At 49.2% G+C, this 144,179-nt stretch overlaps 1 protein-coding gene across 2 annotated transcripts; it reads left to right on the forward strand.

The window, feature by feature from the left end:
* Positions 1-8,265: 8,265 nt before the first annotated feature.
* On the forward strand, positions 8,266-112,240 carry LOC138268239 (granulocyte colony-stimulating factor receptor-like). 2 transcript variants are annotated; one of them, XM_069217703.1, is made up of 16 exons: positions 8,266-9,224; positions 34,193-34,268; positions 48,983-49,294; positions 52,069-52,189; positions 52,903-53,081; positions 61,946-62,124; positions 68,532-68,691; positions 69,123-69,205; positions 72,191-72,410; positions 74,304-74,507; positions 77,292-77,393; positions 79,372-79,518; positions 81,220-81,360; positions 87,585-87,681; positions 89,243-89,324; positions 110,529-112,240. In XM_069217703.1, exons 1-16 carry the CDS (start codon positions 9,153-9,155, stop codon positions 111,102-111,104), a joined length of 2,751 nt encoding a protein of 916 aa, XP_069073804.1. In that variant the 5' UTR covers positions 8,266-9,152; the 3' UTR covers positions 111,105-112,240. The 2 variants fall into 2 exon arrangements, with proteins under 2 accessions (XP_069073804.1, XP_069073803.1); XM_069217702.1 differs by lacking the exon at positions 8,266-9,224 and having other exon boundaries at positions 32,718-34,268.
* The last annotated feature ends 31,939 nt before the right edge of the window (positions 112,241-144,179 follow it).

The following is a 144,179-nucleotide window of genomic DNA, read 5'->3' on the forward strand; positions in this document are numbered from 1 at the left end:
GGGCCACGGAAGGTGGGAGGGGGGAGAGTGCACCAAAGTGCGCATGTGTGTTTGGCTGGCCATCTCAGGTCGGCTAAACACACATGTGCACTTAGGTTTCTCCAGCCCAACTGTGTTGCACAGCCCGGTTGGAGAATCACCACAGACTCCAATGCACTGTCTGAGCAGCAGAACAAGCCACTCAGACTAATACTGACGCTGCTTTCATGCTAGTTTTAGCATGAGAGCAGTGCCAGGATTGCTGGGGAGCCTGTACTGGTGTCCCAATGAATGCTGGGACACCAGAAGAAGAGGAGCGAGGTGGCAGGAGGCAGCAGCAATAGGAAGAGGTATGTTTTTTAGTTCTTTTTTTTATCCTCCACCCCATCGACCCCCATCGACGCCTGCGAATAAGAGATTCTGCGGCAGGTCTGCCTGACTCCAAAGCATAGCTTGTGAGAGAGGCCGGAGAGACACCTGCCAGTTCCTCTGTTCTCTGAACAGGGCACATCTCTTGTGTCTAAGAGGAAGCAGCATCATCAGCCGACGCAGTGGTCCTCATGGAAGACTTTAGGGCAAGATTTGGAGAAGAGTGGTGGCTGTGAGGACTTGGTCTGAAGAGTAGGAATCCCTAAATGGAAGTAGTCGATAATGCTCATAACCCCCGGTTCCATCCAAGGTACTGCATGATAATACAGTGGCTAAGAACCTGTGGAAGAAGGGGAAGACGCTAGAGCACTGGTTCAGATTGGTCCCGACAGCAGCCCGGGTCATCTTGGAACCACTGCTTGGTAATCTTAACCGAAGGCAGACGAACAGTCGCTATTCGTTTTCTGTAAGCAACCATTTATTCATAGAATGCATCAAGAATTAGCATCTTATCTCTCGATTGGCGAGGATGGACATGGCCAGGTCCAGTCCTAAGAGGAATCCGGCTCGGTCCCGAAGAGTGAAACGGAGGCACCAAGCTCACACTGAAGTCTTGTTGCCACTGTGGAGCATGATTTGCAAGCTGACAGCAATTCTTGTAAACCTCCAGGAAGCAGTGAAGGCAAAGGAAGTCTTCGAGCAAATAAGAAAAGGGAACCAAGGGAACAATAATAAGTAAATTGAAAAATTTGCAGGGACGGAGACCCGAGAAGGGAAGAAAATAATAAAGTGAGGGAACCAGAGGTCGAGTGACAAACTTGATCATTAGCAGAGGAAGCTTAAACACTGTGAAATGTTGCCAGGCACCTACCTAGTGCCTGTGAGCTGTTCTATACAGCTCCGCACTGTAGGCCCCAGAGGTCCTAGCCCCAACCCGAGCTGTGAAGGACCTGCAGCGCCACTAGCTTTCAGGTCCCCGTCTGCCATATTGTTCATGCCTGGCATTTTCTGATCTTATAGAAAGGTCTTGGCCCTCGATATTACTGTGAAACTGATGCAATCCAAGATATTCCTTTCTATTCCAGATAGTAGCAGAGAATTTACCAAAAAAACTCTGGCTTCTCTCTAGTGGTGGGCAGAATTGGTGCAGTTTGCGAGATTCTGTGTAGTTCTGTGAATTGTCAGAAATATGCATGCTGCGCTACTTGTGCTGATTTTTAGCGCCAGGAGCTCGTTCCACCTGAAAAATCAACGCAAATGCGTCACGTGGCGCACCAGAGGGCACTGCTGCTTGAGTTGATTTTGCTGCCACACAAATAGATTTTCTACTCGAGTGGCAGCTTTCTCACCGCAAACGGTTGCAACTGACCCAACCGCTCGCTGTGAGAACATTTCTCCTGGTGCCCCCCCCAAACACCCAAAACTAGATTGAGGGAATGCCAGTTCTCACTTGCGCTTGTAACCTTACAGTTGGTGAACTGCACGCAGAAAATACTCCATCACACGGTGGTTGGTAGAACTCCTGTGTTACAAGCGTAATGCGAAGTGGCCAAAATTCCGCCAACACCCCGGGCGGAGCGGAAATCATTGCCCACTCCTCAGTTACTGCCTATGGCAGTCAAACCATCCTCCTAGGGATTTCTTCCATGGTGGACATCTGACCGGTTGAGACGCAGCCATGTGCGGCATGATGCCCACCAAGAAGTGATGGCCACTCTGCTAGACTTGTAGCACAGCTGCCAGGCACTCTGAATGGTCACCACCATGCCTGGCAGAGTTAACTCTGTCAGAGACTGTAGTGGAAATGGTGGAAGGCTTTCCCAGGAGTAAATGTGGTGCTTCAGACATACCAGGAAGAATTCCTACCATTAAAAGGAGACAAGGTATGTGGTGGATGACCTAATTTGATGATACTGGAGGATTGAACTTCTAAGTCATCATGGACAGATGCTAGAGTGTTTTCAGATGAAAGAGATCAGTCTTCTTCAGAAGACACATGTCCGAAGGTAATGAGGGCCCTGGGGCACGAAACTGAAGCCCCAATAGAAGGAAATTCTTTCCTCAGAGTTTAAAACAAAATGTCCTGCAGGGAAAGGGAACACACGGCTGTTCCAGCATCTGAAGCCATCTAGTGACATCAGATATGTTAGTTGCACCCCATTAATAAATATAGCATGCATGCTTTAAATGTACAGATGTTTCAGTACAACGGGCCCTCAAAAATGAAGGGGCCCCCATGTCCCTACTTCTGGGTGGAATTGTGGGTAATGGGTCCAGGGTTACCGAGCCCCTGGTCTTCTCGCTCCGTTGCACGTGGGCTCCTGGACATACAGCTGGTGTGCAGTGACGCGCTGCTTTCTCTTATAGGGGCGCCTAGAAGCTGTTTCTTGCCAGTTCTGATAGCAGTGACTCCGGGGTAGTGGGACCTTAGCAATCCCTCACGAAGAACGACTGATGCGGGAGTCGGTCCCTGGCCCCTGGCCTCAGGCGACGCCTGCTGACCCCCATATGTGGCCATCATTGCATTCCAATTATGTGGCCATGACTGGAGCCGGAACGCCATGCATGCACGAACATCCGCCAGGGATCTCTCCGGAGTGGCTCTCGTTACTCATGCGGAGACGCCATCTTTGATGGGCTTCAGGGGGGACATTTGTGCACGTCACAGGCGGTGACTTCAGCCATACACCCCCCCGCACGGGGAACAAATCACCCGACGTGTGGTAGCGCACAAGCCGGCTGCCCCGGGTGTGCGGTAGGACGTCAGGAAAGCGCAGCGCCGGCCACGAGCTCAGGAGGACCAGGGCCTGTTATCACCCCAATAATGTACTTTATTTTTAATGTAAGGTGTTCACTCCTACAGCTTAATATCTCGGTATTTGCTGGGTTAATACAAGTCCACGAAGGAGAAAAGGAGTGGTGACGTGTGTGGCTGTCACAGAAGGAGATATTTAAGACAGACCATGGTGGCAGCTACTTACTATCTATATCATAGCATTCGTAAAGCGCACTACTCACCTTTTCAAGGCGCTTAGGGGGGGAGGGCGTGTGCTGCTACCACTCGAGCAGCCTGGTCTTGAGGTGTCTCCTGAAGGTTAGCAGGTCCTGTGTCTGCCGCAGGTGGATAGGAAGGGTGTTCCACGTCTTGGCGGCAAGGTGGGAGAATGATCTGCCACTGGCGGTCGTTTGGGGATGCGTGGGACTGTGGCGAGGGTCAGTGGAGCGAAGCTGTCTGGTCGGGGTGTAGAAGGAGAGCCGTCTGTTGAGGTATTCTGGTCCGGTGTTGTGCAGCGCCTTGTGAGCGTGGGTGAGAAGCTTGAACGTGATTCTCTTGTTGACGGGGAGCCAGTGCAGGTCTCTCAGGTGGGCTGTAATGTGGCTGTGGCGGGGATGTCCAGGATGAAGCGTGCGGAGGCGTTATGTATGCGTTGCAGTCTTTTCTGGAGCTTGGCCGTGATTCCTGCGTAGAGGGCGTTGCCGTAGTCCAGTCTGCTGCTTCTGAGGGCTTGGGTAACTGTCCTTCTGGTTCCGGTGGGGATCCATGTGTAGATCTTCCGAAGCATGCAGAGGGTGTTGAAGCAGGAGGAAGGGACGGCGTTGAATTGCTGGGTCATTGATAGCGATGAGTCCAGAATGAACCCCAGGTTGCGTGCGTGGTCGGTGCAGTTCCCAATGTGGCAGGCCACCAGGACTTATCCCAGGCGGAGGCGGTGGAGCCGAGGATGAGGACCAGTGTTGTCAGAGTTCAGTTTCAGGCAGCTGCTCTTCATCTGTTCGGCGATGGCCTTCATTCCTTAGTGGAGGCTGGTTTTGGCGGTGGCGGGGTCCATGGTGAGGGAGAGGATCAGCTGAGAGTCATCGACGTATGAGACGATGTTGAGGTCGTGTGATCGGACGATGTTTGTGAGCTGTGTCATGTAAACGTTAAAGAGGGTCGGGCTGAGGGTTGACCCTTGGGGTATGCCGCAGATGATCTTGGTGGCTTCAGAGCGGAATGGAGGGAGGCGGACTCTCTGGGTTCTGCCGGTGAGGAAGGAGGTGATCCAGTCCAGGGCTCTGTCGCAGATCCCTGCGTCGTTGAGGCATGTGCGTAGGGTGTGGTGGGAGACAGTGTTGAAGGCAGCCAAGAGGTCCAGGAGGATGAGGACCGCGGTTTTGCCATTGTCAAGTAGAGTCCTGATATTGTCGGTGACGGCGATGAGGGCAGTTTTGGTGCTGTGGTTACTGTGGAATCAGGATTGGGATGAGTCCAGAGTGTTGTTCTCCTCAAAGAAGCGGGTCAGTTGTTTGTTGACAATCTTCTCGATTACTTTTGCTGGGAAGGGGAGCAGAGAGATGGGCTGGATGTTTTTGAGGTCCTTTGAGTCCGCCTTGAGTTTCTTGAGGAGGGCGCTGATCTCAGCGTGTTTCCAGCTCTCCGTGAAGGTGGCTGTCTCGAAGGAGCTGTTGATGATCTTCCGGAGTTGGGGTGCGATGACGGAGCTTGCTTTGTTGAAGATATGGTGAGGGCAGGGGTCAGATGGTGAGCCGGAGTGGATGGTGTTCATGATTTTGATGGTGTCGTCGTTGATGTGAGTCCAGGAGAGCGGGAGGTTGGTGTGGCTGGGGGGTGGTGAGTCTGTGGTGTCGGTGGTTGACGACTTGTCTGGGTATTGAAGCTGTCATGGATGTCTGCGATCTTGCGGTAGAAGAAGGTGGCTAGGGAGTCGCAGAGGTCTTACGATGGCGGGATGTTGTTGGCGTTGGAACCGGGTTGGAGAGTTCCTTCACGATGTTGAAGAGCTCCTTATAGCTGTGTGCGTTGTCGTTGCGTTCTTTGAAGGAAGTTCTTCTGGCAGTTCGGATGAGTTGGTGGCATCTGCGGATGGCATTCTTGAAGGCTGTATGATTGTCCAGTGTCTGTTCTAGGTGCCACTTCTTCTCGAGTCTTCGGCATGTTTGCTTGGATTCTTGGAGGTCGGCGGTGAACCAGATGGCCGATCTGTCGGTGCCTCTGTTTGAAGGTTTCTTGATCGGGGCGAGAGTAATGGCACAGTCGTCGATCTATTGCTTGAGGTTGCGGGCGGCTGTTTCGGTGGTGTCTATTGGTGGGTTCCGGTGAGAGGGTGGTGATCAGCTGAACCTTCGGTGACCTGGTTCCATCTGTGGTGGGGAATCAGCTGCAGGTGGTGGTGCGCTGTGGATTTCTCGAAGGTGAAGTGGATGCAGCGGTGGTCGGTCCAAGGGAGTTTGGTGGTGGGGCTGAAGGAGATGTGTTTGCTTGTGGAGAAGATGGGGTCGAACGTGTGTCCTGCGGAGTGGGTAGGTGCTGTGACGAGCTGCTTGAATCTGACGTTGGTGAACAGGGTGGTGGAGTTGTTGTTGTTGGTGTTTTTGAGGTGGAAGTTCAGGTCCCCAAGGAGTATGTAGTCTGTGGATGCGAGGGCATGCGTGCGGACGATGTCGGTGATGGAGTCACTGAACTGCTGTCAGGGTCCTGGGGGCCTGTAGACGAGGGTCCCTCTGAAGGTGGTGTTTGGATCGGTGTGGATCTGGAAGTGTAGGTTTTCGGCGTTGCTGAGGATGTCTTTGGTGCTGGTCGTGATTCTGTAGGTATTCCTGTGGATGATAGCGATGCCTCCTCCTGGTCTGTTGGTGTGGTACCTACAGGTGATCTTGTAGCTGTACGGGAAAGTTATGGCGATGTCAGGCGCTGAGGAGGGGTTCAGGTCAGGAAGGCTATATCTGGCGTGGTTGAGTCGAGTAGGTTCCAGAGTTCGATGGCGTGTTTGTGAACGAAGCGGTTGTTGAGTAGGATGCATCTGAGATGGTTGCGTCCTGCCCTGGCGGGCGGGTCGTTGGCGTGGAGGCTGGTGAAGGTGCAGCTCCGGCAGGAGAAGGGTCTGTGGGTAAGCCATGGGGTGGCCTGGTGACCGGTGGATGAGCTGCCAGGGTTGAGCGTGTGGAAGGTGATGGTGTTGTAGTGGCGTCGTGGCGTTGGGAGGCGCGGTCCAGGCGCAGACAGGCTTGCCTTAGGCGCTCCTTTGGTACGGACGCACAGTGGCCGCCATTACGTAGGGAAGGGGGAGGAGAGGATAGCTGGGAAGCAGGAGCAGTGGTGGAAAACAGAACAAAATAAGGGGGCGGGCTGCAGGGGCAGCAGCAGCGGCGGGGATGGAACATGAGAGAGGAGGGGCGGGGCCTCAGGGGCAGCAGCGGCGGGCAAGAGAGAGCGGGGAGAGCCAGAGGGAGAGAGCGGAGTGAGAGGAGAACGAAACAGGGAGGAGAGAATGAAACGCAGAAAGCAAAAGACAAAAGGAACACAAAAGGGACAGAACTCGGAAGGAAAAGCACACAAAGAGTGAAACAGAGGCAAAAGAGGAAAGAGAAGAGAGGCAGAGGGCAGCCTATCAGAAGAGCAGAGCTCTCCCACTAGACACAGGGATGAGGCACAGAGAGAAGCCTGCAGTTGGAGGAGGGCCTGGAACTCCTGACAGAGGTCAGAGTTCAGAGGAATGAAGGGCTCTACTTGCCCATGGAGCTAGGAGGAGGCAGAGTTCACTGACTAGGATGTCACGGTCTACAGTGACATCACAGGCACTGCTTACTAGAGTGACGTCACAGGCCCTGCAGCAGCTCCGCAGGGATCTTTTGCGCTGCCTTTGACCCTTATGACGTAGTTTAAACTGGTGGGGGCTCTGCAAGGGGCGCGGCAGGGTGAGCTCACACCACATAAATTAATTAATGTTAAAGCGCTGCTTTGCTCCGCAGGGCTCATTAACACCGACAACTAAGCGCTATGGTCTCCTTGTCTTTGACGTCACTTGGTGCATAGAACTCTCGACGTCAAAGTAGGTTTCACCGTGTGACGTCATCGTCACGTTAACCTCGCCTCCTTATTGGCCAGTCCGTGATGATTTACCCATCTGAATTATGGGGCAATATTAGATGAAATATGTCACTGGAATGACTACATTATGTGGCAAAGTATATTATGGGGCAATGAGATTCGAGGCATGTAACGTATTACTCAGTTAATGGGTCATTATGATGTATGTTCAGTGGTACTATGGTCTAGGTATGAAAGCTATAAATATTGAACAGGTCATACTCAAAATGAGATTTAAATGCAATTTGTTGTCGTGCATGCAATCACAAAATGAAAAAATAATTCTAAGGTGGCTGTCTGCTGCCAGCGTTAGTCTGCGCACTACATACACAGTCATGCACTCACCGGTTTGAGATCATACATGTCACACTTCGTGTAATAAGAGGCGCCTCTTTAACTGTGGGGGTCCCTCTTCTGAGTAAAAGACATGTTTTCAGTTTCAGCTTTACTGCGTCCAGCTTCGTTTTTTCAGGGAAGAGCCTCGTAGGGCAGATTAAACGTGTATCTTACGTCACTGGCATGAGATGTGTTGTAACTTTACGTAACACACAGTCCCCGCGGGGGTCTCCGGCCCGCTCCTGGGTCCCCCCCTTGTAGCGATGTCATCTGACTCTGAACCCCTGCATTTGGTGGCGATGCATGCAGCGGCCTAGGGTCACGGGGTCAGAGGTCAAGGTGTGCTTGGTGGTCTGGTGCTTGAGTGTGCCCCTCGGTGATGACATCACCCAGGTGTTTTTTTTGGAGAAGCGCCGAGAAGTTGTTTGCACCGGAGCAGGCGCTCACTCCGGATGGAGGGATCCACTTATCGAGCTATGAATGAGTGGGGGCGGTCCCTCCCCCCTCCATCACAGCGCTGGAGGCCCCCGCCCTCCCCTGGTCCAGCCACGGGAGGGGTAGGACCGCCCCTCGGTAAGGACCCCCAGGTATATTAAGGAAAAATCACGGACGGGGCAGAGCGGAGGCATCGCGCTCTAGTCTCGGAGACATCTCCGGGAGACTGCTCAGCCACCAAGACCTCTCTCGAGAGACTGCTCAGCCAACAAGACCTCTCTCGAGAGACTGCTCAGCCACCCAGCTACCCACGTGAGACTGCTCAGCCACCCAGCTACCCACGAGAGACTGCCCAGCTACCCACGAGAGACTGCTCAGCCACCAAGAGATCTCTCGAGAGACTGCTCAGCCACCCAGCTACCCAAGAAAGACTGCTCAGCCACCCAGCTACCCACGAGAGACTGCTCAGCCACCAAGACCTCTCTCGAGAGACTGTCCAGCCACCCAGCTACCCAAGAGAGACTGCTCAGCCACCCAGCTACCCACAAGAGACTGCTCAGCCACACACGAGAGACTGCTCAGCTACTAAGACCTCTCTCGAGAGAGACTGCTCAGCCACCCAGCTACCCAAGAGAGACTGCTCAGCAACCCAGCTACACAAGAGAGACTCCTCAGCCACCCAGCTACCCACGAGAGACTGCTCAGCCACTAAGACCTCTCTCGAGAGAGACACTGCTCAGCCACCCAGCTACCCACGAGAGACTGCCCAGCTACCCACGACAGACTGCTCAGCCACTTAGACATCTCCGAGAGACTGCTCAGCCACTAAGACCTCTCTCGAGAGACTGCTCAGCCACCCAGCTACCCACGAGAGACTGCTCAGCCACGGAGACATCCCACGAGAAACTGAATAGTCAGAGACATCTCACGAGAGACTACCCAGACACCCTCGAGAGCTTACTCAGTCACCCACGAGACCACTACGCAGCCACCAGCAGAGTCTGCTCAGCCACTGAGACATCTCACGAGAGACTGCCCAGTCACTGTCCACGGAGAGATCACACAAGCGAGAGATCACACGTGCGACTGTCCTGGCCAGACCGCACAAGAGACTGCCCTGCCGCCGTCCACGAAAGACTACCCAGGCACGGACTGACTTCCAGCCATGAAAGAGCGCACAAGAGACAGGCCAATCTCACACTCTCGGGGGCGTCGTGGAAGAGACCGTGCAGCACGGGTGAGTTCACGCAAGTAACTGCCCATCCCTAGGGTCACGAGTGAGAGACAAATTCACACTGCATACAAGCAAAACAGCGAGCCCAGGCAGGGCTTTCAGTGGTCCGGGTCCCTCCGGGTCGCAGACCCGCCAGTAATTAAAACAGACATTGAAACGGGCACTTAATATCGGCTCTAAATTGATGTCATTAACTGTCCTGGTAAAATACTGATCGATTTCTGACCAATGAATGTAAATCTTTAAGGAAACCCATGGCAGTGACGCAAGGTTGTTTACATTTCACGGTATGCTAAATCTTGCATTTTTAAGGGTGTGTGCTTTTTCCAGTAGATTTTTATTTCTGTGCATCATAGCACTCTTGCATAGCGCCTACTGTGGAGTTAGTGGCTTCTAGGTACAGGCTGTGAGGGGTAAAAGTGCCATTTTCTCTCAGTGCCCCTCAGTGGGCTGTAAAGGTGTCCAGAACACATGCCCATCCAGTCCTTGGCCTCTCTGCGGATCGCATCGCGCAATACTCATGTGTGGCAATTTTAACTATGACTATGTGGACTATGAGGCGCCAGGGAGAAAAATAAATGCAGTGCTTAGAGGTGAGTGGGTGCGGTGTGGGGGGTGAAGTGAATAAGGTGCAAGCAGGTAGTTGCAGGAGAGACTGGATCTGGGGAGCAGAAGAGGAAGGGGTGGAGGGCATGATATGCAGGGCGCAGAGTGACTGAAACTTGGGCTCTTCTGGGGACGTTGCATCTGTGCCACATAAAGCACTGGAGGCGAGTCCACCAAATGGGTAATCGGGTGGCTTAGTTACACAGGCCCAGGGGTGAAGGGAGCTCCCTGCAGACCCAGTCACACAAGCCCAGGGGTGAAGGAAGCCCCCTGCAGACCCTGTCACACAGACCCAGGTGTGAAGCGAGCTCCCTGCAGACCCTGTCACACAGACCCAGGTGTGAAGGAAGCACCCTGCCGTCCCTGTCACACAGGCCCAGGGGTGAAGGGAGCCCCCTGCAGACCCTGTCACACAGGCCCAGGGGTGAAGGGAGCCCCCTGCAGACCCTGTCTTAGAGGCCCAGGGGTGAAGGGAGCCCCCTGCAGACCTTGTCACACAGGCCCAGGGATGAAAGAAGCTCCCTGCAGACCCTGTCACACAGGCCCAGGGGTGAAGGGAGCCCCCTGCAGACCCTGTCACACAGGCCCAGGGGTGAAGGGAGCCCCCTGCGGACCCTGCCACACAGGCCCAGGGGTGAAAGAAGCTCCCTGCAGACCCTGTCACACAGGCCCAGGTGTGAAGGGAGCTCCCTGCAGACCCTGTCACAAAGGCCCATGGGTGAAAGAAGCTCCCAGGCCCAGGAGTGAGGGGGGCTCCCCGCAGACCCCGTCACACAGGCCCAGAAGCTCCCTGCACACCCTGTCACACAGGCCCAAGGGTGAAAGAAGCTCCCTGCAGACCCTGTCACACAGGCCCCGGGGTGAAAGAAGCTCCCTGCAGACCCTGTCACACAGGCCCAGGTGTGAAGGAAGCTCCCTGCAGACCCTGTCACACAGGCCCAGGGGTGAAGGGAGCTCCCTGCAGACCCTGTCACACAGGCCCAGGTGTGAAGGGAGCTCCCTGCAGACCCTGTCACAAAGGCCCAGGGGTGAAAGAAGCTTCCAGGCCCAGGAGTGAAGGGAGCTCCCTGCAGACCCTGTCACACAGGCCCAGAAGCTCCCTGCACACCCTGTCACACAGTCCCAAGGGTGAAAGAAGCTCCCTGCAGACCCTGTCACACAGGCCCCGGGGTGAAAGAAGCTCCCTGCAGACCCTGTCACACAGGCCCAGGTGTGAAGGAAGCTCCCTGCAGACCCTGTCACTGCAGACCCTGTCACACAGGCCCAGGGGCGAAGGGAGCTCCCTGCAGACCCTGTCACACAGGCCCAGGGGCGAAGGGAGCTCCCTGCAGACCCTGTCACTCAGGCCCAGGGGCGAAGGGAGCTCCCTGCAGACCCTGTCACTCAGGCCCAGGGGTGAAGGGAGCTCCCTGCAGACCCTGTCACACAGGCCCAGGGATGAAGGGAGCCCCCGGCAGACCCTGTCACAGGCCCAGGGATGAAGGGAGCCCCGGCAGACCCAGTCACACAGGCCCAGGGGTGAAGGGAGCTCCCTGCAGACCCTGTCACACAGGCCCAGGGGTGCAAGGAGTTCCCTGCAGACCCTGTCACACAGGCCCAGGGGTGAAGGGAGCTCCCTGCAGACCCTGATACACAGGCCCAAGGGTGAAGGGAGCTCTCTGCAGACCCTGTCACACAGGCCCAGCGGTGAAAAAGCTCCATAGGAAAGAGAATGAACTAGTCACACACAAATCATAATGACACATCATACAGGCACATGGGTGAAAGGAGCTCCCTGGAGAGTTTAGAGTGACACTAGCCAATACAGGTGCAGGGGTAACAAGCATCCTCCTAGAGCTCACAGCAATATGAACTATCCAGGTGCGGTGTTAGAAGGAGCTCTCCGCAGAGCTCTCAGTAACACAAGGTATCCAGGCGCTGTGTTAGAAGGAGCTCTCCGCAGAGCTCTCAGTAACATAAGGTATCCAGGCGCCGTGTTAGAAGGAGCTCCCTACAGAGCTCGCAGGGATATGAGATATCCAGACCCAGTGTTAGCAGAAGCTTCCTACAGAGATTTCAGTGATGCAATATATCAAGGCGCAGTGTTCAAAGGAGCTCCCCACAGAAGCCGCAGAGACGTCCAGGCGCAGTGTTAGATGGAGCTCCCTGCAGGGCTCGCAGTAACACAAGTCATACAGATACAGGTGTGAAAGAGGCTTCATGGAAGGGGCGAGAGCACAGGCACAGGGTTGAAAAAGAAGCTCCCTGGAGTGCTCAAAATAACTCAAATCCTGCAGGCCCAGGTTCGAAGGAGGCTACTCTGCATCAAGCCAGGTGTTTACCTTCATAGGATAAAGAAAAATCATGATTCATCAAACTTTGACTAAAACGCAGCACAGAAGACTAGTTATGAGAACCCTCGCCAGAGCCGGCCAAGTTCCCAGGCCCAGCCTGTGGGGAGAGTTGCAGAATCAGGGAAATGAACTCTGAACCCAGCATGCCATCATTACCCTGACCAGAAGGCAGCCCCAGTGTCCTGCCTTACGCAGGGGTGCCTCTTATCACTTCTAGCTGATTGTTGGCTGAAAGCCAATATGTGTCCTTTCTGCACTGAAAGGCCAGTTTCTTGTATTGTTATCAGTTTAAGTTACTATTGTTCGCGAACAAATGCTGGAACGATAGAAGAATGGTGAACATGTTCCCAAATGCCCACAAGAGGGAAGTGAAAACACAAAATCTTCCTCATTTGGCTTGAATGTGCCATTCTGGGGAACCATAGTCCTTCCTTTCTGCCCTGCCCTACTCTCTGCACCTCCACTCACCCCCCCCCCCCCAACTCACACCCAGCCTTGGCAGTCCTCCCAGACATGTACAGGATCATGATGTAGCAGGGCCCCCCTCGCCCGCCCCCACACACACCTTACCCTTCACCTTGGAAACTTTTCATGTCTTAACTAGGAGCTGCTAGTCTAGTGCTTGTAACAGGATGTGGGAAGAGGTGCTGGACGAGCCATGGTGAAAGGAATGGGATGGCACTGTAAAGAGCTGTCTGCTGTCACCTGGGCATGTTTCAGACGTCTCCGGGGGGAAGCAGGGGAAAGACTGGATACCTGTCTATGCTTGTGGTGAGTTGATGAACGATGTCTGATAAGTAGTTTTTAATGTGAAATAATTATCACTGCTCCTGGGATCATTGACAGGATGTGAGAAACAGAAATATTGTGTGGACAGAATATCGTGTCAGAATTACAGAGGACCAAAATATCGAGAAGGTAAGTGCAAATAGATAAGTATCGACAGGGCCACTGGAATTATGCAATTGTGTGGCTGCAGCATTTTTTTGCAATATTTTGGATTTGACACATCTGCCACAGAACCCATCATCTGTTGCATAATTTGCAGATTTTATCTAAATAAATTGTTTCTAGCTCAAAGGTTTTAAAAGTCACTAAAGTCACAACGACGTGTTCCAGGGCAGTCGAAGGTCTTTTGTAAAGGTGACTTCTCACTCACCTTTTTATTGCTTATTTCTATGTTTGGGTGTTAAACTGAGATGCAACCTTTGCCCAGACAATGTTAACAAGTGTAAAAATAACAAAATAATGAATTATTACTATCAGACAATGTGCCGCACTACACCGCATAATTTACCTTTTTTTGTCACATAATTTGGCCCTCTCCTGCCACATAATTCCTGTGGCTCTGGGTATAGATTTTATAGTCTTAACTCTACATCTATGTACCTTGAAGATATATATATATATCTCATCAAGGTACATATATGTGGAGTTATATATGGTAAAACTTTGCTTACCTATAGAAAAGTACCTTTACATTATTTTTGTCCTCAATATTCTTGACAAAATATTTTGTCCACACAATTTTTTTTTTTCCGATATTTTGTCCAAACACCTTCATTCACTCGCTGGTTCAGTCGTTCACCAGAGTCATTGCATTACCCATTCTTGATGTAAAATGTTCCTCTGTCCTCAACCCCCATGAAGATGCTTACCATGAGTGTAGGAAAGTACCATCTTGCCTGGCATGTTACCCCCATTTTTCACTGTATATATGTTGTTTTAGTTGTATGTGTCACTGGGACCCTGGTAACCCAGGGCCCCAGTGCTCATAAGTGTGCCTGAATGTGTTACCTGTGTAGTGACTAACTGTCTCACTGAGGCTCTGCTAATCAGAACCTCAGTGGTTATGCTCTCTCATTTCTTTCCAAATTGTCACTAACAGGCTAGTGACCATTTTCACCAATTTACATTGGCTTACTGGAACACCCTTATAATTCCCTAGTATATGGTACTGAGGTACCCAGGGTATTGGGGTTCCAGGAGATCCCTATGGGCTGCAGCATTTCTTTTGCCACCCATAGGGAGCTCTGACAATTCTTACACAGGCCTGCCACTGCAGCCTGAGTGAAATAACGTCCACGTTATTTCACAGCCATTTTACACTGCACTTAAGTAACTTATAAGTCACCTATATGTCTAACCTTTACCTGGTAAAGGTTAGGTGCAAAGTTACTTAGTGTGAGGGCACCCTGGCACTAGCCAAGGCGCCCCCACATTGTTCAGAGCCAATTCCCTGAACTTTGTGAGTGCGGGGACACCATTACACGCGTGCACTACATATAGGTCACTACCTATATGTAGCTTCACAATGGTAACTCCGAATATGGCCATGTAACATGTCTATGATCATGGAATTGCCCCCTCTATGCCATCCTGGCATAGTTGGCACACTCCCATGATCCCAGTGGTCTGTAGCACAGACCCTGGTACTGCCAAACTGCCCTTCCTGGGGTTTCACTGCAGCTGCTGCTGCTGCCAACCCCTCAGACAGGCATCTGCCCTCCTGGGGTCCAGCCAGGCCTGGCCCAGGATGGCAGAACAAAGGACTTCCTCTGAGAGAGGGTGTTACACCCTCTCCCTTTGGAAAATGGTGTGAAGGCAGGGGAGGAGTAGCCTCCCCCAGCCTCTGGAAATGCTTTCTTGGGCACAGATGTGCCCAATTCTGCATAAGCCAGTCTACACCGGTTCAGGGGACCCCTTAGCCCTGCTCTGGCGCGAAACTGGACAAAGGAAAGGGGAGTGACCACTCCCCTGACCTGCACCTCCCCTGGGAGGTGTCCAGAGCTCCTCCAGTGTGCTCCAGACCTCTGCCATCTTGGAAACAGAGGTGCTGCCGGCACACTGGACTGCTCTGAGTGGCCAGTGCCACCAGGTGACGTCAGAGACTCGTGCTGATAGGCTCCTTCAGGTGTTAGTAGCCTATCCTCTCTCCTAGGTAGCCAAACCCTCTTTTCTGGCTATTTAGGGTCTCTGTCTCTGGGGAAACTTTAGATAACGAATGCAAGAGCTCATCCGAGTTCCTCTGCATCTCTCTCTTCACCTTCTGCCAAGGAATCGACTGCTGACCGCGCTGGAAGCCTGCAAACCTGCAACATAGTAGCAAAGATGACTACTGCAACTCTGTAACGCTGATCCTGCCGCCTTCTCGACTGTTTTCCTGCTTGTGCATGCTGTGGGGGTAGTCTGCCTCCTCTCTGCACCAGAAGCTCAGAAGAAATCTCCCGTGGGTCGACGGAATCTTCCCCCTGCAACCGCAGGCACCAAAAAGCTGCATTACCGGTCCCTTGGGTCTCCTCTTAGCATGACGAGCGAGGTCCCTCGAATCCAGCGACTCTGTCCAAGTGACCCCCACAGTCCAGTGACTCTTCAGTCCAAGTTTGGTGGAGGTAAGTCCTTGCCTCACCTCGCTGGGCTGCATTGCTGGGAACCGCGACTTTTGCAGCTACTCCGGCCCCTGTGCACTTCCGGCGGAAATCCTTTGTGCACAGCCAAGCCTGGGTCCACGGCACTCTAACCTGCATTGCACGACTTTCTAAGTGGGTCTCCGGCGACGTGGGACTCCTTTGTGCGACTTCGGGTGAGCACCGTTTCACGCATCCTCGTAGTGCCTGTTTCTGGCACTTCTCCGGGTGCTACCTGCTGCTGAGAGCTCTCCTTGTCTTGCTCGACGTCCCCTCTCTCTCCTGGTCCAATTTGCGACCTCCTGGTCCCTCCAGGGCCACAGCAGCGTCCAAAAACGCTAACCGCACGATTTGCAGCTAGCAAGGCTTGTTGGCGTTCTTTCGGCGGGAAAACACTTCTGCACGACTCTCCACGGCGAGAGGGATCCGTCCACCAAAGGGGAAGTCTCTAGCCCTTTTCGTTCCTGCAGAAACCTCAGCTTCTTCTGTCCAGTAGAAGCTTCTTTGCACCCGCAGCTGGCATTTCCTGGGCATTTGCCCATCTCCGACTTGCTTGTGACTTTTGGACTTGGTCCCCTTGTTCCACAGGTACCCTAGATTGGAAATCCACAGTTGTTGCATTATTGGTTTGTGTCTTTCCTGCATTATTCCTCTAACACGACTTCTTTGTCCTTAGGGGAACTTTAGTGCACTTTGCACTCACTTTTCAGGGTCTTGGGGAGGGTTATTTTTCTAACTCTCACTATTTTCTAATAGTCCCAGCGACCCTCTACAAGGTCACATAGGTTTGGGGTCCATTCGTGGTTCGCATTCCACTTTTGGAGTATATGGTTTGTGTTGCCCCTATCCCTATGTTTCCCCATTGCATCCTATTGTAACTATACATTGTTTGCACTGTTTTCTAAGACTATACTGCATATTTTTGCTATTGTGTATATATATCTTGTGTATATTTCCTATCCTCTCACTGAGGGTACACTCTAAGATACTTTGGCATATTGTCATAAAAATAAAGTACCTTTATTTTTAGTATAACTGTGTATTGTGTTTTCTTATGATATTGTGCATATGACACTAGGTGGTACTGTAGTAGCTTCACACGTCTCCTAGTTCAGCCTAAGCTGCTCTGCTAAGCTACCATTATCTATCAGCCTAAGCTGCTAGACACCCTATACACTAATAAGGGATAACTGGGCCTGGTGCAAGGTGCAAGTACCCCTTGGTACTCACTACAAGCCAGTCCAGCCTCCTACATTGGTTGTGCAGCGGTGGGATAAGTGCTTTGAGACTACTTACCACTCTTGTCATTGTACTTTTCATAAGAGAAAAATATACAAAACAAGGTCAGTGTATATACACGTAGCCAAAAAGTTTAGCATTTCCTCTTTTCACTCTTTTCTAAGTGCTGAAAAGTACTTCTAAACTTTCAAAAAGTTATTAAAGGTTTAAAAAGTTTTTTTCTGTCTTTCTAAAAAGTTCTGGAAACTTTTTTCTCTTTTTCTATCACTTTAACTCTCTCTAAAAATGTCTGGCACAGGCCAAAATGTTGATCTGTCCAAACTTGCATATGACCACCTTAGCTGGAAAGGAGCAAGGAGTCTCTGTGTAGAGAGAGGTTTGAGTGTAGGGAAGAATCCTTCTTTGGAAGTATTGCTTAACATGCTTAGAGAACAAGATAAGGCCATAGGGGCCACATCTGTTGAAAAAGTAGCATATGGTTCCCAATCTGATCCAGGGACTCCCCCAGGAAAAGATTCAGGAAAGATACTTCCTAGCCTGCCCATTACTAGACAGTCTAGCATAGTTGGTAATGATGGAGAGCCTCACCATAGAAATAGTGTTGTCTCACATCATAGCAAAAGCATTTATTCTCACCATACTGGTAGTGATGTTTCTGTTAGCCAAGCTGTTAGGGTGGCTTCTGTAAGGGACAGGTCTCTTTCTGTTCATTCTTCTGTGTCTAAGAATGTCCCTCCCACCAACCCTGATGACAGAATGTTAGAGAGGGAACTCAATAAGTTTAGAGTGGAACAAACCAGACTGAAGCTTAAAAAGCAACAGCTGGATTTGGATAGACAGTCTTTTGAACTAGAGAAAGAAAGACAGAAGTTGGGTTTAGATACCCATGGTGGCAGCAGCAGTATTCCCCATAGTCATCCTGCAAAAGAGCATGATTCCAGGAATCTGCATAAGATAGTTCCCCCTTATAAGGAGGGGGATGACATTAACAAGTGGTTTGCTGCACTTGAGAGGGCCTGTGTTGTACAGGATGTCCCTCAAAGGCAGTGGGCTGCTATCCTATGGCTATCATTTAGTGGAAAAGGTAGGGATAGGCTCCTTACTGTGAACGAAAATGATGCTAATAATTTCCAAGTTCTTAAGAATGCACTCCTGGATGGTTATGGCTTAACCACTGAACAGTACAGGATAAAGTTCAGAGAGACCAAAAAGGAGTCTTCACAAGACTGGGTTGATTTCATTGACCATTCAGTGAAGGCCTTGGAGGGGTGGTTACATGGCAGTAAAGTTACTGATTATGACAGCCTGTATAACTTGATCCTGAGAGAGCATATTCTTAATAATTGTGTGTCTGATTTGTTGCACCAGTACTTGGTGGACTCTGATCTGACCTCTCCCCAAGAATTGGGAAAGAAGGCAGACAAATGGGTCAGAACAAGAGTGAACAGAAAAGTTCATACAGGGGGTGACAAAGATGGCAACAAAAAGAAGGATGGTAAGTCTTCTGACAAGGGTGGGGACAAATCTAAAAATGAGTCTTCATCAGGCCCACAAAAACACTCTGGTGGGGGTGGTGGGCCCAAATCCTCTTTTAATCAGAACAAGGAAAAGAAACCATGGTGCTATTTATGTAAAATAAAAGGCCATTGGACAACAGATCCCAGTTGTCCAAAGAAAGGCACCAATGCTCCTACCACTACAACCCCTACTGCTACCCCTAGTGTCCCTACTAATAGCAGTGGTGGTGGGAGCAAACCTACTAATATCCAATCCAAGGGAGTAGCTGGGCTCACTATTGGTAACTTAGTTGGGGTTGGCCTTGTTAGGGAGGCCACAGAGGCTGTGTTAGTCTCTGAGGGGGCTATTGATTTAGCCACCTTAGTTGCTTGTCCCCTTAATATGGATAAGTACAAGCAGCTACCCCTAATAAATGGTGTTGAGGTTCAGGCCTACAGGGACACTGGTGCCAGTGTGACTATGGTCATAGAGAAACTGGTCCACCCTGAACAACACCTACTTGGTCACCAGTACCAAGTAACCGATGCTCACAACAACACACTTAGCCACCCCATGGCTGTTGTAAATCTCAACTGGGCGGGGGGTTACTGGTCCAAAGAAAGTTGTGGTAGCTTCAGATTTACCTGTAGACTGTCTATTAGGGAATGATTTGGAGACATCAGCTTGGTCAGATGTGGAGTTGGAGGCCCATGCAGCAATGCTGGGCATCCCAGGGCATATTTTTGCTTTGACAAGGGCTCAGGCCAAAAAGCAAAAAGGACAGGGAAGCTTGGATCCTGGAACAATGGACCAAGTGCTCCCTAAAGCTAGGGCTAGTAGAAGCAAACCACTTCCTACTATCCCTCCCTCTACAGTGGATTCAACTTCTGAGGAAGAAGAATTCCCTCCCTGTGCAGAACCTACACCAGAGGAGCTGGAAGCAGACACTGCTGAGCTTTTGGGTGAAGGGGGGCCTGCCAGAGAGGAGCTGAGTGTGGCACAGCAAACCTGTCCCACATTAGAGGGGCTCAGACAGCAAGCTGTCAAACAGGCTAATGGGGATGTCAGTGACTCTCACAGAGTTTACTGGGAGGACAACCTCTTGTACACTGAGCATAGGGATCCTAAACCTGGAGCTGCCAGGAGATTAGTGATTCCTCAGAAGTACAGGAAGTTCCTCCTAACACTGGCACATGACATTCCCTTAGCTGGGCATCTAGGACAAATGAAAACTCGGGACAGGCTTGTTCCCCTGTTTCATTGGCCTAGAATGTCTGCGGACACAAAGGAATTTTGTAAGTCCTGTGAAACCTGTCAAGCCAGTGGCAAGACAGGTGGCACCCCAAAGGCACCCCTTATCCCACTGCCTGTGGTTGGGGTTCCCTTTGAAAGGGTAGGGGTTGACATAGTTGGCCCCCTTGACCCTCCTACTGCTTCAGGCAATAGGTTTATCTTGGTGGTAGTGGACCATGCCACAAGATATCCTGAAGCAATTCCTTTAAGGACCACTACAGCACCTGCAGTGGCAAAGGCCCTCCTGGGAATATTTTCTAGGGTGGGCTTCCCAAAGGAAGTGGTATCAGACAGGGGAAGCAATTTCATGTCTGCATACTTAAAGGCCATGTGGAAGGAGTGTGGTGTAACGTACAAGTTCACAACACCCTATCATCCACAAACAAATGGACTGGTGGAGAGATTTAATAAAACTCTCAAAGGCATGATTATGGGTCTCCCTGAAAAACTCCGCAGGAGATGGGATATCCTTCTACCATGCCTCCTTTTTGCCTACAGGGAGGTACCCCAGAAAGGAGTGGGCTTCAGCCCCTTTGAACTTCTTTTTGGACACCCTGTTAGGGGTCCACTCACACTTGTAAAGGAGGGTTGGGAACAACCTTTAAAAGCTCCTAAGCAGGATATTGTGGATTATGTACTTGGCCTCAGATCAAGGATGGCTGAGTACATGAAAAAGGCCAGTAAAAACCTTCAGGCCAGCCAAGAGCTCCAGAAGCAATGGCATGATCAGAAGGCTGTTTTGGTTCAGTACCAACCAGGGCAGAAAGTGTGGGTCTTGGAGCCTGTGGCCCCAAGAGCACTCCAAGATAAATGGAGTGGACCCCACACAATTGTTGAAAAGAAGGGAGAAGTCACCTATTTAGTTGACTTAGGCACTGCCAGGAGTCCCCATAGGGTGCTCCATGTCAACCGCCTGAAACCCTACTATGACAGGGCTGATCTCACCCTGCTCATGGCAACTGATGAGGGACAGGAAGAAGACAGTGATCCTCTACCTGATCTCTTCTCTTCCACAGAACAAGATGCTCTTGTGGAAGGTGTAGTTTTGGCTGATTGTCTTACTGCTGAGCAGAAAGATAATTGCATAAATCTCCTAGATCAATTCTCTGAACTCTTCTCTACTGTGCCAGGTACCACTTCTTGGTGTGAGCACACTATAGATACTGGAGACAGCTTGCCTGTCAAAAGTAAGATCTATAGGCAGCCTGACCATGTCAGGGACTGCATAAAGCAAGAGGTCCAGAAAATGTTAGAACTAGGAGTGGTTGAGCACTCTGACAGTCCATGGGCTTCTCCTGTGGTACTGGTACCAAAACCCCATTCCAAAGATGGAAAGAAGGAAATGCGGTTTTGTGTAGACTATAGAGGTCTCAACTTGGTAACCAAAACTGATGCTCACCCTATACCCAGGGCAGATGAGCTCATAGATACACTGGCATCTGCCAAGTATCTAAGCTCTTTTGACTTGACTGCAGGGTATTGGCAGATCAAATTGTCAGAAGATGCTAAACCTAAGACTGCATTTTCAACCATTGGAGGACATTACCAGTTTACTGTAATGCCTTTTGGTTTGAAAAATGCACCTGCCACTTTTCAGAGGTTGGTGAACACAGTCCTGCAAGGGCTGGAAGTTTTCAGTGCACCATATTTGGACGATATAGCTGTCTTTAGCTCCAGCTGGGATGATCACCTGGTCCACCTATGGAAACTTTTGGAGGCCCTGCAAAAGGCAGGCCTCACTATCAAGGCTTCAAAGTGCCAGATAGGGCAGGGTAAGGTGGTTTATCTGGGACACCTTGTTGGTGGGGAACAGATTGCACCACTTCAGGGGAAAATCCAAACAATTATTGATTGGGTTCCCCCTACCACTCAGACTCAGGTGAGAGCCTTCCTAGGCCTCACTGGGTATTACAGGAGGTTCATTAAGAAATATGGCTCCATTGCAGCCCCTCTTAATGACCTCACATCCAAGAAAATGCCTAAAAAGGTATTATGGACAGCAAACTGTCAGAAAGCTTTTGAGGAGCTGAAGCAGGCCATGTGCTCTGCACCTGTCCTGAAAAGCCCTTGTTACTCTAAAAAATTATATGTCCAAACTGATGCATCTGAATTAGGAGTAGGGGCAGTCCTATCACAACTTAATTCTGAGGGCCAGGATCAACCTGTTGCTTTTATTAGTAGGAGGTTGACCCCTAGAGAAAAGCGTTGGTCTGCCATTGAGAGGGAGGCCTTTGCTGTGGTCTGGGCACTGAAGAAGTTGAGGCCATACCTGTTTGGCACTCACTTCATTGTTCAGACAGACCACAAACCTCTACTTTGGCTAAAACAAAAGAAAGGTGAAAATCCTAAATTGTTGAGGTGGTCCATATCCCTACAGGGAATGGACTATACAGTGGAACATAGACCTGGGAGTAGCCACTCCAATGCAGATGGACTCTCCAGATATTTCCACTTAGACAATGAAGACTCATCAGGTCATGGCTAGTCTTATTGTCCTTCGTTTGGGGGGGGGTTGTATAGGAAAGTACCATCTTGCCTGGCATGTTACCCCCATTTTTCAATGTATATATGTTGTTTTAGTTGTATGTGTCACTGGGACCCTGGTAACCCAGGGCCCCAGTGCTCATAAGTGTGCCTGAATGTGTTACCTGTGTAGTGAATAACTGTCTCACTGAGGCTCTGCTAATCAGAACCTCAGTGGTTATGCTCTCTCATTTCTTTCCAAATTGTCACTAACAGGCTAGTGACCATTTTCACCAATTTACATTGGCTTACTGGAACACCCTTATAATTCCCTAGTATATGGTACTGAGGTACCCAGGGTATTGGGGTTCCAGGAGATCCCTAAGGGCTGCAGCATTTCTTTTGCCACCCATAGGGAGCTCTGACAATTCTTACACAGGCCTGCCACTGCAGCCTGAGTGAAATAACGTCCACGTTATTTCACAGCCATTTTACACTGCACTTAAGTAACTTATAAGTCACCTATATGTCTAACCTTTACCTGGTAAAGGTTAGGTGCAAAGTTACTTAGTGTGAGGGCACCCTGGCACTAGCCAAGGCGCCCCCACATTGTTCAGAGCCAATTCCCTGAACTTTGTGAGTGCGGGGACACCATTACACGCGTGCACTACATATAGGTCACTACCTATATGTAGCTTCACAATGGTAACTCCGAATATGGCCATGTAACATGTCTATGATCATGGAATTGCCCCCTCTATGCCATCCTGGCATAGTTGGCACAATCCCATGATCCCAGTGGTCTGTAGCACAGACCCTGGTACTGCCAAACTGCCCTTCCTGGGGTTTCACTGCAGCTGCTGCTGCTGCCAACCCCTCAGACAGGCATCTGCCCTCCTGGGGTCCAGCCAGGCCTGGCCCAGGATGGCAGAACAAAGGACTTCCTCTGAGAGAGGGTGTTACACCCTCTCCCTTTGGAAAATGGTGTGAAGGCAGGGGAGGAGTAGCCTCCCCCAGCCTCTGGAAATGCTTTCTTGGGCACAGATGTGCCCAATTCTGCATAAGCCAGTCTACACCGGTTCAGGGGACCCCTTAGCCCTGCTCTGGCGCGAAACTGGACAAAGGAAAGGGGAGTGACCACTCCCCTGACCTGCACCTCCCCTGGGAGGTGTCCAGAGCTCCTCCAGTGTGCTCCAGACCTCTGCCATCTTGGAAACAGAGGTGCTGCTGGCACACTGGACTGCTCTGAGTGGCCAGTGCCACCAGGTGACGTCAGAGACTCCTGCTGATAGGCTCCTTCAGGTGTTAGTAGCCTATCCTCTCTCCTAGGTAGCCAAACCCTCTTTTCTGGCTATTTAGGGTCTCTGTCTCTGGGGAAACTTTAGATAACGAATGCAAGAGCTCATCCGAGTTCCTCTGCATCTCTCTCTTCACCTTCTGGCAAGGAATCGACTGCTGACCGCGCTGGAAGCCTGCAAACCTGCAACATAGTAGCAAAGACGACTACTGCAACTCTGTAACGCTGATCCTGCCGCCTTCTCGACTGTTTTCCTGCTTGTGCATGCTGTGGGGGTAGTCTGCCTCCTCTCTGCACCAGAAGCTCCGAAGAAATCTCCCGTGGGTCGACGGAATCTTCCTCCTGCAACCGCAGGCACCAAAAAGCTGCATTACCGGTCCCTTGGGTCTCCTCTCAGCACGACGAGCGAGGTCCCTCGAATCCAGCGACTCTGTCCAAGTGACCCCCACAGTCCAGTGACTCTTCAGTCCAAGTTTGGTGGAGGTAAGTCCTTGCCTCACCTCGCTGGGCTGCATTGCTGGGAACCGCGACTTTTGCAGCTACTCCGGCCCCTGTGCACTTCCGGCGGAAATCCTTTGTGCACAGCCAAGCCTGGGTCCACGGCACTCTAACCTGCATTGCACGACTTTCTAAGTGGGTCTCCGGCGACGTGGGACTCCTTTGTGCGACTTCGGGTGAGCACCGTTTCATGCATCCTTGTAGTGCCTGTTTCTGGCACTTCTCCGGGTGCTACCTGCTGCTGAGAGGGCTCCTTGTCTTGCTCGACGTCCCCTCTCTCTCCTGGTCCAATTTGCGACCTCCTGGTCCCTCCAGGGCCACAGCAGCGTCCAAAAACGCTAACTGCACGATTTGCAGCTAGCAAGGCTTGTTGGCGTTCTTTCGGTGGGAAAACACTTCTGCACGACTCTCCACGGCGAGAGGGATCCGTCCACCAAAGGGGAAGTCTCTAGCCCTTTTCGTTCCTGCAGAAACCTCAGCTTCTTCTGTCCAGTAGAAGCTTCTTTGCACCCGCAGCTGGCATTTCCTGGGCATTTGCCCATCTCCGACTTGCTTGTGACTTTTGGACTTGGTCCCCTTGTTCCACAGGTACCCTAGATTGGAAATCCACAGTTGTTGCATTATTGGTTTGTGTCTTTCCTGCATTATTCCTCTAACACGACTTCTTTGTCCTTAGGGGAACTTTAGTGCACTTTGCACTCACTTTTCAGGGTCTTGGGGAGGGTTATTTTTCTAACTCTCACTATTTTCTAATAGTCCCAGCGACCCTCTACAAGGTCACATAGGTTTGGGGTCCATTCGTGGTTCGCATTCCACTTTTGGAGTATATGGTTTGTGTTGCCCCTATCCCTATGTTTCCCCATTGCATCCTATTGTAACTATACATTGTTTGCACTGTTTTCTAAGACTATACTGCATATTTTTGCTATTGTGTATATATATTGTGTATATTTCCTATCCTCTCACTCAGGGTACACTCTAAGATACTTTGGCATATTGTCATAAAAATAAAGTACCTTTATTTTTAGTATAACTGTGTATTGTGTTTTCTTATGATATTGTGCATATGACACTAGGTGGTACTGTAGTAGCTTCACACGTCTCCTAGTTCAGCCTAAGCTGCTCTGCTAAGCTACCATTATCTATCAGCCTAAGCTGCTAGACACCCTATACACTAATAAGGGATAACTGGGCCTGGTGCAAGGTGCAAGTACCCATTGGTACTCACTACAAGCCAGTCCAGCCTCCTACAATGAGGTCCCCCTCCAAAGAGGCACTGCACTCACCCTTTCACCCAGTGTAACTCAGCATCCGTCGTCCCTAGCAGCTCACGATCCTGTAATCCTAGTTGTAAGTGGAAAGCGGTCTGCACCCCGCAACCTTCCTCAGCTGGGGGCACACTGCACTGCCATCACTCTTGCTCTTTTATCCCATTCAGAGGTGCTCTGGCCTGGTTGTAGGTCCCAGGCTGCCCATTTTGGGGTGATGCCAAGAGAGAAATGAAAAAGGTTGATTCCTAGCTGCAATAGAACAGACAGCCTAAAGCCAATGGAACAGGATTTGGGCGTTATTGCTAGTTCCTGTCACTAATTCACGTATTCCACCATTCATTTTTTGTTTTTTTCAAGTATACTCCAGGAATTCGGATGACCAAGAGATCTGAAGGGGTATGTGCTATTAGTATGCAACATTCCTTTAAAGCTAGACTTATTGGCATTGCCAAAGCTTGTTTTCTTATTTCCCAAAATGAGGGTTTGTTGCTATAAAAAGAATGGCCCTGGTGAGGCTTCTCCCCGAGCGTGGAGGTCATTGTTAATGTTCTTTGCGCGGTCTACAATGCCCTACACAAGGCTGTCGTCCCAGGGCATGAGAGGCAGTAGCCCTGTGGCTGGCGGGCCACCCCCGTGTGGCTCCACCAGGAGTCAATCAGCAGCATCCCTGTTGTAAATGGGTCAGGGGAACAGGGAGTTTGGCAGAGCAATGAACTTTCCCATTCCACCAAACTGAACGAGCTCTTTAGCCAGGGATAGGAAGTGGTATATTACAATTTACAGTAATGGATATCGTCCTCTCCGGAGTGGGTTGGATGACTCCGAGAGGGTGGATCTTTAACAACTAGTTGTCAAGTGAAGCGCCTCCTCTGTGCCTCCATCTTATCGCTGTAACAATCTGGAGTGAGTGACGTGCTTCGAGCAGATAATACTGGGGTTAGTCGAGAGATCCATCAAGCGGGTCCGGACATCCTGTTGGACCTTCGCAGCGCTGGGATTAAAAGCCCCTGCCCTGACTCCACCCTGAGGTTGGACAGGTGATTCTCGCACTGCTGGTCTTCTGATCAATAACCAGCAGTAACTCGAGACACCTGACATTTCAGTCTTGCAAAGGTGTGTTTTTAATTAGGAAACGCACGTGGACGCGTTGTCTTCCCAGGGGATTATCTCAATACCATTTCCCCAACTCCCTGGTTCAAAACAACCACTACGGAGCCGTGCCTCGCCTTGTGTTCTCTTATGACTGAGCAGGTGTGGTGGGATTATGGGGTGCAGAAACCATCACATTCTGTGTGGGTGTGTTTGTGTGTGTTCGTATAACATTTCTACAATTTTTCCATACTCTTCATAGGACCTAAAGTGGATTTTGGTTTGTTATGCATGATCAACAGACTGTTGACTTGGTTTTTGACATTTCAGATAATTTGGCATTTCAGTTTCAACTTTGAGGTGTGTCCCAAACAGGTAGGGTCTTAGCTTCTTTGGTGACCAAACCACAACAAAGGCGTCCCTCTCAATGGCACTCCAATGCTGCTCCCTAGGAAGGAGTCCCCTGCAGATGAAGACAACTGGCTGATCCTGGCCCAGATCATTCATTTTTTACAACACTGCACCAATCCCATGTTCAGAGGCATCTGTCTGGACAAAACTCTTTACTTAAGTCAGGGGCCTTCAAGACCGGTGCTGAGCACAGTGCTTCCTTGAGCGTGTCAAAAGCCTTTTGACACTACTCAGTCCAGATAACTTTTCTGGACTACCTTTTGGAGGTCCAGGCATCTAATGGGGCCACTATTGTACCATAACCCTTCACGTATCTCCTGTAGTATCCAGTCAGGCCTAAGAAACTGTGACTTGGGTCTGGGTATCCGGAGGCTCCCAAGCCAGGATGGTCTGGATCTTGGGCTGGAGAGCTTGCACATGGCACCCACCAACTTGGTGGCCTGGGTACACAATAGAGACCTGCCCTACCTGACACTTTCTTGTCTTGATAGTCAGGCCTGCCTGTTTCAAAGCCTGAAACACTTCCTTGAGATGGACCAAGTGATCCTCCCTGGTGAAGCTAAATACAGCTATATCGTCCCGATAAGGTGAACTGCACTGAAACCTTCCAATCCTGTGAGTACTTGATTCACCAACCTCTGGAGGGTGGCAGTGACATTTTTCAACCCAAAGGGTATCCCTTTGAATGAAAGCGACCTTCAGGTGTGGAGGAAGCACGGCCATGCCCTCTTGAAGTACACATCACACTGTGCCCGCAACTACACAACATTTTGTCTCACTAGCAGCATTCCCTCTACCATAGTGAGGATGCTGTGAGGCCTGGCCGGCTTCCTAACCCAGGTTCCCACAGCCTACACTTGCTTCAGGGCAAGTGTGCTGATAAACTTACTCTTGTATTGGGCCCAGGGCTCCAGTAAATACTTGCTTTTCGGGAAGATGGACAGGAGATCAGATTCCAATGAGCTGTGGTGAATATTTTTAAAGTCCTGGCTTGAGCCAATCATGACCATCTCTAATTTGCAGTATTTTCCATGAGCTGGCACCCTGAAATTGTTTTTTAGTTGGGCTAAATGAATTTTGGTTATTCAGTCCCAAAAGGCAGACTCTAACATCCCAGAAGTGGGATATGGAAATCTGGATCAGGAAATGAAGGGTCTCTTCCTGAGCCCTGCAGGGACCAGGGAAGAAGGTATGGGGGGAAGGAGGCACTGCTGAGAGGGAGGGGTGTCTCACACACCCATCTTCAGGGGCAAGGATTCCTGGGGTGCTTTTAATACCCATGTGCTTGCTCATAAAGTGTACGGAAAAGGTTGAGCGCAGCAGCGAGCTCTCGGGGCTTACAGAGAGAGGGGGTGTAAACACCCCTATAGGTACAGGAAGGAGGCTGTACCCCAAATGCCTGTTATTGCCACGGGCCCGGGGTAGCCATCCTTCGCCATGGAGATTCAGCACGAGGAATAAGGGACCAGAAGTTGTAATGCCCAGTGACTTGGCAGCATTTAAATCTTCCCGGTGGTGCACGCTGCCCATCACGTGACCAGTGTGCCACACTGTGGAGCTCGGACCAGCGCTGAATTTGCAGCGTCCCCCTGAGCTGGCAGCGTGGACGGGATCCTAATGGAGCTAAAGGAATGATGTGTATTCAGCCCTATTGGACCTCTAAGGGGAAGCCTCGGACTCTTGTCCGTGTACCGTCTCCTTCCTGCCCCCCGGCTCTTTGTCTGTCTGTCCGTCCCCATTCAGCTAGCTCTCTCTCTCTCTCTCTCTGTCTTTCACTTTCTTTCTTTCTCCCCCACCCCCCACCCGTCCCCCCATTGCTGTTCACGAGGGAGTGGCGGGTGTGTGGGTCAGTGTTCTCTCCACCTCTCTTCTGGTCTCTCCCTCCCACCCCTGGATTAGATCCAGGTACACTGATTCCCTCTGGGTGGGTGGGGGAAAGGAGGGGGGGGGGGGGGTCCGTGTAAGGCTCCTAATAGCACAAATAAAGCTCGTGACGTCGCAGACGCTTCCGGAACCAGAGAGTTTCAGGGAAGTAAACAAGGGGAAAGTGGTGGCAGAGACGGTAGCAAGTGCTGGCTCCCTCAGCTGCTGCAGCTGGGGGCTGCAGGAAAAGATGGTGGGGGGGGGGCAGAGGTCAAGGGGTGCCTTAACCCTCTCTCGCCCCTCGTGTCACAGCGTTTCATGTGCACTTTGTTGCACTAGAGCATCACGGGGGTGGCGTGCTCTTGTGATATGTTATGTTACTGGCGCCGGGAGAGCGCTTGCCACCAGTAGTATGGCTTCGCAGCGCTTTCTGAAGCGTGGCGCTCTTTCACGCAGATCTGGGAATGCCACCGGTCGACGGGGTCTGCTGATGTGTGCTCGTGTGGGGTGAGCGGAGTGTTGGTATATAATTACCGAGTTTACACGTGGCTGGTGCACGTGTCAAAGTAAAGTGAGACTTTCTGACCTTGTACAGTCTTTTTATGGTCTTTGGTGTATGTCCGAGTGCGGAGGGGCTTGTAATTCTTTCATAGGCTGGGGTGGGGGTAGGCAGGGCCGGATTTAGGGCGGTGCGACCTGTGCGGGTGTATTGGGCGCTGACCTTGACAGTGGGGGGTCACTGCCCCCAGGGTGGGGACCTGTGTTTAGCAATAACTTACAATTTAAAAGCATCTGCTGTAGAGTTCCTTGTGCCTCCAGCTTGTAGGCACCAATAAAAATGTCAAGATAACTCTTGCGAGTAATAATTCTGCTAGAAAGAGAAATCGGAGACTTTTCTAGTAGCAGTTATGACTCTCCATAAGGTAGTGCAGAGGGTTAATGTGCCTGCTGCAAAGAACAGATCTATATTTTATGTGGATAGCTGAGTGGATTAGTAAAGCCAGCCTCTACCAGCACTTTAAAATGAATGAGATGGGTGTTACAGAGGGGCTTTGGAGAGATGAGGCGCACTTTTGCTGGGTGGGAATCCTAGGAGGAGGTCATGAGGAGGCGCCAAAAAAGATTGTTCTACGGGGAGCCATAAGTGCTAAAGTCTGCCCTGGGCGGGGGAGAGGGGGTGTATTTTTCACTGTGTGACCAAAATAAAGCACTTCTTATTTATGCATCACAAACCGTAGGGGTACTTAAGATGCAGCGTTGAGCGCATTGGGGGTGATTTTCCCAGCGCGAGGCTGTGATATATTTAATGCAGGTTTTGTTGGAATGTCCCAGTGTATATGTCTTGCTGAGGTCCCCCAGTGCTGTTTATCTGCCAGCACTTCGAGAGCTATATGGCTTTGGTGCTGCGTCGTGGCCACTACTGAATATCGATCCGCCCTCCGAACATCATGGTACAAAAATATTGAGGACAGAATGTTGAAGGACAAAATCTCGAAAGCTAAGTGCATACAGGGAACCACAGGTTTACCACTCCTAACATCCCATCTACTAACCTTGAAGACACATATTCCACGTAGCTACAAATATAGAGCGTTATTTATGGAAAACCTAGACTTACGTACCTGTTGATGTTTTATTTTCAATGTTCTGTTCTTGATATTGTGTCCAGTCGATGTTCCGGTGTCAATATTTAGGGTGCACATGCGCGTGTAACGCCTCCCGCCAGTATGTGATGCTTCAAGATCGCCGTTGAAGGTGTATACTTTTATATAACACATTTTATCATGTTTTAATTAAAGGCATTACATCTACACAGCATACATCTGGTGCTTACTCCAAGAAGATGTATCTTGAAAGAGGCTATGCCCTGATATTGAGTGGAGTTGCTGTCTGATAAATTAATCCAGTTGGTGTGATTATAGAACGTGTGTTGAGTACCTGGCAAGGACAGATGTACAAACTTGTGTTATGTGTTTTGTGTCTTGCGGTAGGATGATGTGTACATCCTAAAAACAAGCTACTCCCTAATCTGTAGCCCTTGTACAACTAGGTGTGATGTTAGACGGGTTTCCTGAGTGGTAAGGAGTGAGTCCTATAGGAGAGAAGCTGGGTGGCAGCAGACAACCTAGCCTCAGTCCTCGGAGTCTTTGTGCCTGATGCATACCTTGTCATTGTCCTTGTACCTGAGGTGTCCACGGTGGAGTGGTGTAGGGGTCAAGTGTTGTTCTAGTTGATGGTGTGTGTTGTACGATGAGAAGCCTTAGTGTCTTGATATTGAATGCACACCTTGTCATTGTTTTAGGATCTGAGGTGTCCACGGTGGAGTGGTGTATGAGTCAAGTGTTGTTCTAATTGACAGGTTGTGTTGTACAAGGTGCAACCTCAGTCCTTACTCATTGGATGCACACCTTGTCATTGTTATTGCATCTGAGGTGTCCACAGTGGGGTGGTGTAGGAGTCAAGAGTTGTTCTAGTTGACGGGTGTATTGTATAAGGTGAAACTTCTGTCCTCAGTGTTTTCATGCTGGATGCACACCTTGTCATTGTTATTGCATCTGAGGTGTGCACGGTGGTGTGGTGTAGGAGTCAAGAGTTGTTCTAGTTGACGGGGTGTATTGTACAAGGTGAAACTTCAGTCCTCAGTGCCTGGATGCCCACATTGTCATTGTTCTTGTATCTGAGCTGTCCACAGTGGAGTGGTGTAGGGGTCAAGTGCTGTTCTAGTTGATGGGGTGTTTTGTACGATGAGAAGCCTCAGGCTTCAATGTCTTGAAGCTGGATGCACAATGTGTCATTGCTCTAGGATCTGAGGCGTCCACGGTGAAGTGGTGGTGGAGTCAAGTGTTGTTCTAGTTGACGGGGTGTGTTGTACGTTGAGAAGCCTCTATTCTCAGTGTCTTGAAGCTGGATGCACACCTTGTCATTGTTATTGCATCTGAGGTGTCCATGGTGGAGTAGTGTAGGAATCAGGTGGTGTTCTAGTTAACGGGGTCTGTTGTACAAGGTGAAACCTCAGTGATTTGATTTTGGAGGCCCACCTTGTCATTGTTCTAGGATCTGAGGTGTCCATGGTGGATTGGCGTAGGAGTCAAGTGTTGTTCTAGTTAGCAGGGTATGTAACGTGAAACCTCAGTGTCTTGATGTTGGATGCCCACCTTGTCATTGGTTTTTGTATCTGAGAGGCCCACTGTGGAGTGGTGTAGGAGCCAAGTCTTGTTCCAGTTGACGCAGCGTGTTGTCCGGCAGTGCCTTCGCAGTCCTCAGAGGGTTGATGCTGGATTTTGATGTCATCGCTGGCATAGTGTTGCTGTAGGATGTCTCACTTTGCAGTTGAGCTCTTCAAGGTTCCTCTTTGGCAGGCGTGGAGCAGTCTACGGTCCGCAGCAATAAGACATGGCATTTCTCTGAATACTCAATCAATCAATCAATCAAATAATTTCTTAAGCGCACTACTCACCCGGTAGGGTCTCAAGATGCCGGGAGGGGGGGCGTTACTGCTCGAAAAGCTTTCTGAAGGTTAGGAGGTCCTGGGTCTTGCGTAGGTTGGTGGGGAGGGAGATCCAGGTCTTGGCGGCGAGGTGTGAGAAGGATCTGCTGCCATAGGTGGTGTGTTGGATGTGGGGGACTGTAGCGAAGGCGAGGTCAGTGGAGCGGAGCTGGCAAGTTGGTATGTGGAAGTTTACTCGTTCGTTGAGGTAGGCCGGTCCAGTGTCCTGGAGGGCTCTGTGAGCATGGACGAGGACTGTGAAAATGATCCTTTTGTTGATGGGCAACCAGTGTAGGGATCTGAGGTGGGTGGATATGTGTTTGTGGCGAGGGAGGTTGAGGATGAGACGTGCGGCTGCGTTCTGGATTCGCTGGAGTTTTCTTTGAAGCTTGGCTGTGGTCCCTGCGTAGAGGGTGTTGCCGTAGTCCAGTCTACTGCTAATGAGGGCGTGGGTGACTGTTCTTCTTGTTTCGAAAGGGGTCCATTTGAAAGTCTTGTGTAGCATGCAAAAGGTGTTGAAGCAGGAGGATGATATGGCATTGATTTGCTGGGTCATGGAGAGGGATGAGTCTAGAACGAGGCCAAGGTTGCGTGCGTGGGTGGTGGGTGTTGGGGGTGGTCCGAGGGTGGTGTGCCACCAGGAGTCGTCCCATGCTGTCTTGTTGGGGCCGAAGATGATGATCTCTGTTTTCTTTGAGTTCAATTTGAGGTGACTTGTTGTCATCCATTTGGCGATGTCGAGGAGTCTGGCGTGCAGGTTAATCTTGGCAGTGGCTGGGTTCCTGGTGAGGAAGATGATGAGCTGGGTGTCGTCAGCGTATGAAATGATGGTGATGCCGTGGGGACGGAGGATGTTGGCGAGAGGAGCCATGTATATGTTGACGAGGGTGAGACTGAGGGAGGATCCTTGGGGGGACCCCACAGATGATCTTGGTGGCTGTAGACCGGAAAGGAAGGAGGCAAACTCTTTAGGTTCTTTCGGAGAGGAAGGAGGTGACCAGTCTAGGGCCTTGTGGCGAATTCCGGCCTTGAAAAGGCTTGCGTGGAGGGTTTGGTGGTATACCGTGTCAAAAGCTGCAGAGAGGTCTAGGAGAATGAGGGCGACTGTCTCGCCCTTGTCCACTCTGGTCCCGATGTCTGTGCAGGCAATGAGGGTGGTCTCAGTGCTGTGGTTCTTGCGGAATCCAGACTGGGAGGCGTTGAGTATGTTGTTTTCTTCTAGGAAGCGAGACAGTTGTGCGTTAACTATCTTCTCAGCAACCTTTGCAGGGAAGGGGAAAAGAGAAATGGGTTGGCAGTTTGTGAGGTCTTCCGGGTCTGCTTTGGGTTTTTTGAGAAGACCCTTGACTTCGGCGTGCTTCCAAATATCTGGGAAAGTTGCGATGTCGAAGGAACTGTTGATGAAAGCACGGAGCTGGGGAGCGATGATTTGGCTGGCTTTGTTGAAAATGTGGTGGGGGCACGGGTCTGTTGGGGAGCCTGAGTGGATGGAGTTCATGGTTTTGCCGATTTCTTCATCGTTGGTGGGGGTCCAGGTGTTCAGTCGGTTGGTGCAGCAGGGTGTTGTAGTGTTGGTTGTGTCATTGGTGGTGGGCGCTGATGATGTGAAGCTGTCATGTATGTCTGCGATATTGTGATGGAAGTAGTTGGAGAGGGAGTTGCAGAAGTCTTGGAAGTTTGGAGGGTCGATGGTGCAGGATTTGGGTTTGGTGAGTTCTTTGATGATGGCAAAGAGTTCCTTGCTGTTGTGCATGTTGTTGTCTATGCGTTCTTTGTAGAAGGACCGTTTTGTGGTCCGGATGAGTTGGTGGTGTTTGTGTATGGCTGTTTTGAGGGCAGAGAAGTTGTTCATTGAGGATTCTTGGAGCCAGGCTTTCTCAATTTTTTGGCATTCTCATTTGGAAGATTGAAGTTCTATGGTGAACCAGGGGGCGGTCTTGATGGTACGGTGTTGTTGTTTGTTTTCAAAGGGGCAAGGGAGTCTGCGCAGGTTTCTAGCCATTGTGTGAGGTTGTGGGCGGTGGTGTTGGGGTCGTTGGTGATGGGAGGTGGAGCTTGTGCGAGGTTGGAGATCAGGTGTTCCTTGGAGATCTTGTTCCACTTGAGGTAGGGTGTAGTGTGTTGTTGGTGGTGGGTTTCATGAAGGAGAAGTGGACGCAGTGGTGGTCAGTCCAGTGGAGTTCGGTGGTGTCTCATATTCTCTCCTTTTCCTTGCAGGTTTCACTCCTGATGGGTGTGAGGCATCCCTTACCTGGCCTCTTCATCCTCCTTCCTTGTCTAATGTACTGGAGAGGTAAGTCTGCGCTCCGGTAGGGTACCTGCCTGCACCAGTGTTTGGTTTTCTTTCCTGACAGGTGTTTTATGGTTTTTACAGAACCAAGTTCTCTTATCCCAGTCATTCTGCATGGCTTATAGAGCCCCGGCCCAGGGCAGCCAATGAGTATCCTTGGCCCACACATTCTGTAAATTCTAAGGCCTACTCTTGACAGCCAAACCTCCAATGGCCTCCACCTGTACGTCAGCTCATTCAGTAATTTTGCTATCAGGCATCTGCGTCAGATCTCATTACATGCATCTACTGCCTTTACCCCAGCCTGTTCTGCTGGATAATATTTCTTGGGTACTTGTAAGTTTTAAATATTGTGGAACCAAAATACTGCAGCCTAAATGTCAAGAACCAAAACATTGTAAAGGAAGGTACAGATTTATGATTGTAATTGTATTTATATAGCGCTTACTTCCCCTGAAGAGACATCAAAGTGCTTTTCGGCAAGTAGCATGCTACTACGAAACCCAAGAGGAATTAGTGGTGGATTAGCATAGGGAAATATGAGTACAGTAGTAATATGAGTTAATTTGAGCAGAGGATGTGTGTGTTTGTTACTTGGATTAACTAGAGTAACGGATAGAGGAGGGAAGGATCCAGAAGTGTTCATTGGGAGTTTATAGTAATAGGATGAGGCTTGGGATGACTAAAGGAGAGATGGAGGAGGGAAGAGTCTGGAAAGGGATTAAGGAGATCATAGTAGCAGGAGGGGTTTTGGATGAGTCAAAGGTGAGATAAATGAGGGAGAATTTAGTAGGATTGTTTGGGAGATCATGGTCGTAAACTGAGGTTTGGGTGAGCTAGATGTGGAAGAGGAGGGAAGAGCTTCGGCAGGGTTGTTTTGGAGATAAAAGTAGTAGAATGGATTTGGGATGAGTGGGAGTGGGGATGAGGATAAATTGATAGAGACACGGGGTAATGGGGGAGACAGAGTAAAGCTTATGAGAGTGTAAAATTTGTATTTTTTTTAATTTATTTATAGATTTAATTGTATTTGTTTATTTTTTCTCTAGTACAGTAGGGCTAGAGTAATCACTAAATAGATATGCAAATACATAGTAAGGGAATATATGTAGAAGGAATATAACAATGGGTATAATAATATGAGAAGCAAAGTAGTATTGTATAAAGACAGACTTTCAAGATTTGTAATGTTTGATATTAATTAACAAGAGTACTTTTCCTAACATTCATTTATCTTTCCTCAATTTTGAAATAGTGAAATGCTTGCTGTTAAATTAGTTAAGATAACATTTTCTCATTGTGAAATAGAAAATGAGACCAGGGATTCATAAGTATCTAATATAACAACTTATCTAGGAGCTATGCAATGACCTATGAACATGTTAAGCATAGGATAATACTAATATATATATATATACACATGAGTAAATATACATGAGTATAATATATTATTATGAAATAGTGACTATACATATTTCTTGTTAACTATACATATCTAGAATATACACATAATCAGAATAAACATATTTATCAACACATGCGTATGCCGTCCATTGCTGTTTGAATATGGTGGTTATGGAGAAAAGAGCCAACTCCTGAGTAGTCTTCAGAAGACAAGATAGTTATCTGTGGATCTTTTATTTGGGGGTAATGAATTCCATAGTTTGGCTGCTTGAACAGAGAAGGATGTACCACCTAATCTCTTTTTCTTGTATGGTGGTGCCAATCTTTAGCAGAGGTTTCTTTGTTGGATGTATTTGGTTATTTTGTTTCTGATAAAAAGCTGCCCTTTTCCATGTATAGCTTTGTGGGTGATACAAAGCAGCTTGAAAGTGCATCTTATGGCAACGGGTAACCAGTGTAGTGCTCTCAAGGCAGGGGAGATGTGGGCTTGTGGCTTTACATGTACAAGTAGCCTAGCAGCGGAGATCTGAATATGTTGTAGTTTTTTCATAATAGAGATGATCCATGGTAGAAGCCATTGGCGTAATCCTGTTTAGATAGTACAAGAGAGATAGTCGCTTGCACCTTGTGTGGAAATCTGAGGTGGGGGAAGATGTGTTGCAGAGTCTTCAAGGTGATGAAGCTTGTTAGTGCTAATTTGTCCACTTGGGCATTCATTGCTAACTTGGAGTCCATGGAAATTCCAAGGTTTTAAACTTCCTTGGATACTTGAGGAGGTGGTCCAAGGTCATCAGGCCAGGCGCACAGTGGTCATAATTTTTCCAGTCGCCACATGTATTTCAGTTTCTGAAGCATTCAGTTTGAGATGGCTCCAGGTCATCCTCTGATCAACGGCTCTGAGGCAACTTAAGATTTGTGAGTTTTGAATGTTTTTGGGGCATTCTAATTTAAGTAGTATTTGTGTGTCATCTGCATAGTTGTAGCACGTGAGTTGAAAATCATTGATCAGTTCTGGTAACGACATCATGTAGATGTTGAAAAGCAAATGTCAGATGATTGATCCTTGGGGGACCCCTGCTTTTGTGAGGTAGGGTTTGGATAAGAAGTAGGGAGAATAGATGATATTAGTTCCTTTTTGGAGGTAAGATGTAATCCAGTCGAGAGCAGTCCCTTCTATCCCGGCTTCATAGAATCTTTCAATTAGGGTGTTATGGTCAACCGTATCAAAGGCAGCCGAGAGGTCCAAGAGAAGTAGTGCAGTAACTCCATTTCGGTCGACTGTGTTTTTAAGATCATCACAGATTGCTATAAGTGCCGATTCAGTGCCTCTTCCTGGGTGGAATCCAGTTTGGAAGTCTGAAAGTATAGAATTGTCTTCAATGAATTGTGACATCTGGGCGAATGCTGCTCTTTCTATCAGTTTGCCAAGGAAAGGTCCATTTGTGATTGGTCTGTAGTTGTTGGGGTCTTTGCGGTCTTGGTTTGTTTTCTTTAATAAAGGATATATGTATGCCTTTTTCAGGTCTTCAGGGAAAGTTCCTGTAGTTAAAGAGTTATGGATGATTCATCTTATAGGTGGCTGCAGAAGTAAATAAAAGAATGTTCTTGAAGATGTGTGGTGGGCAAGGGTCAGAAGGGCAACCGGAAGGTCTGCTTGCTTTGACCAAATCCATAAATTCACCTTGTGATATTTGTTTGAAGGAGTGCAGAGGCTGGGTTGGTTTATTCTTGGAGGGGATTTTAGGAAAGGGGTTTTGTGCTGATGGTTTTCTTCTGTTTTAAATAGGAGTCTAATCTGTCTGCCTTGGTTGTGTAATGAGTTGCCAGTTTGTTTGTGAAATTTTGAGTAGTGGGATGACTTCCTTCCATGCATTTAGGTTTTTGAAATTAATTGAGAATTGTATACAATTCTTTAGTTGCAGATTTAGCATTTAGAATTCTGTCTGAGTAGTACCTTATTTTTATTTTTTATACCTTTCTTGATTGATGATTTGTATATTCTGTTAAGTTTGTGTAGCTGAAGTTTGTCTTGAATGTTTGTTTTGAGCCAGGTCTGTTGCAGCCTTCTGATTTGTTGCTTTATCTTTATAAGTTCTGTGTTTCTCCAAGGTGTTGGTTTTGTTTTGTCCTGTTTAGTTTTTAGGTTGAGCATAGCAGCGTGCAAGCGCTGCTTTTTTGACGTGTTGGTATGTATCTGGGCTTTTAACCACGCACACCGCACGCCCATCACTATCACTGGTTCATGGGCTTACCCTTCAAACATGCTTTATTTTCATTGGTAAATGCTTTACATTTGTCCCTCCTTGGGGCGGTTTAGTTACCGCCATGGACATCGCCCCTGTTACATGGCTAATTGCACTTTTGCCGATACATTTGACTGCGAGCAAACTTCTTTTTCCTTTTGTGTGCTGTTTCACGCTGATGCCGTAGCGCTTTGAAACAGCTCACTTATGTGAAACTGTATAACTTTTTATTTTCAATTTATGTGGCTAGAAAAGTCCAGTTAGGAGTTCACAACGCAAATAGCTCTAACTCGAGCAAATGCGAGACCCATTGCATTGCAAATGCTTGTTCTGAGTGGTATTAGGATATTGAAAGCTTTCTGTAGCCACTCATAAAGTTTTGGAACATAATGAATTGTGTCTAGATCTGTGTTGGCTGTTAGTTGTGTTTCTAAGTCTTCAAAATTGAGTTTGCTCCATGATCGATAGATGCATGTTTGTAAGGTGCTATGGGGTGTGTTAATTTGTGGTGTTTGATGTTGGAAAGTTACTAAATGGTGGTCTGACCATGTGATTAATGTGATGCTTTGAACAGTAATTAGTTCAGGCTTAGCAAAAATGACATCTAGGATGTGTCTAGCGATGTGTGTGGGATTGTGTACAATCTGATGTAGGTTCAATGCGACTAGGCCAGTGGTGATAGCTTTTGGATGGGTCATATTAGGTTTGTCAAACCAAATGTTTAGGTCCCCAATAATGCATAGGTTTGAGCATAATGTAATAAGGTTTCAGATTGTGTCTAGAAAAGCACCTGGGAATGTTGAGTTGTTAGGTGGAGGTCTGTAAAGGAGCAGAAAGTTACAGGAGGAATTTGGAGTAGCGTGGCATCTGGTGAGGAGGGCCTCACAACCATGTATGGAAATGTCTGTTTTACTGAGATTTGTTGCTTGTTTGAATATAATAGCTAGTCCACCTCCTCTCTTGCCTATACGGTTTTGTTTGATGGTTTGATAGCCCAGAGAAACGGCTTTGTGCAACACTGGGGCCATGTCGTCTCCCAACCATGATTCTGTTATGAATGGTAAGTCAGGTTGTGTGTCTGTGAGCAGGTCGTAGATGTGGTGCTTGTTTTTTTTAGAGTGATCGTGCATTTATGAGCTGGCAGTTTAGAAAATGTGTGTTAGTGGTAGTGTTGTTTTGTTTAGGAGAAGGGTGAGTAGTATATTTTGAGCTTGTAGCAGGTCTGTTGTTTGTTGTGATAACTGTGTGAGGGTCACAATAGTCCTGCTTTGCTATGTAGTGTTCCTGTTCCAGCAGGCTTAGGAGGCATTTTGTTGGGTCTGTGTGTGTGGGTGGTGGATTTGGTGGCTGAGAGAGACATGAAGAGTGTACTGTTTTTTGTAGGGTAGCCTTTTTATGTAATAGACAAGGGGTTGCGAAGTTGTTACGGGTGGCATGTTGGTTATATTGTTTGCGTTTGTTTAGTGTGGATGGAGTATGGGTTAGGGGTGGTGGAGGAGCATGGGGATCATGATGTAAGGCTCTAAACTCTGCAATGGATGAGAGGCGGTGAATGAATGTTGCTGTGTTGGGGTGCTTGTGGTAGATGTTTGTGAAGAGTGAGACTGTAGGGGTAAAGATTGGGCAGGATTTGTATTCTTTGTGTAGTCATGAGGGTGGGAGTTGGTGTGACTGAAAGTATTATGAAACTGTTATTTTGATGTGAAGATGCGTGTGTCTGTTTTTTTGTTTGTTTTTGTTGAATCGTGAGAGGGGATATTGATGTAGTGGTTTTCTGTGAAGGATTTGTATGTAAGTCAGTGCTGGTGAGTGGTTTTAGAGTATTACAGGGGGTTTGAAGAAGAGTGTGTAAGAGGGGCTGGACGAGGGTTAGTGGTGTTTGTGTTAGTTTTGCTCACTGGAAGAGTAATATGTGTGGTGGAGTGTATGGATTGTATGGTTGTGTGTAATTGGTGAAGAGGTGAAGGGTGTTTGTGGTTGGTGTGTTGGAAGGCTGGCTGTAGGTATTGTCATGATAGAAGGGGGTCTGTGTGGAGCAAATAGAGGATAGTGCTGCTGGTTTGTATGAACAGGGAGTGTATCTGGATGGCTGAAAGTAACGTATAATGTGATATTGTGTTGTGTGGGCGGTGGCAGGCTGTGTTAGTGGGAGTGGACAGAGTAGTGTTTGCTGTGAGAATGAAGGTGTCTTACTGTTGTAGTTGTGGTGGATATGTGTATAGGTGTGGGATGTGGGGTTTCGTGTTGGTTGATGAGACATTGCAATCTGTTTGAGGTTTGTTTGTGGTACGTGAGTGGGATGTCTTTGCTGATATTGTGTTAGGATGTGGAGGGAGTATGGTCCTTTCTACTAAATGGGATATTGGGCAGAATTTGTGGCCCTAGGCCCGACCCGAACAGGCAACTGCCCCTGCCCTTTCTGCCCTTAGCCTCGACGTCCGGGCTGAGGCGCCCTGAGCCCTAGGCTTAAATAGCCCTACTGGCCAATAGAAACCTAGTCCCAACCCTAACCAAGCAGATTTTTTTTTTTTAAACATGTTTTTATTAGTTAAAGAGCCATACATTATATTGCATACAAAAGTCATTGATAGCATTTTGTTATTGTTTACAGTCTGTCATCTGGCTCTCTCGTGTTAAAGTCAATGTATAACAAACAACTAAGAACTTGTGTGCACTTCCCGGTCCACTAATTCCACCCAGCACTACCGAAGTTTGTCGCCACGCAGGACAAAGCGTTCAGTTGCGATGTGGTTCTATTGCCGCTGATATCGGGGGCCCTCACCGCCACACGGGTGAGGACGGGGGGGCAGAGGAAACAAGGGGGGGAGGGAGGGAAGGGGGGGCAGGTGGGAGGATATGGCACGGTGAATCACAGCGCTGGTGTCTATAGGTTAAGTGTGCAGGCCTTTTGGCGCTGTGGCATGCATGCCTTGGGAGGGGCTGCTGTGCTAACAGTGTTGGCGAGGCATTGATGCCGGATATGTATGCATCCCGAGTGTAGTATTGCTTTTCTGCCGGGGCTGGGCCCGCGGCCTTCCAGGTGGGTGCAGCTGTCTGTGGTTCAGGGGGGTCTTTCATCATTTTTGGCTTCTAGCCTGGACACTAAAACGCCCCAGGCCTCGCAGCCCGCTTGTCGCAGTCCCCTGCGTGCTAAATTTGTTAATACCTGATGCTCAGCGCGGGCCCAGCGTAGCGTGAGGGCAAGCCAGGCTTTTAAGTCAGGTGTATTGCGAGCCTTCCAGTTCATTGCTATCAATCTTTTGTACATTACATACGCTAGATCTACAAACCTGTGCAAGAGTTTATTTCTTTTCGTCCTTTTCCTTAGTCCGAGTAGACAGGATTTGGGATTCGTGTCCAGGTTAAGCCCCGTAATTTCCACTAAGGCTGTGACCACCCCTGCCCACTCCCCCCGCACCCGCGGGCACTCCCAAACCATGTGATAGAACTGTGCTGCTGGTGTTTTGCATCTGGGGCAGGCTGGATCCGACCCGGGGAACATGCGTTTAATCCTGGCCGGCGCCAGATATGTCTGATGTAGATAATTGAACTGTGTATATCGGAATCTGGGGTTTCTTGAGACCTCACGTGTGTGGCTCAAAGCTTTTGGCCATTCTGTCCCTGAGATCGGGGTGGGCAATACGATGTTCCACCTCTCCCAAGCTTTCTGCAGGTTGTCTTCCGGGGGTCTGTTCAAGAGTTTATAAAGGCTTGAGACTGCTTTTCCTTGGGGGTCCCAGTTCAGCATGTGGTGTAGGGTGGCTGAGATATCAGGCTCTACGTCCCCAGATACCCATGTTTTCCTGATTGCATGATATATCGCGTGATATGCCAGGAATGTAAGGGCCTGTATAGCTTCAAAAGTCATTAATTTCCCTTCCTCAAAGCAGTCTCCTACTGTACTTATGCCCGCGTCTGACCAAGTTGTAGGTGAATATGAACCGGCTTCCACCCACCCGGGAAGCCGATCCAATGGGAGAAGCGGTGAATAGGGTAGTTTTTTGACTCCCTTTTGGACATACTTCTTCCAATATGTGTGTGCCGCTGTCATCAAATTGTTTGTGCATGTGCTTTTAGTTTGCTTATCCAACAGCCAGCCTAGTATGGGAACACCATGGAGTCGGGATTGCAGCCAAATAGTTTCTGCCGAGCTGGGTCTATGGAGCCAATTTAAGATCCACTGCAGCTGTGCGGCCGCAGAATAGAGCTCAAAGTTTGGGGCGCCCAGTCCACCCATTGCTACCGTATGATGCAGCGTGGTGAGTGCAACCCGCCTTCTGCCCTCGCCCCACACCAATTGTAGTAGGATGGAGTTCAAGCTAGCGAAAAAGCTTTTGGGGATAATGATTGGTAGGGCCGCAAAGTAATACAACAGTCTAGGTAATATCAGCATGTTTGCTATAGCTACTTTACCCATTGGTGAAAGTGGTAATTTATTCCAAAAGCGTACTGAGCTCTTAACAGAGGACACTGCTTTCCCCAGATTTCCATCCCTTAGGTCTTCCGCCTTATGGTAGACGTTGATCCCTAGGTATTTAAATGTATCGATACACCATTTTAGGTGGCCTGGTAGGGCACATTCTTGCCTCGCAGGGGGCCAGCTGGTTAGTGGGAATATACAGGATTTCCCCCAGTTAACTATTAGGCCGGATACTCTACCGAACTCAGACAGCAGCGACATCACTGGGGGCAGAGACTCCTCCACTCTGCGTATGTATATCAAGGCATCATCTGCGTATAGTGATATGGAGTGGAGAGTACCGTTCCTTGACACCACCCATTCTTCTTTTTTGGCTCGGACGCGTGCAGCTAGTGGTTCCATCGCTAAGGCAAATAGGAGGGGGGAAAGGGGGCAACCCTGTCTTGTTCCCCTGCTAATCGGGAAGCTTTCTGATATTACTCCTCCCGTCTTCACCCTGGCCTGTGGGGCAGTGTACAGAATGCGTACCCAGCTTGTGAATTTTGGACCGATGCCCAGTAACTGCATAGTGGCAAACAGGAAGTCCCATTCTAATGTATCAAACGCTTTTTCTATGTCAAGCGATATCACCGCTTCCTCGAGTGCGGTCGGGGGGGTGTCACCCATCACACTGAGTAGCCTCCGAATATTTAGGAAGGTGTTACGTTTCTGGATGAATCCATTCTGATCTTCATGTACCAGGATATGCATGTAGGGAGCTAGTCTGTTAGCCAGGATTTTACCGAGTATCTTACAGTCTAGGTTTAACAGTGAGAGAGGTCTGTAAGACCTGACGTCAGTGGGGTCGCGCCCCTGCTTTGGGAGGACCACTATCATTGCCTCTCTCATTGTGGGGGGCAGGATACCGTTGGTCCCTGCTTCTTCAAATGTTTTTAGGAGTTGTGTGTTAAGGTGTGTCGCAAAAGTGGAGTAGTATTCTGATGGCAGGGCGTCAGTCCCTGGGGCTTTATTCCTAGGTAATTGTTCGAGGGCCTTGTTAAGTTCCCCTAATGTGATGGGGGCTTCTAGTGTCTCTCTGTCGGCGTGCCTTAGTTGAGGCAGGGGAGAATCTGCTAGAAAGGACTCAAGCTGTTGGATGGAGCATGATATGCTTTTGGTGTATAATTGTGTATAATATTCCCTAAACGCATCATTTATTTTTACCTGCGTGGTAGCTATTGCGCCTGCGCCTACTCCTATCGCCCCGATTGGAGGGCACCGCCGGTCCTCCCGCAGCAGCCATGCGAGCAGCCTACCAGATCTGTCGCCTTCCGACTGTAGCCTGGCCAAGTGGTGTTTGTGATCGTGGAGGCGTAATGTAGCATCAGCCTTTGCATGTTCCGCGCGCGTTTCCTTCAGAGCCGTGTATGGCGTTTCATTACGGGCAACTGCGTTTTCTAGTGCTCTTAGTTTCGTCTCCAGCTTGCTAACCTCTGCGTGGAGTGTGCGCCTCACCCCCCATGTAGTGGAAATACAATGTTCACCGATCACCACTTTGTGTGCGTCCCACTCCATTGTTCTTAGTTTTGTGGTGCCGGTGCTTAATTCCCAGTACTGTTTTAGCGCTGTTCTCAGTGAGTCTGTGAATGCAGGGTCGTGTAAGGCTTCCGCTTGTAGCCTCCACGTTGGGATAACCTGGCGCTTCCTGCCCCAATCCAAAACTATTTTAAGCGGTGAGTGATCTGATAGTGTCTTGGCTAGGTATTCTATTCCACTAGTCACTGTGCAGATCTCCAGGGTACCCCACATCAAATCTATCATGGTGTGTACCTAATGTGGTGCTGAATAGAACGAATATTCCCTGTGTTGTGGGTGTTTCATGCGCCATATGTCATGGAGGCTCATGTTACTAGCCCATGTTGATAATGGGCGGCTGAGGTGTCTAATGACTGTTGAATGTGTGGGGGGATTTGACCTGTCCAATGCTGGGTCCGGCGTGCAGTTGAAGTCTCCACCCCATATGGCGGGTGTTTCGGGGTTCGTTAATAACGCTGGAGTGAGTGTGCTCAGGAAGTCAGGCAGTGCGCTATTGGGAGCGTATACCCCTATAATTGACAATTGTTTGCCGTCCAGCTCCCCCTCCACTACCACATACCTACCCTTGTGATCTATCTTGTGTGATGTTTGGATAAAGGGGACATTCCCTGCTATCCATATGAGTACCCCCCTCGCGAAGGTTGAATAGGATGTACCCACTATCTGACCTCCCCATTTACTGCGTAGGTCTTGCAGGTCAGGGTCCCGTAGGTGAGTCTCTTGTAGGATTGCAATATGTGTGCCATGGCGTTTGAGTCGTGTATGCACCCTGGACCTTTTGCCTGGAATCCCCAGTCCCCTAACTAATAGTTCCAGGTGACTATGTCATATTTGTATGTACTGTGGGTTATGGATTGGGCCATGTTCAATTTGTGAGTGTGTTTCTTGCTCCCCGATTCCCGGGGAGGCCCATTGGGTCTCCTCCGCCCCCATCGCCCCCGCGGGCGGACCCCCAGCCTCCGGACAATTGTCCTGAGTTGTGAGCAGAACGGTAGTGCACAAACTAAAAGTTACCCTCTTTCCCTCCCCAACTGGATCCCAACCCCAATTGTAAACTTGCAACAAACTACACACCCATTTTGGGTGCGAGCTGAGGTGTATCCATATGGATGTCTGCGGGGGAGTAATAATACTATCCGGATGCGGCTCATTTTAGGGGCTCGCATCCTTCTGCAGACACAGTCTGCTAGTGGTTTGGGGCACTCCCGGGGCGCGGCCAAACGCCCACCCCCCCCGCTCCGCGCCGCCAGCTGTGCACAATATGAATAAAGGAGTTGTCTCCAGGAGCAAACGTGCAAGGATACATAAGTTCAGGTGATGTGACCACCCGCTTCAGGGGGGAGTCGCAAAGTTCTGATCTGTGCTCCGGCTGTGGTGGTTGGTCTCCCTGGGGGGGATAGTTCAGTAGTGTTTGTTCAGAGTGTGTCTGCGGACCTGGGGGTGAACTCCGGGCCCCTCAGTGCCTCCGTTAATGTGGAGTCCGAGCTAATCGAGTCAGACTCCGAGCCTTCCTCTGGATGGATCTTGAGAGTCTCAAAGGAATTCTGTGTTAGTAGGGGGGTTTCTTTGAGGGCCCTGGCTCTCTCCTCTGCAGCCTGTTCCACCGTGGGTTGACCCCTGGCATGCCTCTTGATTTGTTTCCTAGGTTTTGTCGTTGACCAGTTCTCGTCGGTGCCGGCTGCCTCGCGGGGGTGGGCGATGCCTTTGGCATGCATCCACGTCCAGGCATCTTCCGGTGAGATGAACACATGGGTGCGTTCATCTGTTATTACACGTAATTTAGCGGGGAACATTAATGCGTATTTTATGTCATGTTCCCGGAGGCGTTGTTTAACTTGAGTGAAGGAGTTACGTTGCCTTTGCACTTCCTGAGTGAAGTCTGGATAAGCGTGAACGGTCGAGTCCTCATACCTGTATGGGCCTTTGCTGCGGAACTGTTGAAGTATCGTGTCCCGGTCCCTGAAGTTTAGGAACCTAGCTATCAGCGGTCTCGGAGGTTGACCCGGTGCCGGGGGCGTCCGGGAATTCTGTATGCTCTTTCCACTGAGAAGAATTTGGATGGGGTTCCGTTCAGGACCTCTTTAATTAACCAGTGTTCCAACTGGAGCTCTGAGCTTTGATCCAGTGATTTTTCAGGAAAGCCAAGAAACCGTATGTTGTTGCGGCGGGATCTGCCTTCCGCCTCCTCTGCTCTTCTCAGCAGTGACTTTACTTCTGCATCTAGGCGGAGAATTTGTTTTTGGTTGTCCGCTACCGTGGGGGCCAGTTCACTTAGCGCCGCCTCCGTTGTCTTCACTTTATCAGATAGTTTGCCATGGTCTGTCCAGATCTTGCGATACCGTGTCTATCCTGGTCTCCAGTGAGGTTTTAGTATCCATGATTGCTTGTAATATTTTCTCGAATTGCGAGGAATGGGACATGAGCGTGGACTCCTTCGACTGCAGAGAGGGCGTATGCTGCTGATCGCCAGGAGCCTGGCCATGTGTGTTCCGATCCTGGTTTTTAGCTGATTTGGGCCTTCCGGCCATTTTGACTTATCTGTTGTGGCCTGATTCCTCCTGCAATCACGCGCTCACCTACGTACTCTGGGCCCTGCAGACAAGGAGGGCATATATATCCCTGCGGGGCCACGCCAGTGCGCACTTCAGTTTTTAAGGTTTCGGTCCTGCTGGTGGTCCTCTGAGTGGGATCTTATTCAGGCGGTCTGGCACCTCCCGTCGCTGGGTCCGCGCGCGTGCTTCGAGCCCCCAGTCGGCAGCCAGCTCCAGACTCTGGGTCCTCTTTCGATATGGAATGGGGGAGTGACGTTCCCAAGTGTATTCGCTTAGTGTGTTACGGGCTCGCACAGTTCTTTAAGCAGTGTTCCACCCTGTGGTGCAGGTCGGCGCCAATTAACAGAGGGTATGGCTTAGCCCAATCCGGACCGGCCCTGTGCGCGTCTCGTCTGTGGTGGCTTCGATATCTAGCTGCAGGTCCAGAGTTGACTCCCGGGATGGGCGCGCCACGCCAACAGTCATGAGGTGGGGGGGCACCCCAGAGGCCCACGTCAGGATTCATCTCCCGTCCTTCGTCCCCCCTTGTGGGCGGGAGGGGGTAGTCGGTGCTAGGCGGAGGATATGGCTCCCAGTTCCCCTTGCGGCGGTCCCCGCAGCCGCCGTGCGCCCGCCTCACCGTCCGAACCTCCAAGTTTGGTGCAAAACCCCACCTCAGGGGGAGACGGCGCCAGCGGCCTCCCGGAGAGGGCTCGTCTGCTGCGGCCGGGTTCACAGCCGCCTGACAGGCCTCATAACCCTGTAAAGCAGTTGGGGGGTCCAGGGAGCGGGTCCCACCCCGCTCGTAAAACGAATCCACCCCTGGCCTGTTGTTGTGGTGCCACAGGGCCTTTCGCGGAGGGGGAGGAGGAGCGTCTCTCCCCTTGTTTTCAGTTGTGATGGGGGTCACCCGCCCGGGGCCTCTGCCACCCCCCGCCGCTCCACGGAGCCCCCCGCGCCTGGTGGGGGGGGAAACTCCGGCGGCCGATAGGCGAGCGGGGAGGGGGGGGGCCCGCCCAGGTCGGTGTAAATGCAAAATATGGGCTTATCGCCCTCGCGAGATGGGCCGCTCCGGTTTCGGCGCACCCACCTCTTGTTTAGTGTCCAGGGCAGTGTCTCAGCCGTCGCGGCTGACAAAATGGCGGCCGCAGCTCCCTGCTTCGAGCTGCTCCGTGGCAGCCTCTCCGCACGGCCGCCCGATCGCCTTCAATGCCGTCGGCGAGGGGAGAGCGGTCCCAGAAGCGGATCCCACCTCAGGGATATGGCAGCGGCGCCCCAGGAGCGCCCCGCGGATGTTTTCTTGGCGAGCCCGGGACGGAGCGCTTTCTCAAGCGTCCCTCCCGTTCGCCATCTTGGCTCCTCCCCAACCAAGCAGATTTATAACTTCACATATATGAACCTTGACGATACACATGTGACATTAAGAATAGTAAATCTATACTTACCTTTAAATACTTACATTCATGATGGTGTGACATCTGTACTTACCTATAACTACTTCCCATCATGTTAACATCTGTGCTTACCTTATGGGCTTACATCCACCTCATTTAAAATCTTTATTTACCTCTATATACTTAGATTCACTCTACATTGAAACCTATACTTCTCTATATGTATTACCTTCATTACACATTAACATCTATGCTTACCTATATAGACTTCCATTCGCAGAGTGTGTATTCTTCCCTGTGTGTACCTAGAGTCACCACATTCTGACATCAGTACTTACCTAGACACACTGACACTCATGACACTCAGTAGCCTGGCATACATCCTTCCTCGGGCCCCCACACTCCTCCTGGCTGCAGAGATCCCACTGGTCTGCAGCAAGCCGAAGGTGACACCGCCTTTCATCCTGCCGAGGTCGATAACACTGGCTGTCTTTCATTTGGTGACATGAGTCCCTGCTATTGAAGCCTTCGGGCGATAACCTCGGTATGAAAGAGTTGAAGCCAGCGAGGCTGAGCTAGATGTTAAGATGGCAGGCTCTGCTTCTGGGGTGCCCTGAGGACCCCCCTCCCCCTCCGCCTGCTGTTTTCCACTCAGCTTGTTTTTGTGATGAGAGGCAGGTACACGATGTGAAAGGACTGGACTCCTGCCAGCTCTTCCCTGGCACCTCCGTACACCTGCTTCCTTGCTGCCAAGCCACGAGGCCGGGGCACCGCTTTCCCAACATGTCTCACGTCGGTGGCTCCTTAAAGCTCACTGAAGTCCCTCTCATTGCACATTGTGTTGCCTGACCTAGTCAAAACGAGCACGGAACATACATTTTTCGAAATAAAAACCGTGTACCCTGCGCCTTCCAGAAACTCGATTATTTTGTTGTCAATAAATTGTCATTACCGTTTTGGGAAGATTTAGGAAAAAAAAACTCTTAATGAAGTTTCTCTCCCAACATTTAATAGTTCTGTGTTAGAAATATTTTCTTATTTGCTTAGCTGGATGTACACAAATCTTTAGTGCTGTACACATTAAACTGCCAGCAGTTGTTCAGCTATTGAATAAATTCATGCATTCAATGAATCCCTTGTTTTTCACCAGGAGTCCAGGCCTCTTGGGAGCACTGTGTCTCTCTCGCCATCTCTCCCAGGATAGTGCACGTGGGCACCCCTGTGACTGCCTCCTGCCACCTCGATGCCCGCTGCCTACCCAAGGCCGCTGGTGCCATCCCGGCCGGCCTGGCCTGGACCCTGGACGGCGAGGCGCTTCCCAGGAGCTCGAGGGTGGAAGCCAACGAGACGGATTCAGTGGTCACCATTCCAGGGGCGACCGGGGCAGAGGGGACCTTCGCCTGCTACTCCCTCCACCGGGGGGCGCCACGACTCCTGGGGCACGTGTCCTACCAGGCTGGCGGTAAGCACTACACCCTGTTATTTCTAAAGTGGACTTGTGCTGGTGGGTCCCAACATGTGCCCTGGGACGTGGGAGCTGGTGCCCCGTGAGGTTTCAATGTTCCCAACTCTACTCTGAGAACCTTTCTTAAAACACAGGTTTAATATTATACAACAGGCCTTGGTGCATATGAACACAGAACTGGGCTCGGTTCCCAAAAAGGTTTGCACATCTAGCTGAAACGTGTTCGTCCTTGGAAATGACACATCCATACTCACAAATTCAGGGCCTAGAGACTTGTGAGCAGAGATTGCATTCACAGGCGCGGAAAGTCAACCACAATGTGTAGCTACTCACAGCCAGACGCCATGAAGTGGGGGTTCCCGCGGGAGTGGGCGAGGCACATGTGAACCCCCAAAACAGAAACATGGGAACAGCCGAAACATGTGGCGCGTCCTCCTGTACTAGGGTAACTTCTGAACTTTGCACCCTCAGAAAAGTGCAATGGGTAGTAATTGTGGCGGAGAAGGAATTTCTTCACTTGGGAAACGTTTTCATCTGAAGAAACAAGGACATTAAAACATTTGAAAGTGCACACTTTCTCTAAATCTCTGCATGGTGTTTGTGCCGCTTGTGGCCAATTCAGTCCTTGAGCTGGAAACCGAGAGCAAGATATGAAATCCACAACTTTCCTCGACGGTCTAAGAGGACTTATGCAGATAGGGAAAAAGAAATAAAATTCTGCAAATCATAGACGGGGTGCTACATGTCGATACACTTTATAAATCCACGTATACGAACATACACATTTAACAACATACATAAAACACTCTTTTTAGTTCTGGCTTGACGTTGCAGCTGTCTCCGTACCTATTGGAATCAATTCTTGACAGAGCGCCTGGAAGGGGCTTCGGCACTGCTCTCTCGTCTCTTGCTATTGGCTGCTTGGTACATCCTTCAGCTTCTTATGGAGTGCTTGCATTGCAAAGCATGGGGGACTATTTTTCATCTCAAAAGCACATCCACCCATCCCAGGCTGTTGTCTTTGTCTCATGCAGGCAGGGCACACAGGAAACAATTGTTTTTTTTGCTTTGTTTTCTCACTGCAGAAGACTTTTTTTTTTACTGCTTTAGTTCGGACTGAAAATGCACGGGGTAAGGCTGATAATCCAGAGGCGCGAGAAACTACGGTGGATTCATCCAATCCCTGAAGGTTCCCTGGTGGCTGGAGATCTCTTGTAAACTTTAATTCAAACCATGCTTGACTGACACACATCTAACCCCCTGACATCTTCAGGGGATGCTCCCTGTAATTTGTACACAACACTATCCTCTGTTAAGACCCCTTATTTCATTTCAGCACCTCTAGTGTTGTTGACCAGTTGACCCTCCCTGAAGGAAACAAATGACGGCACTCTTCGAAGGGCGTAAATCTGGTGTGGGACTCTGGGGGCTTAGCATCAAAGAATTGTTTCTTATAGATTATTGCGTGTGTATCATTAATGTATTGTTTTTGATTTTTGTCTAGGCTGTTTTTTGTTTTTGCTAAGAAATTTTCTAGAGTTTGTCACAATCTTTCATTATGATTTCAGTTTTCAATGAATGTTGTTTTCGTGCTTTGCCTAAAGAACATCAGTTTAGTAAACATTTATCAATTAATTGGTCTTATTTTGCTGAACATCACCAAGCGTACATTTTTCACTGATTTGTCTATTTTCTTGTATGTCATATTTAGTTTAAATTACAAACTTTTTGAATATTGAGGAAAAAACAATGACCTATTTGTAGAAACTCATTCCAATATTACCCTATCTTACTTGGTAAGAAAATACTCTGTACTGAAGCTCCATAGACTGACATTCCACCATTCTTAACTTGCGCAATGTCACAAACATTCCCAGGTTATTGCATCTTTAAACCCCGCTCTTCTTCTAACAGCTGTGAAATCAATTCTACGCTCTTGGCGATCTTGATGTTAGATGCAGATATTTTTCACGTTCTTGCTATCTCTTGACCAGTCTCGCAATGAAGATTCGTTACCCTTTCGTTGGGTGGATTTGATCGCATGTGTTTTATTCCTCAACCGGTGGCATGCCCGTCTGTTGAGAAACCTTTCAATACGCTCTTTGACATATCTCGCCAACGTACGTTTGGATGCACCCATTCTCGTGAAATTCCCCCCTTAATACGTTTTATGGTGACAAAGGGATTAACTTCGCCAGTTAGCTCTGGGTGCTGTGTGTTGATTGGTGAATTTACAAAGAAACATGCTGAACATTGCCTGGTGTAAAGTGAAAAGATCAGGCTTTGAAAGATTTCCAGACCATTTCTGGCTTTGATGAGGGAATGTATGAGCTTTAGAGAATGAGTGCGTTGCGAGCATCACACCAATGTCCTGCAAAGTTTCATTGGATCTGGATTGTTCTTAGTTTAATTTCAGAAGACATTTCCAGATTGTTTCAAAGATCAAAAGATCTCCCCATTGTGTACCTGCCGTAGGCCACATGACGACCTCGAGGTTAATTTATCAACACAGTCTTCCATTTACTGGAGTGTTTTTTTTCTTTCCTTGGTTTCATCCTTAATTTTATTAGCTTAATGTTCTCTATATATATTTGATTTTCTGGTGGGGGTGTCTATCTGGCGGTGCTGTGGGAGGTTGTCTGCATCTCTGTGGTACATTTTTAAAGGGCACGAAACATCCATGTGATAAAAGTCCCTGGTCTCTCTCGTCTCTTTTTCATTAACTTCTGCTTCTCTTACCAACCTCTACTTATCATTGCCTCTTCTCCCAGCCCCTCCTGCAGATCTGCACATTCTGACCTGCGTCGTCGTCTGGATCTCCAACATCACGTGCTACTGGGATCCCGGACAGGAGACCACCCTCCCGACCACTTACACCCTTCATGTGCGAGAGTGAGTACCAGCTCCCATGTCTGCATCCCCACCTGATGGACCGTGCCAGGACTGGGTGGTGGGCGCAGTTTTCTTTCGCATCGAAGTTCCACCACTGAAGCTGTCACCCCGCTTCTCTACCATTGCATTGGGGGGGCAGGGTATTGAAAGGGAGAGAACAGGGTTTGTGCAAGTGGCGTTTTGCAGGAAAGGGCCATGGGGTTACTTGGAGTGGCAGAGATTGTAACCTCCACCGCCAAGGCTGTTGAATGCCCACCATATTCAGAGATCTAAGTCTCCTTAATGGTGATCTCTGGGCAATTAGAGGACCTGCCTCTAAGTTTGATCAGTCGCTATTCTACGCGTCATGTGTCAGGGGAGTCCCTACTGGGTGTTCTACAAAAATATTGAGTTTTTAATATCAACCGGCATTTTCATGAACGCCACAGTCTTGACCACCACGTATGGATAGGGTCGGAAGGTGTGGAGTTAAGACTATTAGGTGTGTATTTCCCTGCGCTTGCTTACCTTGAGGATGTGTTGGTAGTCAATGTTGTGGATTCTAAATGAGTGCAGGTGATACTTTCCCATACCGCCCCTTCCTGAGTGTTGGTTGCGATCAATCGCAGACCTTCTCCCCTGAACTTGTGCCTGTGATGGTCGATTTGTGGTAGATGACAGTGGGTGGACCCCCGCTATGTTCTCAGCGTCTTCCTTCTCTGTCTCATGTCCAGAGACCTGGGGAGATGTGAGCAAGCCTTCGGCGAAACCAGCATCTGCCACCCCGTGGACCAGCACCGCTGCACCATCGGCGTCACCAGGATGAACGCGTTCTACAGCATCTGGGTGACGGCGCAGAACTCCCGGGGCTCGGCCACCTCGCCCACCCTCTGCCGCCTCGCCGCCGACATGGGTGAGCCCAGCTGACATGCTCTAGGTTTTTTAAATAAGGTTCTGTTTTATCACTTTATCTTGAAGAGATGATTTCATGTGCTTCAGTGTATTGTATGGTATGGCTGTGTAGCTGAGACAGTGATGCTGATTGGGTGAGCAGAGCCGTCATCTCCTTAAAGACTGGCATCAACACATGGGTACACAATGGGGTACATAAGTGGCTAACCGGTGGTGGTGCCTGTCCTCCCCTGGTTCTGCCCATATGATTCCCAGGCCCCCCTCCCACTGAGGCAAGAGGGGGCAGCCTGGAGCCAGGTCATTTTCCACTAAAGACCATTTCCACACTTGACTTTGTATAATCTTGGACATGCCTTGATGTGGCTCTTGTGCCCAGACTGCACCTCTGTTGGCCCTTAACTCTGGCTTGTGCAGCCCTGATGCACAGGCAGAACCCAGCACAGTGTCCTGTGAATGCAGGGTGCTGGTGCACCGGTGACACTTGTGGGTTCCTGGGCCTGTGCTGTACCTTTAATCTCTGGGACTGTCCCTCATCACAGCACTCCCCTCTGCCCGCAGGACCATAAATATTAACCTTTCCCACCCTGCCTTGCATTATTTCCTTCTGAGCCTGTCTCTGGTTGAATCTACCTACCCTGCTGCTAGCACTGTGCCCTCTAAAGCAGATCTCCTGTGACCCCCCCTCACCCCCCTGTTTGATGGGAGATCACAAAGAATAAGAAATGTTGACAAAGCCAATAGGCCTGCATTGGCGCTCAGCCTTTTAGCTTTGTCAATGCTTGTTTTGTTATGGCTTTTTAGAAACTTTATTGTTGGAAAAGCTACCCGACACTGATCATTTTAAAAATAGAAACAGATTCGGTACCAGAAAAGTTATTTTTTTCCCAAACAGCACGCATTGGCGTAAAAGCCCCTGGCACTGAGGGGGATTCCGTTTGGTGCTGCTGTGACCTCTATATGCTGTCCACATTGTATCCCTCCTCTGCCACCATTCACAGAACTTAATTTTCTATTTTCTATCAACACTTCATTCAGTTCCATAAGTTGTGTAGCTCATTCTCTTGTGTTACGCATGCCCCCTTAAACCCATGCCCGCACTCTTGGTATCGCCTCCACCAGTTCATCCATGGAGTGCCACCAGCCACATCATGCTAGGCTTTCCATGTTTAATGTTTATTCTGACACATCTTTGTCCTGCTCCCCCACTGCTCCTCCCCTCTCCTTCTGCTCATTGGCACATATTTAATCCGTGCGCCTGCCACTTGTCGCAGAACTCCCCTCCCAGTCTAGTCTCATAACATGTTTTGAATTAAAAAAAAATATATATATGTTTTAAAAAATGTGCAGGTCCTGGCAGCTGTAATTTCTGTTTTCCAAAAATGGACTTTGGTACACTTTTTTCAACTACCGTCCTACAATGGCGGCCTCCCTCCTTCGAATGGGAAACAAAAGCACAAAACAAAATGGCCACAAGGTTACGCTGCACAAGCGCGCACGAGATGATAGATGCGTGTGCACGTGTGGTAATGCTAGGTCCACTGTAGCATGGCTGCGTATGCGTCATAGCACCTTGATTATACTTTGCTGATGTGCTTCCACATCAGCAATTAACTTTTTTTTTTTTCTTTGGCCGATACTGAACACGATTGTCAAAAAATCATTTGCAAAACCAACAGGTGTTCATTAGCAAAGCTAAAAGGCCTGACCTTTTGTATTTGCCAATGCTTATTTTAACCTCAAAGTACTTTTTAGGTCGAGTGTACAAGTGCTTTGACCTGTTGTAATCTATCTGTGGGTTTTTAACCACGCCCACCGCACGCCGATCACTATTACTCGTTCATGGGCTTGCCCTTCATAAATCCTTTGTTATCATTGGTAAATACTTTACGTTTGTCCCTCCTTGGGGCGGTTGGGTTACTGCCTTGGACACCAACCCTGTTACATGGATAATTGCATGACTGTCGATACATTTGACTGCGAGTGAGCTTGTTTTTTCTTTTATGTCTCTCATTCGCACTCATGCTCATGGCGGCCGTGGCGGTTTGAATCGGCTCAACTATTTTACTTTTCATTTACAATTTAAGTGGCAAGAAAAGTCCAGTTAGGAATTTACAATGCTAATAGCTCTAACTCGAGCAAACGAGGCCCATTGTATTGCAAGTGCTTGTTTGCTGTCCATCTTCTCTGGGACTGCATGGGTAAGTGGGACCTACCTCCTGAAACAAGATGGCTGCACACAGGAAGCGGTCCAGCATCAAATTGTCAAGGGCAAGTTCTCTAATTTGCTGCTGGACCGGTCTGTGTTGCTGCGGCTCTGAGCTTCTATGAATGTTACAGATTCAATGGAGGGGCGCAAGAGTGGTGTCCTTCCAGGCAGAACCTCTGTAACCTCTTTTAGAAGAAGCATGTTAATTGATTATGGCTTTTCAGAGCAGTGCATTATTTCCTGTTCCACAAGTGTCTCATTTCTTTCCTTGTTAGTTATTATTACTTTTCCATTTACACAGTTTTCTTTCAGCCTAAGAGCCACATTGTCAAATGGCTGGGACCCATAGATAACAGCTGTACAACAATAACAAACTCCTCAGTTTCTACCTTTGAGTTTTCTGTACTTTATTGTCCTCAAAAGCTCAAACAAAGTGAAGCATTGAGATTAATTGGGAAACATCCTTTACCACACAGTCTTTTCCACGCCAATGCCTTTACCAGGCCTGGTATGTAGGGATAAGGTATCTGCCTGTCTGTCTGTCTGTCTATCTTCGTTCATTGAAAGAAACAAAGGTTGAAGGAACATTATAGTTAGGTGAAAATGTCTCTACAGCATACTGTTTCAAACAGACAAAAGCACTGAAATTCATATTCTAGTTATCTGAAGTAACTATATCGCGTGCCCTAAGGTAACTATATTGCGTGCCCTCAGGTAACTATATTGCGTGCCCTCAGGTAACTATATCGCGTGCCCTCAGGTAACTATATTGCGTGCCCTAAGGTAACTATAATGCGTGCCCTCAGGTAACTATATCGCGTGCCCTCAGGTAACTATATTGCGTGCCCTCAGGTACCTATATCGCGTGCCCTCCGGTAACTATAATGCGTGCCCTCAGGTAACTATATCGCGTGCCCTCAGGTAACTATAACGCGTGCCCTCAGGTAACCATATCGCGTGCCCTCAGGTAACTATATCGCGTGCCCTAAGGTAACTATAACGTGTGCCCTCAGGTAACTATAACGCGTCCCCTCAGGTAACTATAACGCGTGCCCTCAAGTAACTATAACGCGTGCCCTCAGGTAACTATAACGCGTGCCCTCAGGTAACTATAACGCGTGCCCTAAGGTAACTATAATGCGTGCCCTCAGGTAACTATATCGCGTGCCCTCAGGTAACTATATCGCGTGCCCTCAGGTAACTATATCGCGTGCCCTAAGGTAACTATAACGCGTGCCCTCAGGTAACTATAACGCGTGCCCTCAGGTAACTATATTGCGTGCCCTAAGGCAACTATATTGCGTGCCCTAAGGCAACTATATTGCGTGCCCTAAGGCAACTATATTGCGTGCCCTAAGGCAACTATATTGCGTGCCCTCAGGTAACTATAACGCGTGCCCTCAGGTAACTATATCGTGTGCCCTCAGGTAACTATATCGTAACTATATCGCGTGCCCTAAGGCAACTATAACGCGTGCCCTCAGGTAACTATATCGTGTGCCCTCAGGTAACTATAACGCGTGCCCTCAGGTAACTATAACGCGTGCCCTCAGGTAACTATAACGCGTGCCCTCAGGTAACTATAACGCGTGCCCTTGGGTAACTATAACGCGTGCCCTCGGGTAACTATATCGCGTGCCCTCAGGTAACTATATTGTGTGCCCTCAGGTAACTATATCGTAACTATATCGCGTGCCCTAAGGCAACTATAACGCGTGCCCTCAGGTAACTATATCGTGTGTCCTCAGGTAACTATAACGCGTGCCCTCAGGTAACTATAACGCGTGCCCTCGGGTAACTATAACGCGTGCCCTTGGGTAACTATAACGCGTGCCCTTGGGTAACTATAACGCGTGCCCTCGGGTAACTATAACGCGTGCCCTCAGGTAACTATATCGCGTGCCCTCAGGTAACTATAATGCGTGCCCTCAGGTAACTATAACGCGTGCCCTCTGGTAACTATATCGCGTGCCCTCTTTATCTTTAAAATCTTTAGGGGTGGGTAAAGGGAGGTAATGGTTTTAGAGTTTAAAGGTGGATAGTTTTAAAGGGAGGCATGCTTAATTTTAGGGTTTAGGGGTGGGTAGTGGTAAAAGAAAGTTAGGAGTACATTTAAAACGAAGGGGGCTTGAGGGGTTCCCTCTCCCCCAAAAAACAAAAATAATCAAATTAAATATTACAATTATGTATAAATATAGATATTACCTTTAGGCCTGGGCAGAGTTCACGGAGTCCGACTCCGCAGAATTTAACAGAGTTGAAAAAAGTCTCTTTGGATTTCATGGAGGCAGAGTTCCGTGACCTGCGGAGTCCTGAATTTGCCCAAACTTGAAAGCGCTAAGCAGGGTCGGTCCTGGTCAGCCTGGCCTGACCCTTAGCGCTTCCGAGATCGGGTGCATTCAGGAGGGCTGCAGGCAGTGAAAGCTGCCGTTTCAGGCCTCTTGTGCACTGGCCTGTCCCGTGTGCACTGCACACGGGGAAGTCCGGTGCACAAGAGTCCTGAAACTGCAGCTTTTTTTGCTGCATACGGCCTTGGCTTTAAATCTGGCCGTGAAAGCTGCCAGGCCTGTTGTTCACCGGCGTTTCAGTCCTTGTTTGTGCACAGACAATGATAAAAGAGATAAGGACTTACCTGGGTCTCCCGGGGGTCCTCCTCTTCTCGTCATCGACGAGTCTGTCCCTGCAGCAGCTGCCTCCCTCTGTGCTCTGTTGCACAATGCAGCCCAGTTATGGGCTGCACAGCGCAAGCGCAGACTGACTGCACTTGCGCTGTGCAGCCCATACTGTTCTCCAGTGCATCGGGTGAGCTCTGCTCCGCTGGCGGGGCTAGTAGAGTTTTTAGACTTACTCTGAATGTGGAGTTCCAAAATCTCTGTTAGCTCCGCGAGCAGAGTGGAGCTCCCCGCACCCCCCTAAATACCCTACATAAAGTTGACATGCATGATAAAATTATGCATGGTGAGGGCATCTGCATCGTAAAGGACACGTGGAAAAGGCATGCATTGTAATGCAACACATTCAGATCAATGACACTGTTCTTATGATTGAATCGAGAATAATCTGGAACATGTGGAGAATACTCCATGTTCGATTATCCGTGGTTGGCCTCACTGTGGAATCTGGCTGGCAAAGTATGAGCATTAGTCTTATGTCAATCGCACATAGACTACCAATTGCAACACAGAGCTGACGACCATCCGGGGTACGCAAGATCCAGTCCAGAAGAGCGGCTCATTGTTTCAACAGAACTGACATTGCTTCAAGCCGATGAGTTTCAGGTCACAAGATCTCCCCCAGGCCAGAAACTGGAGTGTTCACTCATGGATGGTAGACACGGATTCAACATTGTCCGTAATCCACTGGGATCCTCCGGGTTATGATGAGTATTGTGCGCTGCCTGACCAAAGACCTTGTAATCCCCCTGAGTACAACTTATGGTTACAACGCGAACGGTGGCATTTTCAAAGTGCAGCGATAATGCAACACAGTTGTAATAGCAGAGCAGCAGAGATCTTAGTAAACCAAAAGTAGTGATGCAGAAATAGTAGTCATGCCCTGGTAGTATGTTGATGCTCTGATACCTCTGTGGCCGGGATAGCACCATTGCCAAGATAGTAGACCTGTCTTGATAGTTTCAACGTTGGGAAACTATCACTGCATGGATAATATCGAAGCCGAAGTAGGAGTAATGCTGGGATAATATTGATTCCAGCATAGTACTGATAGCAGGATAGTACTGATAACAAGGTAATAGTGATGTCTGGATAGTATCAATGAGAGGATTGTTTCTATGCTAGGATAGAATTGATGCAGAGATAGTATATTGATTCCAAGGTGGTAGTGATGTATTGATAGGACCTATGCTGTGATAGTATTGATGTCGGAATAGTAGTGATGTCTGGATAGCATCAATGCCAGGATTTTTTCCATGCCAAGATAGTATTGATGCCGAGGTAGCAGTGATGCCTGGATAGTATGAATGCCAGGATAATGTCTATGTCAGGATAGTGTTGATGCCGAGAGAGTATCGATGCTGAGGTAGTATTTATGTCTGTATATAATTGATAACGAGATAGTATGGATGCTTTGGTAGTAGTAATGTCTGGATAAGATCGATGCTGGGATTGTATCGATGCTGAGGTAGTAGTGATGTCTGGATAGGATCGATGCTGGCATTGTATTGATGCTGAGGTAGCAGTGATGTCTGGATAGGATCGATGCTGAGGTAGTAGTGATGTCTGGATAGGATCGATGCTGGCATTGTATCGATGCTGAGGTAGCAGTGATGTCTGGATAGGATCGATGCTGAGGTAGTAGTGATGTCTGGATAGGATCGATGCTGGGATTGTTTCGATGCTGAGGTAGTAGTGAGGTCCGGATAGGATCGATGCTGGGATTGTATCGATGCTGAGGTAGCAGTGATGTCTGGATAGGAGCGATGCTGGGATAGTATCGATGCTGAGGTAGTAGTGATGTCTGGATAGGATCGATGCTGGCATTGTATCGATGCTGAGGTAGCAGTGATGTCTGGATAGGATCGATGCTGAGGTAGTAGTGATGTCTGGATAGGATCGATGCTGGGATTGTTTTGATGCTGAGGTAGTAGTGAGGTCCGGATAGGATCGATGCTGGGATTGTATCGATGCTGAGGTAGCAGTGATGTCTGGATAGGAGCGATGCTGGGATTGTATCGATGCTGAGGTAGTAGTGATGTCTGGATAGGATCGATGCTGGGATTGTTTTGATGCGGAGGTAGTAGTGAGGTCCGGATAGGATCGATGCTGGGATTGTATCAATGCTGAGGTAGCAGTGATGTCTGGATAGGATCAATGCTGAGGTAATAATGATGTCTGGATAGGATCGATGCTGGGATTGATTCGATGCTGAGGTAGTAGTGATGTCTGGATAGGAATGATGCAGGGATTGTATCGATGATGAGGTAGTAGTGATGTCTGGATAGGATCGATGTTGGGATTGTATCAATGCTGAGGTAGTAGATATGTCTGGATAGGATCAATGCTTGGATTGTATTGATACAGGGATAGCATCAATGTAGGAGCAATCCTAGCAGATATCAGTTGGAGCAGTGTCTCTCTACAGAAGCAAACCCGCTGACTTGGATTATATAGAAAAAGTTACTTTTAGGTGCCTCTCACACCAAGTTACCTAACTCGCTTTACATTGGACAAAAAATGAGAGCAGTGCTTGTCAGTCTAAAACGTTTGATTCTGACCTAAGTATGTTTCCGACCATCCTTTGAAAAAGCATGAACATCGGTAGAATCTGACAATCAACTTATACGTTTATATTTTCAAAAGAAATTGGCAACAAGGACAATTGTGATAGTAAATCTATCCTGGGTCACTTAAGTGGTAACCAGCATACTGCATTTTGAAACACCTTTTGGGGTAATGGTACTTGCTGCAAAGATCTTTGTATAAACACAAACTTTCAAGGTAGAATAACTCTAACGGTTAATGCAATTGCTGCGGAGATCTGTGTGCAACCCAGACCAGGTTTGATTCATCCCAAGATAGAACAGATGCTTATGTGCCTGCTGCAAACCACAGCTACAGGTATTAGTAAGTGCTGTATACATGGGTATTATTGTAATTACTCACGTAGATGGAGCATCCAGTGAATGCTTATCTCCTACATACAGAGTCTGGGGCAGTCCAAAGCCTCTTCCCAAGTGTCTAGGCGTGCGCTTGGCTGAGGAGCACAGACTGGGCTCTGGTAGGCGAGTCCTTTGAGGGGACATGGTCTGTGCCTTGGGACCTAACCTGGTCTCTCCTGTTTCCTCCCACAAACCCCTTGCTCAATTGTAGTATTTCGCGGTCATGTTGGCCACACATATCAGATGGCTCATATGTGAATGTTTCCTGCTCCCTGATGGGGGTGCCTGCTGGGCTGGAGTTTGCGGTTCGGGTGGTCTGTCCTGCTGGGCTGGAGTGTGCGGGTCAGGGGTGGTCTGTCCTGCTGGGCTGGAGTTTGCGGGTCAAGGGTGGTCTGTCCTTCTGGGCTGGAGTTTGCGGGTCATGGGTGGTCTGTCCTGCTGGGCTGGAGTTTGCGGGTCAGGCGTAGTCTGTCCTGGTGGGCTGGAGTTTGCGGGTCAGGGGTGGTCTGGGCTGGAGTTTGCGGGTCGGGTGGTCTGTCCTGCTGGGCTGGAGTTTGCGGGTTAGGGGTGGTCTGGGCTGGAGTTTGCGGGTCAGGGGGGGTCTGGGCTGGAGTTTGCGGGTCAGGGGTGGTCTGGGCTGGAGTTTGCGGGTCATGGGTGGTCTGTCCTGCTGGGCTGGAGTTTGCGGGTCAGGGGTGGTCTGTCCTGGAGTGTGGGGGTCAGGGGTGGTCTGGGCTGGAGTTTGCAGGTCAGGGGTGGTCTGGGCTGGAGTTTGCGGGTCAGGGGGGGTCTGGGCTGGAGTTTGCGGGTCAGGGGTGGTCTGGGCTGGAGTGTGCGGGTCAGGGGTGGTCTGGGCTGGAGTTTGCGGGTCAGGGGTGGTCTGGGCTGGAGTGTGCGGGTCAGGGGTGGTCTGTCCTGGAGTGTGCGGGTCAGGGGTGGTCTGGGCTGGAGTGTGCGGGTCAGGGGTGGTCTGGCCTGGTTACCTCACTTGCCACTGCAGAGGTTATTCGCACATCGGAGTAATTGTTCGCTGTTCTTCCAGTGAAGCTTGGCCCACCTGAGATTGAGAGTGTGGCGTCCTCACAGAGGTGTCTATTGATGGTTTGGAGGCCCCCGGCCGTCGGGCTGCTCCCCGAAGAAGAGGCCGATTATGAGGTTCGATACCGAGAGCAGAAGCAGACGGTGGAGGGTGAGGCTGTGGAGGCGGAGCCCTGGCGACAGGTGAGGAGCAACACTTTGCACAGGAAGGTGATGGCTTAGAATGTCTGTCTGGCCTGGAAGAAACAAGTGAATGGTTTGTACTGCCGTTGGGTGGGCGAGCATCAGTGCTTAATTTTGTGCCTGTTGTTTCTGGTGCTGAGGACCGGCACTTATTTTTGAGGGCCAGCGCTTGTTTTTCTGCCTCAAGCATTTACTGCAAGCAAAAGACACATATGGGAAAGACGCAGGAAGAGAAAAACTAAAAAGTGTCACAATGGGAGAAAGCAGAAAGCTTCAAGCGTGAGGTGAAGGGGCAGAGAGTGGCTTTAAATTGATTAAAAGAGGCCTGAGATGGCTTCATGATTACGCTGCCTCGGTATTCTGTGCTCGCACATTTAAGTGCAGCAGCTGCGTGTTTGAGAGGAGAGCTTTGGGCACCGGCATGTATTTATTTACAGTTTAAACACTGGTGAGCATCCACTTTTGCACCCCTTCCCCTAGTTGGTAAACATAAAGTGTGCACCCCCTCTCTCCCTGCCATGATGGGTGCCAGGCTCCAGTGCACACACGCTGGCACCTCTCATGCACACCACTCCTTGTGTGGAACCGCACAGGGTCTCCCTCTACATCCCAGTGTATCCTTCATCTACCTGAATGTTGCGAGCTTCAGGTGTGATGGATACAGGAGAGGTCACCCAGAAGGGACTGAAACATCTCACTGTTTAAATAACCTTTCCATGCCCGGGTACCATGTGTGTACCTACAGGTACCATGTGTATACCTCCAGGTGTGTAACTCCGGTACCAGGTGTGTAACTCCGGTACCAGGTGTGTAACTCTGGGTACCAGGTGTGTACCTCCAGGTACCATGTGTGTACCTCTGGGTACCATGTGTGTATCTCCAGGTACCAGGTGTGTACCTCCAGGTCTTTTCCGGTGGCCTCTGTTGCACCAGGAAGCATAAACAGGGGCTCCTCAGCAATTATTAACACCAAACAGAAATATAAAACAACACAAAGCGTAGCAGCGAAGCTATGCAGCAAAGACACTGGACACAACAGGGGAAAGCAGTCTGGATGAACCTCTGACCAGTGGAGTCCACCAACACTTTGGACTGGTGCATCGCTGAGGCTGGGATTGCAGAGTCGGGTGCCCCCGCATTCACAACATGTTGCAGAAGTTGACACATATGTGTCTGTGTAGAGCGTAGTTACTTAGGCTGTGCCTGGTCTGCTCCAAATAACAGCCTACCAGGTACCGGCCACTCCTCAGTATGTGGAAAGAATCCACACACATGGCCGGTCTCTACGTGACAGCGGCGGGGCTTTCAGGATGCTGATGTGGAATTTCACCTTATTGAGGAGGGTTCCAGACCTCACATATTCACTCACTGATCCACCAATACATTCTTCTCAGCTGTAGAGATCGGTCTGTAACCCACGTCAATCATGCTTTATGCTTTAACTGTGCATGTTCTGTGAGTGATGAAAGCTTGTGAATGTCCGCTCTGCTGGAGCTGTTCTGCAGTGAATGGAAGATTATTGCTTCCTACGAGAGAGGGAAGCTTGTCTTCCCACAGCCTGCTGTACCTGTTCTATGAGAGAGCAAAGCTTGCACTGCAGCTATACAGTTGGATGCGAGGGAAGCTTGTCTTCCTGTAGCCTGCTGTACCTGTTCTGTGAGAGAGCAAAGCTTGCACTGCAGCTATACAGTTGGATGCGAGGGAAGCTTGTCTTCCCGTAGCCTGCTGTACCTGTTCTGTGAGAGAGCAAAGCTTGCACTGCAGCTATACAGTTGGATGCGAGGGAAGCTTGTCTTCCCGCAGCCTGCTGTACCTGTTCTGTGAGAGAGCAAAGCTTGCACTGCAGCTATACAGTTGGATGCGAGGGAAGCTTGTCTTCCCGCAGCTGCTGTACCTGCTCTGTGAGAGAGCAAAGCTTGCACTGCAGCTATACAGTTGGATGCGAGGGAAGCTTGTCTTCCCGCAGCCTGCTGTACCTGCTCTGTGAGAGAGCAAAGCTTGCACTGCAGCTATACAGTTGGATGCGAGGGAAGCTTGTCTTCCCGCAGCCTGCTGTACCTGCTCTGTGAGAGAGCAAAGCTTGCACTGCAGCTATACAGTTGGATGCGAGGGAAGCTTGTCTTCCCGCAGCCTGCTGTACCTGTTCTGTGAGAGAGCAAAGCTTGCACTGCAGCTATACAGTTGGATGCGAGGGAAGCTTGTCTTCCCGCAGCCTGCTGTACCTGTTCTGTGAGGGAGCAAAGCTTGCACTGCAGCTATACAGTTGGATGCGAGGGAAGCTTGTCTTCCCGCAGCCTGCTGTACCTGTTCTGTGAGGGAGCAAAGCTTGCACTGCAGCTATACAGTTGGATGCGAGGGAAGCTTGTCTTCCCGCAGCCTGCTGTACCTGTTCTGTGAGGGAGCAAAGCTTGCACTGCAGCTATACAGTTGGATGCGAGGGAAGCTTGTCTTCCCGCAGCCTGCTGTACCTGTTGTGTGAGAGAGCAAAGCTTGCACTGCAGCTATACAGTTGGATGCGAGGGAAGCTTGTCTTCCCATAGCCTGCTGTACCTGTTCTGTGAGAGAGCAAGGCTTGCACTGCAGCTATACAATATGCGTTTGTCCTGTGATGGGCAAAGCGTGTGATGTTGTAGCGCTAGGAGTACCTGTCCTCTGAAGGAGGGAAGCTTCCTCTGTTTCTGCCCAACATCTGTCTGTTCCATGAAAAAGGGTTCTTTCCAGTGCTGTTAACTCATCTTATGAAAAAACGAAGTATACATCAAATAACATGCCCTGTGAACCAGGCACTCTGTCGCGGTAGCTGATGTGATACGCCTGAGCCCGGCGGGGTAATATCTGAGAGACAAAAGATCCCAATGGGGAGGAAAGCGGGGTCCTTTGCCCTGCCTATGTTCAATCCTGTGGTAGGAAGACACTAGTAAAAATAGTTTCATTCATCAACACAGAAGTTTAGTATATATCTGATAGTTTAACAATAGAAGAACATAACTTTGGACATAAGGGACACCACGTCATCCAGACTAGGAGACTGTGGAAGCAGTGACCAGTGGTTCTCTCGGATGCTTCCCGGTGCCAGATGGGGACCCGTGGATGAACCATGCCTTGCCAGGCAGGCGAGGGTTCTTCATCCTCTGTGAGCACATGAATGTATGGCAACTCCACACAATGTTTGGCTGTTTCCATATGTTTATGTCTACAGAGCATGGAACAGCCGTGTAACTCCTCTCACGCCCTCTACAGGGCCTCATTGAGAGTGGCCTGGCAAATGGCCGGGTTTCCCCACTTCCTGAGTTACCAGGGACACCAATACCTCTGAGGGTGGGGAAATCCAGCCTTTTGCAGGTTGGACACTGAGGGTCCATTAATATGAGGCATTACAGGCAGAATCTGTAACTCCGGGCTTGATTCCTCCTGTGATTGTTTATTTTCAGCAGCCAAGATCTCTTGGTGCACGGAAAGTGATTTTCGCCTTTTCGGTAGATCTTACACCCCCAGTAGGGCCGATAACTGATGTTGCCGGCCCCATTGTAACTGATGGGCCGCTACTACTGAGGGAAAGTATGTTGGCTCCTGTGTTGTACCTGTCCTGGATGTGTGAGAGAGTCAGGAGATGCCCCTCCTGCTACGACCACCCATCTTTCACCTATTCTTTGTGTTGGAGAAGGTTGTGCCCCTGCTGCCCGTGCTGGACATACCCACCAATCTCTCTGTTGTGTTTGTGAAGCTTGGTATAAAACTTTCCACTGCCAATGTTTCTTTCAGCACATGATCAGAGTAAAAGACTGAATGCTCACAAAATATGTGAGCAGCCCACCAGTACTCAGTGTTTACTCACAGGTCTACTAGGACCTGTGTCTGCGGAGGTCGCGTGTACGTCCTACTCCGGTGAGTAGCCGCCGCGAACTTAGAGAAGCCTGCGATGTTCTTATCTACTAAACTGTTGATGGACATATTCGAAGGAGCACAGATTTGCTCTTTGAAAATTCAGATACGTTTGGTTAAATATTTGGTAATATTTCACTCACCTGATAGCCGCCTTCTTGGGCATCAAGCGCCAACATTATTTGTGAATGTAAAGCGCTATGATGTGATAGCGACGGAGACAGACGGAAAACTTAAGAACGGTGCAGATAAGTATTCCAAAGGTACAAGGGAACCTGCAATCCAATCTTGTCAAGTCATTGAGATTTTTCTACAAATTATCCCTCTGCTGACTGTTGAACAATGTTTTATGCAACCTTCTGGTCAAAAATACAATTCTGATTTTCTGTATCACCCAGGGGGTAACATCATAATTTTTTCTCCTACTATCCCCCCCCCCCAACCATTCACTGAATACTCTTTATTAGCCATGTAAAAATAGTAGGTGGTTCCTGCAACTCGATCACGCCCCTTCTAGGCACTGAGGGCATGAATTAGATCTCAGCAGATGGAACACTAAACGTGAAGGATATCCTGTCCGCCGTATTACGATGTCTATAGAGTTTAGTGGGATGCTAATATGGCGGACGGGATATCCATCACATTTGTGATGGAGTATTCCCCTCCACCAAGACCTAGATCAGGCCCTTAGTAACTCTTGCTCATTCTACAGAGGAGAACATATAGCAGTGAACAGTAGGTTTTCTTTTTTGTTTGCAAAGTTGAAAATGTGTTTTGCTTTTATGACATATCTGTATTAGGGCTCCGGCTCTGGGATTCTAAACAGCTTTACTTTCAGATAAAAATAACATGAACACTGCCTAAAAAACATTATAGAAAATCAAATGAGATTTCCCTGTACTTTGGTTCGCAAGCTCCCCCGCACCTAGCCAGCTGGCGACCTTCAAAAAACAGATTTAAAGGAGTTGATGGAATTTTTTATAGCCACAGAGCAGTGCTGGCCTTTGCCTGACCAGCTTAGTAGAAGCATGAATGAACCTAGCAGGGCCTGGCACACACCCTTCAGCATGGCTCACTTGTCTGAACCCCTCTCAAACGTCCTGTAGTACAGTTGTGTCTGAGCACTAGTCAAAAACACCACGAATTAGGACGGTGAATTCCTAATGATACTTAAATTGTGAATAGGATAATTGCTGGGGCTCAAACTTCTTCTTAGAAGCCTATGTCAAGCGCTGCGGAATGCGGGAATTGCCAAATAACAAGGCTACCAGGTCTTGATTCCAACTCCTGCCTTTCTTACAGCAACCTTTACTTCAGTTTTTTTTTTATCTCATGAATTTCTGTCTCTATCTCATGACTGCCAAGGCTACCTACTCTTGATTCTACCTCATGCCCCTCTCTTACACCACCCTACTCTTTCTGCCTGTATGTCACTTTTCAGGGTTCTTTTCCAACATGATTCCTCCGTTTGTCAGTTGTTTCCTTTTTCTTACGCATACCCTCTCCCTTTTTGCCTCTCCCTCGCGCTCTCTCTCTTTGTCAACGTCTGATCATGAAAACTATGCCCTGGTACCCAGTAATGAGTGGTGGTATAACCACCTCTAAACCCACCCACCCCCAAATTAAACACTGTAGTACATCCTGTGTCTCTCCACCACTCCAGTCCATACACAAACAAAATTGTGTCTAAAAAAATGCTCCCTAATCATCAACCTTAATTCTTGAATGATTATCTATTAGCATCACCTGATGAAGAGGTCTATGTGACTTTGAAAGCTGATTGTATTGTTGCACCTTCCAGTCTGGCATTCAGGTGCTCTAATAAAAGATATATAGCCTGGGTTGCATGGGCTGGCATTCTGGACTAACTCAGTGTTTCAAATCCTTTTGTACATAGTTTGAGTCAAGACACAACCGATATTTAATTTTCCACATACCCTTTTTCCTCCATAAATATTATTTGCAGGACCCAATAGCCAGATTAATTCATTTTGGTGCAATTTCACCCAGTCTGTTAAATCTGTGTACTTGGTAGTCATGCAATGAAGAGTATTTCTGATTGTGTTGTGTTCAACATATCGGGAAAAGCATCACAAGTCAAAGTAGTCCAGGGATGCAAAACCTTTGATTTTGTGAATCTGCATTCTTTGTGTGAGAATTAAACTCTTTGGAACATCCTCAGTTATGTGGCCAAGTGCAATACAAATAACTTTAACACAACAGGTGGTGGAAAGTGGAGCATTAGCTAGCTATATCTGTATTTATTTAAATCAGTCTCTGGGAATACTACCTATGGTCATAGTGATGGCCTCTAAGCACCCTCCGTGTGCTGAGAATGTACCTCTATCAGTAAAACCCTTGTGTCTGGTGTCAGAAGTGGGATACTTTCAATGTTGCCACTTTCGGTTGGTTTGTGTTTGCCTCTGCATACCTTATATTTCATCACTGCCCTTCTCTTTATCTCCTGTAAGTTTGCACTTGTCCTGTATTTGCAAGTTCTAAAAAATCTCACTTTCCTCTTGAAGCTGCATTTTACTGCCACTGAGAGTGACGTATCGCCAAAACGACTTTGCAACACTTCCTATTTCACCAACTATACCATTGAGCTGCGCGTAAGGTACCACAGTTCCTTTAGCCACTGGAGCAACTGGAGCCCAGCGAAGACTGTGGAGACGGAACAAGCAGGTAGGGGTCTGAAAGACAACCATCCTCTGATTGGCTGGATGTGATGTAGATGCTGCCCTGTCATGACATTGACCTGTCCTGTGTATACATGTGGAGGATGCCTTACCCATTTCCTGATTGGCTGACATAATGTGAATCCTACCCTGTCACGAATCTGACCTGCCCCATGTGTAAATGCGGAGGATGGCCTAGCCATCCCCTGATTGGCTGGTATAATGCGGATCCAGCCAACCTGTCATGAGTCTGACTGCTCCATGTGTACATGAAGAGGATGGCCTAGACATCTTCTAATTAGCTGGTACAATGGGCATTCTGCCCTGTCATGAATCTGACCTGCCCCATGTGTACATGTGGAGACCCATGTTGTGTCTGGAAGTTGTGTGGTTTCTGTTCTATATCTATTCCTACTTGTTCTTTGTTCCTCTTCAAAGCACCTTCCAGAGCTCCCTCTCTGTGGAGAAGAATCATGATGCCAGATGCCGATGGGCGGAGGGAAGTCTTGCTGATGTGGAAGGTAACTAAAAGGCCGGGTATCTCTGGTAAGGGACTTTCAACTTGCACAACACCTGAGTGTGGTCCGAAAGGTAAACCTTGGGCAGAAGCTCGTCAAACACAAACCTCAGACTGAAAAGAGAAAGTGTTGTCACTGCTCAGACCAAAAACAAAGAGAGGGTGGGCTATGCCAGCAGTCTCACCTGGGAGAGGTAGAGACTGTCTCCGAGAGGCCATGATCAGGCACTAATGTGACCTGGCGCAGGTGGAGACGGTGTCAGAGAGGTAGGATTTGCCAGAAGAGTGTCCTGTGAGAGGTGCAGAGAATCTCATACAGTCTTCGAGCTTCCAGCAGTGAGACCTGGAGAGGTAGAGACAGACTCCGGGAGGCCAGTGAGACCAGGAGAATCAGAGACTGATTGAGAGAGGCCAGGCCCTGCCAGCAGTGAGACTTGAGAGAAAGACAGAGGGAGACAGTCTCAGAGAGGTCAGGTCCTGACATCAGTGAGGCCTGGGAGAGGCAGAGACAGTCCCAGGGAGGCCAGTGAGACCTGGAGAGGTAGAGACAGACTCCGGGAGGCCAGTGAGACCTGGAGAGGTAGGCAGCCACAGAGAGATCAGGTCCTGCTGGCAGTGAGACCTGAAGAGGCAAAGACAGTCTCGGGGAGGCCAGTGAGCTCTGGACAGGTAGGGACAGTCTCAGGGAGGCCAGGCCCTGTCAGCAGTGAGAACTAGAGAGGCAGAGACAGTCCCATGGAGCCCAGTGAGACCTGGAGAGGGCGAGACAGTCTCGGAGAGGGCGGGTCCTGCCAGCAGGGGGAACTGGAGAGGCAGATACAGTCGGAGGGAGAGGGAGAGAATATGAATGAATATGAATTCCAGAGAGGCTATGTTCTGCCAGCAGTGAGACGAGAGAGTGAGACCTGAGAGACAGAAAGATATATAGAGTGAGTGTGTGTGTGAGACTTGGAGAAACCAGGTTCTGCCAGCATTGAGACCTGAGAGACAGAGACAGACAGACAGACAGAGAGAGAGAGAGAGAGAGAGAGTGTCTCGGAGCAGCCAGGTCCTATCAGTAGTGCGACCTGAGAGAGAGGCAGTCTTGGAGAGGCCAGGTTCTACCACCAGTGAAACCTAGAGAGACAGAGAGAGAGAGACCGTCTCAGAGAGGCGAGGTCCTGCCAGTAGTGAGACCTGAGAGAGGGAGGGGGGGGAGGAGGAGAGAGAGAGTCAGGCTTGGGGAGGGCAGGTTCTCCCACCAGTGAGACCTAGAGAGACAGAGAGAGAGAGAGAGAGAGAGAGAGAGAGAGAGTCTCGGAGAGGGCAAGTGCTGCCACTAGTGAGACCTGGAGAGAGACGGTCTAAGACTGTGCCCTGGAAGAGGTAGAGACCGAGAGACACTTTCTGGTCCCCCACCTCCAGGCAGAGACATTTAGGGGGTACAACACCGAGCCTTGTGTGCGGAAAAAGCCCGAGGAAGCGAAGGTGGAACTTGTCCTTGGCAGATGCCAGGGGTGCGGAGCTTGCCCTGGAGGGCTGTGAGTGGTGCTGCTTCCAGAGGGGACAAGTCATACCAACCCCGCTGCCGTGCCACCCGGCAGCGGGCCCTGCGGTGCCACCCGGGGCGCTGCGGGGTCTCTTCCGCCCGCACTCCGGGGGTCCTGGGGATGCAGGTCTCCTCGGTGGGTCAGACCTGACCCTTCTATCCGTCATAGACGAGCCCAGGAGACTCCCCTGGAGAGCAGAGCCCCCCCAGCTCCGAGAACAGGAAGATGGAAAGCAATAAACGAGGCTTTTGTTCGAAGGTTGCAGGGTCCTTCTTAAAAACTACCCACACCTGCTGCCTGCGCAGAAAAGAGGGGAGACCTTGTCCTGCTTCCCCCCGTCCCCCCGCACATCTACATGTGCCAGAGGTGAGCGCAGTCTGCGGCCTCCTCTCACACCTATTGGCTTTGTCATGGTGTGACGCAACATAAGCACATTTAAAAAAACTCCTAAATCACTCACCTGTTATTCAACTAAACAATTATTGCGGTTACTCCACTTACCCTGGAAAATACCCGAGAGTAACGTTTGATCCATGCAGCAACACCGCTGCTCTCAGAGCATATCGGGGTACAGGCAATGTTCACCCCAGACAATGCACAGTGGTGGCGGGGTGCTGACGCTCCCAATATGGCAGATTTAGGTCAGAGTTCTGACGTCACCCATGATGGCGACTTCAGGGCCGAGAGAGGACCCCAAAAATGACAGCGTTGAGGCTGGGCGCTGATTCCCCTAAACCAGTGGTCTTCAAATGTTTTAATGCCGCACGCACCCCCATGAGGGAAACAAAAAATCATCGCCCCCTCCAAATTATTCACAATTATTATATTAAATCTGCAATGTTTAAATAGGTCTAGAGTTATTTAAACATTGCAGTTAAGTTCTGATGCTGTTTTAAAAATGCAGTCATGATACCAGACATTCTAGTCACGCCAGGCAGGACTAACTACCGTGTGAAAGTATCCACAGTGTGATTATTAGAAGTGGGGGTGAAGTGGGGGTTTTGAAGAGTATTTGGAGTCCCTTCCCTTTGGACACTTACTTCCAGCTTGGATATAATTGACACAAGTTAGTGATGGCCCATTACAGAGCCCTGTTATCAGCATATTGCTTGTATTGGCCAGAGCCTGGCACCCCCTGGGATCACTTGAGGCCCCCCCCCAGGGAGTCCGCCCCCCAGTGTGAAGACCCCTGCTCTGCACAGTGATGTCCATTGGTTGGGCTGCCTCCCGGCACTGCATATCCGGATTGTAATTCAGCAAGACTGGTGAGCTGTTTAAACCCAGGGACACCCCAAAGCAGTGAAATCTCATTTCCTAATTCCTCCTCGATCTCCAAGCCTCCTCATCCCCAGTACCTTTGTCTTTCCCATTTTTTTTTTTGTTTCAGTTTCTTTTCTTCTCAATCTCTGTTCCTCTTCTTCCTTGTGGTTCCCACCCCTCACCCCCTCTTTCGACTCTAGCCTTTGAAGCAGAATGAAGCCCACGGGAGGATTCTGGGGTACCGCGTCCTCTCTCAGGCGACGGAGGAGGGGGACGCCTTTCCCTCCGAGCGTCCTGCAGACTCCTTCCGGTGGACTCTGTCCCTCTCCAGGCGGGAGCACACCGTCCTCCTCACAGCCTTCACCGCCCTGGGAGAGTCTCCCGCCGCCAAGCTGGTGATCCCTGCGGCCGACCAAGGAGGTGGGTGTAACCCTGCGAGAGGGCGCAGCGGCCACTGAAATGAGGCCCTGCGGTTCAGAGTACTGTAGTGAGTGGTACTCCACTGGTGTGTGGGTCTGCAGAGTACGAGAGTGGACCAGTGCCCCTGAGGCGTGTGGGGACATTTGTGAACCTTCCTTAAAGTGTATGGGTCCTTTGGGTCCGTCTTGGGTTTTTTGAGGAGGGCGTTCATCCCTGTGTATTTCCAGCTCCCTGGGAAGGTGTCGAACTTGAAGGAGCTGTTGATGATCTTCCGTAGTTGGGGTGCGATGACGGAGTTTGCTTTGTTGAGGATGTGGTGAGGGCAGGGGTCAGATGGAGAGCCGGAATGGATGGTGTATATGATTGCGATAGTGTCGTTGTTGTTGACGGGGGTCCATGAGAGCAGGAGGTTGGTCGGAGGTGAATCTGTGATGTTGGTGGTTGCCGGGGGTTCTGGGTGCTGAAGCTGTCGTGGATGTCTGCATTCTTGCGGTGGAAGTAGGAGGCTAGGGAGTCGCAGAGGTCTTGGGATGGCGGGATGGCATTGGAGTTGGAGCTGGGATTGAAGAGATCCTGCACGACGTTAAAGAGCTCCTTGTGGCTGTGTGCGTTGTTGTTGATTCAGTCTTTGAAGGCGCTCCTTTTGGCAGCTCGGATGAGTTGTTGTTGTCTGCGGATGGCGTTTTTGAAGGCTGTGTGGTTGTCCAGTGTCTGATCTTGGTGCCACTTTCTTTCAAGTCTTCGGCAGCATTCGTGGAGGTCGGTGGTAAACCAGAAGGCCTTTCTATTGGTGCGTCTATTGGAGGGATTCTTGACTGGGGCGAGAGTATAGGCACAGGTGTTGACCTATTGCCTGAAGTTGCGGGCAGCTGCATCAATATCGGTGGTGTCGATGGGTGGGTTGTGGGAGAGGGTAGCGATAAGTTGGTCTTTGGTGACCTTGTTCCAACTGCGGTGGGGGATCTGTTGTGGGTGTTGGTGTGTTGTGGGTTTCTTGATGGAGAAGTGGATGCAGTGGTGGTCTGTCCAGTGGGGTTCGGTGGTGTGGCTGAAAGAGACGTGATTGCTGGCGGAGAAAATAGGGTCGAGTATGTGTCCTGCAAAGTGGGTCGATGTCGTGATGAGCTGTTTGAGGCTGAGGTTGGAGAGGTTATGGAGCAGGGTGGTAGTGGTGTTGTTGTTGGTGTTCTCGAGGGGGATGTTTAAGTCCCCAAGGAGTAGTTAGTCTTATGTTTCTGGTGAGTTTTATCCCATGTTTCCTGGGGAGTTTATTCCTCTGTTTCTTGCAAGGTTGAGCCTCTGGTTCCTGGGAGTTTGATGCTTTGTTTCATGGGCATTTGTTCCTGTGTTTCCTGTGAGTTTCGTCCTTTGTTTCGTGTGAGTTTGATCCTCTGCTTCCTGGCGAGTTTAATCTTTTATTACCTGGGAGTTTGATCTTGTGTTTCCTGGGGAGTTTGTTCCTCTGTCTATTACGAGGTTGAGCCTCTGTTTCTTGGGAGTTTGTTCCTTTTCTTCCTGGGGATTGATCCTGTTTCCTGAAAGTTTTCTTTTTTGTTCCTGAAATTCATCTCCTTTACTTTGGAGTGTGGTCCTTTGTTTCCTGTGAAGCTTGAGTTTTTACTTTGATCCTCTTTCGACAGTTTGTTCTTCTCTATGTGAGGTTTTGCTGCTATTTAAGCATGCTATCAGGGTGTTCAAGTGTTCACCAGAAGTTTACTCTTTTGCACAAACTAAGGGAGATTGCTTCCAGTGGATTTGCTTGTAAAAAGGGATACTGATCGCTTAATTCTCTCTAAAACATCCATACATTGATCCCACTTGTTGCTTGGAAGAACTGTGGCTGTCTAGATGTTTGGAGATTGTTCTGTTTCTTCATCTTCTCTTCTCTTCCAGTCCTTCCTGCTCGCCTGCCCGTCCTGGTCTCTACGGTGAGCGACCACGCTCTTCTCATGCAGTGGGAGTCCCAGGTCCTCAGGATGGGTCTCACCGAGGACTCGATCCATGTCCTGGAGTGGTTGGTGGTAACCACGCAGCATGGAAGTGGTCTCAGCCACTGGGAGACCAAAGAGGGAAACATCACCGAAGCTGTGGTACGAGGTACAGTGATTTTCAAACATGAATTTGGTTTATTTATTTTAAGGTGTGCACCATACAAATTATAGTCTCTAGAAGCCATGGGAAACCTTCACTAATTAGGAGCATTTCTGAAATATTGCAGCACACACCATCCAAACCTCAGAGCTTCATATTCACAAAAAATCAATGACTGCAAACATTTGTTTGATCATAGTAACCCTCTTACGAGCTTGAATATTCTTCCAACTCGTAAATAGACTTATGCAAATCAATAAGAATTACTAAAAAGAGGGGTCGTGAAGGAGGAACCCCCTCCACACTTGGGATGCCAGATTGGAATACATCAATAATTTCCTGACTTCCAAAAGGGGTTTGTGATCCATTAGACATTTCAAGTGGTGGTGGTGATGGTCAGGGGGGCTTGGGGGGGGGGGGGTTGGCATTCATGAAAGTGATGTCCCTCCTCTATTTGGGATTTGCAATTTAATGTAACAATTGTTCATGACCGCATTTGTGGGGGCAAACCATTGACCAGTAACCGACCCCAGAGTTGGAGTGGGAACTGGTTCACAAAGGGGAAGCTGTCCCTGTGGCACAGATTATTTTTTGGGGATCATGTTGGCACCTCAGGGGTAGCAGGCACAGGTCTAGTGTTCCAAACAAAAATCTTTTTTTTTTTTTAAAAGAGCACCTGTCCAATTAATGGACATACTGTTTTTTTTTTTTTTTTTTTTTAAACTTTCCCTTTTGCGTGTGCAAACGCTGCTGTCCCTTGCAGGCCTCCATTCCTGCATTCATAGCCATGCACAAGGGCTAGCAAACTGCAACCTTCCTAATTAATGATCATTTTACTATCCCTTGGGAATGCATAATGTGCAGTGACCTATTAACACTGTTAGAATCACAAATTGCATTTGCAGAGCAGTCGGTTTGCACATTGGACTTCCATCGTTTGTGCATGTGGATTGCGCATTGGGCCACTCGTGGCCAGCGGCTAAACCCAAATACTTGACAGCATTTGGCAACTCCTAGGACACCCCCATTCCAATGCAGCCAGGTCATCGAGTGTCCTCAAGGGTGTTTTTCAGGTCCCTTTGGACATTTAAACCAAACCAGTCAGTATAAATGCAATCCATTTGGCCATCGCCCGGGCCGGTCTCCGCGCTGTAAACGTGTAGTTCAAAGCCATCCTTACAACCCTGTGTAGCACGTGGGAGCCCTGGATCTGAGCCATTGCTCGGTCTCCCAGTGGCCAATCATAGTCTATCTTAGAGTTTATAAGGGATCCAGGAGTCCTTGTTTGATGCATTGCGTTAATGTAAGGGAAAGTTTGTTTAAAGTGTTGTACTCAGCACAAGGCGGCGCGAACGGCTGACCCACACTAGCTTCTAAGCTGAGATTTGTATCCCACAGGATGCTCCGACTTCTCACTGTTTTTGCAAGGATTGTAGGTATTCCAGATCATTCTGTGACTGTTTTCTGTGCTGTACCCAATGTGGGTGGTTTTAAATTGAGTTGAATTGAGCATTCATAGAGCGCAACTGCCACTCCCAAAAGTGCACCCTGGCACTAAAGCGGAAAAAGACCTTCCACCCTAGTCAATGAGTGAAAATCACACCTAGGAGTATCATTCTCTTACAGAATAAAGAAGTAGCAAAGTGTGTCAGATTCCAAAGATCCAAGTTTTTAACTGCTTTCTAAGAATAGTTTCTGAATCAATGAACCTAAAGCGGGAAGGGAGATGGTTCCTGGCTTTAGTACCTAAAACAGTAAAGGATTCCCCCTCCTCTGGTTCATAATGTAGAAGAGACTATAGCAAATTTGCCTGGGAGGACCTCCGGGTTCTACGCGTGATGTAATGGGTGAACCTTGATGTTAAGAATTGCTTGAAAGGATCTGAAGGTCGTCCACATAATTTTAAAAGGACCCTCTTGTGCACTGGCAGCCAGTGCAGTGTTTGCCCGGCTGCCGAGGCAGAAGATGTTCTTGTAATTTAAGGACTGGTTTGGCAGCGGCGTGCTGGGTGACTTGGAGTTTCTACACCGCCTGCTATGAGGATCCAGGATACGGACTGTGAGACTCATCCTGCCTGGAGCTTCTAAGTGCACAGGCACCCGTCTTCCTGGCTGTCAGAGGCAAAAAGTCAAAAGATTTCCTTTAGAGATTTTATTAAATTGAAGCATGTGCGTAGTCAAATTTTACACCCAAATTTCTAACCACTTCCACAGTGGCTGGAGGAGAGAGGGCTAAATCTGGTCACCATTCGGCTGGGGCAAAAGGTTTAGACTTACCTAACCACATAACCTCCATGTTTTCAGTGTTTCGTTTCAGATGGTTGACTTTCATCCACTGAATAACTGCAGTTAAACAGTTTTTAAAGTTCAACTCCGGCCCAAGTGATGCCTTGTCCAGCGATAGTGTCAGCTGAGCATCATCTGTGTACGAAATGGCGCCTGTTCCGAAAGACGAAATCAGAGGAATTAGAGGGGACATCTAGTTATTGAATAAAACGGGGGTCAAAAATGGGCCTTGGGGAACTCCTGGGGTGTCTGGTATTACTGCCGAGGAATAAGGGCCTAACATGACCTTTTGTCTGCGACCTGTAAGAAGTGATTTTATCCAGGAGAGGCCAATCCAGCAACCCCACACTCTGTAACATGATGGAACAAGATGTCACGAGAGATGATATTGACTACAGCACATAGGTCTAACAAAATCAACACTGCACTTTAAAGGGAAGTGTGTGGGTGTGTGTGTGTGTCTGTCTTGCTTAGTCTATAAAAGTACATTCTGTGCACTTTGCAGATGACATTGAACCTGGGTGCCTGTACCAGTTGTCAGTCTCAGTCCTGCAAAACGGGATTATCTGGGCCACGGGAACCGCACACGCCTACTCCAGGGAGAGACGTGAGTATCCGCACGTGTGTGAGGCACGAGCCTGCAGCTGTATGTCAGAAATAACAGAGGAACAATGCTGAGTGCCAAAATATTGTGGAAGTAAGCGGATATTGGCAAGAGTAGATTTACTATTCTGAACTCCACGCTACGTAACGATATGTGTACTCTCTCGCGCGACATAGACATAGAGATATATATATATATATATATATATATAATGTAGAGAGAGAGAAAATACCTGCTGTTAAGGTACAGAAATGTACTATATATTGTAATTCCAGAATTCCAAAAAAGGAATGACAGCACTCCATGGAAGTAAGATATTTCAAGTATTTATTGGCTTCACTGTATACATATATATATATATTTATATATATGTGTATATACACATAGTATAGTAAACCTGTATTTACCTATTTATGCTTACAGTACCCATATGTGGGTTGTGTATATTTTTCTGTGTTGCACAATATTTCAGACTCAGTGTTCTGGTTCCCTACCTCGCACACACCCTTGGAATGAGTGCTGCCCTCCGCAGTGCACACTTTGCAGAAGGGTTCATTTCAGCATCCGAGACGCGCATTGAAGTGGTAGAGGCAAGGGTAAAAGGGCTGTGAACCTTGCATGCACTGGAATAATATGTGGCCTAGTTTTACCTCAGTGTGGCCTTTGACCTCCCTTATCTCTCTCAGGCTTCTGTCCTGGCTCTCTACCTGTAGCTAGCTTCCTGCTGTCCCTGGACCCGCCTCTGGGTTTCTGACCTCCCTCGTAGCTCACTCTCCGCGTCTCTGGGTACCTGGCATCCTTGGAACTGTCTCTTGTTTCCTTACCTCCCTGCAGGGGTGGCTCCACCGCCAGCAGCAGAGGCTGCAAACCTTTTACTACAAAACGATATTAAACTACGTTTATTATCATTTTGTAGTAAAAGGGGCGGGTGTTGGGGATGATAGCCATGGAGGGGAATGCACAGAGCATTCCCCTCAGTGCGCATGTGTGTTTATTTTTTGTGAACAAGAGATAAATGCCGCGCACTCCGTTCAGGAAGAAGACTGTAAAGTCGAAACGCGTTGTTTTCTCCTTTGCATCGAATAAACCTGACAAATTCTTGTGGAGCTGAACGGAGTGTGCGGCATTTATCTCTTGTTCACAAAGTTAATCGAGGACTCGGCCAGCCTCTCTGCCTCGCACCAGCAGAGTGTGCGTCGTTTTCCCTTGGTGCGCTTTGGTTTGAAATATATATATATATATATATATATATATATATATATATAAACTCCAACAGGTCCAAAGAGGCGCGCACAACTCACTTCGGTGCCTGCAACAGGGAGGGACCTACTCCCATCAATATTCTTCACACAAGTTGACACTTAAGTCAGGGATGCAGCACTCACAGGATTGAATCAGAATTCTTTCATTCCATAACAGGACCCCAAACAAACTGACACCAACGCGTTTCGACCTTCCCGGTCTTGATCACGGTGAATCAAGACCGGGAATGTCAAAACGCGTTGGTGTCAGTTTGTTTGGGGTCCTGTTATGGAATGAAAGAATTCTGATTTAATCCTGTGAGTGCCACATCCCTGACTTAAGTGTCAACTTGTGTGAAGAATATATATATATATATATATATTTTTTTTTAATTTTATTAATATTCCACCCCCGCACGCCTGTAACCCCTGCGAGCCGCAACTGCCTCCCTGTAACTCTTAGGTTCCTATCCTCTGTACGTCTCTTTAGGCCTCTGATTTCTCTCCAGCTGTGTCCAAGTCCCTGACCTGCCTGAGCCTCTGTTGGGCAGCCAACATAACTTTATTGGATCTTTCGCTGGCTCTCTGACCTACAGGCCGAGCTGCGGCCTCCGTGTCCACACCTCTGGGTCTCTGAAATCACCACCCGGTCTCCTTGTCTTTGGTGTTGCTCAGTCCCTGACAGCCGTCGCTGTCAGTGGGGTCCTTACCTCTCTGTACCCGTCCTGTACTCCCTGCAGCTCCTCTGTATGCGCCGAAGCTGCACGCAGCCTGGATTGGGAAGTCCCAGGTGGAGCTGGAATGGAGCGAAATTCCCATCGAAGCTCAACGGGGGGTGATCCAGAACTACAGCCTCTTCTACCAGGAAGTTGGAGGGAAGGTACAAGGTAAGATGCCCTGTGTGCCACTTATATCGATGGGCAGTGGGTGGCGAGAAGGGGGCACTTCTGGACGGACTGTCTGTGTGGCTGGAATACACTTCTTTCTGGCAGCTTGGGACCTTTGAATTTCAGACCTGACCAAAGTAACCTTGTATGCACAAAATAAGGTCACCCCTTTTCAAACTAAGGCCCTCATTATGAGCCTGGCGGTCGTTGGTAATTTGGGAAAAGGTACTGCCAACAGGCTGGCGGTACCTTTTCCCAAATTATGACATTAGCGGTTTGGCTCAAACCAAACCGCCAATGTACCACTCCGTCTGCCAGGGTGGTAATGGCCGCTGGGCTGGAGACTTTGGTCTCTAGCCAGACGGCTGTCACAATCCCACCCTCGGGACTATGACTCCGCCTACCACCATGGTTTTCGTGGCAAGCGTACCGCCACGAAAACCATGGTAGTAGGCACTATCAGTGCCGGGGAATTCCTTCCCTGGCACTGAAAAGGGGTCTCCCCCACCCCCTTCCCCTCTCCAGAGGCCTCACCCACCCTCCCCCTCCCTGTCCTGTCCCCCCACACATTTACACACCCACAAACGCACACATACACACTCATACACACATGCATACCCACATCCACCCACGCATGCACACATATATACCCACACACCGCAACACACACCAACATACTTTGTTGCACACACGCATTCACAACATACATGTACATTCACATTCAAGCATTCACGCACTCATTCAACGCGACTCCCACCCTCCCCCACACACAACACCCCCACACACGCACACAACACCCTCCATCCCTCTCTCCTACTGGACAACCCGACTTACCTGCTTGCAGGGGGTCCTTTGGCAGGAGATGGGACGTGACGCTGCTGTGAGCAGCATCGTCCACCAGCAAAACACTGCCAGGCCGTATCATGGTTCATGATACGGTCAGCTGTGTTTTGCTGGTGTGGCGCTGCTGCTGACAGCGGCGAAATCTTCCGCTATGATCATAGCGGAATTCAGCTAGCCTTCTGGCGCAATTCCGTCGAGGGTCATAATGCGGGTGGGTGGCTGGTAGCCACGGCAACGGTATGTTGGTGGTCATTGCCGTGCCGGTAGGCGGCAGTTACCACCAAAGTTGTAATGACCACCTAAATTCTTAACAAATATAAACTCTCATACACTTAAAAGAAGATTTAAAAAGTAGATAACAAAGATATTAAAAAAACAAACCTATATATTTGCATACAATCCATAAAATAAAAAGTAAAAAAGTATTAAAAGTATCTACATCGCCATCCAGGCTCTGTTTGTGGCATGCGTGGAAGCTTGTATGTTGCCCGCTTGCTTGTATGTTGCCCGCTTGCTTGTATGTTGCCCGCTTGCTTGTATGTTGCCCGCTTGGAGAGCAAAGGCCCTGACTGTTAGTCTCCGACACGTCAGGGCTGCCAGGGGTGCTCTGTTCTGCGGTCCCGCGAACAGAGGTTTTTGAATAATTTCTGACAATCCAGCATTTCAGAAGGGCCCCTGAGCTGCCCCTGCTGTCTGAGGTTCCAGGGCGGAAGTAAGGACTCCATGTCGTGTCCAGGTACCACAGCGTCCCCCAGAGACCCCTCTCCCCTCCGGATGCGTGTGGGTGAAGCATGCTTGACTGCCTGTATCACACTTCAACCCCACAAGACCCCTGACCCCTGTCACTGCCTCTTCCAGTGATGACCCTGAACAGCTCTTCCCGTGGCTGCTTGCTGTCGCGCCTGAGCGTGGGGGCGCAGATCCTGGTGACCCTGGCCATCACCAACAGCGCGGGAGGAACCAACAGCTCCCGCCTGACCATCACCACCAGGACCCTCGGTAAGTGCTTTGTGTCTCCCCAGCACTCTCTGGGTACTCACTGTCTCTGATCTGCCTTGATGTGTCACTGCACGCTTCCACACTCGCATTTGGTTCCCTGGTCCCTCTGGTTCCACCTGGACGGTGGCCTGGCTGCTGTCTCTGAGGGCTCATCTTAAGTGCAGTCCGCCTGCACGTGGCCCATCTACAGTTGTGTTGTTGGTCTATTGGTTGTCAGTGTTTGGTCCTCAGTATTCTGGTGGCACTGTACTCAGGAGTTGGTATTAAGGCGGAATACTGGGCCGTGCACCTAGAAGGCTTGGCACCCCTCTTCCCTTGAGCCAAATGTCGTTTCTTTCATATCGACCAGAAGCTCTAGTTAAAACTGACATTGGGAAAAGGAAACTCGGGCCACTTGCCAGGGTGTCCAAGACTGAGCCTCACTCTCCCACTCTGTCTTCCAGGCCATCGGCTGAGAGCTCATGGATGCCCACCTAGACCTCTGTGGCAGTGCCACCTGGAGCAGGGCGCAACCTGCTGCCTGCTTCAGAAACAGAGAAATAACGTGTGATCGCATCACCCTGTCCCTGGTCACACTCACTAGCCTTCCCTTTAAACCAGCACGTGGCTTACACTCTCAAAAAGAGAAGGGAGGACTGTCTCTCTTGTACTCTTCTGTACCTTAATGTGCACTCTCTCATGTGGGTCTCTCCCCTGTGCTCTGCCTTGCAATATTGCATGCACTCTCACGTGTCTCTCTCCCCGTGCTCTGCCTTGCAATATTGCATGCACTCTCACGTGTCTCTCTCCCCGTGCTCTGCCTTGCAATACTGCATGCACTCTCACGTGTGTCTCTCCCCATGCTCTGCCTTGCAATATTGCATGTACTCTCTCACGTGTGTCTCTCCCCGTGCTCTGCCTTACAATATTGCATACATTCTCTCACGTGTCTCTCCCTTTGCTTTTCTATGCACTATTCCATTCACTCTCTCGTGTCTCTCCCGTGCTCTCCCATGCACTATTGCATTCACTATGTCACACCTGTCTCCCCCCTGAGCTCTTCCTTGCACTATTCCGTTCACTCTCTCATACCTTCATCTCTCCCTTGTGCTCTTCCATGTACTATTGCATTCACTCTCACACCTGTCTCTCCCCCATGCTCTTCCATGCACTATTGCATTCACTCTCACACCTGTCGCTCCGCGTGCTCCTCCATGCACTATTCCATTCACTCTCTCACACCTGTCTCTCTCTCCCATGCTCTTCCATGCACTATTGCATTCACTCTTTCGCAGCTTTCTCTCCCTGAGCTCTTCCATGCACTATTGCATTCAGTCTCTAAACACCTTTGTCTCTCTCCCCGTGCTCTTCCATGCACTAGTCCATTCACTCTCTCACGTGTGTCTCTCCCCCTTGTTCTTCCTTGCAATATTGCATGCACTCTCACACCTGTCTCTCCCCGTGCTCTTCCTTGCAATATTGCATGCACTCTTACGTGTCCCTCCCCGTGCCCTTCCATGCACTAATCCATTCACTCTCACACGTCTCTCTCCCTTGTAATCTTCCATGCACTATTGCATTCACTCTCTCACAACTGTTTCTCCCCTGTGCTCTTCCATGCAATATTGCATTCACTCTCCCACAGCTGTCTCTCCCCTGAGCTCTTCCATGCACTATTGCATTCACTCTCTCACCCCTGTGTCTCTCCACATGCTCTTTCATGCACTATTGCATTCACTCTCTCACCTGTGTCTCTCCCCGTGCTCTTCCATGCAGTATTGCATTCACTCTCTCATACCTGCGTCTCTCCCTTGTGCTCGTCCGTGTACTATTGCATTCACTTTCACAACTGTCTCCCCGTGCTCTTCCGTGCACTATTGTATTCACTCTCTCACAACTGTGTCTCTCCCCTGTGCTCTTCCATGCACTATTGCATTCACTCTCCCACAGCTGTCTCTCCCCTGAGCTCTTCCATGCACTATTGCATTCATTCTCTCACCCCTGTGTCTCTCCCCGTGCTCTTCCTTTCAATATTTCATGCATTCTATCACAGGTGTCTCTCCCCGTGCTCTTCCATGGACTATTGCATTCACTCTCTCACACCTGTGTCTCTCCTTGTACTGTTCCATGCACTGTTGCATTCACTCTCTCACCCCTGTCTCTCCCCTGTGCTTTTCATTGCGATATTGCATGTATTCTCTCATATGTCTCTCTCCCCCATGCTCTTCAATGCACTATTCCATTCTCTCACATGTCTCTCCCTTGTACTCTTCCATACACTATTGCATTCACTCACTCACACCTGTCTCTCTCCCTTGTACTCTTCCATGCACTATTCCATTCACTCTTTCACCCCTGTGTCTCTCCCCGTGCTCTTCCTTTCAATATTGCATGCATTCTATCACAGGTGTCTCTCCCCGTGCTCTTCCATGCACTATTGCATTCACTCTCTCACACCTGTGTCTCTCCCTTGTACTGTTCCATTCACTCTCTCACCCCTGTCTCTCCCATGTGCTATTCATTGCAATATTGCATGTATTCTCTCATATGTCTCTCTCCCCCATGCTCTTCCATGCACTATTCCATTCTCTCACATGTCTCTTCCTTGTACTCTTCCATACACTATTGCTTTCACTTTCTCACACCTCTCTCTCTCTCTCCCTGTACTCTTCCATGCACTGTTGCATTCACTCTCTCAACCCTGTGTCTCTCCCCTGTGCTCTTCCTTGCAATATTGCATGCATTCTCTCACATGTCTCTCCTCTGTGCTCTTCCATGCACTCTTGCATTCACTCTCTCACACATGTCTCTCCCGTGTGCTCTTCATGCACTGTTGCATTCACTCTCTCACCCCGTGTCTCCTCCCCGTGCTCTTCCATGCACTATTGCATTCACTCTCTCACAACTGTGTCTCTCCCCTGTGCTCTTCCATGCACTATTGCATTCACTCTCCCATAGCTGTCTCTCCCCTGAGCTCTTCCATGCACTATTACATGCATTCTCTCACACATGTCTCTCCCTTGTGCTGTCCCATGCACTTTTGCATTCACTTTCTCACCACTGTGTCTCTTCCATGTGCTCTTCATGCACTATTGCATTCACTCTCACCCCTGTGTCTCCTACCCGTGCTCTTCCATGCACTATTGCATTCACTCTCTCACAACTGTGTCTCTCCCCTGTGCTCTTCCATGCACTATTGCATTCACTCTCCCATAGCTGTCTCTCCCCTGAGCTCTTCCATGCACTATTGCATGCATTCTCTCACACGTCTCTCCCTTGTGCTGTCCCATGCACTTTTGCATTCACTTTCTCACCACTGTGTCTCTTCATGTGCTCTTCCATGCACTATTCCATTCACTCTCTCATGTGTCTCTCCCTTGTACTCCTCTATGCACTATTGTATTCACTCTCTCACATGTCTCTCCCCTGAACTCTTCCATGGACTATTGCATACACTCTTTCACATCCTGTGACTCTCCTCATGCTCTTCCATGCACTATTGCATTCACTCTCTCACACTTGTGTCTCTCCCCTGTCCTCTTCCTTGCAATATTGCAAGCATTCTCTCACATTGTCTCTCCCTTGTACTCTTCCATGCACTATTGCATTCACTCTCACCCCTGTCTCTCCCCGTACTCTTCCATGCACTATTGCATTCATTCTCTCACACCTCTGTCTCTTCCTTGTGCTCTTCCATGCACTATTGCATTCATTCTCTCACACCTGTATCCCTCCCCCATGCTCTTCCATGCACTATTGCATTCACTCTCTTACCTCTGTGTCTCTTCCTTGTGCTTTTCCTTGCAATATTGCATGCATTCTCTCACCCCTGTGTCTCTCCCCTGTGCTCTTCCTTGCAATATTGAATGCGTTCTCTCACATCTCTCCTCGTGCTCTTCCATGCACTATTCCATTCACTCTCTCACGTATGTCTCTCCCTTGTACTCTTCTGTGCACTATTGCATTCACTCTCTCACACCTCTCTCCTCATGCTCCTCCATGCACTATTGCATTAACTGTCTTACATCCTGTGTCTCTCCCTGTGCTCTTCCTTGCAATATTGCATGCATTCTCTGACACGTGCATCTCCCTTGTGCTCTTCCATGCACAATTGCATTCACATGTCTCTCCCGTGAACTCTTCCATGGACTATTGCATACACTCTTTCACATCCTGTGACTCTCCTCATGCTCTTCCATGCACCATTGCATTCACTCTCTCACACTTGTGTCTGTCCACTGTCCTCTTCCTTGCAATATTGCAAGCATTCTCTCACACGTGTCTCTCCCTTGTACTCTTCCATGCACTATTGCATTCACTCTCACCCCTGTCTCTCCCCGTACTCTTCCATGCACTATTGCATTAATTCTCTCACACCTCTGTCTCTGCCTTGTACTCTTCCATGCACTATTGCATGCATTCTCGCCCACGTGTGTCTCCCTTGTATTCCTTCATGCACTATTACATTCATTCTCTCACACCTGTATCTCTCCCCATGCTCTTCCTTGCAATATTGCATGCATTCTCTCACCCCTGTGTCTCTCCCCTGTGCTCTACCTTGCAATATTGAATGCATTCTCTTACATGTCTCTCCTCGTGCTCTTCCATGCACTATTCCATTCACTCTCCCACTTGTGTCTCTCCCTTGTACTCTTCTATGCACTATTGCATTCACTCTCTCATATCCTGTGTCTCTCCCCATACTCTTCCTTGCAATATTGCATGCATTCTCTGACACATGCCTCTCCCTTGTGCGCTTCCATGCACTATTGCATTCACTCTCACCCTGTGTCTCTCCCCGTGCTCTGCTTTGCACTATTGCATTCATTCTCTCACACCTGTGTCTCTTCCCCGTGCTCTTCCTTGCAATATTGCATGCATTCTCTCACACCTGTCTCTCCCTTGCACTCTTCCATGCACTATTACATTCACTCTCTCCCCCGTGTCTCTTCCCCGTCCTCTTCCTTGCAATATTGCATGCATTCTCTCACACCTGTCTCTCCCTTGCACTCTTCCATGCACTATTACATTCACTCTCTCCCCCGTGTCTCTTCCCCGTCCTCTTCCTTGCAATATTGCATGCATTCTCTCACACCTGTCTCTCCCTTGCACTCTTCCATGCACTATTACATTCACTCTCCCCTGTGTCTCTCCTCCGTGCTCTTCCTTGCAATATTGCATGCATTCTCTCACACCTGTCTCTCCCCGTGCTCTTCCATGCACTGTTGCATTCACTCTCACATGTCTCTCCCCTGTACTCTTCCATGCACCATTGCATTAATTTTCTCACACCTGTCTCTCCCCTGTGCTCATCCTTGCAATACTGCATTTTCTCTCCCACACCTGTCTCCCCCGTGCTCTTCCTTGAAGTAGTTCATTCACTCTCACACTTGTCTCTCTCCCTTGTGCTCTTCCATGCACTATTGCATTCACTCTCTCACACCTGTGTCTCTCCCCGTGCTTTTCTGTGCACTATTGCATGCACTCTCTCACACCTATATCTCTTCCCTGTTCTCTTCCTTGCAATATTGCATTCACTCTCTCACCTGTCTCTCCCTGTGCTCTTCCATGCATTATTGCATTCAATCTCTCACAGCTGTGTCTCGTCCTTGTACTCTTCTATGCACTATTGCATTCACTCTCTCTCACCTGTGTCTCTTCCCCGTGCTCTTCCTTGAAATGCTGCATTCACTTTCTCACACGTCTCTCCCCTGTGCTCTTTCACACACTATTGCATTCACTCCCTCACACCTGTCTCTCTCCCCGTGCTCTTCCATGCACTATTGCATTCACTCTCTCACACCTGTCTCTCCCCATGCCCTTCCTTTCAATATTTCATGCATTCTCTCACACGTCTCTCCCATGTACTTGTCCATGCACTATTGCATTCACTCTCCCACTTGTCTCTCTCCCTTGTGCTCTTTCATGCACTATTGCATGGATCCTCTTACACGTGTCTCTCCCCTGTGCTCTTCCTTGCAATATTGCATTCACTGTCTCACACATGTCTCTCTCTTATGCTCTTCCTTGCAATGTTGCATGCACTCTCTCACACCTGTGTCTCTCCCCGTGCTCTTCCTTGCAATGTTGCATGCACTCTCCAGCACTCATGCATCTCCCTAGTTTCCTGTGAATTGCCCCTCAGTTTCCCACACACTTGTGTCCCACCTACTCTCTTCCATGTTCTACCCCTGCAGTCTCCACTGCTCTCTTGCACTCATACAGTCTCCCCTGCTTCTTTGTAGATTACGGGGAGGTGGAGCTGCTCGTGTCCTCTCTTGTAGCGGGAGTCACCCTCCTGATGATGGCTGTGATCGTCACATGCATGTACCAGCACCAGATGTAAGTGGGAGGACATCTGGGGATGGGTGGGTGGTTGTTTGTGATGGCCTCCTTTGTGGGCCAGGCTCTTCTAACTTCAGCCCTTGATCAGGTTCCTTGGACACTTCCCACGCAGAGCCCCACGGAGCCCATGCGGTGCCTCAAGTGTTCCACACACGCGCACATACATGGCTCCATCATCACTTGAGGCTTTGAGTCCATTTACAAGTCAATGACACGTCTATTTCACTCCACGTTATTAGTATTTTATATTCACACAGACACATTCTCAAATCACAAATAGGAACACTTGTTTCACCAGCTAAATCTGGAAAAGTGACATATTGACATATGGAAATATTGGCCCTCATTCTGAACATGGCGGGATAGCCTGCCGCCGACCATGCTGATGGTCGAGGAAGACCGCCAGTGGTGGCGGCTGGCATCCCGCCAGATAATGACTCCTAGAGCCTGGCGGTGAGGCCTGCCATGCTGGCAGTCGGTGGCGGGGTGGATGCTGCTCCAACCTCACTGCCACGTCACTCCATACACCGCCACCATAGGCGTGGCGGTGTATGGAGGCACGGCGTTGCTGGCGGGGCAGCATCCAGGGAGCCCGTTCCCTCCCTGAGCAGCGCGATGGAAGAGATAAGTGCTGTCCGACAGGGAAGGGGGAGGGGTGTGTGTGTGTGCGAGTGCATGGGGGTGTGCGTGTGTGATTGTGAAGGGGGGAATGTGTGTCTGCGTGTATGAATGCGTGTGTGCATGTAGGACTATGTGTGCATGTGGATGTGTGTGGTGGGGGTTTGGGACAGACCTGTATGGAGGTGGGGGGGGAGTGAGGAATGGTGATGGGGGGTTGGGGAGGCCTACAGGGAGTATGGGAGGAGGAGGGATGGGTGGTCGGTTTTCAAGTTTTGGGGGTGGGAGCGGTTCTAGGGGCATTAGGGGTTGGGTGGGGGTTGTGGCAAGGGGGCCTGGCGTGTCACATACAGGTGACAGGAATGAGTATTCCTGTCACCTGCATGCTTTCCACCAGGGATTACCTGGCAGGGTATCCCGCCAGGAAATCCCTGGTGGAAATGGGATCATTATCCCACCGTCCGTGTGGCCTCCATCGCCGGGTCCAAAGTGCCTACCGTCGGCCCGGCGGTCAGTTCTGGCCTGTGTTCATCATATGGCGGTCTGAACCGCCATGCCGTTTGCAGTAATGACCGCCACCGCCGGCAGGGCGGTCATTACCGCTATGCTTGTAATGAGGGCTATAATACTGAATGAACATGTCAGTTGTGTGGGAATGGTCGAGACTAAAACACAAAACTCCCCAATTCTAAAAAGACCAGTGGCCTGCAGAAGGCCCGTCCTGTCCATGCCCTTCCCGTGTTCGGAAACACCATGGAAAGCCACGTCATGGCTCAGCTCTCTCCACACACTACCTGGCGCCTTCCAAGCAGGATTCACAGAGTCTGCAATACTGCATGAGTCGCTCGACTCGGGCAACCCCTGCCTCATGGGCTTCCAGATCCACTTTATTACTTAGATAACACACACTTACGTGCTCCATCTCTCACCTTCTTCCTAGGATAAAGAGGTGTTTGTGGCCGCAGGTTCCTGATCCCGCAGTCACCGATCTGGCCAGCTGGAGACCTCCGAACATGTGGAAGGTGAGTGCCAGGCGAGGCGGCGCATGTCCGTGTTTGGCAAAGGTGGAGAAAATGAGATGTCAGTTCAAAAAGGAGGCTGGGAAGACCTAATTAGGGTGACTGATGAGAAGCTGCAAACGTATCTGTGCTGCATCAGTGCAAAACTTTGAATCAACGTTGACACTGAAAAACACTGCCAGCCCACCCATGCTGGCCATCTCCTGCAGGTGAGTGTCCCAGCCCACCCATGCTGGCCATCTCCTGCAGGTGAGAGTCCCAGCCCACCCATTCAGGCCATCTCCTGCAGGTGAGGACTCCCAGCCCACCCATTCTGACCTCCATCTGCAGGTGAGGACTCCCAGCCCACCCACGCTGGCCATCTCCTGCAGGTGAGGGCCCCAACCTACCCATTCTGGCCATCTGCAGGTGAGGACTCCCAGCCCACCCATGCTGGCCTCCATCTGCAGGTGAGGACTCCCAGCCCACCCATGCTGGCCCCCATCTGCAGGTGAGGGCTCCCAACCCACCCATTCTGGCCATCTGCAAGTGAGGACTCCCAGCCCACCCATTCAGCCCCCTCCCTGCTAGTGATGGCCCCCATCCCACCCTTTCAGCCCATTTCCACCTCTAGGATTGGCTGACTGGTTCTGCACGGAATCAAGCTGTCTTGTGGATTTCTCAATCAATTAGCTAACAAGTACTGTTGGGGCTTCACCATAAAATACGTTGAAGGTCCCGAAAATGTTCCTTAGATGAGTCACTTCACAGATACACAAAGGTCTTCCCCTGAGTAACTGTCGGCTGCATCCCTGATAACGCGTCCCTCACTAGATAATTTACTCACTCTGGGACTCGTTTTAGGCCGATGAATCTTTTGACCCTGATTGAAGACACCTTAAGACTAGATAACTAATCAACATGTCAATCAATAAGTCAATAACGTCATCAATAGTCACCATAACAAATCAATAACATTAATAAGACTCGGAAACCACCATGACCTTTCAGTCATGAATAACCGCACCAGTTTAGTACGTTTTATGATGTTTATTCCCTATTGATTACAATTCTACGAGTAAGTTTATTAGTCTCAAAACCATGAAACACATCAGCATTGTCATAATATGGCAACTCGAATAAGATTTCATCAAAGCAAAGATCACAAACATTAGAACATAACACGACGTCAACATAGGTTAACCTTAGCAGAGTATCATTAGCGCACTTTTCAACAAAGCATTGATTCAGTCATTTGTCTATTTGCGTCCGTTTAGTGAACCCCTTAACTAACCTCGAATTAGCATTGGCATGTTGGGCTTCATGCAAAACAATTTAGCAACACAAATTTAGAAAAACATCTAACTATGATATCTGTCAAAAGAAGCAGTTGGTACCTAGAAAGGAAAGGCAAACAGACAATTACAATTTCATCATCATATAGTTACCCTCCGTAATGGGTCAGCATACAGAGTCAGTCTTCGTCCTCAGGACATCGGTTGGTTCGCCATCAGCCAGGAAACACAGCAAAATTCAGCAAGACAGGGTAAGTAGGAACACTTCCCTCATAAGGAGAAGAAGTATAGAACGGGCAAGGTAAGGGTGAGGATGGTTTGAAGAGTCAAACAGCAAAGTCTTTGGGCAGAGTGACAAAGGGCCTGATTCTAACTTTGGAGGACGGTGTTAAACCGTCCCAAAAGTGGCGGATATACCACCTACCGTATTACGAGTCCATTATATCCTATGGAACTCGTAATACGGTAGGTGGTATATCCGCCACTTTTGGGACGGTTTAACACCGTCCTCCAAAGTTAGAATCAGGCCCAAAGTGTCTGGAAAAATACGATTACATGTCCTTCAGCAAGTCAGCACACTGCACGTTATAAAAACACATTTATTATGAAACCAGGCAGCTAGGCCCGACTCATGCTAACTAAGGCCTAGTGAATTAATTAGCAAAACCTTAATATATAGCTCTTAATACTAATACAAAATCATACATTAGTGCATTAATAACTCATTATTAGTCAATTTCATTAGTCCCCGTATATATTGGTGGCCACTCCCCGTGGGCACATTTCAGACTCCCGTTTAGTAAAAACACATTAATACATTTTTCTATGCGGCATTATTATGCATTAGTTCATAAACATTTCATGTTAATTTTGATTATAAGAGCTACGCTCCAACAATCCCTCCTCTGATGACACTTGTCATCACACAAAACCTTTCCCATCACAACCTTTCACTTTCTTAAATTACGCATTTCAATTTCTTCTCCCTTCCTTAATTTGCATAAGTTTCTTTTACTATTTTCTCCTTTTTCTTTTCTTCTTTCCTTTTATTGCGTTTTGCCAATTTTTCTCTAATTGTTTTAGTAATTCTGCACAATAACCATAGTCCGAATAAACAAGCTAGAACAATCAATATACCTCATATTATTTTTGCAAGTATCCTATTCCAAATACTACCAAACCAATTCCCTACTTTAGTAATTCCCTTTCCAAACTTTTCCCAAACTCCAGGTTCCTTCAGCTCTTTCAAATCTGTTCTATCTCTTGTTAGGTTAGTAAGCATACTCCTAATCTTAATACTATTGTCAGGTATGAATGCACAACAATGGCGCTCATTAAGCATCTTACAGACTCCGCCACTTTTCGCTAAAAGAATGTCTAAAGCAAGCCGGTTTTGAAGAATCATAGCCCTCTCCGCAGCAAGTTCAGTATCCACCAGGAGTATAGCTCCTGTGAAGTTTGTCAGCATGCTATCCACAATAGTAGACAACTTTCGAATCTTTATGGAGTTTAAGATAACCCCCACTGAAGGAATTATGGCTCCAAATATATCACCAGCAGCCGCTGTCTCTCTCTTCTGTCTAGTATGATGTAGTTCAGACATTTTAGGAAGTTGTTTTAAATCATCAATTTGGTAAATCTTTGGGAAAACTATTCCCACATAACATGTCCCATACCATCCCTTTGGAAGACGGTAATAAGCATTGAGTCCACATATATAATAGATCCCAGGGATCGCTGGATCCTGTCCATTTAGCATGAACGTCCACTTACTCTGAAACAAAAACACATGTCTGCACTCACTCGTTCCCACAAATAGTGTCATGATCAGATTTTGGCCTGTATATACAAAGCTTTCCTACGTGTAATGCATCTACAGCTAGCTTGCCTTGCGCCTTTATTGCACTATAAGCATAATCATTTGCAAACGTTCGTTTTTCTAATCCATTTTCTAGCTTTTCCTTTAACGCTTTTCTTCTATCCTCAGTGTGATCTAAGACGCGCTTCTCTACAGGCGTTAGTAAGCAGGTTAGATTATTGCGGTGCGCTTAACCTGTCCCAAATGTCAGTGTTGGCTCAAAGAAACCCCTAACTATTTTTATGCTATGTTCCTTAGCTGTTTTACTTAAAAACTCAATTATAGGCACAAAAGAAAACTCTACATCTAGATTAGAATAGAAGTATTGAATATATTCTTGATCATAGAATCTTGTTAATAGCAAACTACAGCTTATTCAGTAGGTAAGCGGCAAACTATGATAAGTAACCCCTTCTTGTACTGACGAAGGAATTTTCGTGCACACAAAGCAATTCTTCGCATCCATTGTTTCAACATACTCATTCAACAAGCGATAGAAAACATTAGTAGATAGTTCCTTCTTCATATTAGTTCCCTCATGCAAGTACTTCGTATCCTGCTCGAACCTCTCCCATGGTGTTAGTGTAGCAGTCTCAGGAGTTGGAGCATTGGTAATCGCACTCTTATCCACCAATGGCATTCCCACAATTACAGCTATAATTACTATTGCACACCCAATACCCAAAATAACACTCAACCATCTATGAAACCTACCCCTATTATCATTATTTCTAGTGTCATGATCTGTAAAGAATCAGAGAGCAGAATAATATAAAGCAAACAATCAACTTGAGGAAGATTTAAAAGCGCTTTTTTTTTTGTTTTGTTTTTTTTCTCGTGCAAAGTCTCTCTCTTGGCAAGTATTTACAGTATTTCACTCACTCCCAGGACCCTTTGTCAAATCAGGTTAGCAGCTTGTCATAATCATTTTTTCAGAGTCAATTCAGGTTAACAGTGTCACATCCGGTAATTTATCAGTCTCTTTTCTCAGGTTTCTTTCTCTGTTTAATGTCAGTTTAACACAGTCTCTTTCTATGGTTGAATTCAGGTGCTGTAGTATTGACATGGAATTTCTCGATCAAAACAGAATGCCAAGAATTCTTGTTGCCACTCAGCTGATGTCACATAAGCCCATTCAGGGTCTGCGTACCTCCTGTTTGCAACTCTCTTTCTTTTCAGTTTGCGATCATCCTGCAACTCTCCTTCACTGAGATCTTCTTTCCTTGTTGTGTCAATTTCTTCTTCTATTGTTTCATTAAGGACCACTTTCTCCTTTGCAGCTTGTGGTTCCGGCCAGTTATCTCCTTTAAGTGTTTTTCCTACTGCTCGGCCTTTCAGGATGTTGAACAGTGCCCTCCTCTTGTGCTATGGTGCTGTCTCTTGATGGACCTGCAAGCGGCTCAGGAGGAGTCGGAACACTTTGACCTCCTTCTGCCTCACATCCTTCGCCTTCAGGATCTGTCAAAGGCTCAACTTCAAACCCGTATCCGTCTGCTTCTGGGAGAACCTCTCTTTGGGTCGGTCCTCCTGGTGCCTCAGTTGAGATAGGCTCCCCGTCATCCCTCTGGATTTCCCCGTCATCCCTCTGGATTTTGTTTGCTGTTTGAGTGACCAAGCCGTCCTCAACGGGCTCTCCTTCAGTCTCAGTTCCCCTTTGATTACTCTCCGGCCTGGAGACTTCCTTCTCTGTAGCTGTTATTTTTGACAATTCGAGTTCCTCATCAGTTGGACACGTCACCTTCTAGCATGGATCCAGTTTGGAAGTCCTGCACATTTCACAGCAGTAGTAGTTGTCAGTATTACTTGATACGACCCCTTCCAACGTGGCTCTAAACACGACTTCCTCACGTGTTTCTTAACAACAACCCAGTCACCGGCTTTCAGGGTGTGACCTGGATCAGTTATCGGTGGCAATGTGGTAGCTTCCACCTGGTGAGAGAAAGAGCGGACCACTTCAGCCAGACCCTTGCAGTAGTCCAACACCATATCATCCGTGATCTTCACAAGAGCATTTGCAGGCACTGCGGGCAATCTCATAGCTCGGCCCATAAGAATTTCATGAGGAGGCAGTCCTGTTTTCTTGTCGGGTGTGTTTCTCATTGACATCAGCACTAAGGGCAATGCATCTGGCCATTTCAAATTTGTGGCTGCACACATCTTTGCCATTCTCGACTTCAAGGTACCATTCATGTGCTCCACTAGTCCTGATGCTTCATGGCGATAGCTACAATGTAATTTCTGTTCAATGTTCAGGGCAGCACACAAGAGCTTAATCACCTCATTGTTGAAGTGACTTCCCCTATGTGATTCTAAAGAGATCGGGAACCCGAAATGTGGTATCAACTCCCTAAGCAGCAGCTTCGCTACTGTGAGGCTGTCATTTCTACGTGTAGGGTAAGCTTCAATCCAGTAACTGAAAATGCACACAACCACCAACACGTACCTCAGACCTCCACATACAGGCATCTCAATAACATCTATCTGCATTCTGCTAAATGGACCTCCTGCTCTCCCAATGTGGCTCAAATTCATCACGGTCCCTTTCCCCGCATTCATCTGCTGACAGATAATGCAGCTGTGACAGATAACTTCTGCAGCTTGTCTGAATTTTGGATTGAACCAATCGACTTTGAACAACCTGATCATTGCGTCTCTCCCAACATGTGCTTGACCATGATAAAACCTTGCAAACTGTGACAAAAGGCTGTTTGGCAAAACCATTTTCCCCTCTTCTGAAACCCATAAATCATCAGATCTCTGTACGCATTGCATTTTGAGCCAAGAGCGTTTCTCCTCTTTGCTGGCACGTCCCTGCAATGATCTCAACTCATCCAGTGTGTCAACCACCCTTAATGCATACCCTGGGCATGTTTCATTTTCAGTTTCAGGTTACAATTCCCATTGGTCTCGAAACGATATACAGTTCAATGCACAAAACCTTGCGACTTGATCTGCATATCAGTTTCCCATTGAAGCAAAGTCTTGTGATTTAACACGAGTGCTGCATTTCACCACGGCAATTTCAAGAGGTAACTGAATCGCGTGCAACAACTCCTCAATTCTTTCACCATTTTTCACTGGAGAACCAGAAGAGGTCAGGAAACCCCTCTGTGACCACAACTGGCCAAAATCATGGACAATTCCAAATCCGTATCTGCTATCAGTATAAATAGTGACTTTCAAGTTCTCAGCAGCGTGGCATGCCCTAGTAAGAGCAATTAATTCAGCCACTTGAGCAGAGTACACTCTTTCGAGCCAAGATGCTTCTAGGATACCAGCGATTGTGCACACAGCGTATCCGGCTCTCAGTACTCCTACTGAGTCTCTCAGGCATGAGCCATCAACAAAGATAATGTAATCATTTTCCTCCATTTGGGCATCTTTAATGTCGGGTCTTTGTTTGGTGCACAGTTGCGTTACCTCAAGACAATCATGTTCTACCTCCTCAGCATCATCAATGTCTGCATTTGCATTTGGAAGCAAAGTTGCCGGGCTCAACACAGTACATCTTTTTAAGGATACATTTGGTGACCCCAGTATAATTGTTTCATACTTAGTTAGGCGAGCATTCGTCATATGTTGAGTCTTTGTTCGGTTCAGCAGAATTTCAAATGAATGTGGGACCATTACTGTTAAGGGATGTCCCATCACTATACCTTCACACTGAGTGAGGCTTTGAACAACTGCTGCAACTGCATGCAAACAACCCGGTAAGGCTGCTGCGACTGGGTCCAAAGTAGCTGAAAAATATGCTACTGGGCGGTTTGCACCTCCATGGACCTGTGTTAGGACAGACAAAGAATAAGCATCACGTTCATGATAAAAAACAATACAAAAGGCTTTGTGTAATCAGGCGTACCTAAATCTGGTGCCCTGCACATGCTTTCCCTTAGTTCAATGAATGCCCTCATCTCTTTCTCGGACATGGTTATGGCACCCCGGCCGTCTTGAATTTCTTTGACAGTCAACCTCACCAAGGGTTTAGAAATAATCGAGAAGTTGGGAATCCACTGACGACAGTAACCCGCCATTCCCAAAAACATCCTAACGTCCCTCTTGGTTGTCGGGGGATCCATCTGCAATATGGCTGTCACCCTTTATTTGGATATTTTCCTCGACCCGTTTTCAATCAGGTGACCTAAGTACTTCACCTCTTTCTGACAGTACTGTAGCTTCTTTGGGGACACTTTATGTCCGTTCTTTCCCAAATTATTCAGTAAGGCAATAGTATTGTACCTGCAGTCATCTCTCTTTTTGGACGCAATTAACAAATCATCAATGTACTGTACTAGAGTTGAACTAAAAGGCAATTCTAATGATTCCAAGCCCCTCTTCAATATCTGATTGAAGATGGAAGTTGATTCAGAAAACCCTTGAGGAATTCGACACCAACTGTAAACCTTGTCCAGGAATTTGAAACTGAAGAGAAATTGGCTATCCTCATGAAGAGGCACCGAAAAGAATGCTTGAGACAGGTCCACAACTGTGAACCATTCTGCATCACACGGAACCTGAAACACAATCACGGCTGGATTTGGCACTATGGGGCAACATTTTACCACAATCTCATTAATTTTTCTCAGGTCTTGAACAATTAAAACTTTCCCACAAGGCTTTTTCAGGCCCATTATTGGTGAATTACACGGGCTGCTCATCACTTTTTTTTAGAACCCCTTGCTTTACAAAGTCTGCAATTATCTGTGTCACCTGTATAAGAACATCCTGTGCCATGTGGTACTGCAGCACCTGGGGAAACACGGCATTTGGCTTCACTTCTACCTTGACTGGCTCCACTCCTCTTAATAATCCCACTTCCTTTCCTGTCAAGTCCCACACTTTCTCTGTCACTGTTCCCTGTAATTCGGCTGGTAAATCAGTCACTGTGAACATCAGGAAGAAGATTATCAAAGGGTACTCCTCATTTGCGGTTTCCGTCTCCGTCTCTGAGATCTGACCATCATCCCCTTCATCATCACTGCTTGTCTGCACCTCCATTGGAACAGGTAATCGAACACCTCGTTTTACACAGTAAGGGCCAGATGTACGAAAGGATTTTACCCATTCTGTGTCTATGGGAAAAAGCTTTCGTACATATGGCCCTAAGTCTCTTCCCAGTAGGGATACGGGACTCGAGTCACAGACTACAAATCTGTGTAATCCCTGGAAGGTACCAATCTCAACTTGGACCGGATCTGTAATTGGATTTGTCAGGAGCTGATTTGCTACTCCTACCACCCTTATGGTATGCCCCGAAAGTGGCAATTTCGGAACCTCTGCACTTCTGACTGTAGAGCGTGTAGCTCCTGTATCAACTAGGAACGAAACCTTATGACCCATCACCTTTCCCTGAACATAAGGTCCCCTCTGATCTACTTCTAGGGATGCTGCAAGCCTGCACTCCTCACTATCTGAACAATCATCCGACCATTCATCGTTTATTCCATCCTCACCACGCAATGGGAACTGTTGTACTGTATCATTTTGACTCATTGTTTGACCTGTGACCTGTTGAGGAAGCATCACCTGTTGCTGTCCCATTGGAGCTAGTGGTAACTGCATTTGCTGTCTAGGTACCATGGGAACCTGCTGTTGTACCTGCTGCATCTGTGCTGGTTGAACACGTGGCATTTGCATTTGTTGCATAGGCTGGAGACCCTGCATCTGCACCATGTTATTCTGGAAGTTCGGATTTTGACCCCTCATTCTTGGACCCCTCACATTTTGAAATGTATCAACATCATTGCTTTATTGAACAACACCATCCTGCACCATCATTGGGCACTCCCGCTTCCAATGTCCCACACCCCGCACCCGTGACATGGTAACACCTTTTTCATCCCTTGCACATCATTTTGAACCACAACGGTATTCAAATTTGGAACACGGTTCACAAAACCTCCTCGACCTCTGCCTTTTTGTTGCATCTGAAACATTCCGTTTCCTTGAGGTTGTTGTTGTACCACCTGCTGTACTCCATTTCCCTGCATCCCTGCCTAAGCTGCCTTAATTTGAATCACCATCACCTTCAGCTTCCTTTGCTTCAATTCAGTCTCATCGCTGCAGTATTTCACATACTGCAACACCTCATCAATCGGTTTCGCTTGCAAACAGATCAAATGATTCTTAATCATCTGGCTAATCTCTGGTCTCAACCCTTCAACAAACCTGAATGCAAGGTGATTCATGTCTTTCGGTTCTATGACCTCAGTGCCACTATAGTGTTTGAATGCCTTCAACAGCCTCTCATAGTAAGCATGTATCGACTCTTTGCCTTCCTGTGATGTTCGGTCAATTTTCTGCCAATCAGGAACCTTCGGCGACACTTTCTGCTTCAAAAACTCAATCACCTTATGATAATACCTCATCACCTCAGAAGACGGTGCTCCAGTAATCTTGTCCCTTGCCGGTTCCTCTGTCGGCCAATCCACACCTCTCTTGCACTCAAGCCATAAGTCAGCTGGGACTATGATCTCAAACAATGTATTCAAGTCTTCCCAAAGACATTTCGCAAGCTTCACAAACCTGTCCATCTGCTGGTACCACTCTATTGGCTTCTCCCTCAACCTGGGATAGTCATTTGTGAATGACAGGATATCACCCCTACACCACGGTACATGGACTAAAACCCCTCCAGCTGTTTCTCTCATTGGTAAAAAATGTATTGTTCCTGTGTCTGGTGTAGCTTTCGCCTGCTTCGGTTCTGGGCAGTCACCTTTCTCTTTGTCTCTCTTCTTTGCCCATCTGCCTTCCCATTTCTCTAATGCTCCCCAAATTTGAGCACTCTGCAATATCTCTTTAAGATGTGCCTTCATTCCGGTGGATCTCATGTGATCGAAATCTTTAGGTTCAAAGTCTAACCTATAACTCCTCTTCAGATGCTTAGTATTGTCGAAGTCTATACCGTATTTGTACGCTAGATTTGCCAACCTCTGATGTACCCTGTTCACTTCTTTGGTTATTTTGGGGCACAGAAACCTCAATTCTGCTTCCGCGTCTGACTCTAATCTGTTCACCCCCATTGTTCCTTCTACTAATTCTGTGGCTTCCACACCCAGCCTCACAAAATTCAGGTATTCCTCTCTTTCTGACCTCTCTGCGGTCACTGAAGTAGTCTGCGGAGTGTTGAGCCTGTCTAACCACTCATTCAATTGTTGCGCTGTCCGGTGCTGTGGAGTCCAGGAGGTCCCAGAGTTCAACGGCGTGCTTGTGGACGGAACGAGCGTTGACCAGAATGCATTTGAGGTGGTTGATGGCGCGTGGGCTTGTGGTCGTGGTAGTTGCATGGTGGAAGATGCGTTTGCAGGAGTTGCAGGCGAAGGGTCCATGGGTGCGTTTGGGGTGAGCTTGGAAGCAGGTGTTGGAGCGCCCTGGGTTGAGGGCGTGGAGGGTGGTGGGGTCGTTGCGGATCAGCGGGGCTTGGGAGAGCTAGGGGCTAGGGGTCGTGGCGCTGGGCGCGGGCCAGGCGCGGACGGGCGCAGACGGGCTTGCATCTGGCGTGCCTCTGGCGCGCCCGCTGCACAGACGCGCAGCGGCCGCCATATGAGGTAGGAGGGGTCAGCTGGGGGCGATTGGGAGCTGGGGGGCGGGGCGTGCAGGAGGTTGCGGCAGGAAAGCGCGAGGGAGGGGGGACAGGTAGAGTGAGCAGGAGAGAGGGTGAGTAGCGCGGGGCAGGGCGAGGGGCTGGGAGGTGGGGGGTACTTACTGTGAGGTGGGTCTCAGGAACTCAGGAACCTGGAGGAGCTGCAGCGGCAGGGGGAGCGACCTCCCCTTGGGTCCATTCTGTATCGAAACTGTATCGCTTGTCTGTACTGTATTGGTGATTCCCTTATTTTGTGTCGGATCTTTAGGACCCGCACTAGTACTCAGTCCATTATTATACATGGCATATGGTGGTGGTCGATCATGTAACAACTGATTTAGAAACTCCTCATCGTCTGAATCATCTGCATCTGCCCAAGACTTCTGAGTCTCCTTCGGTTTACTAGAGCCCTTGTCGGATTTACAAGTGGCCTTCTTTCCCTCTGTCTCAGCTTCTTGTGTTATTGCCGGAAACATTCTAACTCCGTCAACTATTCCCCTTCTCCACATCTTGGTCTCGCTATCCCATCCAGCCTCCGCTAGAGTCTTTGCTGCTTTTCTCATTCTCCTCACAAATTTCTGCTGCCTCTGTTGTATGGCCATTAAATCCCAAATTGCTAATGCCTCAAACTGAGCTGGTCTCGGAGGCGGTTTTTGCTCACTTAACACCCTCCGCAAATTTTCCAAAATCCTTATATTGAACGTTCCGTACTCCGGAAATGCCAAACATCCCTCCTTTTCTGTCATGTTGCACCACTGCTGTAGCCAAAGACATGGCGCGACTCCCTTCTCCTTCATTACGGTACAAGCAGGCGTATCCTCTGGCGGTGTAGGGTCACCCACACTCGCTGCAATGTTCGTATCTCCCCTCAAAGCACTCTTTAGAGCCTTGAAAAACTTCATTTTTGCGTCTTTTATTTTGCTTAGAATCTAATCAGGAAGTGGCTTTAATTCCCAGAACACTCTTCACCTACATTCTCAACCAATTGCCTCTCACGGACGGCTGCCAATCCGTGCGCGACCCCTCTCGGCAACTGACCTATCCCAGCGCGGCTCCAATGACATCACACTCACACACACACTGCGGCTGACAAAGTCTTGCATTTTGTCTTCCTCACACAGAAACTAATGCAATATATTGCGAGCACCTTAACAATAAACTCAAATTTGCCGGTTTATTACAGGAAGGGTAACACAATTGCTTCAGAACTTTACAGAGATTTCACTTGAAGCCTCGGCTGCTACTCTCTCCTTCTCAGCTCCTGCACTCCCAAGCAGAATTCGACCCGCAAATCCTACTCTCGACTTGTCAATGGTTCATTCTAGTGCACTTTAGAACTTGCCAAATCTCCATCGAAGGTGGCATTCAGACAATTGACTCAAACTTGACTTGTCAACCATGCCCGATTGCCCTTTTAAACCGCACAAATTACAACATAAACCAAGTGTCTCATACACTTTTCAATATACTCCGGAGTCTCAGACCACAAGACGCCTGTAAATCACCGACAACCACGTGGACAATTTTTGAGCACAAAGCGCCACACTCACATGAAGTTCACCAACTTCCCTACTCTCATACTGCGGAGTACGCCCACTCCTACTAAAAAATTACCTGGCCTAAATTCACACAACTTCACAAATCACCTGCGATATGCATAAGCTGAGCAAGCGCAAATCTATTTCACACATGCTAGGACGCCGAGAACATACCCAACTCACTTAGGCAAGCGCCTAGATTACGGGAAAGTCATTTGGGACTTAGAGACACATCATACCTCCAATTTGCATTATTTCGGAAACACTTTTAAACAATGGTCCCTCTTCCTAGGGCCCCCAAAGGGCCAAACCGTCCTCTGCTACCAGAACTGATAACGTGTCCCTCACTAGATAATTTACTCACTCTGGGACTCATTTTAGGCCGATGAATCTCTTGACCCTGATTGAAGACACCTTAAGACGAGATAACTAATCAACATGTCAATCAATAAGTCAATAACGTCATCAATAGTCACCATAACAAATCAATTAGATTAATCAATAACATTAATAAGACTCGGAAACCACCATGACCTTTCAGTCATGAATAACCACACCAGTTTAGTACGTTTTATGATGTTTATTCCCTATTGATTACAATTCTACGAGTACGTTTATTAGTCTCAAAACCATGAAACACATACGCATTGTCATAATATGGCAACTCGAATAAGATTTCATCAAAGCAAAGATCACGAACATTAGAAGATAACACAACGTCAACATAGGTTAACCTTAGCAGAGTATCATTAGCGCACTTTTCAACAAAGCATTGATTCAGTCATTTGTCTATTTGCGTCCGTTTAGTGAACCCCTTAACTAACCTCGAATTAGCATTGGCATGTTGGGCTTCATGCAAAACAATTTAGCCACACAAATTTTGAAAAACATCTAACTATGATCTCTGTCAAAAGAAGCAGTTGGTACCTAGAAAGGAAAGGCAAACAGACAATTACAATTTCATCATCATATAGTTACCCTCCGTAATGGGTCAGCATACAGAGTCAGTCTTCGTCCTCAGGACATCGGTTGGTTCGCCATCAGCCAGGAAACACAGCAAAATTCAGCAAGACAGGGTAAGTAGGAACACTTCCCTCATAAGGAGAAGAAGTATAGAACGGGCAAGGTAAGGGTGAGGATGGTTTGAAGAGTCAAACAGCAAAGTCTTTGGGCAGAGTGACAAAGTGTCTGGGTAATAGCAAGAAATTCGCAATGGCAACTCCCAATGGCTCCTCGTGTCAAAGGTTTTTATCCCTTTTCTGTTGTACAGTCCCCTAATTTCTAATTGGGCAGGTTTGGCACCCCACTATCTCCATCCAATGGGTTTCCATTGGTACCATCAAAATTGTCACCTTATAACAGTTCTCACGTAGTTTATTGGTTCTTGTGATTGACGTCTCCACCGGGTAGAATGTCCGGTATGATTTCATATTCTCGTGGTCCTCTCGCATCCCCAGTCAGTGGTTCCATTGTCTATACCGGTTTAAGCGACCTTGTACCTTTTGCGAGTCTACCCTGTTGCATTGAGCAAGAATGTTTCCTTGAGCAAGTCGAGTTTCATGAGAACGGATCTCCTACAGTTACACTCATCTTTTAGCTTCTGGAAAAATACGATTACCTGTCCTTCAGCAAGTCAGCACACTGCACATTAGAAAAACACATTTAATATGAAAACGGGCAGCTAGGCCCCAACTCATGCTAACTAAGGCCTAGTGAATTAATTAGCAAAACCTTAATATATAGCTCTTAATACTAATACAAAATCATACATTAGTGCATTAATAACTCATTATTAGTCAATTTCATTAGTCCCCGTATATATTGGTGGCCACTCCCCGTGGGCACATTTCAGACTCACGTTTAGTAAAAACACATTAATACATTTTCTATGCGGCATTATTATGCATTAGTTCATAAACATTTCATGTTAATTTTGATTATAAGAGCTACGCTCCAACACCCCCGTGTCACTAATGCACCTCGGCCCCCATGTGGACGCTCCCATTGCATCAACATGGGGTCCTCGCCAAAAGGCTTTGGCGCCTTCCTTCTGGTCCCATCCCTAGAGCTGTGACTGTTGGTTTCAAGTTGGAATTCTTTTTTAAAGAAGGGCAACATTTTCAAAGAGTGTTTGCCAGGCAGGGAAGGGCCCAAAGGAGTGTTGGTTCTCACTGTGGAGGTACACATGAGTGCCAGATGCCCCCTGGAAGCCCCCAGGTGTGTTAGAATCTGGCACGTAGAGCCAGGCAAGTCCTCGGGTACAGTACTGAAAGCAAGGTAACTATTCGGGTACAATGCAGAACCGGAACTTGTTGAGGTAAAATGCAGAGAGCCATAAGTGTGCTGGGGTTCAGTGCAGAGAGCCAGGAAAGTGCTGAGTTATAGTGCTGCGAGCCAGGGAAGTACAAAGGTACAGTGATGAGAGCCAGAAAGTGCTGAGGTATAGTGCTGCGAGCCAGGGAAGTATAAAGGTACAGTGCTGAGAGCCAGGAAAGTGCTGAGGTATAGTGCTGCGAGCCAGGAAAGTATAACGGTACAATGCTCTAAGCCAGGGAAGTATAACGGTACAGTGCTGAGAGCCAGGAAAGTGCTGAGGTATAGTGCTGCAAGCCAGGAAAGTATAATGGTACAGTGCTGAGAGCCAGGAAAGTGCCGAGGTATAGTGCTGCGAGCCAGGGAAGTACAAAGGTACAGTGCTGAGAGCCAGAAAGTGCTGAGGTATAGTGCTGCGAGCCAGGGAAGTATAAAGGTACAGTGCTGAGAGCCAGGAAAGTGCTGAGGTATAGTGCTGCGAGCCAGGGAAGTATAACGGTACAATGCTCTAAGCCAGGGAAGTATAAAGGTACAGTGCTGAGAGCCAGGAAGTGCTGAGGTATAGTGCTGCGAGCCAGGGAAGTATAAAGGTACAGTGCTGCGAGCCAGGAAGTGCTGAGGTATAGTGCTGCGAGCCAGGGAAGTATAAAGGTAGAGTGCTGAGAGCCAGGAAAGTGCTGAGGTATAGTTCTGCGAGCCAGGGAAGTATAAAGGTACAGTGCTGAGAGCCAGGAAAGTGCTGAGGTATAGTGCTGAGAGCCAGGAAGTGCTGAGGTATAGTGCTGCGAGCCAGGGAACTACAAACGCACAGTGCTGAGAGCCAGGAAGTGCTGAGGTATAGTGCTGCGAGCCAGGGAACTACAAAGGCACAGTGCGGAGAGCCAGGAAGTGCTGAAGTATAGTGTGCGAGCCAGGGAAGTATAAAGGTACAGTGCCGAGAGCCAGAATGTGCCGAGGTATAGTGCTGCAAGCCAGGGAAGTATAAAGGTACAGTGCTGCGAGACAGGAAAGTGCCGAGGTATAGTGCTGAGAGCCAGGAAAGTGCTGAGATATAGTGCTGCGAGCCAGGGAAGCATAACGGTACAATGCTCTAAGCCAGGGAAGGAAGGTACAGTGCTGAGAGCCAGAAAATGCTGAGGTATAGTGCTGAGAGCCAGGGAAGTATAACGGTACAGTGCTGAGAGCCAGAAAGTGATGAGGTATAGAGCTGCGAGCTGGGAAGTACAAAGGTACAGTGCTGACAGACAGAAAGTGCTGAGGTATAGTGCTGCGAGCCAGGGAACTACAAAGGTACAGTGCTGAGAGCCAGGAAGTGCTGAGGTATAGTGCTGCGAGCCAGGGAACTACAAAGGCACAGTGCTGAGAGCCAGGAAGTGCTGAGGTATAGTGCTGCGAGCCAGGGAACTACAAAGGCACAGTGCTGAGAGCCAGGAAGTGCTGAGGTATAGTGTGCGAGCCAGGGAAGTAAAAAGGTAGAGTGCTGAGAGCCAGAAAGTGCAGAGGTATAGTGCTGCAAGCCAGGGAAGTATAAAGGTACAGTGCTGAGAGCCAGGAAAGTGCTGAGGTATAGTGCTGCGAGCCAGGGAAGTATAACGGTACAGTGCTGAGAGCTAGAAAGTGCTGAGGTATAGTGCTGAGAGCCAGGGAAGTATAACGGTACAGTGCTGAGAGCCAGAAAGTGCTGAGGTATAGTGCTGAGAGCCAGGGAAGTACAAAGGTACAGTGCCGAGAGCCAGAAAGTGCCGAGGTATAGTGCTGCAAGCCAGGGAAGTATAAAGGTACAGTGCTGCGAGCCAGAAAAGTGCCAAGGTATAGTGCTGAGAGCCAGGAAGTGCTGAGGTATAGTGCTGCGAGCCAGGGAAGTATAAAGGTACAGTGCTGCGAGCCAGGAAGTGCTGAGGTATAGTGCTGCGAGCCAGGGAAGTATAAAGGTAGAGTGCTGAGAGCCAGGAAAGTGCTGAGGTATAGTTCTGCGAGCCAGGGAAGTATAAAGGTACAGTGCTGAGAGCCAGGAAAGTGCTGAGGTATAGTGCTGAGAGCCAGGAAGTGCTGAGGTATAGTGCTGCGAGCCAGGGAACTACAAACGCACAGTGCTGAGAGCCAGGAAGTGCTGAGGTATAGTGCTGCGAGCCAGGGAACTACAAAGGCACAGTGCGGAGAGCCAGGAAGTGCTGAAGTATAGTGTGCGAGCCAGGGAAGTATAAAGGTACAGTGCCGAGAGCCAGAAAGTGCCGAGGTATAGTGCTGCAAGCCAGGGAAGTATAAAGGTACAGTGCTGCGAGCCAGGAAAGTGCCGAGGTATAGTGCTGAGAGCCAGGAAAGTGCTGAGATATAGTGCTGCGAGCCAGGGAAGCATAACGGTACAATGCTCTAAGCCAGGGAAGTATAAAGGTACAGTGCTGAGAGCCAGAAAATTCTGAGGTATAGTGCTGAGAGCCAGGGAAGTATAACGGTACAGTGCTGAGAGCCAGAAAGTGATGAGGTATAGAGCTGCGAGCTGGGAAGTACAAAGGTACAGTGCTGACAGACAGAAAGTGCTGAGGTATAGTGCTGCGAGCCAGGGAACTACAAAGGTACAGTGCTGAGAGCCAGGAAGTGCTGAGGTATAGTGCTGCGAGCCAAGGAACTACAAAGGCACAGTGCTGAGAGCCAGGAAGTGCTGAGGTATAGTGCTGTGAGCCAGGGAACTACAAAGGCACAGTGCTGAGAGCCAGGAAGTGCTGAGGTATAGTGTGCGAGCCAGGGAAGTAAAAAGGTAGAGTGCTGAGAGCCAGAAAGTGCAGAGGTATAGTGCTGCGAGCCAGGGAAGTATAAAGGTACAGTGCCGAGAGCCAGAAAGTGCCGAGGTATAGTGCTGCAAGCCAGGGAAGTATAAAGGTACAGTGCTGCGAGCCAGGAAAGTGCCGAGGTATAGTGCTGAGAGCCAGGAAAGTGCTGAGATATAGTGCTGCGAGCCAGGGAAGCATAACGGTACAATGCTCTAAGCCAGGGAAGTATAAAGGTACAGTGCTGAGAGCCAGAAAATTCTGAGGTATAGTGCTGAGAGCCAGGGAAGTATAACGGTACAGTGCTGAGAGCCAGAAAGTGATGAGGTATAGAGCTGCGAGCTGGGAAGTACAAAGGTACAGTGCTGACAGACAGAAAGTGCTGAGGTATAGTGCTGCGAGCCAGGGAACTACAAAGGTACAGTGCTGAGAGCCAGGAAGTGCTGAGGTATAGTGCTGCGAGCCAAGGAACTACAAAGGCACAGTGCTGAGAGCCAGGAAGTGCTGAGGTATAGTGCTGTGAGCCAGGGAACTACAAAGGCACAGTGCTGAGAGCCAGGAAGTGCTGAGGTATAGTGTGCGAGCCAGGGAAGTAAAAAGGTAGAGTGCTGAGAGCCAGAAAGTGCAGAGGTATAGTGCTGCAAGCCAGGGAAGTATAAAGGTACAGTGCTGAGAGCCAGGAAAGTGCTGAGGTATAGTGCTGCGAGCCAGGGAAGTATAACGGTACAGTGCTGAGAGCTAGAAAGTGCTGAGGTATAGTGCTGAGAGCCAGAGAAGTATAACGGTACAGTGCTGAGAGCCAGAAAGTGCTGAGGTATAGTGCTGAGAGCCAGGGAAGTACAAAGGTACAGTGCCGAGAGCCAGAAAGTGCCGAGGTATAGTGCTGCAAGCCAGGGAAGTATAAAGGTACAGTGCTGCGAGCCAGGAAAGTGCCAAGGTATAGTGCTGAGAGCCAGGAAAGTGCTGAGGTATAGTGCTGCGAGCCAGGGAAGTATAACGGTACAGTGCTGAGAGCCAGAAAGTGCTGAGGTATAGTGCTGAGAGCCAGGGAAGTATAACAGTACAGTGCTGAGAGCCAGGAAAGTGCTGAGGTATAGTGCTGCGAGCCAGGGAAGTACAAAGGTACAGTGCTGAGAGCCAGAAAGTGCTGAGGTATAGTGCTGCGAGCCAGGGAAGTATAAAGGTACAGTGCTGAGAGACAGAAAGTGCTGAGGTATAGTGCTGCGAGCTGGGAAGTACAAAGGTACAGTGCTGAGAGGCAGGAAAGTGCTGAACTATAGTGCTGTGAGCCAGGGAACTACAAAGGCACAGTGCTGAGAGCCAGGAAGTGCTGAGGTATAGTGCTGCGAGCCAGGGAACTACAAAGGCTCAGTGCTGAGAGCCAGGAAGTGCTGAGGTATAGTGATGCGAGCCAGGGAACTACAAAGGCACAGTGCTGAGAGCCAGGAAGTGCTGAGGTATAGTGTGCCTGCCAGGGAAGTATAAAGGTACAGTGACGAGAGCCAGAAAGTGCTGAGGTATAGTGCTGAGAGCCAGGAAAGTGCTGAGGTATAGTGCTGCGAGCCAGGGAAGTACACCGGTACAGTGCTGAGAGCCAGAAAGTGCTGAGGTATAGTGCTGAGAGCCAGGGAAGTATAACGGTACAGTGCTGAAAGCCAGAAAGTGCTGAGGTATAGTGCTGAGAGCCAGGGAAGTATAAAGGTACAGTGCTGAGAGCCAGAAAGTGCTGAGGTATAGTGCTGTGAGCCAGGGAAGTACAAAGGTACAGTGCTGAGAGCCAGAAAGTGCTGAGGTATAGTGCTGCGAGCCAGGGAAGTATAAAGGTACAGTGCTGAGAGCCAGGAAAGTGCAGAGGTATTGTGCTGCGAGCCAGGGAAGTACAAAGGTACAGTGCTGAGAGCCAGAAAGTGCTGAGGTATAGTGCTGCGAGCCAGGAAACTACAAAGGCACATTGCTGAGAGCCAGGAAGTGCTGAGGTATAGTGCTGCGAGCCAGGGAACTACAAAGGCACAGTGCTGAGAGCCAGGAAGTGCTGAGGTATAGTGCTGTGAGCCAGGGAACTACAAAGCACAGTGCTGAGAGCCAGGAAGTGCTGAGGTATAGTGTGCGAGCCAGGGAAGTATAAAGGTACAGTGCCGAGAGCCAGAAAGTGCTGAGGTATAGTGCTGCAAGCCAGGGAAGTATAAAGGTACAGTGCTGCGAGCCAGGAAAGTGCTGAGGTATAGTGCTGAGAGCCAGGAAAGTGCTGAGGTATAGTGCTGCGAGCCATGGAAGTATAACGGTACAGTGCTGAGAGCCAGAAAGTGCTGAGGTATAGTGCTGAGAGCCAGGGAAGTATAACGGTACAGTGCTGAGAGCCAGAAAGTGCTGAGGTATAGTGCTGCAAGCCAGGGAAGTATAAAGGTACAGTGCTGAGAGCCAGAAAGTGCTGAGGTATAGTGCTGCGAGCCAGGGAAGTACAAAGGTACAGTGCTGAGAGCCAGAAAGTGCTGAGGTATAGTGCTGCGAGCCAGGGAAGTATAAAGGTACAGTGCTGGGAGCCAGAAAAGTACCAAGGTATAGTGCTGCGAGCCAGGGAAATATAAAGGTACAGTGCTAAAAGCCAGGAAATTGTTGGAAGACAGTGGAGAGCAGATATATGATCATTAAGTAATATTTCATTTTAAATTGATTTTAATAAATAAGTTAAAATGTTTTCAATATATTAATCAAAGCAGCTTTGAAATGTGTATATATAGATCATCAAGATACATTTATGTGGAGTTAAAGTTAACCTACACTTCACCTATATCCAAGTGGATTGTTGATGTATTGGTCATCAGTATTTTGTCCATGATATTCTGGTAGCACTATCTCCTGGAGTCAATGTTAAGGTGGAATGCTGGGCTGTTTACCTAGAAGGATGTCCATTCCTTACTCCATGAGACCGATCTCCTTGCTTTCATATCGACCACACACTCCTGACAAAAAGAAACTCCGACCCCTTGGCCATGCTCTCCAAGATGAAGCCCCACTTCCGGCACTGCCATCCAGGCCATGGGCCGAGGGCTCGTGGATGCCCACAGAGACCTCTGTTGTGTGATCATATCACCCTGTCCCTGTCACACTTCACCAGCTTACCCTTTAAACATCAAATCTTGTTGTTTGCTAAACCCCACTTTGAGGGTTTGGTTCTAAAAAAACCCAAATGTTCAGCTGGTAAAATAATGGATGTGTACTCCGTATTAGCTGCAACAAAAATGAATTCACTTTGGTGAGAGAGAAGCCCTCCAGGAAGAGGGAGATGTCTATGCAGGGTGATCCTATAACAGGAGAGCAGAGATCGGAGTCTCCATTTTATAAAAACTGTAAACTTCGCACTACTCACCTGTTAGGGTCTCAAGGCGCTGCACGCATACCGCTGTGGAACCCCCTCCTGGCTTTTCCCTGTGAGGCACCCACTCCTGGACAGCCCCAGGGTGAAGCCAGGCATCCAAGCGCTGTGAGGGCTGTTGTGGAGATTAAGCAAGCTATTGCCCAGAGTTACAGAGTGGGACCCATTAATTAGATTAGGCACCAAGGCGAGAATTATCTGGTCCAAGGGAATTTAGCCCAAGAGCTGCTGAGGTGGGAATTGAACCCTGGTCCCAGGCCAGATCTCTGCATCAGGGTCTGCCGCTCTAACCATTGTGCCACACTTCTCCATTGACATGCTGGCCTGGCAGGGTGACCGCTTGAGCCTAAACGATGGCCTATGGCTTTCCAGACTGCAGGAAACAGACCTAATGACTTGGTCGTCTCATTCAATATCCACACCTGTGTCATCAATTTTCACCCCTAAAGTGAGGGTCCTTTTCAGAGACAGAAGCCTAATGTTGAGGGTCTCTCTCTTCTCCTGCAGGACTTGGTGTACCCTTCGTTGGAGCAGACGGACAAGCTGCAGACGAGGCTCTCGTTTCCTGATGCCAGCTGGTGCGATGAGATTTCAGTTTCCAAGCAGGGGGAGATGGCAGAACATCTGGATGTTGAACGCTGGGGCTCCCACCTCCTGCCCCCTCAAGATGCCTCTTCTGAGTCCTTGGAGGTCTTCATTAGTCCTTACAGTGTCCCTCAGGTGGACCAGCAAGAGCCCCCTGCTCTGGGGCCCCAGGAGACCGAGGCCTCCCAGAGCACAGTAGATTATGCCTCTGTGATCACCAAAGCCTGTGGCCTTCCTCAGAGCAATCTTGGCCCGCAGGAGTTGTGCTCTTACAGCCAGCCATCAGTGACTCCAAGGCACCTGAGCAGCTCTGGCCCTAGTGACCACGGGCTGTGCTCTTCTCTGTTACCTTCGCTGACCAATCTTGAGATGTCGGACTGTGAGCTGCCCTGCGGAAGCCCTCAGAGCTCCTCCGAGTTCCCTCTGCTGAGGGCTCTGCTGGGAGATGGCAGTGGGCCTCCCCACTTTCTGAGAGCACCACAACTTCCTGAAACTTAATGCCATGGGACAGGACTAGCAGATAGGGGCGGGACTCTGGCACATGTAGTTCTGCACCCAGACACATATATGCACTGATGCTGCAGGAAGTTGACTTCTTTCCTTTGAGCTACAAATTCAACCTTCTGCCTCTGGGAATTTGGAAAGATCCAACAATGAGTACAGGTTCAGTGCAACTGGAGGACATGAATCCAGGAGCAGGCATCCCTTTCACATGAAGGACTTCACATGGTTGCCACGCGTGAACTGGAGATTGTGACATGCCAGAGGATGAGAGGCTTGAGTTAGGGGCAGTGAATCACCCAGATCAGGGACTTCATGGTGAAGAAGATGGGAAGAGGGGTACAAGGCTGGCTCCACCATTAATGCTACGAGGGGTTAGCTAGGACCTACTCACACCCCTAGCTGAGCACTGCCCTACAGTATCACAGAGGGCCCGGCCAGGGTTCAAGGAGACCAGAACTAACACCTTTTTTTCATGAATCTCCCAAATCGCTGCTGGTGTCTTTCCAGCCTCTGCTCTACCAGCAGTTTACACTCCGAAGCCCCGCCTACTTGGCAGCCATTTTGAAAATATTATATTCTGTAGAAGAGTTGCAAAATTCCAGGCCAATAGGATGCCAGATATCCACTCTTGGACTTCACCTTTACACATCACAACATCCTGGGGCTAATCATCAAAAGGAGACATGTATCGCTCTAATAAACATCTGAATAAAATAGGTAAATAGTCCTTCTTTGTTTCAACTGAGCATACACACAAACTTTTGTGAAGGGTATGCTCTGGATAGTACTGGGCAAAGTTGCAAAGTCTTTCCTCCCCTAACCTAATGAAGACATGTTCAAAATGTTGTAACTTTTAAATAAAATATATGAAAAAAATATCTGCCCAAAGCTGGAGAAGAATTCCCCACAAAAGTGTACTTTTAGAAATGTTTACACATTTATTTTTCAGAGATGACAATTTTTTGCAACTTCACAAACGTTTGCTAGCCCTACAATAGATTCATGATTTACTCTTCAGTGGAATGATGTAATCTAGTGTGTCTATGAGACATTGTTTGTCTGATCCAAGTGACTTCACCGAAATATGTCAACGGTGGGCTTTAAAGGGGCTTTATGTGAGATTCTTAAAAAGTACCAACTCAATTTTCCAATAAAATATATAGAAAAACTATTTATTTGAGTAAATTTTAATGATAAGATCTTTAAAGAGGATGACATTGAAAGAAACATCATTTGAATGAAGAAAGGAAAGCCCGGATCCATCTGTTGATGCCTGCTAGCTGTGCAAGTATTGGTGTTTTGCAGAAACACACCAATAAATGGAGAAAACAGACCGAAACGGCAATGGAAAGAGAGCAGAGGACAAGGAGGAAAGGAATATGAAGGGACTCACTATGGCCCTCCTTGGTATCGATTCTTTAATGCACCTTCATTCTTAAATTGGTTTTATTTGAGATTAAGGGCCCGATTTAAATGTAGGCGGTCGGGCTGTCATCAGATGGAGAATTTTACTCTATCATCTTGGCAGAGGTTCCGACAGCCAAATTTAGAAATGTTGATTGTGCTGACAAGGTTTGTAGCATTCACAGGTGGTTCCTGGGATGGTGGTTCCTATCTATGCATTGTAACCTTAACTTATCGCTCTGTCAAAGATGACAGACCCATAAATCAAAGTATCAACTTTTTTTTTTTATTTAAAAAACAAAATACCAAATTGTTTTCTTTCTGTTTCTACTGCTCCTTACCACCAGGGTTTTCCTGCCAGTGACAAGCAGTTAAAAAAACAGCTATATGTCTTCCCCTCTGAATTGAATGGGTGGTCTGTGCAGGGTGGTGTTCTGCTCTGCTTCAGACTGAGAAGAAATGAAATGAAAGGAATGCAAAGAATGCAGCACTCTTTGTCTGAGTTATGAATTTATTAAGGCACTTCCCAGGTTTCATGAACAAAAGAATAATGTGAGTTTTTATTTCAAATGCAGCAACACGAGTGCAATTCTAAGAATAATCACAGTAGTAGAATCATGATGATCACAGAAACAAGGAAAATGCAATATTCCAACAATGAATATTATATATATATAATATATAGTGACTATGCATTCATGCATACACACAGGCAAAAAATAAAAATAAAAAATGCATCACCACTGGGCTTGACACCTACTTCATCCCTTTGCCTGCCAACTTCAGGTCATGGAACCCTGAACAACCGAAACTGTGGAGAGACTAAACCGCAATGGGAATTATTTTCTGGGCCAGGTGTCCCTTCCCAGAAGAATTCCTTCTTCCTCCAGTTAGCAAGCTTCCCCACCTTATATGCTTTAAACAAACATAAGAGGAAAGTTCTGGAAACCCCCCTCCTGTCGAGTAAGTTGTTGTTCAAACGCTAGCTATTCCAGGTCAGTGTTGAAAGAACACACTAGAGACTGGCCAGATCACAAGGTGTACTTCCAAGACTGAGCTGTACCTTGTTCTACCATAACATTCTCGGCCTGGTACATCCTTACCGCTACTACTCCTCCATGTGATGTTCTTGTCCTTGGTGAGCAAAGAGCGAAAAACACGTTAACAAAATACCTGCACCCCCAATGTGAGGGCGTTTGAAGCCAAGCACAGCACAAAATGGCGTCAGTGTTCAAGATGGAGCCGGTGGGTAAAAACAGCTAGCATCACAGGTGGGCACCAGCAGCTTCATGGGAGCGGCAGGAACATGACAATTACTGCACCTGCAGAAGAATCGATGTCAGGGGCGGGCAGATGGTGCGTAATGAGCCCCTCGCCCTGCCAGGCACGCAGGCGTCTCTGCGATTCCTTACTTTGTCGGGCCATCAGAGAAGGTTGGCCAAACTATGGTCCACTCTTTTTATTTTTTATTTTTTGGTGGGTGGACAATTATGTTGATGGAAATAGTACATTGTTGCTGTTGTGACAGAGAACCCTTTCAGCCAACATATAAATTGGTCCCTAAGTCACAGAGAACACGAACAAACATCGCAGTGCGTTCAGCATCAACCGCCTGTTAAGCATTCACCAATGTGACAATCAAGTCCCCATGTCACTGATTTAAGATTCCTTCAGGGCTGCACGTGAAAAATAAGATACTGAAACTTCATTACAACTAGGATGCTGATTCCACATCGGACGCAGACCCACTTTGTGCTGCATTTGGGGGTACAGTACAGGCACAGACTGCATACTCCAAGCATCTTTGTCCGAACAAATGGGGCCAGGTAAAACATGCCACGAATCGTGAGACTGAAAAGCACACAATTTCTGTTTGTGCAGTAGTGGAAAACATGCTCAGTTAGAGGCAGATTTATGGAGAGTGGCGCTACACCCAGTACAGCGCCACTGTTCCTGGGCCCCTTAATGCCCCCTACTGCCACCATGTGTGTGCCGTATTTAAAATACGGCTCACCATGGCGCAGGGTAGAGGGCAATACGTCATTATTTTTTCACGCTATTGATGTATTCTGCAGACGTAGCGCCAAACTGTTGGCGCTAGTCCTGCAGAGCACACAGGGGCCCATTCTAAAGAATAGCACCCCCCTTTTTAACACCTGCTCGGAGCAGGCGTTAAAAGTGCTGTAAAAAAGTGGCGCAAAGAAATCTAATGGATTTCCTAGCGCCATTTTTTCGGGCCTCCCCTTACGAGGGAACGCCCCCCTTTGCATACATTATGCCTGGCACAGACATAATGTAGCTCAAAGGGTTACAGAGTGGCGCAATGCATGCATTGTGCCACCCTGTAAATATGGCGTGGGGGTTTCGGCCTTGTTGGGCCACATTAACCTAAAAAATAATGGCGTTATTGTGGGGGCAAGGTGGCGCTAGGGCATTATAAATATGCCCCTTAGTGTTAGTCCTCATTGTGGAGAAATTCCCCAATTTCAGAATGGTTTGATAATCGCATGCCCTCTGAGCACAACATGTGGGTGCGCAATTACTGCAGCAGATTTGTACCCGAGTTGGTTCGGGGGCACAGTTCTTGGAGGAAGAATAGTGGAGGGACTAGAAAAATAAAAAAGTGGAGGGACAAGAAAGGGATCTCCCTTAAAGCCAGTACAAACACAATGTGAAATGACAGGAAAAAGAGTCTAATCTCTGAGGTGAAAGGTTCTGTGTCCCTGTGTGAAGCTGCTAAACCCATCCAGAGATGCAGATGAAAGGTTCTACACCTCCTGCCTACTTCCCGAGCCTTTATAGTCAGAGGTGAAAGGCCCAGAGCCACTGCAACAAGCTGCTAAGCCCAACCTCTGTGAGCAGTGAAAGGCTCTAATCCCTGTGCCAACACCCAAGTCCATGCAGCCATAGAGGTGAAAGGTTTTATCTATTAGCCAATGGCACAGTACCATCAACCCCTAGAAAAACACAATGGCATTGTGGCAACCTCCTGAGCCAATCTAGTCGTATTTGTGAAGGGTTTTGTCTCCTGTGCCAGTGTCATTACGCCGTCCACTCCTAGAAGCGAGAGGCTGTGTGACCCTGTGCCTGTCCCTCATCCAGTCAGTCCTAGACATGCGGGGCATGCATCATTGTGCTATAACGTACGTTCATCCTGTGACAAGAGGTGAAAGGCTCTGTATGCAGTGCCAGTCCTGTGAGCCCATCACGTCATAGAGGTGAAAGGCTCTATATGCAGTGCCAGTCTTGTGAGCCCATCACGTCATAGAGGGGAAAGGTTCTGTATGCAGTGCCAGTCCCGTGAGTCCATCACGTCATAGAGGTGAAAGGTTCTGTATGCTGTGCCAGTCCCATGAGCCCATCACGTGATAGAGGTGAAAGGTTCTGTATGCAGTGCCAGTCCCATGAGCCCATCACGTCATAGAGGTGAAAGGCGCTGTATGCTGTGCCAGTCCCGTGAGCCCATCACGTCATAGAGGTGAAAGGCTCTATATGCAGTGCCAGTCCTGTGAGCCCATCACGTCATAGAGGGGAAAGGTTCTGTATGCAGTGCCAGTCCCGTGAGTCCATCACGTCATAGAGGTGAAAGGTTCTGTATGCTCTGCCAGTCCCGTGGGCCCATCACGTGATAGAGGTGAAAGGTTATGTATGCTCTGCCAGTCCCGTGAGACCATCACGTGATAGAGGTGAAAGGTTCTGTATGCAGTGCCAGTCCCGTGAGACCATCACGTCATAGAGGTGAAAGGTTCTGTATGCTCTGCCAGTCCTGTGAGCCCATCACGTGATAGAGGTGAAAGGTTCTGTATGCTGTGCCAGTCCTGTGAGCCCATCAAGTCATAGAGGTGAAAGGTTCTGTATGCAATGCAAGTCCCGTGAGCCCATCACGTCATAGAGGTGAAAGGCTCTGTATGCAGTGCCAGTCCCGTGAGTCCATCAAGTCATAGAGGTGAAAGGCTCTGTATGCTGTGCCAGTCCCGTGAGCCCATCACGTCATAGAGGTGAAAGGTTCTGTATGCTGTGCCAGTCCAGTGAGCCCATCACGTCATAGAGGTGAAAGGTTCTGTATGCTGTGCCAGTCCCATGAGCCCATCACGTGATAGAGGTGAAAGGTTCTGTATGCAGTGCCAGTCCCATGAGCCCATCATGTCATAGAGGTGAAAGGCGCTGTATGAGTCCCGTGAACCCATCACGTCATAGAGGTGAAAGGCTCTATATGCAGTGCCAGTCCTGTGAGCCCATCACGTCATAGAGGGGAAAGGTTCTGTATGCAGTGCCAGTCCCGTGAGTCCATCACGTCATAGAGGGGAAAGGTTCTGTATGCTGTGCCAGTCCCGTGAGCCCATCACGTGATAGAGGTGAAAGGCTCTGTATGCTGTGCCAGTCCCGTGAGCCCATCACGTCATAGAGGTGAAAGGCTCTGTATGCTGTGCCAGTCCCGTGAGCCCATCACGTCATAGAGGTGAAAGGCTCTGTATGCAGTGCCAGTCCCGTGAGCCCATCACTTCATAGAGGGGAAATGTTCTGTATGCAGTGCCAGTCCCTTGAGTCCATCACGTGATAGAGGTGAAAGGTTCTGTATGCTGTGCCAGTCCCGTGAGCCCATCACGTCATAGAGGTGAAAGGTTCTGTATGCTGTGCCACGTCTGTGAGCCTATCACGTTATAGAGGTGAAAGGTTCTGTATGCAGTGCCAGTCCTGTGAGCCCATCACGTCATAGAGATGAAAGGTTCTGTATGCAGTGCCAGTCCCGTGAGCCCATCACGTCATCATGTCAAAGAGGCGAAAGGTTCTGTACACTGTCATTCCCCTGAGCCCATCACGTCATCATGTCAAAGAGGCGAAAGGTTTTGTACACTGTCATCCTCCTGAGCCCATCACGTCACAGGGGTGAGAGGTTTTGTACATTGCGCCAATCCCCTGAGCCCATCAGGTCTCAGGGGTGAATGGTTATGTTCCCGGAGATAGTCCCTTGAATCGCAAGTCCTTCAGTTGAAAGGCTCTGCGCCCTCTGCTAAGCCTGGAGCTCGCCAGCCTTGGGTGGGACTGGCTCTGTTTCCCTGTGCCAGTCTCTGAGCCGCCCTTCTCTGGACGTGATTGGCCACATCCCTTGTGCCCTCAGCCAGAGAGGTGAAGTCTCTTTAACCCAAAGGAGAGAACCTGTATCCTTGTGCCAGTGCCCTCAGCAGCCCAGACCAGACCCCAAGAGGGGCACGGACTATACCCGAACAGCTGTTGCGCCTGGCTGGTCTGGCAGTTTGTGCCCCAGTGCTGATGGAAGATGCCCCCCGCGGTGGGCACTTGTTGAACACACACAGCAGACCTTTGGTCTGGGCTGGGGTGGGCACCAGCAGCTTCATGGGAGCGGCAGGAACACGACAATTACTGCACCTAGAGGAGAATCGATGCCAAGGGCGGGCAGACGGTGCGTAATGAGCCCCTCGCCCTGGCAGGCACGCAGGCGCCCCACAGAGTCTCCGTGGCTCATTAATGATGGCGGGGCAGCACTTGCCAGCTCCCTGCAGGGGAGGGAAGTGGGGTCCACGGGGGGGGAGGGGGGGCTGCGCATCAGACTGCCCCCGCCACATCTCCTTGCCTGCTGGGCCTGGCGATGAGAGCGCAGGGACCCACGACCTGCGGGGACTGGGAGCTTCGGGGGCCCGCGGGAGGGGCCCACGGGGCGAAGGGAGAGGCAGAGATGGCCCCCCAGGAACACGAGCTATCTATACACACAACTTCCGCCTCATGATGTCACTTCCTATGCTTAGAAGGAGGGCATTATCTGTTACATTTCTTTTGATTTTCATTATTTTCAACCATAATCATTTTCCAAACAGCCCCCACATGCGAATTTCATGGATGCATTTCAGCCCCTCCTCGCCCACCTTGTATTAGTGTATTTTTGGTGTAAACTGGATATTCTCAAAATACCTAGGCTTTGATTAGGAGTAGAGCTGGGCGAGTCACTGCCTGAAGCCTGGCTGTGTCTCAGCTCGAGGTCCTGTTGGAACCACGAGCCCATAAGGAGCCGGACTTCCATCAGGCTTATAGCTCCCTCCCTCTACTCAGGATGTGGGGGTACGTCCACAACTGATGACCAGGTTAGAGTCTCGGCGTCGGCTCAACATCCTGCGTTTCTGGGCAAATCACTTAACCTCCCTGAAACCAGAAAAACTGCACAAGTAGCGGCTTCTCTGCTTAAATTGTGTGACCTTGGGCAAATATTTATTTCACCGAAACTCTTTTTTCTTCATTATCACTCATGAAAACCCGTTTAACTATGTAAGTTCAAAATACCAGTTACACAAAAACGCATTTGTCTACTTTTCGGTGCAGTGCGAGTTGCGACTTGGCAAGTGTACCCACGTATGGGGTGGGACATGTTTGGAAAACTAAATGCATTACTTCTTTTTAATCCTGACTCAAAGAAGTGTTATTTTTTGGTTCAAACAACCATCTACTATTGTTACTAAATAGGGCTTTGCTTCAGAAACCATGGGAGGTAGCACTGGAACACCCATGTGCCACCCATTGGACGGCCCCTTGATGAAAAGTAATGCAAAGCTCCTCCCAGCACTGCTTTGTGTTACTTGCAGGCATCTTTCCAGTGCAAAGTTTTGTGCTGCAAAGTAAATTCAAAGTAAACAGTTTGAAAAGGCTTGAGTTATGTTTGTGACACAAACCCAGAGCAAAATGTTAGTATATCTTCCCCTTGGTGTTCAGCGCTGAAACTATCGGAACATAATATGTGTATTTGTAAAGCACAGTGCACCCAGAAGGGTCTACTGGCACTGAACTATCAGGGCCCGTATTTATACTTTTTTTGCGCCGCATTTGCGTCGTTTTTTGACGCAAAAACGGCGCAAACTTGCAAAATGCCATTGTATTTTGTAGGTTTGCGCCGTTTTGCGCCAAAAAGCGGCGCAAATGCGGCACTAGAAAAAGTATAAATACGGGCCCAGGTGTTTTATCATTACCCAGGTCTATGGTACTCATTTTATTGACTTCTCAAGGATGAAAGGCTGAGTGGACTTGGAAGTGTTTGAACCTGTGTTGAGGTCGAGCTCAGATTCTTAGAGCAGCTGCTTTAGTCCTCTCAGACACCAGACCCCACTTTAGCTAGCTTGACTTCCGGTACCCCAAGAACACAAGTGCTTTCACAAATCCCACATCAGGGGCAAAGATGTCTCTAGGAGGAAAAACAAAGATATTAACCTTTGCTGAAGGTTTGCCAGACATGAAATACACGTGATAAGTAAACCTGGTGCCCAGGAGAATGTCGTGTTCTGTATAGCCATTTGCTTTTACATTTCTAATAAAGTCCCAGCAGATCAAAGAACAGATGGAAAGAATGAACCCTGGGCACATGGGGGCTGAAAGGGTCTGATAAAAGAAACAAACATGAATCTTACACAAATAGTGATGTGGGGAGGACTCAAATACTCGTTGATTCAGAGATGTCTCTTGTGCTGGTGGCAGTAAGTGATGGATGCTGTATGTGGGCCATTCCCCAAATCCAGTCAGACTTCAACTATCCCAAAAAATAGCATGTGTTCTGACTAGTACAGCGATAGGAGGTAACCCTGAATGAACACACAGCACTATATATAGCAGCTAGTAAATACACAAACATAAGGGTAAATTGGCCACACTTTAGTGACCTCTGGTGAGTTTGAATTTACTATTTCTTCTTGGATCAACTAAGGTGTCTCACAGGCCTGATAACAGTGCTTAATTTGTAAATACAAATATGCCGTTGCCCAAAGCTCTCATTTGAAACACCCGGCTGTTGCATTTAAATGTGCGAACACTGAATACCAAGGTAGCGTAATCCTGAAGCCATCTTGGGCCTCTTTAATTCGTTTACACCCACTCCCTGGCCCTTCAGCTCACTCTTGCAGCTTTCTGCTTTCTTGCCTTTTAACGCTTTTTCGTTTTTCTCATCCTCCGCCTTTCCCAAATGTGTCTTTTGCCTGCAGAAAATGTTCGATGCAGATAACTAAGTTGGCGGCCCTAAAAAATAAGTGCCGGAAACCACTGGCTCAAATTAAGCACTGCCTGAGAGTGAAGGGGAGAGGTGCAAAGTGAGAGGACCACAAGGGTAGATGTAGGGAGATGAATGGATGGGTGAATAGAGCTCTTGAACGATGGTGGAGACATAAATGAGTGACCAAAACACTATAAAGAGGGGCAGGTGGGGAGAGATAGATGGATAAGTGGAGTGCACAGAAGAATGGGGAGGCGAGGAGGTGGATGTGTGGGAGCAGGGAACCCTGGAAAGAGAGACAGAAATATGGTGATACAGAAAATAGTGACAGGGAGAGACGTACACATATAGCTCCTAGAGGGACACTACATAACTTATAGAGATAGGTGGGCGAGAGGTGGCTAGATAGATGCATCAGCTCCAACCCGTGCTCTTATCGCGCCTTCGTCACACACAGAGACAGTTAGTTCTATTTCACTTGAGAAATAAACCTGCCCAGGGGGAATTTGGTTCTTGCTGTATTCTGACTTATGGCCACAGGATGGCGCCAGACCCTCACTTATATACTCGCTGCGCTATTATCTTCTTAGCGCCTCATGTTGAGCGACCGCAGAAAGTGGTCATTGGTATCTACGCTCCTGGTGTAGGCGCTTAGCAAGCAATTGTGCAGCAGGTGCAGTGGCACCAGGGCCCAAGTCTGTTAGGGCTCTTCCCCGCCACAATTGTGGACGTTTTTACTACTTAGCAGTAAGCTGCGGCTGTTTGGAGGACTTTCTATACCTGCACTGAGGCCCACTGCACCCTTACCATGCCACTGTCCAAGTGCGTGACCCATGGGTTGTGCAGGTCAGCGCATTGAAACCAGAGTGATAAATGGCGCCAGCACTTTTTAAAGTCTCAGCCCAGTAAAGACAGCAGTGTATTCGGAAGCTTCCAGATTATGCAAGGTGATTGCATCAAGACCAGTTTAATTACTGCCGGGGTGTGGTGTCCCTCTTTCTGCACACAGCAGGACATTAAACATTAGTGTTAAGGCTACCCCGGTCTGGGACCCAGCTAGTCTGGGAACGTTTGGGGATCAGCCATGTTTCCCCAAATGGGATCTCATTGGACTGTCAAGAGTGGGAGACCTTTGGGAGCGGGGTGGGGGGGAAGTATTGGCTCAGACCTGCCACTGCAGTGTCTGTGTGTGCAGTTTTAAACTTCCAATTTGTCTTCCCTTTTACTACATGTCAGGCACCCCTAAGGTAGGCCCTAGGTAGCCCCAGGGGCAGGGTGCAGTGTATGTTTAAGGTAGGACATATACTAGTGTGTTTGCCACCTGTCTGCCTCCGTGCCCCCGACCCTGCCCTCGCTGCGAGTTCGAGGCCCTCCACCACCCGCAGGCACCCGCCTGCACCTCACCCCTGGTGTCTAGTGGTTGCCGTAAGTATTGTGTGTCTGTCCTGTAATTGTCTGTGCGTTATTTGTGCCGTTTTTCCTCTTGTTGTGCCTTTTTGTGCCTTTCCGTTCTCTGACTCTGCTTTCTGTGCCTTTTCTGCTCTTTGGCTCTTTTTTGTGACTTTCCTCGTCTTTTTTGCCTTCCTCATCTTTTTTTGCCCATTTTTCGCTGATTTTCAGCTCGTCCCGACCCGACCGTTCCCGCCACTGCTTCCCCTGTGGTCCCACCCCCCTCGTGCCCACATTTGCCCACCGCTACCCTCCTCCCGCCTCCCAGTTGCTCTTCCCTCCCACCTCCCCTTAATGGCGGCCGCTGCGCGGTGCAGAGAGTGACCCTTGACCTGTTTTAAGGCCAGGTTTCACTCAACACGCTGCGCAGCTCCACCTGTCTGCCTCCGTGCCCCCGACCCTGCCCTCGCTGCGAGTTTGAGGCCCTCCACCACCCGCAGGCACCCGCCTGCACCTCATCCCTGGTGTCTAGTGGTTGCCGTAAGTATTGTGTGTCTGTCCTGTAATTGTCTGTGTGTTATTTGTGCCGTTTTTCCTCTTGTTGTGCCTTTTTGTGACTTTCCGTTCTCTGACTCTGCTTTCTGTGCTTTTTCTTCTCTTTGGCTCTGTTTTGTGACTTTCCTCGTCTTTTTTGCCTTCCTCATCTTTTTTTGCCCATTTTTCACCGATTTTCGGCTCATCCCGCTCCCCCCGTTCCCGCCGCTGCTTCCCCTGCGGCCCGACCCCCTTTTGCCCCCATTTGGCCAGCGCTTCCCATCTCCCAGCTGCTCCTCCTTCCCACCTCCCCTTCTTAATGGCGTCCGCTGTGTTCGGCCGTGCCGCTGGCGCGCCAGAGGCGTGCTAGAGGCAAGCCCGTCTACGCCTGTCCGTACCTGGGCCGTGCCCAGTGGCAGTCCCCCTACCCCTTGCACCCTCCACACCCCCAGATGCCACTACACCGCAGAAGAACTCAATGGGCTCAACCCCGGCCGCCCCACTGCCTGCGTCCAGACCTCCTCTCATGCTGGACGTCCAACTTCACCGGCGCTCAAGCCACCAAGCACCACAACAACGCCACCCACTGTAGGAAAGTACCATCTTGCCTAGCAAGTTACCCCCATATTTTACTGTATATATGTTGTTTTAGTTGTATGTGTCACTGGGACCCTGCCAGCCAGGGCCCCAGTGCTCATAAGTGTGCCCTGTATGTGTTACCTGTGTTATGACTAACTGTCTCACTGAGGCTCTGCTAATCAGAACCTCAGTGGTTATGCTCTCTCATTTCTTTCAAATTGTCACTAACAGGCTAGTGACCAATTTTACCAATTTACATTGGCATACTGGAACACCCTTATAATTCCCTAGTATATGGTACTGAGGTACACAGGGTATTGGGGTTCCAGGAGATCCCTACGGGCTGCAGCATTTCTTTTGCCACCCATAGGGAGCTCTGACAATTCTTACACAGGCCTGCCACTGCAGCCTGAGTGAAATAACGTCCACGTTATTTCACAGCCATTTTACACTGCACTTAAGTAACTTATAAGTCACCTATATGTCTAACCTTTACCTGGTAAAGGTTGGGTGCTAAGTTACTTAGTGTGTGGGCACCCTGGCACTAGCCAAGGTGCCCCCACATTGTTCAGGGCCAATTCCCAGGACTTTGTGAGTGCGGGGACACCATTACACGCGTGCACTACATATAGGTCACTACCTATATGTAGCTTCACAATGGTAACTCCGAATATGGCCATGTAACATGTCTATGATCATGGAATTGCCCCCTCTATACCATCCTGGCATAGTTGGCACAATCCCATGATCCCACGGGTCTCTAGCACAGACCCTGGCACTGCCAAACTGCCTTTCCCGGGGTTTCACTGCAGCTGCTGCTGCTGCCAACCCCTCAGACAGGTTTCTGCCCTCCTGGGGTCCAGCCAGGCCTGGCCCAGGAAGGCAGAACAAAGGACTTCCTCAGAGAGAGGGTGTTACACCCTCTCCCTTTGGAAAATGGTGTTAGGGCTGGGGAGGAGTAGCCTCTCCCAGCCTCTGGAAATGCTTTCATGGGCACAGATGGTGCCCATTTCTGCATAAGCCAATCTACACCGGTTCAGGGACCCCTCAGCCCTGCTCTGGTGCGAAACTGGACAAAGGAAAGGGGAGTGACCACTCCCCTGACCTGCACCTCCCCTGGGAGGTGCCCAGAGCTCCTCCAGTGTGCTCCAGACCTCTGCCATCTTGGAAACAGAGGTGCTGCTGGCACACTGGACTGCTCTGAGTGGCCAGTGCCAGCAGGTGACATCAGAGACTCCTTCTGATAGGCTCCTTCAGGTGTTGCTAGCCTATCCTCTCTCCTATGTAGCCAAACCCTCTTTTCTGGCTATTTAGGGTCTCTGTCTTTGGGGATTCCTTGGATAACGAATGCAAGAGCTCATCCGAGTACCGCTGCATCTCTCTCTTCACCTTCTGCCAAGGAATCAACTGCTGACCGCGCTGGAAGCCTGCAAAACTGCAACAAAGTAGCAAAGATGACTACTGCAACTCTGTAACGCTGATCCTGCCGCCTTCTCGACTGCTTTCCTGGTGGTGCATGCTGTGGGGGTAGTCTGCCTCCTCTCTGCACTAGAAGCTCCAAAGAAATCTCCCGTGGGTCGACGGAATCGTCCCCCTGCAAACCGCAGGCACCAAAGAACTGCATCACCGGTACCCTGGGTCTCCTCACAGCACGACGAGCGAGGTCCCTTGAATCCAGCAACTCTGTCCAAGTGACTCCCACAGTCCAGTGACTCTTCAGTCCAAGTTTGGTGGAGGTAAGTCCTTGCCTCCCCACGCCAGACTGCATTGCTGGGAACCGCGACTTTTGCAGCTACTCCGGCCTCCGTGCACTTCCGGCGGAAATCCTTTGTGCACAGTCCAGCCTGGGTCCACGGCACTCTAACCTGCATTGCACGACCTCCTAAGTTGTCCTCCGGCGGCGTGGGACTCCTTTGTGCAACTTCGGGTGAGCACTGTTTCACTCCACTTTGTAGTGCCTGTTCCAGCACTTCTGTGGGTGGTGCCTGCTTCTGAGAGGGCTCCTTGTCTTGCTCAATGCCCCCTCTGTCCCCAGACGCAATTGGTGACATTCTGGTCCCTCCTGGGCAACAGCAGCATCCAAAAACCCTAACCGCACGATTTGCAGCTAGCAAGGCTTGTTGGTGGTCTTTCTTCAGGAAAATACTTCTGCACGACTCTCCACAGCGTGAGGGATCTGTCCTCCAAAGGGGAAGTTCCTAGCCCTTGTCGTTCCTGCAGAATCTTCAGCTTCTACTGTCCAGTAGCAGCTTCTTTGCACCCACAGCTGGCATTTCCTGGGCATCTGCCCATCTCTGACTTGCTTGTGACTTTTGGACTTGGTCCCCTTGTTCCACAGGTACCCTCGTTTGGAAATCCATCGTTGTTGCATTGCTGATTTGTGTCTTTCCTGCAGAATTCCCCTATCACGACTTCTATGTCCTTTGGGGAACTTTAGTGCACTTTGCACTCACTTTTCAGGGTCTTGGGGTGGGCTATTTTTCTAACCCTAACTGTTTTCTTACAGTCCCAGCGACCCTCTACAAGGTCACATAGGTTTGGGGTCCATTCGTGGTTCGCATTCCACTTTTGGAGTATATGGTTTGTGTTGCCCCTATCCCTATGTGTCCCCATTGCATCCTATTGTAACTATACATTGTTTGCACTGTTTTCTAATACTATTACTGCATATTTTGGTATTGTGTACATATATCTTGTGTATATTTGCTATCCTCATACTGAGGGTACTCACTGAGATACTTTTGGCATATTGTCATAAAAATAAAGTACCTTTATTTTTAGTATATCTGTGTATTGTGTTTTCTTATGATATTGTGCATATGACACTGGTGGTACTGTAGGAGCTTCACTTGTCTCCTAGTTCAGCCTAAGCTGCTAGACACCCTATACACTAATAAGGGATAACTGGGCCTGGTGCAAGGTGTAAGTACCCCTTGGTACTCACTACAAGCCAGTCCAGCCTCCTACACCCACCACAACCACCTCAGCTGCATCCTTCTCAACACCCGCTCCGTCCATAAGCAAGCCGTTGAACTCTCGGACCTGCTCACATCTACCTCCCAGACATCGCCTTCCTCACCAAAACCTGGATCAACCCCTCCTCGGAACCCGACATCACCATAGCCGTCCCTGAGGGCTACAAAATCACCCATAGAGACCGCACCAACAAACCAGGAGGAGGACTCGCCATAGTCCACAGGAGCTCCATCAGGATCTCAAACGACACCCACAACACCCTAGATGCCGCTGAACCCCTGCACTTCCAGATTTACGTCAACGCCAACACCACCCTGAGAGGACCCCTCGTCTACAGACCCCCTGGCCCCCGCCCACAATACTGCGATGCCATCGCGACACAATCAGCACCCACACCCTCGCCTCCACGGACTACATGCTCCTCGGCGACCTGAATTTTCACCTGGAAAACACTGGCGACAGCAACTCCGCAGCCCTACTGGACAACCTTGCCAACCTCGGCCTCAAGCAACTTGTCACAATGCCCACCCACTCAGCCGGCCACACACTCAACACTATCTTCTCCACCAGCAGCCATGTCACCTTCACACACACCACCGAACTCCACTGGACCAACCACCGCTGTTTCCATTTCTCCTTCCAGAAACCCACCGCCCATCACCAACAGCATCGGGCCCCTCACCGCAAGTGGAACAAGATCTCCAAGGAACAACTGATCTCCGCCCACGCCCCGCCACCCAACACCAGTGACCCCAACACCACCGCCCTCAACCTCAAGCAATGGCTCGATGACTGCACCAACTCCCTCGCTCCACTTAGGAAAGCAACCAACACCCCCACCAGCAAGAAAGCTCCCTGGTTCACCGCAGAACTTCAGGCCTCCAAGCGGGAGTGCCGGAAAGCCGAGAAGATCTGGTGCCAAGAACAAACAGAATGCAACCACGCCGCCCTCAAGTCTGCCATCCACAAACATCACCAGCTCATCCGGACCACCAAAAGATCTTTCTACAAAGAACAAATTGACAACAATGCATATAACAGCAAGGAGCTCTTCAGCATCATCAAGGAACTCACCAACCCCAAGTCCTGCTCTGCCGACCCCACACACTCACAAGACCTCTGCGACTCCCTCGCCACCAACCTTTTTTCACCGCAAGATCACAGACATCCATGGCAGCTTCCCAACGCCGTCCCCCACCACTGCTAACACTGACCCCAGCTCACCCATCCACACCAACATCCTGAGTGCCTGGACCCACACCAATGATGAGGAAACCACCAAGACCATGAGCACCATCCACTCCGGTTCACCCGCCGACCCCTGCCCTCACCACGTCTTCAATAAAGCCAGCCAAATCATCGCTCCCCAGCTCCAGACCATCATCAACAGCTCCTTCGAGACCGCCATCTTCCCAGAGAGCTGGAAACACGCCGAAGTCAACACCCTGCTCAAAAAGCCCAAAGCCGACCCCGAAGACCTCAAAAACTACCGGCCGATCTCCCTAATCCCCTTTCCTGCGAAGGTCATTGAGAAGATAGGCAAAAGCCAACTATCTCGCTTCCTAGAGGACAACAGCCTACTCAACATCTCCCAGTCCAGCTTCTGCAAGAACCACAGCACCGAGACCGCCCTTATCGCTGCCACTGACGACATCAGGAGCAGGCTCGACAATGGGGAAACTGTTGCCCTCTTCCTCCTCAACCTCTCTGCAGCCTTCGACACCGTCTGTCACCACACACTTCGCACACGCCTCCACAATGCTGGAATCCGCCTCAAAGCTCTGGACTGGCTCACATCCTTCCTCTCTGGCAGAACCCAAAGAGTCCGCCTCCCCCCGTTCCTGTCAAAAGCCACCAAGACCATCTAAAGAGTCCCCCAGGGATCCTCACTCAGCCCCACCCTCTTTAATGTCCACATGGCACCGCTCGCAAACATTGTCCGATCCCACGGCCTCAACATCATCTCCTACGTGGACGACACTCAGCTGATCCTCTCTCTCACGAAGGACCCCGCAACCGCAGAGACCAACCTCCATACCGGACTTCATGCCATCGCCAACTGGATGGAGGCAAGCCACCTCAAACTGAACTCCGACCGAGATCATCATCTTCGGCTCCAACAAATCAGCATGGGACGACTCCTGGTGGCCTGCCACTCTGGGAGCTGCCCCAACGCCCACCACCCACGCACGCAACCTCTGCTTCATACTAGACTCATCGCTCACTATGACCCAGCAAGTCAACGCCATCTTATCCTCATGTTTTAACACCCTTCGCATGCTTCGCAAAACCTTCAGATGGATCCCCATTGAAACCAGAAGAACAGTCACCCACGCCCTTGTCAGCAGCAGACTGGACTACGATAACGCGCTCTACGCAGGAACAACGGCCAGGCTCCAGAAAAAACTTCAGTGCTTCCAGAACGCCTCTGCACGACTCATCCTCAACCTCCCTCACCACGAACACATCTTAGCCCACCTCAGAGACCTCCACTGGCTCCCCGTCAACAAAAGGATCATCTTCAAACTCCTAACCCACACTCACAAAGCTCTCCACGACGCCGGACCTGCCTACCTCAACGAGCGGCTCAACTACCACACCCCGACACATCAGCTCCGCTCCGCCAACCTCGCCCTCGCCACCGCCCCCCCCCGTCCACCATACCACAGCCGATGGCAAATCCTTCTCCCACCTTGCCGCCAAAACCTGGAACTCCCTCTCATGAACCTACGTCTGACACAGGACCTCCTGACCTTCAGGAAGCACCCCAAGACCTGGCTCTTTGAGCAGTAGCACCCCCCCACCCCAGCGCCTTGAGACCCTACCAGCTGAGTAGCGTGCTTAACAATATGTCCTAACAGTGAAATACTGCCAAATTTGGTTTTAACTGTGCAAGGCCTATCCCTCTCATAGGTTAACATGGGGGCTGCCTTTAAATATCCTTAAAGCGCAGATTCCCTTTGAGAGCAGATAAAAATGTGGAGTTTGGGGTCCCTGAACTCACAATTTAAAAATACATCTTTTAGTGAAGTTGGTTTTTAAATTGTATGTTTGAAAATGCCACCTTCAGAAAGTAGGCATTTTCTTGCTTAAACCATTCTGTGACTCTACCTGTTTGTGGATTGTCTATCTGGGTCAGTTTGACATTTGGGCTGTTCACATCTCTTCTCTAGACAGTGACACAAAGGGGGCTGGGATGTAGCCTGCATAACCTGATGAGCCATCTGAGCTAGAGAGGAGGGGAGGAGTGGTCGTTCACACCTGAAAGGACTGTGCCTGCCCTCACACAATGCAGTCTCTGACCCCCTGGTGTGCGTCTGGGACCTGGCCTGGACAAGGAAGGATCTGGCAAACACTTGAGACTTTGCTTTGAAGTTTGACAACTTCAATGGCAGAAAGGGGTATACGAAGAAGACCCAAACCCCCAGACTTTTAGAATCTTTCTGGAATCAAGAGGAACCTCTGCCCAGGAGAAGAGCTGAAGAGCTGAAGGAGGAGTACTGCCCCTTTGCTGTGTTGCTTTGCTGAACTGGCCTGCAGTTGCTGCTTCTGCCTAAAAAGAGTGCAAAGGGTGAACTTTGCTGTGTGTCCTGCTTGAGAAAGTTCTCCAAGGGCTTGGAGTAGAGCTTGCCTCCTGTTGGAAGTCTCAGGGACACCAAAGACTTCAGTTTCCTCGACCTGCAGCACTGGGAACTGTGTGTTTTGTGCTGTTGAAGAGGAGAAACCACTGTGACGCCGCCAACGCCGCCGCTGGCCTGCACTGTCACCTGCTGACGCCACACAGAGTCTCATTGCCCCGCTTCGCACTGCGACCCTGGTCTCCCCAATGCCGTCATCAGACGACTTCACCGAGCCTCTGCTTGCACCTCGACCTGTGAGCTCCACACTCCAGCTTTGCCTGCTCACACTGCAGCCTGGGCATCCCAGATGATGACCGCAGCCCCGTCCACCGACGCCAGCACCATTGACTCCAGTGTCGTCACCAGGCATCCCTGCCTGCACTATGGCCTATGGACACTGCTCGTGAGGGTCACGAAGCACCGTCCCATCCCGCACTGCTGGCTTGGGCCTACCAACGACAGCGCTTCCGCAACGCCGCTGCTTACACTGTGACCTGTGGACACCACACATTGCACCGCCCCGCTTCACACTGCAGCCCTGGTCTCACCGCCGACACTGGACGCCGTCACCGAGCCGCTGCCAGCACTGTGACCTGTGGGGACCACACGCCGCATCGTCCCGCTTTGCACCGCAGCCCGATGCCATCCACGCCAGTGGTCCTGACTTCATCAGCCCGGAGTTCGATCTGCAACGTGTGTGACTTCAAGCGCCCGACGACTCCCGCACTGACTCCGGAACCGACACCGCGATGTCTGCGATGCTGCTCTCTGGAGCTCACCTTGAGGATCACAATGCCCTGCAAATCCAAGGTGCTGTTTGCGGGTCTTCCCGACACCATAACTGGCCCGCAACGCCGCGGCCGGCCTGAACTGTCGGTTTTGTTGATCACGACGCCGTGATAGCCCCAGGTGGAGCTATTGACTTCAAGGTACTGCATTTTTGAGTAAATCTTGCAGAATTCAGATTTTTATTACTGTATGTTGGATTTTTACGGTATTTGGTCTTGTGTTAAATAGATGAATATTGGCTATTTTTCTAAAACTGGTGTGGTGTCGTTTTGTAGTGTTTTCACTGTGTTACTGTGTGTTATATGCAAATGCTTTACACATTGCTTCTGAGATTAGCCTGACTGCTCGTGCCAAGCTACCAAGGGGGTGAGCAGGGGTTATCTGAGCAGGTATGTCCCTTATCCTGACTAGAGTGAGGGTCCCTACTTGGACGGGGTGCAAACCAACTACCAGCTAAAGACCCCATTTCTAGCACACACAAATAGAGATGTGGTATCAGTGGGGTGGGAGGACTCAAGTACTCGTTGATTCAGAGATGTCTCTTGTGCTGGTGGCATTAATTGATGGATGCTGTATGTGGGCCGTTCCCCAAATCCAGTCAGACTTCAACCATCCCCAAAAATTACAAGTATCCTGACTATTACAGTGCTGTGAAGTAACCCTAAATGAACACACAGCACTAAATAAGGCTGCCTGTAAATACACAAACTGAAGGTTAAATTAGCCACACTTTGATGACCTCTGGTGAGTTTAAAATTACTATTTCTTCTCGGATTTACTAAAGCCAGAGAGAGGCAGGGAGAGGTACAGAGGGAGAGAACCAGAAGGGTAGACGTGGGGAGATAAACGGACGGATAAATAGATCGCTTGAAAGGTGATGGAAATATGAATGAGTGATCCAAGCACTATAAAAAGGGCCAGGTGGGGAGAGATAGATGGCAAGTGGAGTGCACAGAAAGATGGGGAGGCAAGGAGAGGTGGATGGGAGGAGAAGGGAAAGCTAGAAAGAGTGATAGAAAGATGGTGATACAGATAATTGTGATAGACAAAAGGACCTACATATATATCCACTGAAGGGGCACTACACAACTTATAGACATAGGAGGGCGCGCGGTGGCTAGATGGATGCTTCAGTTTCAACCCATGCTCTTATCGCGCCTTCGTCACACACAGAGAACTGTTCTATTTCATCTGAGAAATAAACTTGCCCAGGCGTCACTAATTTATCCGTGAATTTAGTTCTTGCTGTATTGTGATTTATGACCACTGGATGGCGCCAGACTTTCACTTATGAACTCTGTGTGCTATTTACTCCTTAACATGGGAGCGCCCCAGGTTCCACTTAGGCAGAAAGGGGTAATTGGTTTCCACGCTCCAAGTGCAGGCGCTCAGCGAGCAATGGTGCAGCAGGTGCAGTGGCACCAGGGTTCAGGTCTGTGAGGACTCTACCCTGACACAATTGTGGATGTTTTTACTACCCAGCAGTAAGCTAAGGCTGTATGAGGGACTTTCTATACCTGCACTGCGGCCCTTAGCACCCTTACCATGCCACTGTCCCAGTGCGTGGCCCATGGGTTGTGCAGGTCAGCGCTTAGAAACCTGAGTACATGAATAGCGCCTGCACTTTTTCAAGTCTCAGCCAAGTGAAGACAGCAGTGTACCCGGGAGCCTCCAGATTATGCGCGGTGATTGCATCAAGACCAGTTTAATTACTGCCGGGGTGTGGTGTCCGTCTGTCTGCACACAGCAGGACATTAAACGTCAGTGTTAAGGCTACCCCGGGGACCCAGCCAGTCTGGGAACGTTTGGGATCACCTGGGTTTCGCCAAATGGGATCTAATTGGACTGTCAAGGGTGGGAGAGCTTTGGGAGCGAGGGGGGTTATCCCTTTCCAGGAGCTACAAAAAGACCACCAACTAGCCCAAACTGAATACTACTGATACCTACAAATAAGACACTCACTCCAGACGACACTTCCAAAGGGGTGGAGCTCCCAGAGCATCCACACTGGAGGACTGACTGCTGGAACCTCCATGCCCCACAAAGCAAACTCATTAACCTACAAAACAATAATGAACAGGTCCCCGGATACATTGGTTCAGCTGAGGGAGCTGTGGGAGCGCGCTTGGAGCCTGGAGGATGATGGACGGCAGGAGGCGCCGGCGTCCTCATGAGAAGTGGCCACCGGACAAGGTTCCGTCTAGTACACGTGAAAATCCTTCACAGAGCGCATATTTCATGCGCTGTGTCGGTGAACATGGGCAGAGCAACAGATAATGAGTGGCGTAGATGTTGCTGCCAGCCAGGCTCCTCTTTTCATATCTTGCGGAGCTGCCCAGTGTTACAGGGATACTGGACCGCGGTGCTGAACTGTGTTATTTCTGTAACCGGACATCGTTTGGAACCTGGCACCAAATGGCGCCTCCTTGATATTTGGGGCGTGTCTGACCTGAGCCGTACACAATGTCTCTGGGTCACCCTGGGGCTTCTGGTGCCGAAGCGCGATATTGGACGGCTTTGGGGGAAGGATTTGCCGCCAAGCCTTAAGGACTGGAAAAGAGATATGGATTGCTGCCCGCTGCCTGAGAGGGTGTGTATACGATGCGAGGCGTTGCCTTGAAAGTGGTCCAAAGTGTGAGAGAATGGAATTAACAGAGGGAACCTATGTGCTGCCCCGTTGGGCCTAGCACAAACCCATTGGATGGGGTTTTGACTGCCTGTTTGGCTAATGAAGGTTTGGGAAGCGTGGAATTCATGGGGAGAGTCAAGAAAATGGGAAGTGAATGCCTCCTAGCTGTTCTTAAATTGATAAGTGTCTTGCAGTTCACCATCCCACGTTATGCTCTGCGGTGTTGTACGGTGTTGACACTTCAATTAATAAAAAAAAGTTATTTAAAAAAAAGTCAGTGTTAAAAGATCCCCCTGGAGTCTGAATTAAAGGGGGTTGTCACCAAGCAGGTAAATAGCATAAGGAGGCCCTCCTAAATATGAGTCAGGTTTAGGTGATCAAGGTAGACACCATGGGGGTCATTCTGACCTTGGCGGTCCATGGCCGCCAGGGCGGAGTGCGGCGGAAGCACCGCCAACAGGCTGGCGGTGCTTCCTTGGCGATTCTGACCACGGCGGTAAAGCCGCGGTCGGAAAAGGGGAGCCGGCGGTTTCCCACCGGTTTCCCGCTGGGCCAGGGAACCCGCCATGGCGGCGCTGCTTGCAGCACCGCCATGGGGATTCCAACCCCCTTACCGCCAGCCTGTTTCTAGCGGTGTCCACCGCCGGAACCAGGATGGCAGGAACGGGTGCCGTGGGGCCCCTGGGGGCCCCTGCACGGCACCCTAACAGGACCCACAAAGATTTTCACTGTCTGCCTAGCAGACAGTGAAAATCGCGACGGGTGCCACTGCACCCGTCGCACCCCTTCAACTCCGCCGGCTCCATTCCGAGCCGGCTTCATTGTTGAAGGGGCTGTCCCGCTGGGCCGGAAGACTGCCGGCCGGCCCAGCAGGAATGACCGCCTATGTCTCCATTTCTTGGCTTTAATTTACCAGTTCCCGAGCCAATAACGAGCTGACCTTACAGATGGTGTATATCTGCCTCCCTCTATCCAGAATGTGGTGGTACGGCCAGAACTGGTGACTAGGTTCGAGTCTTGGTGTTGGCTCAATATCCTGTGTTTCTGGGCAAATCACTTAACCTCCCTATGCCTATAAACAATGAAAGTGACCTTGTGCAATGTAGGTAATGCTCATGTAATGTGCACGCTATATAAAAACTGCAGAAAAATGCAGACAGAAGTAAGGAGAAGGAAACAAAACCTTTTGTGTACTTCTGGTACAGGCCTATAATTTCATTTACTAATTTTAAAGCTTCTCATGTTAAGGAAATACACTTTTTGTTTCCATTCCACTATACATTTTGAAGCGGTTTTATCACCTTTTATGTGATGTTTCTTTTGTGATTTACATAGCAAACATTTTCAGGGTTCGGCTTGTGCACGGGCTCGGCTCTCCCTGTAAATCTGTTGCCTCGCCCTTCTCTAATTTCGAGTGCCCTGGAGGATGGTGTGATATTTATCTCACTGGATAAGGTCCAAAGACATAGGGATTGCAATTTGACGTGTGTTTTTGTAGGCCTGAGTGAAATCTAAATCTCACCAGCTTAGCTTTATGGTCTAGAGGTCAGGCTTAAATGTCCTCATGACAAGACAGAAACAAAAATGTATGTAAAATCCAGGAATAATGCAAGCCTGTTGAGCACTCTTGGGAGAATACTGCTTTGCCACTGCAGAGCTCCCAATCCACCTTGTTTTAATCTTCTTCAGTAACTTGACTTCACCATGTGCCGGTGCACTAAGGCTGCTGCATTATCTCGCCTTGTGGAAGTGCTGGTCCCCGTAGAATGGAAACGCCTGGCATGTTTCCTCGATGCATTGACTTTGATGTGTCCCCTCAACTGAGACTGACCGGGAAGAAGGGTGGAGTGGTGCCTGAGATTGGATGATCCACTTGTGAGGACTTGGGCCCAGATCTGCAAAAAAATGTCACGTAACGCACCACAGCATCCAAAAGTTGTGGTGCTGCATTGTGTGAGAGGAGGAGCGCATGAAAGCACCTTACGTACTAAGATATGGCACTGTCCTGCTCTCTCCCAAGCGCAGGCGCACAATCAGGCTTCCAATTGCCACACGCACATTTTGCACAATAGTGCAAAGGTGTCTGTGTCATGTCTAGTATAGATTTGGTCCTAGACGGGTACCTTTCAAACATAAAATACTACGTCTAGACAAACTTTGAAACTTTCCCATATTGGATGTGTGTTGTACAGTGCAGCACACATGCAAAGTCGAAAAAGTTTGGAGAAATAAAAGCATTTCTCCTTTTTTAGCCTGACTTAAAGAAGTGTGTTTTTTGGTGCAAAACCCCATCTACAATTTTTCCTAACTAGGGCTTTGCTTCAAAAACCATGGGTAGTTGCATGGGAAGACCCATGTACATTGAATGCCCCCTTGATGGATTACTTTTAGGAAATTTCCAGTACAAAGTTTTGTGTTGAAAAGTGAATTCAAAATAAACATTTTGCACTGGTTTCTGTTACTGTTCTGACACAAACCCAGAGTAAAATGTTAGTAAATCTGCCCCTTGGGGTTCAGCCCTGATACTATCAGAACATAATAGGTGCATTTTTAAAGCACATGTGCACCCAGAAGGGTCTCCTGGCACTGGAAGATCAGGTGTTTTATTGTTACCCAGCTCAATGGTACTCATTTTATTGACTTCTGAAGGATGAATGGCTGAGTGGACTTGGTAGTGCTTGAACCGATGGCCTGTGTTGAGGACGAGCTCAGATTCCCAGAGCAGCTGCTTTTGTCCACTCAGACACCAGACCCCACTTTAGCTAGCTTCACTTTCGGTACCCCAAGAATCCAAGGGTTTTCACAAATCCCACAACAGGGGCAAAGATGCCTCTAGATGGAAAAACGAAGATATTAACCTTTGCTGAAGGTTTGTCAGACATGAAAAAAACGTGCCAAGTAAACCTGGTGCCCAGGAAAATGTTGTGTTCTGTTCAGCCCTTCACTTTTTCCTTCCTTATAAAGTCCCAGTTATTGCAGATCCAGGAACAGATGGAAAGGGTGAACCCTGGGCCCATGGGGGATGCACAGGTCTGTTAAAACATACTTAAACATGATTCTTACACTGCTGGAAATGGCCCTTTTTGAAGGGTTGTCCCTAAACATTTTGCCTTCTTACTCCTATTGTTTCCAGATCTGTTTTTGCTGTTTTATTGTCTCTGCGCACTTTACCACTGCTAATCAGTGCTACTGTGCAATTGCTCCCTAGGTAAATTGTAGTGTTGATTGGTTTATCTGTGATTGGCATATTTGATTTACTGGTAAGTCCCTAGTAAAGTGCACCAGGGGTGCCCAGGGCCTGTAAATCAAATGCTACTAAAGAGCCTACAGCACTGGTTGTTCCACCCACATTAGTAGCCCTGTAACCATGGCTCAGACCTGCCACTGCAATGTCTGTGTGTACAGTTTTAAACTGCCAATTTGACTTGGCAAGTGTACCCACTTGCCAGGCCTAAACCTTCCCTTTTTTTTACATGTCAGGCACCCCTAAGGTAGGCCCTAAGTACCTCCAGGGTCAGGTTGCAGTGTATGTTTAAGGTAGGACAAATACTAGTGTTATATGTCCTAACAGTGAAATACTGCCAAATTCGGTTTTCACTCGGCAAGGCCTATCTCTCTCGTAGGTTAACATGGGGGCTGCCTTTAAATACCCCTAAAGCGCAGATTCCCTTTGATAGCAGATACAAAATGTGGAGTTTAGGGTCTCTGAACTCACAATTTAAAAGTCCATCTATAAGTGAAGTTAATTTTTAAATTGTTTGAAAATGCCACTTTTAGGAAGTAGGCATTTTCTTGCTTAAACCATTCTGTGACTCTGCCTGTTTGTGGATTGTCTGTCTGGGTCAGTTTGACAGTTGGGCTGTTTTGCACCTCTCTAGACAGTGACACAAAAGGGGGCGGGTGTAACCTGCATATCCTGATGAGCCATCTGAGCTAGAGGGGAGGGACCGCAGCCTAGGCCTCCCCGACGACGACGCTCCTGCTGGCACTGGCGCCGCTGGCCTGCACTGTCACCTGTGACGCCACACAGAGTCGCATTGCCCCGCTTCACGCCGCGACCCTGGTCTCCCCAACGCCGTCATCGGACGACTTCACCGAGCCGCTGCTCACACCGCGACCTGTTTGCCCCGCACTCCGGCACCACCTGCTCACACCGCAGCCTGGGCATCCCCGACAACGTCGCTCCAGCTGACACCAGCGCTGCTGCCTGCACCATGGCCTGTGGAAACCCTAACAACCATGAATTCCATCCACTCAGGCTCTCCCACGGACCCGTGCCCACATCACGTATTCAACAAAGCCGACGCCACCATCGCCCCCAAACTCCGCAAGATCATCAACCTCTCCTTCAACACCGCCACCTTCCCGGACAGCTGGAAGCACGCAGAAATCCAACCCCTCCTCAAGAAACCCAAGGCTGACCCCAACGATCTCAAAAACTTCCAACCGATCTCTCTCCTCCCTTTTCCAGCGAAAGTCATCGAGAAGATCGTCAACGCACAGCTCGCCCACTTCCTAGAAGACAACTCCATCCTAGACCCCTCTCAATCTGGATTCAGACGAAACCACAGCACTGAGACCGCACTCCTCGCCGCCACCGTTGACATCAGACAACAAATGGACAACGGCGAAACCTCAGCCCTCATCCTCCTCGACCTATCAGCCGCTTTCGACACAGTCTGCCACCGCACCCTGCTAACCCGTCTCCACGAAGCCGGCATCCAAGACAAAGCCCTCAACTGGATCTCATCCTTCCTCTCCGACAGAACCCAGAGAGTCCGACTCTCACCCTTCCGCTCCAAAGCCACCAACCTCATCTGCGGCGTCCCCCAAGGCTCCTCTCTTAGCCCAACGTTGTTCAACGTCTACATGGCCCCCCTCGCACAACTGGCCCGTCAACACAACCTCAGCATCATCTCCTACGCCGACGACACCCAGCTCGTCCTCTCCCTGACCAAAGATCCGCTCACCGCCAAAACCAACCTCCACGAAGGACTAAAATCCATCGCCGAGTGGATGAGCAACAGCCGCCTGAAGCTCAACTCCGACAAGACGGAAGTCCTCATCCTCGGACGCACCCCCTCGGCCTGGAACGACTCCTGGTGGCCCACCGCCCTCGGACCCCCACCCACCCCAGCCAGCCACGCACGAAACCTCGGCTTCGTCCTCGACTCTGCTCTCACCATGTCCAAACAGATCAACGCTGTCTCCTCTTCTTGCTTCAACACCCTCCGCATGCTCCGCAGGATCTTCAAGTGGATTCCAACAGGAACCAGGAAGACGGTGACTCAAGCCCTCGTCAGTAGCAGACTTGACTACGGCAACGCACTCTACACAGGCATCCCAACGAAAGACATCAAACGACTCCAACGCATCCAGAACGCATCCGCCCGCCTGATCCTCGACACACCCCGCCGATGTCACATCTCCCCTCACCTGAAGGACCTCCACTGGCTCCCCGTAGACAAGAGGATCACCTTTAAACTCCTCACCCACGCACACAAGGCACTACACAACACCGGACCCACCTACCTGAACACCAGACTCAACTTCTACGTCCCCACACGTCAACTCCGCTCTGCCAACCTCGCCCTCGCCATCGTCCCCCGAATCCAGCGCAAGACCTCTGGCGGCAGATCCTTCTCCTTCCTCGCCGCCAAGACCTGGAACTCTCTCCCCACCTCAGTACGCCAGACCCAGGACCTCCTCACCTTCAGGAGACTCCTCAAGACATGGCTCTTCGAACGCTAGCAGCACCCCCCCCCCCCCACCCCCAGTGCCTCGAAACCCTGTCGGGTACATAGCATGCTTTATAAATTCACTGATTGATTGATTGATTGGACACCACTCATGAGGAGCACAAAGCACCGTCCCGCCCGCACCGAAGCCCCGGTCCACCGACGCCAGCACCATTGGCTCCAGTGTCGTCACCAGGCATCCTGACTGCACCGTGGCCTGTGGACACCGCTTGTGAGGGTCACGAAGCACCGTCCTGTCCCACACTGTTGGCGTGTGCCTACCGATGACAGCGCTTCCGCAATGACGACGACACTGCCTGCACTGTGACCGGTGGACACCGCACATTGCACCGCCCTTCTTCACATCACAGCCCTGGTCTCACTGATGCTGCTTGTTGCGTCACCGAGCCGCTGTCTGCACCGTGACCTGTGGGCACCGCACGTCACATCGTCCTGCTTCGCACCGCAGCCCCAACGGCATCCACGCCAACGTTCCTGACTTCATCAGCCCGGAGTTCGATCTGCTACGCATGTGACTTCAAGGGCCAGACGACTCCGGAACCGACTCCGGAACCGACACTGCGACGTCAGCGACGCCGCTCTCCCGAGCTCACCGCGAGGATCACGACGCCCTACAAATCCAAGGTATTGTTTGCGGGTCTTCCCGACACTGTAGCTGGCCCACGACACCGCAGACAGCCTGAACTGTTGGTTTTGTTGATCACGACGCAGTGATAGCCCCAGTAGGAGCTATTGACTTCATGGAACTGTATCTTTGAGTAAATCTTACAGAATTCATATTTTTATTAATGTATGTTGGACTTTTATCATATTTGATCTTATATTAAATAGATAAGTATTGGCTATTGTTCTAAAACTGGTGTGGTGTCCTTTTGTAGTGTTTTCACGGTGTTACTGTGTGTTATATGGAAATGCTTTACACATTGCTTCTGAGATAAGCCTGACTGCTCATGACAAGCTACCAAGGGGGTGAGCAGGAGTTGTCTGAGCGGGTATCTCCCTTATCCTGACTAGAGTGAGGGTCCCTACTTGGACAGGGTGCAAACCGACTACCAGCTAGAGACCCCATTTCTAGCATACACAAATAGAGATGTGGTCTCAGTGAGATGGGAGGACTCAAGTACTCGTTGATTCAGAGAAGTCTTTTGTGCTGGTGGCAGTAAGTGATGGATGCTGTATGCGGGACATTCCCTCAATCCAGTCAGACTTCAACTATCCCGAAAAATAACACGTATCCTGACTAGTGAAGCGCTGTGAACTAACCCTGAATGAACACACAGCACTATATAAGGCTGCCTGTAAATACACAAACAGAAGGATAAATTAGCCACACTTTAAATTACTATTTCTTCTCGGATTTACTAAAGTGTCTCACAGGCCCAAGAGAGGCTGGGAGAGGTGCAGAGGGAGAGAACCAGAAGGGTAGATGTGGGGAGGTAAATGGATGGATGAATAGAGTGCTTGAACAATGGTGGGGACATAAATGGGTGACCCAAACACAATAAAGAGGCAGTGATGTAACAAAGGCCCCTATAGCCCCCATGGTGCAGGGGAGTGGGGTCCGAGCTCTAGGGTGCACCCCCTCAGCACAGTACACTGTGCACGAGTGGCAGACCCCTGACTGGGTCCAAGGGGGAGGGAGCCTCTATAGGTAGTTAACAGGGGGCCCCCCTTAAGTTTCGTTATGCCTCTGTAAAGCAGGACAGGTGAGGGAGAGATAAATGGATAAGTGGTGTGCATAGAAAGATAGAGAGGGGAGGAGAGGAGGATGGGTGGACGGAAGGAACGCTCAAAAGAGTGATAGAAAGATGGTGATACAGAAAATAGTGATAGAGGGAGACCTACATACAGCTACTGAAGTGGCACTACATAACTTATAGAGATAGGTGGGCGAGGGGTGGCTAGATAGATGCATCAGCTCCAGCCCATGCTCTTATTGCGCCTTCGTCACACACAGAGACAGTTCTATTTCACTTGAGAAATAAACCTGCCCAGGCGGCTCTATATAATCCGTGAATTTAGTTCTTTCTGTATTCTGACTTATGGCCACAGGATGGCGCCAGACCCTCACTTATGGACTCGCTGCGCTATTTTCTCCTTAACATGGGAGCGGCCGCAGAGAGTGGTAATTGGTATCTACGCTCCTGGTGCAGGCGCTTAGCAAACAATGGTGCAGCAGGTGCAGTGGCACCAGGGCCCAGGTCTGTGAGGGCTCTTCCCCGCCACAATTGTGGATGTTTTTACTACCCAGCAGTAAGCTGGGGCTGGATGGGGGGCGTTCTATCCCTGCACTGCAGCCCACGGCACCCTTGCCATGCCACTTGTAGTGTTGCGCCAGTGACGAAACTGGTCGCGGGACACTACATTGTGGATGTTTGCAGTGGGGAAGTTAGAAACACCCCCCTCTGCTCAAATGTATAGTGTGCTGGGCCGTTGCCCACGTGGGGAGTAGGGTATAAAATACACGGGAGCCAGTGGGCGGGAACAGCGAGGACCTGCGAAACTCACCCGCTGGCCCGCAACGACTAAACACCGTGTATTTGTGGTGTCATGCTATGAATCAAGGAGCGCAAATGCGGAGCAAAAAAAGTACAAATATGGACCCAAGTGTACCAAACATTATGTTTTTGGCGACGAGACGTGCACCCACAAGCGTGTTCCACACGCCGTGGTGGCCGCGTTTGTCCCCGCGGTGCTCATGCCACATGCACTGCTGGTTCCACGCTCATCCGACCGCCGCCGTCGGAGTAAAAGGAACTGTGCATCTGTCAGAGCCGAGCGGAGGACCGTCTACTCGCACTCACACCCGCTCGATAACAGGCCCGCCTCCTCCTGGACTGTTTTTAAATTCTAGCCAGTTTGACACTCTGCTCATGGAAAACAAGTCTGTCTCATGAACGTACCACGCTCCAGCAGACTCTCAAGCCTTTGAACTGCAGGACGATTGTTGTCCAGGTACTGTGAAAACATTCTAAAAGAAAAACAAACAGTGTGAAATAAGCATTGGCCACTGCCCCCCCAAAAAAAGGAAAAATATATACCACAAACGTATATACTGAGCTACAGCAAGGGGTGACAATACAGGCATTCTGTACCACATATAGCCCTCCACCCACCCGAATCCAACATGTCTGCCATCTCCACACTCAGCCCTTCATAATTGAGGGAGCCCCATCAGCACAAGCTACGAGGTGGAAGGACTGGGTTGACAGGGTATTACTGCTTTTCGAAGCCATCAAAGTCGAAGATGCTCAAAAGAGGGCCATGCTCTTACATCTGAGGGGGGGAAAGACATTTACAAAATATCGAAGAACCTCACAGAGGACACCCCCCAAGACACATCTGACCCTGATAGCGGCCCCAAACATGCAGTTTGAGCCCATGGCCAACAAAGACTATGAATGCTTTGTATTCAGGCAAGCCAGACAACAAGCAGAAGAGTCAATTGACTCATTCCACATGAGGCTCAAAGACCTAGCCAGCAGGTGTAGGTCCGCAGATGAGACTGAAGAAATTTGAGGCCAAGTGATTCAGGGGTGTGCGTCTGCCAAACTGCGAGAGAGAATCCTGGAAGAGTCGGGGAGGTCCCTGTCTGACATCCTCACGATGGGGCATACCAAAGAGTGATCAAAAGCCCGAGCCTCACACATGGAGGCCGTACTTCAGAGACCAATCAAAGAAGAAGCTGTCAATACAGTGACACTTTATCCCAACAAAAGTAAACCAAGAAGCGGTTGGCAACCACAGCGGCCGTGTGGATATTATGGCGGGCCTGTTCACTGACCGAGTGATTGCCCTACCCGAGGAAAGAAATGTGCAGGCTGTGGGAAGCTCAATCACTTCGTGAAGGTATGCAGGTCAATCAAACCCAGTCTAGGAAGCGCCTCTGTTAACGCCAACACAAGCAAGTCTGAAAAAGGTAGTGAAATGGACGACGACGAGGAAGAACATGTAATTCACTCCCTGTTCACCATAGGAAATGCCAGTCACTCCTTGAAAAGGCTGCTGCGGTGCCAGGTCAATGTGGGCACGCACCCAACTCTTGTGTTTGTTGATACTGGTGCCTCCATAAATATCCTGGCAGCAGATGTATACTATCAGATGAGTCATGCACCACAAAAGTGAAAGTATATGCATATGGCCAAAACACACCACTTGTACTCAAAGGAAAGTTTCAAACATCCATGGCTCATGGATCACAATCAGTTAAAGCCATAGTATATGTAGGTAGCTTTAGAAGGGCATGAGATGTTATTGGAGTGCCAAACAGCAGAATACTGGGGCGTTGACACGTTTACCCTTGGTATACACCAAGAGTCAGTAACGGAACTACTTCATCAGTTCCGTGACATGTTTGAGGGCATTGGCTGTCTGCGTCACAGGGAGGTAAAGCTACACATCGATGAGATGGTACAACCTGATGCACTGCATTCCACCTAAGGCCACAAGTGGAAAAAGAGTTGGATAAACTAGAAACAGCTGACATTGGAGAAAGAGTTTTTGGTCCCACACCGTGAGTGTCTCTGATTGTAGTACTGCAGACACCCAAACAACCCGGAGAAGTACGCATCTGCGTGGACATGCGCCTTCCAAATGTTGCTATCAAACTTGAGAGACATTTGACCCCTACGATAGATGACTTGATTGGTGAACTAAGTGGATTCTGTTGGTTTTCCAAGCTCGATCTGCGATCAGGGTATCACCAGCTGGTTCTGGCAGAGGAGTCCCGCTACATAGCTACGTTTTCAACACATGTAGGGTTGAGGCGTTACAAGAGACTGAACTTTGGTTTCTCTAGTGCAGCCAAGGTATTTCAAAATGTCATCTATGAACTTCTAGTAGAGCTGCCTGGCACCATCAACGTCAGCGATGACATCCTAATTCATGCAGCAACTGTCCAGGAACATAATGCCAGCCTCAAGAGAGTACTAAACCGAATCAAAGAGTCAGGTCTAACTCTTCACCACATGAAGTGTGAATTTCCTACCAGCCAGATCAATTTTTTTGGATATGTATTCTCCGCAGAGGGAGTAGCCCCAGATCCAGAGAAAGTGAAAGACATTAAGAATGCGCCTCCCCCTACCAGCGTGACAGAAGTCAGTAGTTTTCTAGGAATGGTCAACTACTGTGGCCGTTTTATTAAGGACCTTTCCACGTTGACCCAACCACTCAGAAATTTGACCAAATCTTCAAAACCTTGGGTCTGGGGGCCAACACAACAGACAGCTTCCGAAGCTACCAAACATGCATTATCCACTGTCACCATACTCCGATACTTCGACCCTCGCAAAGACACGAAAATTGCGGTTGACACCGGCCCCCAGGGCCTTGGGGCAGTACTGCTCCAGAAACAAGGAAATGATGAGTGGTCCCCAGTAGCACTTGTGAGTCGGTCGTTAACTGACA

This window comes from Pleurodeles waltl, chromosome 12 (genome assembly GCF_031143425.1).
Source record: "Pleurodeles waltl isolate 20211129_DDA chromosome 12, aPleWal1.hap1.20221129, whole genome shotgun sequence".
Taxonomy (NCBI): domain Eukaryota; kingdom Metazoa; phylum Chordata; class Amphibia; order Caudata; family Salamandridae; genus Pleurodeles; species Pleurodeles waltl.

Coding starts and splice junctions, on each gene's coding strand:
- LOC138268239 (XM_069217702.1), top strand. CDS start 34,115: ATGAAGGAGAAGTGGACGCAGTGGTGGTCAGTCCAGTGGAGTTCGGTG. Junction 34,269..48,982: donor TTGTCTAATGTACTGGAGAG/GTAAGTCTGCGC, acceptor GTTTTTCACCAG/GAGTCCAGGCCTCTTGGGAG. Junction 87,682..89,242: donor TGCATGTACCAGCACCAGAT/GTAAGTGGGAGG, acceptor CCTTCTTCCTAG/GATAAAGAGGTGTTTGTGGC.